We start from the raw sequence: 144179 nt of genomic DNA, 5'->3' as shown, positions 1-144179 counted from the left end.
AAAAACCTGAAACCTATAAATAAATGATAAAACGACGAAACTGATAAAAATTTAAAACGGGCCTTATTTAGCAGAGATTATTAGGAAGGTGATGAAATAATAATAAAGAAACAAAAATGCAAAGCGTGACTGATATATTAAAAATATATATTAAAAAGAGATGCTGGTTTAGTACGCTTTTGGGCTATTACCGATCAAAATGCTTTTAAGAATTTTGTTTTAAGCATTTAAATGTATAAATTGTCTTTTGTATTATATAAATCCGCCGTAATTGCTATCTTCAGTAGATAGCAAAGAAAAAAATTCAAACATAAAACTATACAAAAAGAGTTTCTTAACAGCTTCCGCTGAAGGTAACTTATTTTCTTCGTAGGCCCTAAATGCTATCTTCAGAAGATAGCAAAGCAAAAAACCTGAAAAATAATAATAATCCAGAACAACATCACCTAACACGCGTTCTAGCTGGGCTCTTTCCCAAAGTTTTTGTTTTGTTTTGTTTTTCTTAATCTTAAGATTCCATTCCAGGAACGGTTTATTTATTTATTTTGTGATATTTTTTCTTTATTTTTTGTGATATCACCCAAAGCTGACATAAATTAACTTCAAATAAAACTGAAGCAGAAGAAAATTATAGAGCTAATGCATTTTGACAAGGAACCTACAGCGATCGTGATTATGACAGATTAAGTGCTATTTTCATTTACATTCGCGCGATCTACATCTGATATCTTTAATCATTTTTCATAAAAATAAGTAAATATTGAACGTCCGGGCCACAATGTTGTCCTTGAATAAGTAGTTTAGACTGTGATCTGAACTGTTTTATTGAATTTGAATGGCGTCATAGATTGTGACAGATTTGAAATGATAAGTCTTATTTGCTCTCCCAAATGAAAACGAAGTATTCCGTATCTGTAAATACATGTAGTTTACAAATGTAAATTCTGCCCCTTGCCTTCGTTTTTTTTTTATCAATTTACTCTCTAAGTAGAAATAATTTACATGTCTATGAGTAAACAAGACAGTGGATAAAATGTAAAGCCTGTATTTTACAGGACTGAGTGCCAATCTCTCTTTCGAAGTGGACCAGAACTTTGGACCAGTGGACTTTGGACCAGAACCCGTCCGTGAACATGGTCATGATGGTGAATAATGTTTTTGTGGGGGTTAAAGTACATATTAAGTACACATCATTACATTTATACAATTCATTTCGAGTTCGAGGACTATTAAATTTGAAAAATATCAATTTTTAATCAGTGCTTTACCGTGCGTTTACCAGCACCTGAACCTCCTCAGAGGACGTGATTTAGCCAAGCTGCTCAATCATAAGATCTGTTGTTGTAGGGTGTGTTGGGTGGGGGTGTGTGTGTGAGTGTCCCTACGAAATACAATCTAAAATCACTAATCATTCCAATTATCCCCTGGTGATCCCCTATCGATAGAGCTTTAACAAAGGGTGTGAAAAGTGTGCCAACAGGTTCAACATGCAACTATATTAATTAAAGTAGAATTAAAGCAAAATGTCCTTGAAGTTAATATTTTGTACGTATCCAGGCAAAGTATCCAGTGCAGTCAGTGTGAAGTAAAATAACCGTAAGTCAAGATTAAAGCCAAAACCAGGTGGTGTATGACGTGCAGTCCCTAAATTCAGTAAATTTTCATCGTCAACCGTGTAATTAAATGGGATTATTTTGAAATTTTAAAACGCTTGAAATATCACAAACAAATAGGCCTATGTTGATAAATAATATAAATACAAGCTAAAACCGTTGGGGTTCGATAATGAACCCCACAAAACTAACCGAGTAGGCCTATATGGAAAATGCCATACGGCCGGGCGGTTTCACGAGTTGCTGGCGCGATCATGTCATCCGCCGCCTGGCCAAAACCATGCGTCCTTGAAGATGATATTATTTACTACAATATCCAGTGCAGTGGACAGTAAATATCCGTAAGCAATGATTTGTCCAAGATGGACATGATAGATGGGTGGGTAATCTACACGTCATTGAGACACAACAATTAACAAGAATTCATTCGCTGCAATATTAATGCTGTGCGTGCTAGCCATATAGTCTTCATTATAAAAAGTCCAAGTTTTAATAAGTTTCTCAAAATATCAAGAGATATCTTAAGAACCACTGAACCAATACTAGGCTTGTTGGTACTCATTTTAATGCATTTTTCATGCCGATTCCAAATATGGTCATGAAAATGTACAATTCTGACATTTTTGAATTAAAAAAAAAAGAACTTTTCGTCTGCAGTTAACGCCCGTATGGAGAGAATTAACATGACTTTATTCGCTTCAATATTAAAGCTGCTTCTTTACCCTAAGGAAATCTTAGGAGAGACATAAAGTCACGTTCACAAGAGGAACACGGTCAGTATGGTCAACAGGTGAGGAAGTTGGGAAATGCTTTGTAAATTGCGGAAGCAAAACACAACATAAAGAAATAAACTGTTCACAAAATGATAGATGATAATTATTCACTATTACATGTCCCGTTTTCATTTTCAGCCGAAATAATAATATAAACGGAAGGAAAATTAAGTTGTGTTTTGCTACAGCGCAGATGGCGCGGATTCATGGTTTTTTGGGGGCCCGCTAAAACGTTTTTGAGAGGGAAACAACAATAAGACGACCTGAAAAGATAATACTCAACTTTCGATATACGCGGGTGTCGACTGCAGACGACAAGTTTCACTGTCCGCACTCATTTTCATCTTCAGTGGCGGCGGAATCATTGAAATTTAGGGGAGAGGGGCATATTTTGTGCCGGGTTTAGATGGACATTTCAGATTATTTTAGCTCAAAATGAGTGTAAATTATTTTGGTATTTGATGGCCCAGTACGGGTCCGTGCGAGCGAAGCGTGCAACATTTTGCATTATTGTATCCTATTTTGATACCAAACACGGTGTTTTTCGAGCAAAAGGAAGATGCATGTTATTGCTTTATTTTTCCTTCTATTAGGAGTTCACGGGGCCGTCCCCTATTGAAATTAAGGTGGCGGAACGTGCAACCCCCTCCCCCTCCCCCGGTTTCCACTACATTATGATCATCTTTCCATTTCCTCTCTCTCGGTTAAAGTCACTCCCTTCCTCTATTGTTCTCCCTCTAGTCTCTCTTCCCTCCTCTCTTTCTTTCTCTCTTCCTCTCTTGCAATCGAAACTCTAGCGACATTGCCTGAAGTCTTAATAAAATAAGAAGGCCCTGGTTGACTTAATATTTATCATATATCTAAAGCACTTAAAAGTCGTTTGGTAAATAGTTTGAAGTGTTCTCCATTTGTTATACGTCGCTCAGATGAGGATAATAAAAACATAGAGATGGACCAAAATCTCTTGCTGATATGAAATGACGAAAGCAACGAAAACAAGTTTAAAGTGACACCAATGGCCTGGTGGTTATTGTTATTACCGTAAAACCTCGTCTATAAGCATAGTGTTTTTGGTACGAACCAGCCGTAAATATGCCAAAACAATAGATTGGTCTTACAATAGTATTTGTTTGTATATGCTTGTATAGGTGATTTACTTGCTTAAACCCAATAATGTTTTATATTTGTCGCTGGATGGCGCCTGGATTAATTTAGCTTTCAGCATGAGCATTCTATATGCTTGTAGACGAGGTATTACGGTATTTCAAGTACCGTAAAATGGGGTAACTTCGGTCAGCGGTGTAACTTTGGTCGGTCAAATATATTTTTTTAAATGGTCATATTTTCGTACAGCAATATTGTTTTTAGTCATATTTGGTGTCAATTTGTTAAGAAATATGTTTGGAAGAAATAATAGTCGCTCATGTGTAATTTCCTTGAAATTTACGAAAAAGCGGGATTTTGACCAAAAATCAGCATTTTTTACATTTTTTCAGAAAAATAAAAATCGATATTTGTGAGCAAGGATGTGTGTTTGATTAATTTTGCAAGGTGTCAAATGTCACAAAAAACAACAACTTGCCCATATTCAGCGAAGATCAATTTTTTTGATTTTTTTCCTTCATGGAATGTAATACTGTGACCAAAGTTGCCCCAAAGGCGGGGGTAACTTTGGTCAGGTCATTTTTAACCCCTAGGGCACCCTTACAAAATTATTAAAAATCTTTTTCAACTTCAAGGTGTAGGAGGGAACCCTAATGTCACAAAAAAGAGTTAATTAGAAATATAATTGGTTTTGTTTGGAAGCAGTGGTTTAAAAACTCTGAAAAGTGCCCAAAGTTACCCCATTTTACGGTATATTTATTCATATAAGCCAATTGGCTGAATTACATAGTGATTTCCAATCACAACACAATTAAAAGTAATTTAAGATGTAAATATTCAGAGTTATAATAAGATAAATGCACACACAAACTCTCATTGTGTCCCGCCCCCGTTTAACTTGCTTTTAATGTGTTTTTAATAATAGAATCTGAAAACAATGGCAATTGCTATATGTAAATTATCTCCATGATTACGTGATCCGTGTGCTGTACTGCATTTTAAAGCATTCATCTTGCTACATAACTCAGGTTTAATATTAATTATAAAATAAATTTACACGGCTAAATCAAGGTGTAATTTCTAGAAGAACGGCATGCGTATAGTGCTATGAACAGTCATCACAACGCTTTCTGACATTTTATTTTTCCCTATTATCTGAATGTATTCGCTAGGGTTTATTTGTTATTACCAAAATAACTATTCAATTACAATAAAGCGTTTGTTTTTGTTAAAAATAACTTGATCGTATAAAGTATATGCTATCTAAATAAATATTCGAGGCTCAAGTACGAACACGTGTACAAATTTCACGTGCAAATACCACTAATTCTTCTTTTTATTACAGTTTTCAAAGAAAATTTGCCAATTTTAAGTACGATTTTCTCATATTCAGAACTTTCTCAGTGAAAAGACATTAGCAGTTAAAAAGTACAAGGTTGAATCGAGGGTGGGGGGGCTCACTTCAATATAAAATGGATATAGGTGTAGGGCTGACACTTTCACAGTAAAAAGCATTCGGTGAGGGCAAAATGTAAACATATGGGGTCATTTGGGTGAGATCATGATTTTGGCATTCGGTGAGAGCAACGCCAACTTGTACAAAATATGAGGTCAATGGGTGAGAGATGGACCGTTTGGACCTAAAGTAGGGGGCATAGGGTGATAATATGAGTTTTGTTAATAGGGTCCGGTCCTAAGGCTTTGTGTGAGAGCCAAAAAGCCTCAAACATTGAATTTCTAGTTCTAAATGGGTTCAAATGGCTTTGTTATTTCAAAATAGTGATAAAATGAAAGTTGCTGTTGTAAGGATCTTTGGGTGACAGATGGAACTAAAAATATAATGGGTCTTTGGGTGCCAGAGCATGTGTTAAAAAATATATGGTTATTGGGTGACAGTGATGCTGAAAAAGGGGGTCTTGACAGCGCTATACATACGCGTCACCTCCAAAGTTGGAGTGCCCCCCCCCCCCGGGGGGTGAATATCCAAATGATCAAAATCTGATGATGATCTGAGATTTTCTGAGATTTTCCGGGATGACGACGTGAAGATCCCAAATTTCAATGTACCCTCGATTCTGTGTACTTCAAGATGATTTTTTGGGCTTTTCATCAAAACTATGAAATACATAAATCGGAAACGTGCTCATTTTTGGCTATCTACCTTGGTATTTTCAAACATTTTTAAGCCTACACGAAAATAATTCCGTATCTGATTTCAAGCACCGTGATATAACCATAAGGTGGGTTCGTGATGGGTTTGAGTTAGGCCTATTAGTGTTTGAATAATGTTTTTATTATATGATGTGGATCTACATGTGTTTTTTATAAACATGTGTTTTTTATAAGGATGGGGAGCAGAGGAGGAGAATAAATAAGAAAAAGAACAAGAAAAAAAAAAAAAAGGAAAAAAGAAAAACAAAAAAATAAAAAAGAAAGAAAAAAGAAAAAAAGAAATAAGAAAAAACACAAAGAAAAAAGAAATAAGAAAAAAGATAAAACACAAAAAAAAAGAAATAAGAAAAAAGAAGTTAGAAATAAGGAATAAGTTATAAGAAAATATGAATAAGAATAAGAATGAGAATGAGAATGAGAATAAGAATGAGAATAAGAAGTAAGAAATAAGAAATAAGAAATAAGAAATAAGAAATAAGAAATAAGAAATAAGAAATAAGAAGAAGTAAGAAGTAAGAAGAAGTAAGAAGTAAGTAGTAAGAAATATGAGGTAAGAGGTAAGAAGTAAGAAATAGAAATAAGAAATAAGAAATAAGAAATAAGAAATAAGAAATAAGAAATAAGAAGTAAGAAGTAAGAGTTAAGAAGTAAGAAATAGAAATAAGGAATAGAAATAAGAAACTAGATATATTGCATCCCTGTAAGGCTGCGAAGTCCAGCCGTGACCTTTAGGTGACTTCACAGTTATCTGACAGTGTTTGAAAATGGTGCCTTCGATCCCATATACGCTAATTTTAGTCATATGAAGTTTATCTCCAACATTAATATAAGGCGTAATCGTCTTGTTGTTTTCCTTGAAAGACGGTATAAAAAGAACACAGCAAAAATGTACATACCTTATACGAGAGCTCATAGCAAATAGCAATGTGTTGCAATAAAAAAATGTGATATGGCGTCCGACTTTAGAAAATTATTAAAGTGATGGTAATCGATCAGTGCCATAGGGTTTTCCAATCACAACACAATTAAAAGTAATTTAAGATGTAAATATTCAGAGTTATAATAAGATAAATGCACACACAAACTCTCATTGTGTCCCGCCCCCGTTTAACTTGCTTTTAATGTTTTTAATAATAGAATCTGAAAACAATGGCAATTGCTATATGTAAATTATCTCCATGATTACGTGATCCGTGTGCTGTACTGCATTTTAAAGCATTCATCTTGCTACATAACTCAGGTTTAATATTAATTATAAAATAAATTTACACGGCTAAATCAAGGTGTAATTTCTAGAAGAACGGCATGCGTATAGTGCTATGAACAGTCATCACAACGCTTTCTGACATTTTATTTTCCCCTATTATCTGAATGTATTCGCTAGGGTTTATTTGTTATTACCAAAATAACTATTCAATTACAATAAAGCGTTTGTTTTTGTTAAAAATAACTTGATCGTATAAAGTATATGCTATCTAAATAAATATTCGAGGCTCAAGTACGAACACGTGTACAAATTTCACGTGCAAATACCACTAATTCTTCTTTTTATTACAGTTTTCAAAGAAAATTTGCCAATTTTAAGTACGATTTTCTCATATTCAGAACTTTCTCAGTGAAAAGACATTAGCAGTTAAAAAGTACAAGGTTGAATCGAGGGTGGGGGGGGCTCACTTCAATATAAAATGGATATAGGTGTAGGGCTGACACTTTCACAGTAAAAAGCATTCGGTGAGGGCAAAATGTAAACATATGGGGTCATTTGGGTGAGATCATGATTTTTGGCATTCGGTGAGAGCAACGCCAACTTGTACAAAATATGAGGTCAATGGGTGAGAGATGGACCGTTTGGACCTAAAGTAGGGGGCATAGGGTGATAATATGAGTTTTGTTAATAGGGTCCGGTCCTAAGGCTTTGTGTGAGAGCCAAAAAGCCTCAAACATTGAATTTCTAGTTCTAAATGGGTTCAAATGGCTTTGTTATTTCAAAATAGTGATAAAATGAAAGTTGCTGTTGTAAGGATCTTTGGGTGACAGATGGAACTAAAAATATAATGGGTCTTTGGGTGCCAGAGCATGTGTTAAAAAATATATGGTTATTGGGTGACAGTGATGCTGAAAAAGGGGGTCTTGACAGCGCTATACATACGCGTCACCTCCAAAGTTGGAGTGCCCCCCCCCCCCGGGGGTTGAATATCCAAATGATCAAAATCTGATGATGATCTGAGATTTTCTGAGATTTTCCGGGATGACGACGTGAAGATCCCAAATTTCAATGTACCCTCGATTCTGTGTACTTCAAGATGATTTTTTGGGCTTTTCATCAAAACTATGAAATACATAAATCGGAAACGTGCTCATTTTGGCTATCTACCTTGGTATTTTCAAACATTTTTAAGCCTACACGAAAATAATTCCGTATCTGATTTCAAGCACCGTGATATAACCATAAGGTGGGTTCGTGATGGGTTTGAGTTAGGCCTATTAGTGTTTGAATAATGTTTTTATTATATGATGTGGATCTACATGTGTTTTTTATAAACATGTGTTTTTTATAAGGATGGGGAGCAGAGGAGGAGAATAAATAAGAAAAAAGAACAAGAAAAAAAGAAAAAAGGAAAAAAGAAAAAAAAGAATAAAAGAAGAAAGAAAAAAGAAAAAAAGAAATAAGAAAAACACAAAGAAAAAAGAAATAAGAAAAAGATAAAACACAAAGAAAAAGAAATAAGAAAAAAGAAGTTAGAAATAAGGAATAAGTTATAAGAAAATATGAATAAGAATAAGAATGAGAATGAGAATGAGAATAAGAATGAGAATAAGAAGTAAGAAATAAGAAATAAGAAATAAGAAATAAGAAATAAGAAATAAGAAATAAGAAATAAGAAATAAGAAATAAGAAATAAGAAGAAGTAAGAAGTAAGAAGAAGTAAGAAGTAAGTAGTAAGAAATATGAGGTAAGAGGTAAGAAGTAAGAAATAGAAATAAGAAATAAGAAATAAGAAATAAGAAATAAGAAATAAGAAATAAGAAATAAGAAGTAAGAAGTAAGAGTTAAGAAGTAAGAAATAGAAATAAGGAATAGAAATAAGAAACTAGATATATTGCATCCCTGTAAGGCTGCGAAGTCCAGCCGTGACCTTTAGGTGACTTCACAGTTATCTGACAGTGTTTGAAAATGGTGCCTTCGATCCCATATACGCTAATTTTAGTCATATGAAGTTTATCTCCAACATTAATATAAGGCGTAATCGTCTTGTTGTTTTCCTTGAAAGACGGTATAAAAAGAACACCGCAAAAATGTACATACCTTATACGAGAGCTCATAGCAAATAGCAATGTGTTGCAATAAAAAAATGTGATATGGCGTCCGACTTTAGAAAATTATTAAAGTGATGGTAATCGATCAGTGCCATAGGGTTTTGCACGGAAGGTCATTAGTTCAAATCATCCTCCAGACACGCTCCAGAAGACATACAAATTCACGCAGTACAATACCAATCACCTGTTTAACTGGTATTGATCAAAGTAAATATTTTGTACTCCATGCATTTGCATATCTGTTGGAGCGTGTCTGTAGGATGATTTGAACTAATGACCTTCCGTGCAAGCACTCTATGGGAATTAAAAATGGGAATGAAACACCTCAAGTCAATTTCTTTAGTATTATTAACATGTATGACTGACCAAGAGTAAATAGAACCTCTGAATAGAAAGGACTATTATCTGTGTACCAAAGCGGGACAATCTACATTCATAGATTATCTTCTGTGAATAGTTGTCTATAAGATGATTATGTAACTGTATCAATAACTTGTGATCTAGTCTGTAGTTTAGTGCGGTATGCTCTCAAATTTTTGCCTAACTATACATCTTATATACATCTTATGATTTTTAATGGTGTGTAGAGTAGCCTGCATTAGTGCCTAACTCTGTTATATTGGCTGTTAAGTTAGGCAAATTGTTTTACAATCACCGTTAGAAAGTGTTTGGTTTGCGAAATTGCAATTTTCATTTTAAAATCATTTAAATTGGATAAAATGTTCAATTTTACCCCCCTTTTGACATTTGGTTGAGCTCTGGTGACCTTGAAATGACCTCCATCATATTTTGAATCCTACCGTGATTACATATACTAATTTTCAATTGAATTGGGCAAATTTCAAAATTTTACCCCTTTTGACCCCAAAAGAGACCCCTCCCCATGTCCAAGCCTGATTATAACCCTATATGCACCCAATGCTATAGTCATTGCATTATTCTGATGATCACAGCACTTAATATGCATGAAAAAGTGAACTTTAAGGTGATTTTCAGTAATCAACCCTATTTTACCCCTTCATGACCTTGAACTCAAAATCCGTGTTTACCCTATAGACACCAGCTAATGTCAGTGCATATGTGTCAATCTCATCTCTGTACTATGTAATCTGTAGGAAAGGAAGCATTTTGAAAGTATTTGGTTATGTGCAGAAAAAAGCCGCTTAATGACCTTTGACCCCAAATCTGTGTTTACCCCATAGAGTCCAACTATAGTAGATGCCGATGACCAAGTTTCATTGCGCTACCATGTAATCTGTAAAAGAAGAAGCATTTTTGGTAAAATTCGCATTTTTAGCCAAAATTACTCATGCGTGACATTTGACCCCAAATGGTTCATGTCAAATGTAAAGGCTGGGGTAGTGGAGCCTTTGCCCAAGTTTGGTTAGAATCGGTCAAATAATTAGGGAGCTAGAGCCAATTATGTCAAATGTTGACAGAAAGAAAGAAAGAACTAGATCTGGTTACAGATCTGGACCTAGCCGGAGCCGGAAATGCCAGTCTTAAAGTTTATGGACATCTCACACCATTAATGGTGTATCACAGTAGCATGTAGGGGCTTTATCCGTCTTCCATAGGCTGACATACAGCTACTTTTCCGTAATTTTAAACATTTTTTTGCAAATTTGACGTTTCGACCTCTTTAATGACCTTTGACCCCAATATAAAAAAACCTCATATACACCACAAAAATGCATTGTTACAGTTTAAATAAAAAAAATCTACTATGCTTAGTTATGGAGATAAAAATTCTTGAAGTTATTTAGCTTAAAACCGGAAATGACGTATAAATGACCTTTGACCAAAAAAAATAAAAATACCGTGCATACATCGGGTAACACTAATCCATATATGAAGTTTATGTCACTCTGGTCTGGTTACATTTTGAGATATAAAAAATGAACATATTTGATGATTTTGGTTTTTCACCGGAAGCGACCCCTTAATGACCTTTGACCCCAAAACTGTAGACACCCCAATGACCCTGGTTGGTAGCAATGCATGTGTGCTAATGACAACACTCTGCTATGTAATTTGTAAAAACAGTGATTTTTTGAATATTTGTAGCTTTCAGACCGGAAATGACCCCCTTAATGACCTTTGACCCAAAATCGGAGAATAACTTTTGTGTACCTGTAATAGCCGATGCATATGTGTAAGTGACATCATCGTACTATGTAATTTGTGGCAGAAGAAGCATTTTGAAGATATTTGGTTTTATACCGGAAATGACCCCTTAATGACCTTTGACCCTAAATTTGTGAACATCTTATAGACACTGGATATAGCCGATGCATATGTGCAAGTGACGTCATTGTAGGATGTAACATGTAAGAGAAGAAGCATTTTGAAATTTGTTGCCAGAAGAAGAAAGAAGAAGAACTAGAGTCAACAGACGCTGAATACAAGCCGCAATTTGACCCCTATAACTTGACCCCTGGGTTATGGATGGGGTCAACTGCTCTTGCATTGTGCTTAGGATGTCATAAGAAATATTCCTGGTGAATTTCAGCTTAATCGGAACTTAAACATGGATTTTGATTTTTTTAAAATTTTTTATTGACCTTTTGACCCCCTTAATGACCTTTGACCTCAATGAAAAAAAAACCTTATGTACACCGACAAAATGCATTGTTCCAGTTTTAATTAAAAAATTCTACTATGTTCAGTTGTTGAGATAAAAATTCTTGAAGTTATCTAGCTAAAAACAGGAAGTGACCCCTTAATGACCTTTGACCCCCAAAATAAAAATACCGTGCATACATCAGGTAACACTGATTCATGTATGATGGTTATATTACTCTGGTCTGTTTACATTTTGAGATAAAAAAATTTTGAACATTTTTGATAATTTTGGTTTTTGACCGGAAGTAACCCCTTAATGACCTTTGACCCCAAAACTGTAGGCATCCTAAAGACACTGGCTAGTAGCAATCCATGTGTGCTAATGGCGACTCTCTGCTATGTAATTTGTAAAGACAGTGATTTTTGAATATTTTTAGACTTTGACCGGAAATGACCCCTTAATGACCTTTGACCCCTTATCTGAGCACACCCTATAGACACCGACTAAAGTCGAGTCACATGATATAACCATGTCCCCATCGCATGAAATTTGTGGAAGGAGTAGCATTTTTTGTGAAATCACATTTTTGACCATTATAGCTAGGTCAAAGGTCACAGCGAGGTCAAAGTCAAATGGAAGGTTTGGCCTAGCCCAGTGGTCATTTGTGTCAACTTTGGTTGAAATCTGTCAATCCCTTGCGGAGCTAGATGCAGTTGATTGCGGTTGCCAGAAGAAGAAAGAAGAAACTAGATCTGGTTACAGATCTGGACCTAGCCGGGCCGGAAATGCCAGTCTTAACTTCAAGTTTGACCTTTGATTGGTTATTATGGACATCTCACACCGTTAATGGTGCATCACTGTTTATCCGTCTTCCATAGGCTGAGATACAGCTACTTTTCCGTAATTTTAAACATTTTTTTGCAAATTTGACGTTTTGACCTCCTTAATGACCTTTGACCCCAATATAAAAAAAACCCTCATATACACCGAGAAAATGCATTGTTACAGTTTAAATTAAAAAATCTACTAAGCTTAGTTATGGAGATAAAAATTCTTGAAGTTATTTAGCTTAAAACCGGAAATGACGTCTAAATGACCTTTGACCAAAAAATTAAAAATACCGTGCATACATCGGGTAACACTAATGCATATGTGAAGTTTATGTCACTCTGGTCTGGTTATGTTTTGAGATAAAAAAAATGAACATATTTGATGATTTTTGGTTTTTGACCAGAAGCGACCCCTTAATGACCTTTGATCCCGAAACTGTAGACACCCCAAAGACCCTGGTTAGTAGCAATGCATGTGTGCTAATGACAACACTCTGCTATGTAATTTGTAAAAACAGTGATTTTTTGAAGATTTTTAGCTTTCAGACCGGAAATGACCCCTTAATGACCTTTGACCCCTTATCTGTGAACACCCTATAGACACCGACCAAAGTCAAGTCACATGACCTAAGCATGTCACCATCACATGTTATTTGTGGAAGAAGAAGCATTTTAGAGTAAAAATCACATTTTTGCCATTGTGAGCAGGTCAAAGGTCAAATGGAGTTCAATGTCATATCACATGTGGGGACATGGTCAGTGGTGTTTGTGACTAAGTATGGTCAAAATCGGTCAAAGCATAACAGAATTAGGGCGAAACGTGGCAAGTCACGCACGTGTTGCCAGAAGAAGAAAGATCCGATAGCATCACAAGACCTAGCCGGTGTCCCGGCTAGGTAAGAAAGAAAGAATTGAGAAGAGACAGAACAAGCCGACATCCGTCGTCGGCTTGTAAAGATCCGATAGCATCACAAGACCTAGCCGGTGTCCCGGCTAGGTAAAGAAAGAACTAGATCTGGTTACAGATCTGGACCTAGCCGGAGCCGGAAATGCCAGTCTTAAAGTTTATGGACATCTCATACCATTAATGGTGCATCACTGTAGCATGTAGGGGCTTTATCCGTCTTCCATAGGCTGAGATACAGCTACTTTTCTGTAATTTTAAACATTTTTTTGCAAATTTGACGTTTTGACCTCCTTAATGACCTTTGACCCCAATACAAAAAAACCCTCATATACACCACGAAAATGCATTGTTACAGTTAAAACTAAAAAAATCTACTATGCTTAGTTATGAAGATAAAAATTCTTGAACTTATTTAGCTTAAAACCGGAAATGACGTCTAAATGACCTTTGACCAAAAAATAAAAATACCGTGCACACATCGGGTAGCACTAATGCATATATGAAGTTTATGCAACTCTGGTCTGGTTACGTTTTGAGATAAAAAAAAAATGAACATATTTGATGATTTTTGGTTTTTGACCGGAAGCGACCCCTTAATGACCTTTGACCCCAAAACTGTAGACACACCAACGATCCTGGTTGGTAGCAATGTATGTGTGCTAATACAACACTCTGCTATGTAATTTGTAAAAACAGTGATTTTTGAATATTTTTAGCTTTCAGACCGGAAATGACCCCTTAATGACCTTTGACCCAAATTCTGTGAATAATTTATAGGCACTAGATATAGCCGATACATATGTGCAAGTGACGTTATTGTAGGATGTAACATGTAGGAGAAGAAGCATTTTGAAGATATTTGGTTTTATACCGGAAATGACCCCTTAATGACCTTTGACCCCAAATTTGTGAATATCCTATAGACACTGGATATAGCCGATGCATATGTGCAAGTGACGTCATTGTAGAATGTAACATGTAGGAGAAGAAGCATTTTGAAATTTGTTGCCAGAAGAAAGAAGCAGAAAGAAAGATCCGATAGCATCACAAGACCTAGCCGGTGTCCCGGCTAGGTAAAGAACTAGATCTGGCTACAGATCTGGACCTAGCCGGGGCCGGAAATGCCAGTCTTAAAGTTTGATCTTTAAACGCTAAACTTTGACCTTTCATCTTAAACTTAACATTTGACCCCTAGACCTTTGGGGTCATAATTTTTTTCATGTTTAGAATGTCGTAATAATCATTCCTGTATCACCACCTTAATCCCTCCTTCTTTCTCCCCCCCCTCCTTCCCCCAACTCAACCCTCCGTTTCTCATGACCTCCCCCTCCCTCTCTTAAATTTCAAATAATTACTCTGTTTTGTACCAATCGGCACCTTAATCGCTCCTCTCCCCCTCCCTCTCTCTTAAATTTCAAATCATTACTCTTTATTGTATTAAGGTTTATTAAAATAATGCGACTTTTGCTGGGTAACTTTAAAGACCCCAACCCCACCCCTCTACCTTACTCCTTTCTCTCACCCTCCCGCCAGCTGTCCCTCCCCTTACCTCCCAAGTTCCTCTATTATTTCCCTACCCCACCCCTCCGTTTTTCATAATCTCCCCCTCTCAATACTCCAAATACTATTATTACTCTGTTTAGTACCAATCGCCATCTTAATCTCTGCTTCCCCAAATAATCTTTATTGTATTATTAAAATAAAAATGCGACTTTTGCTGAGTAACTTTAAAGACCCCATCTACCTTACTCCTTCTTTCTCTCACCATCCCGCCATTTATCTCCCCCTCCCAAGTTCCTTTATTACTTCCCCACCACCCTCCGTTTCTCCCTCCTCTCTTCAATTCCAAATAATTACTTTTTTTGTAACAATCGCCACCTTAATCTCTGCTTCCCCCCTCTCTCTCTTAAATTCCAAATAATTACTCTTTATTGTAGGCCTATTGATAAGGTTTGTTAACATAAAATGCGACTTTTCCTGGGTAATTTAAAGATCCCCTCTCTCACTCCCTTAGTTCTTCTTTCTCTCACCCTCCCTCCATTTGTCTCCCCCTCCCATGTTCCTCTATTACTTCCCCTACCCCACCCCTTCGTTTCTCATGATCCCTCCCTCCCTCTCTTAAATTCCAAATAAATACTGTGTTTTGTACTAATCGCCACCTTAATCTCTCCTTCCCCCTCTCTCCCTCTCTATAATTCCAAATAATTAGTCTTTATTGTATTTATAAGGTTTATTAGAATAAAAATGCGACTTTTCCTGGGTAATTTAAAGATCCCTCTTTCTCCCTTACTCCTTCTTTCTCTCACCCTCCCGCCATTTGTCTCCCTCTCCCAAGTTCCTCTATTACTTCCCCCACCCCACCCCGGGCCCCACCCCTCCGTTTCTCGTGATCTCTCCCTCCCTCTCTTAAATTCCAAATAATTACTGTTTTGTACTAATCGCCTTCTTAATCTCTCCTTCCCCTCTCCCTCTTATATTCCAAATAATTGCTCTTAATTGTATTCAGGTTTATTAAAATAAAATTGCGACTTTTGCTGGGTAACTTTAAAACCCCTCTCTACCTTGCTCCTTTTCTTACCCTCCCCATTTGTTTCTCCCCTTACCTTCCAAGTTTATCTATTACTTCCCTCCACGACTCCCCTTTCCATCATTTCTCTCAATCTCCACTTCCCCCTCTCTTAAATTCCAAATAATTTCTGGCTCTCAATCTCTCCTTTCCCCTCTCTTGAATTCCAAATAATTAAATGACTTCACTTTATGTTCAAAGTATCATGAGCATGATCAGCACACGTTGAGTGGGTAGTAGGCGGTGAATCTCAAAGTGCAGTGCGTGTATGTTTACATGACTGCTCACATGGCACGCACGTCACCCAAACGGTATCGCTTTCCAATTATTGTATGTCTCGATTCTGGTTTATGTCATGGTCTAGGAAAAGTTCATAAAAATTGGAAATTGAACGCTAAACATTAATATGTATACATGCATGATCATCATGGTCGTCATCATTCCCTATCATGATGATGATGATGATGATGATGATGATGATGATGATGATGATGATGATGATGATGATGATGATGATGATGATGATGATGATGATGATGATGAGATCGGTTCGTCCTTATGATGATGATGATGATGATGATGATGATGATCATCATCATGATGATGATTCATCATCATGATCATCATATCATCATCATATCATCATCATCATCATCATCATAACCATAATAGGCTCGACCTTATTCCTTCTTTCTCTCACCCTCCGCCATTTGTCTCTCCCCTTACCTCCCAAGTTCCTCTCTTACTGCCCCCACCCCACCCACTCCGTTTCACATAATCTCTCCTCCCTCTTTAAAATTCCAAATAATTACTGTGCACCAATCGCCACCTTAATCTCTCACGCGTCACGATTCTCGAGTACCCTGCTACTCAAGTATTTTATCTCATGATTGACAGGCACTAATTGACAGGCAAAATTATGGATTACCCAATTATTACAGTATGTCCCACTTATTTTTAGTTTCGTAAAATCGGAGGAACATATCTACAAGGTGTGCTTTTTCTAAAAATGTGTAGGCAAAAACGGATAAATTACTTCAAATATTGTGGCTATTTCAAAATTTAACCCTTGACTCCAAGCAATGGGTAATGACCATGCTGTCAGTGCAGATGGCATCAACGTACTATGTTGCATGTAGCAGATATAATTTTTAAAAGCTTTTTTAGACTCGGACCGGAAATGACCCCTTAATGACCTTTGACCCCAATTCTGTGAACACCCTATAGGCACTAGATATAGCCGATGCATATGTGGAAGTGACGTCATCGTACTATGTAATTTGTGGCAGAAGAAGCATTTTGAAGATATTTGGTTTTATACCGGAAATTCCCCTTAATGACCTTTGACCCCAATTCTGTGTTAACCCTATAGACACAAGATATAGCCGATCCTTATGTGCAAGTGAATTTATTGTATGATGTTTTATGTAGGAAGAAAAGCATTTTTAGCTCAAATCACATTTTTGGCTCATTTGACCCTTCTGTGACCTTTAACCCATTAAAAGTAATGTGACATGTATAGTCTTAGTCAATGATGATTGTGACCAAGTTAGGTCAAAATCGGTCAAAGCATGTCCGAGCTGGAAAAAAAAAATGTGTATATTTGTTGCCAGAAAAACCGACCGATAGCATTTCAAGACCTAGCCGCAGTCCCGGCTAGGTAAAGAACTAGATATATTGCATCCTCAGAAGGCTGCGAAGTCCAGCCGTGACCTTGAAGTGACCTCTTATGACCTTGAAAAGATTTGTAACACAATTGCCTTTTCGTGAAAAATGTTGGCATTACGTTTGATAACAATCTATCTAATAAAATAATTTGACCTTTGTTGACCTCTGATGACCTTGAAATGACCTCCATTTTGTTTGAACTCATATCAATATTACATATTCTAATTTAGACTTAAATTGGACGAATTTTGGAATTTGGCCCATTTTGACCTTTGGTTGACCTCTGGTGACCTTGAAATGACCTCCATCATATTTTGAACCATACCGTGATTACATATACTAATTTTCGTTTGAATTGGGCAAATTTCAAAATTTTACCCCTTTTGACCCCAAAACAGACCCCTCCCTATGTTCAAGCCAAATCTGATTATAACCCTATATGCACCCAATGCTATAGTCATTTTGGCATTATTCTGATGATCCAAAAGAAGAAGCATTTTTGGTAAAATTCGCATTTTTAGCCAAAATTACTCATGCGTGACATTTGACCCCAAATGGGTCATGTCAAATGTAAAGGCTGGGGTAGTGGAGCCTTTGCCCAAGTTTGGTTATAATCGGTCAAATAATTAGGGAGCTAGAGCCAATTATATCAAATGTTGACAGAAAGAAAGAAAGAAAGAAAGAAAGAAGAAGCAGAAACCGCTGGGATGCAAGAGTCCAGCCGTTGCTCGGCTGGACTAAGAAGAAGCAGAAACCACTGGGATGCAAGAGTCCAGCCGTTGCTCGGCTGGACTAAAGAAGAAGCAGAAACCGCTGGGATGCAAGAGTCCAGCCGTTGCTCGGCTGGACTAATAAGAAATAAGAAATAAGAAATAAGAAATAAGAAATAAGAAATAAGAAATAAGAAATAAGAAATAAGAAATAAGAAATAAGAAATAAGAAATAAGAAATAAGAAATAAGAAATAAGAAATAAGAAGTAAGAGGTAAGAAGTAAGAAATAGAAATAAGGAATAAGAATAAGAATAAGAATCAGAATCAGAATCAGAATCGGAATGAGAATCAGAATCAGAATCAGAATCGGAATGAGAATCATAATGAGAATCAGAATCAGAATCGGAAAAAAAGAAAGAGAAAGAAAAAGAGAGTATGAATGAGAATAAGAATGAGGAGAATGGTTACCCAGGTTACCTTGCGACCCTGATGGCGACTGTGTGAAAAAATATTGCACATGGGAGCTGGGAGCAGATTACGAAGACTTTTATACATCATTATTATTATTGAGATGGAAATTACGACGGCAAGTTTATCCCATTTCAGATTACTGAGAACTTCTTCGGTGGGATATCTAAATAGGAGCCACAGTATGATTTTACCAGCTGCATTTTGGAGTTTATCAGGCCTGCTGATGGATGTCTAGCAGCGTTGCCACAGACAGTATCGCAATAATCAAGTTGCGGAATGATAAGAGAGTTTTATATAAAAGAATGAGAGTTTTCTCAGCTTTCTTAACCTTAAATCTCAGCCTCTTAACAAACCATTACCAAATGACCAAATGAGCTTTTCAACATTCTCGATTTTCATTCAAGTATTTTGAGTAGTATCTAGAATCATCCCCTTGCTTTCTTAACATTGGGCGTGAGGAAGTTGTTGTTTAGCCACTCAGCAACAAGGGTGAGTTCATTGTTCAGGATGTCATGATAATTACTGATAGTTTCAGCTCTAACAAATATAGCAGTGTCATCAGCATATAATGTTACCTTGGAGTCAAGATGGGTGTAATAACACTTGATATATTATTGATCTACATGGTAAATAGGAGAGGCCCTAGTATTGTTCCCTGTGGGACTCCAAAGTTTACTGCAGCAGAAGAAGAAGAAGAAGAAGAAGAAGAAGAAGAAGAAGAAGAAGAAGAAGAAGAAGAAGAAGAAGAAGAAGAAGAAGAAGAAGAAGAAGAAGAAGAAGAATCGGAATCAAAATGAGAAGAGAATGAGAATCAAAATCGGAATCAGAATCGGAATGAGAATGAGAAAGAAAAAGAGAAAAAAAGAGAAAGAAAAAGAAAAAGAGACTAGATGGCACAGTTGTGTTTGACCAAACACGAATATCTATGCCTGTGTTTCCCACCCTAACCCCCTTAACCCACCATGACACTCTTAATCCATCATGGCACCCCATGTTCTAAAAGGGCTATCAGTATACCAACGAAAAAAATTGAAATAAATTAATTAATTAAAAATCAAATAATACCCTTTAATTGCATTTGCTGTGTAAACGCTTGAGGGCGCTCCTCCTTAAATAATGCAACAAACATGTTCCATACAAAAAAATCAAAAAAAAAAAATCAAAAATCTGAATACCCTTTAATCCCAAAACGGAGTGTCCCTTTAATGGCTGTTCCATCACCCTAACACCCACTGACACCCCATATTCTAAAAGGGCTATCAGTATACCAAAAAAAAAAAATTTAATTAATTAATTAATTAAAAATCAAATAATAGCCCTTTAATTGCATTTGCTGTGTAAACGCTTGAGGGCGCTCCTCCTTAAATAATGCAACAAACACGTTCCATACAAAAAAAATCAAAAAAAAAACAAAAAAAAAATCAAAAAATCTGAATACCCTTTAATCCCGAAACGGAGTGTCCTTTAATGGCTGTTCCATCACCCTAACACCCACTGACACCCCATATTCTAAAAGGGCTATCAGTATACCAAAAAAAAAAATTAAAATTAATTAATTAATTAAAAATCAAATAATTGCCCTTTAATTGGATTTGCTGTGTAAACGCTTGAGGGCGCTCCTCCTTAAATAATGCAACAAACACGTTCCATACAAAAAAAAAAATTAAAAAAAAAAAAAAAAAAATCTGAATACCCCTTTAATCCCAAAACGGAGTGTCCCTTTAATGGCTGTTCCATCACCCTAACACCCACTGACACCCCATATTCTAAAAGGGCTATCAGTATACCAACAAAAAATTAAAATTAATTAATTAAAAATCAAATAATAGCCCTTTAATTGCATTTGCTGTGTAAACGCTTGAGGGCGCTCCTCCTTAAATAATGCAACAAACATGTTCCATACAAAAAAATCAAAAAAAAAAAATCAAAAATCTGAATATCCCTTTAATCCCAAAACGGAGTGTCCCTTTAATGGCTGTTCCATCACCCTACACTGAAAACCTATCTGTGTACCAAATCTGAGCCCTGTAGCTACTTTATTTGCTGAGAAACGGCCGGCCCTTTGTTTTAACATTTGGGCCTCTGGGCCCCTAGCCTTAAAAATCTGGGGCCATAATTGGTGAAATGCATATCTACAAGTTCGGGCCCATACGTGTGCCACATATGAGCCCTAGTGCCCTTGTAGTTTCACAGCTAACCTTGTCAAACTGTTGCCCCTTTTTTAACATTTGGGGCCCTGGGGCCCATAATATATGACATATGGGGCTCATGTATACATGTAAATATAGAGTACTCCTGGGGCTATCAGTGCACCAATTCAGGGCCCTGAGGCTGCTTTATTTGATGAGAAACGGCATGCTTTGTATTTTTACATTTGGGCCCCTGGGGCCCGTGAGCTTTGACCTATGGGGCCAAAATGGGCAAAAGGCACATCTATGGGGTAGGCCCATTAAGTGTGCCAAATATGAGCCATGGGGCCCTTGTAGTTTTGGAGATAGTCCTGTTAATATGAAGCGTGAGAAGAAGGAGGAGAAGGAAAAGGAGAAGACTAAAGAGCATAAGGAGAATATCTATGCCCTGTTCCACAGGCATAGATAAGTATGAATGAGAATAAGAATGAGGAGAATGGTTACCCAGGTTACCTTGCGACCCTGATGGCGACTGTGTAAAAAAATATTGCACATGGGAGCTGGGAGCAGATTACAAAGACTTTTATACATCATTATAATATTATTGAGATGGAAATTACGACGGCAAGTTTATCCCATTTCAGATTACTGAGAACTTCTTCGGTGGGATATCTAAATAGGAGCCACAGTATGATTTTACCAGCTGCATTTTGGAGCTTATCAGGCCTGCTGATGGATGTCTAGCAGCGTTGCCACAGACAGTATCGCAATGATCAAGTTGCGGAATGATAAGAGAGTTTTATATAAAAGAATGAGAGTTTTCTCAGCTTTCTTAACCTTAAATCTCAGCCTCTTAACAAACCATTACCAAATGACCAAATGAGCTTTTCAACATTCTCGATTTTCATTCAAGTATTTTGAGTAGTATCTAGAATCATCCCCTTGCTTTCTTAACATTGGGCGTGAGGAAGTTGTTGTTTAGCCACTCAGCAACAAGGGTGAGTTCATTGTTCAGGATGTCATGATAATTACTGATAGTTTCAGCTCTAACAAATATAGCAGTGTCATCAGCATATAATGTTACCTTGGAGTCAAGATGGGTGTAATAACACTTGATATATTATTGATCTACATGGTAAATAGGAGAGGCCCTAGTATTGTTCCCTGTGGGACTCCAAAGTTTACTGCAGCAGAAGAAGAAGAAGAAGAAGAAGAAGAAGAAGAAGAAGAAGAAGAAGAAGAAGAAGAAGAAGAAGAAGAAGAAGAAGAAGAAGAAGAAGAAGAATCGGAATCAAAATGAGAAGAGAATGAGAATCAAAATCGGAATCAGAATCGGAATGAGAATGAGAAAGAAAAAGAAAAAAAAGAGAAAGAAAAAGAAAAAGAGACTAGATGGCACAGTTGTGTTTGACCAAACACGAATATCTATGCCTGTGTTTCCCACCCTAACCCCCTTAACCCACCATGACACTCTTAATCCATCATGGCACCCCATGTTCTAAAAGGGCTATCAGTATACCAACGAAAAAAATTGAAATAAATTAATTAATTAAAAATCAAATAATACCCCTTTAATTGCATTTGCTGTGTAAACGCTTGAGGGCGCTCCTCCTTAAATAATGCAACAAACATGTTCCATACAAAAAAATCAAAAAAAAAAATCAAAAATCTGAATACCCCTTTAATCCCAAAACGGAGTGTCCTTTAATGGCTGTTCCATCACCCTAACACCCACTGACACCCCATATTCTAAAAGGGCTATCAGTATACCAAAAAAAAAAAAAATTTAATTAATTAATTAATTAAAAATCAAATAATAGCCCTTTAATTGCATTTGCTGTGTAAACGCTTGAGGGCGCTCCTCCTTAAATAATGCAACAAACACGTTCCATACAAAAAAAAAATCAAAAAACAAAACAAAAAAAATCAAAAAATCTGAATACCCTTTAATCCCGAAACGGAGCGGCCCTTTAATTGCTGTTCCAACACCCTAACACCCACTGACACCCCATATTCTAAAAGGGCTATCAGAAAACAAAAAAAAAAAAAATTAAAATTAATTAATTAATTAAAAATCAAATAATTGCCCTTTAATTGGATTTGCTGTGTAAACGCTTGAGGGCGCTCCTCCTTAAATAATGCAACAAACACGTTCCATACAAAAAAAAATTAAAAAAAAAAAAAAAAAAAAAAAAAAAAAATCTGAATACCCCTTTAATCCCAAAACGGAGTGTCCCTTTAATGGCTGTTCCATCACCCTAACACCCACTGACACCCCATATTCTAAAAGGGCTATCAGTATACCAACAAAAAATTAAAATTAATTAATTAAAAATCAAATAATAGCCCTTTAATTGCATTTGCTGTGTAAACGCTTGAGGGCGCTCCTCCTTAAATAATGCAACAAACATGTTCCATACAAAAAAAAAATCAAAAAAAAAAAATCAAAAAATCTGAATATCCCTTTAATCCCAAAACGGAGTGTCCCTTTAATGGCTGTTCCATCACCCTACACTGAAAACCTATCTGTGTACCAAATCTGAGCCCTGTAGCTACTTTATTTGCTGAGAAACGGCCGGCCCTTTGTTTTAACATTTGGGCCTCTGGGCCCCTAGCCTTAAAAATCTGGGGCCATAATTGGTGAAATGCATATCTACAAGTTCAGGCCCATACGTGTGCCACATATGAGCCCTAGTGCCCTTGTAGTTTCACAGCTAACCTTGTCAAACTGTTGCCCCTTTTTTTTAACATTTGGGGCCCTGGGGCCCATAATATATGACATATGGGGCTCATGTATACATGTAAATATAGAGTACTCCTGGGGCTATCAGTGCACCAATTCAGGGCCCTGAGGCTGCTTTATTTGATGAGAAACGGCATGCTTTGTATTTTTACATTTGGGCCCCTGGGGCCCGTGACCTTTGACCTATGGGGCCAAAATGGGCAAAAGGCACATCTATGGGGTAGGCCCATTAAGTGTGCCAAATATGAGCCATGGGGCCCTTGTAGTTTTGGAGATAGTCCTGTTAATATGAAGCGTGAGAAGAAGGAGGAGAAGGACTAGATGGCACTGTTGTGTTTGAGCAAACACGAATATATATGCCTGTGATTCCCACCCTAACCCCCAATGACCTTGACATGACCTTGACCATCATTGGCACTCGGTGGTGATATCATCCACGTAGTTTGGGTACAATCCAACAATCTTTACTCTGATGACCTTGACATGACCTTATCCATTTTTGGCATTCGATGGTGATCCCATGCACCAAATTTGGTGACAATCCAAATTTTTTTACTCTCATGACCTTGACATGACCTTGACCATTTTGGGTATTCGATGGTGATCCCATGCACCAAATTTGGTGACAATCCAACAGTCTATACTCGGATGACCTTGACATGACCTTGACCAATATTGGCGCTCGATGGTGATCTCATTCACCAAGTTTGGTTACAATCTAACAATCTTTACTCTGATGACATTGACATGACCTTGACCATTTTTGGCATTCGATTATGATCCCATGCACCAAGTTTGGTGGCAATCCAATAATCTTTACTCTGATGACCTTGACATGACCTTGACCATTTTGGGTATTCGATGGTGATCCCATGCACCAAGTTTGGTGGCAATCCAATAATCTATACTCGGATGACCTTGATATGACCTTGACCATTTTCGGCACTCGATGGTGATCTCATCAACCAAGTTTGATGACAATCCAACAATTTTTGCTCTGATGACCTTGACATGACCTTGACCATAATTGGCATTCGATCGTGATCACATCCACCAAATATGATGACAATCCAACAATATATACTTAGACGACCTTGACATGACCTTGACCCCTAAAAGGCACATCTTTGGGGTGGGGCCATTAAGTGTGCCAAGTATGAGCCCTGGGGCCCTTGTAGTTTTGGACCTAGCCCTGTCAATGTGAAGCGTGAGGAGGAGGAAAAGGAGAAGAAGGAAACGGAGAAGACTAAAGAGCATAAGGAGAATATATATGCCCTGTTCCACAGGCATATATAAAAAGGAGAAGACTAAAGAGCATAAGGAGAATATCTATGCCCTGTTCCACAGGCATAGATAAGTATGAATGAGAATAAGAATGAGGAGAATGGTTACCCAGGTTACCTTGCGACCCTGATGGCGACTGTGTGAAAAAATATTGCACATGGGAGCTGGGAGCAGATTACAAAGACTTTTATACATCATTATAATATTATTGAGATGGAAATTACGACGGCAAGTTTATCCCATTTCAGATTACTGAGAACTTCTTCGGTGGGATATCTAAATAGGAGCCACAGTATGATTTTACCAGCTGCATTTTGGAGCTTATCAGGCCTGCTGATGGATGTCTAGCAGCGTTGCCACAGACAGTATCGCAATGATCAAGTTGCGGAATGATAAGAGAGTTTTATATAAAAGAATGAGAGTTTTCTCAGCTTTCTTAACCTTAAATCTCAGCCTCTTAACAAACCATTACCAAATGACCAAATGAGCTTTTCAACATTCTCGATTTTCATTCAAGTATTTTGAGTAGTATCTAGAATCATCCCCTTGCTTTCTTAACATTGGGCGTGAGGAAGTTGTTGTTTAGCCACTCAGCAACAGGGGTGAGTTCATTGTTCAGGATGTCATGATAATTACTGATAGTTTCAGCTCTAACAAATATAGCAGTGTCATCAGCATATAATGTTACCTTGGAGTCAAGATGGGTGTAATAACACTTGATATATTATTGATCTACATGGTAAATAGGAGAGGCCCTAGTATTGTTCCCTGTGGGACTCCAAAGTTTACGGCAGCAGAAGAAGAAAAAGAGGAGGAAGAAGAAGAGGAAGAAGAGGAGGAGGAAGAAGAAGAAGAAGAAGAAGAAGAAGAAGAAGAAGAAGAAGAAGAAGAAGAAGAAGAAGAAGAAGAAGAAGAAGAAGAAGAAGAAGAAGAAGAAGAAGAAGAAGAAGAAGAAGAAGAAGAAGAAGAAGAAGAAGAAGAAGAAGAAGAAGAAGAAGAAGAAGAAGAAGAAGAAGAAGAAGAAGAAGAAGAGGAGCATGGCGCAATGGTTAGGGTACTTGCCTTTAGTGCATGAGGTCCCGGTTCAATTCCCGGCGGTGGCGATTTGCAGGGATATTGACTTGGGAAAAAAAGTCTGAAATTAATTGGCAACATCTGTAGATTAAATTAAGACTTACGCTCTCCCCATGGTTCATTTAGAATTGGGCATTTAGAATTATGAAAGTCCTCCGTCCTTCGGAGGGGACGTTAAGCCGTCGGTCCCGTGTGCAGAGAGCCATACCTGTACATGTATCTCGCAGCCAGTTTCGAAAAGAGTAGGGTGTTAACCCCTGGCTGTTCACAACCCGTCCCGGTGTTCAAATGGACCCCAATGGAAATAAGCTTCAATAGAGGCTTTCTTGGGTTATACAGGGTGGTCAAAACCCGAACAAATCAAATCAAAAAGATGAAGAAGAAAAAGATGAAGAAGAAGAAAATGAGTTACCCATGTGTATTTATAGGCTTATCAACCACGTGCTGATGAACAAATAGATTCGAAAGTGTAAATAAAGAAATTGATCGAGGCGAAAGGAAAATTGGATCCGTTTCCCTGAATCTTCACAAAACAACTGTCTCAAGTTCATTTCCGACTTCGCTTTGATCTGTGTGTACACGTCAATTCCAATGTACCGGTTAACGGTCTACAGCCCGAAGTTCTCCGTTTTACGGAAAACGAAGAAATTTCACGGAATTCGAAGTAGAAAACGGAAAATGGCATTTTGCAACAACAGGTAAAATTTAAGCTTATTCGGATCTAATTTCCAATCAATGTACATTCTACAAAATGCACAAACCGATTATTCCACTGAAATTTACTTTAAATTGATCACTACATATCTTATACGTATAATGATCATAAATCAGGACCTAAGTTGCCTCCCCAGCAGTGAACCATGGGAGCTGACAAAACGAATGAATCCTATTTAAGTATACCTCCCCAGTGAACACCTCCCCAGTGAACATACTCCGTGGGAGCTGATATTGTCGTAACAAAACAAATGAATATATTATTAATTAGTGGATCGTGATGAAACCGTTACAATAACTGTGCATGAATTTGCTCCCTGGACTCCCGCCTGGACTCCTGGGAGAGAAATTCCTGAAAGGTTAAATTGGATATAAAATAGTATGAAAATATATAAAAGTATACATTGTGATGTGCCCTGAGTAATTTAATTTGATTATTCATCATGCAGTTATTGTTAACTACGTGTATGCACACAACACAGGGGGCACTCACAATAGGCAATTGACCCCTACTGGTAGCGCTGTGTTGTAGATATAGGAGATGAACTAGTTAGCGTCATATATGAAAAAGTATAAAAGCTATAATTTTAGTACTTGCTCTATGTTACAATTATTTATTCTTTTCCAAAAAGTTGAATTTTCAACCCGGTACAAACTTTAATAACGGGGGACCATACATTTGTATGAGAAAGAAATATACCATCTATATTCAAACTCCCGTGTAATTCCAATGCACATTTTGCTTCACCGGGCTGCCCTCGCTTGGTCGTTTTTGCAAGAGGGGTGTCACGAAACCGTAATAGGTACAAATTTAGTACTTTCTGTCAATCAAGTATGGTTTATTCTCTACATGTCAATCTTTAAATCATTAGCGTAGTCCTTATAATAACGGGGGACCGCCTTGAGGAGTAAATGACAGCAAACCAGTGAAAATACCCCCAAACTCAGTCAGTGGAGCTCCGCCCGTACATGTTATAGCATCATTATCGATTGGATTAGTCGACCGTAGCGGACAATTCGATCGCTCATTGGATTAATATTATCACGTGGTAATAAATTTGCATTGGACAATCGATTACTATAATGGTTTAGGGGCTGTGCAATAATTATGAGCCCCCGGGGTAAAATTTCCAAATGGGGCGCCAAAATCGCTTGCCCCCCGGCCCCCTCTCGGCCTCGGCTCGCCAAAAATCGCTTGCCCCCCCCTCTCGGCCCGCCAAAAATTCTTTGCCCCCCCCCTTGCACATGCCAAATTTCTGGGATCCCAATTTCCAAATCTTAAATGGTCTATATACATGGTCCGAGCGCAGCGAGCAGGAAAATTTGCATATTTAAGCGTTTCTGTAGCGTTTTCCTAAGCCTTTTTAGCGCGTTTAATTTAAAAGGCGCCCCATGAATGTGTGCCAAAAATCGCTTTCCCCCTCTCGGCTTGCAAAAAATTGCTTTCCCCCCTCTTTCGGCTCGCCAAAAATTTCTTGCCCCCCCCCAATTTTACCCTCCACCCAGAGCTCATAATTATTGCACAGCCCCTTAGTACTGCATATCTAAGTTTAATCTTCACCAAGCGGGTTTATGGCTGGAAAGTTCACGGTGAATTTGCCGCGGACATAACTGTACTACCGTAAAACCTCGTCTACAAGCATAAAGAATGCTTCTGATGAAAGCTACATTAATCCAGGCGCCATTATGGAGTTTGAGCAAATAAATTACGGATCCAAGCATAATTACAAACAAGTATTATTTTAAGACCAATCTATTGTATTGGTATATTTACACTTGCTTCGAATTAATTTAGCTTTCATAAAAACACTATATATGCTTGTAGACGGGGTTTTACGGTATGTTATCTTTGTTTACATGAGAGAACTTTGGGAAACCCCTCTCACGCATCAAGTGGATCAAAACAAATTGAATTATATCTAATTTTGGATTGTTGCAAAATCCCCTTCTCTTTAGAATATCAAGTGTATTGCACCATTACAGGGAATCCCTGATATTGTAAAGTGAAAATGACATCATGTTGGGAAAAACACACATGAAGTGATGTGATGTGAAAGAATAATGTTTATAAAATAATCTTGGGGATTTCCAGATTGCGAATCTAAGTGCATTGCCTGATGCTATAAAAAAAAAGTATAAATAAAAGTGGAAATGGTTTTTGTCCTTGGCAGAATGTGAAGCGAGATTAGGCTCTCTATATGTGTGGTTGTCGTTGTGCCTTAAAAAGAGGTACATTTGAACCAGTTTGCATAGCCAACAATATCTGTCAAAGTGGAGCAGTGCTGAAAGAAGCCTATTTCCTGGAGAAAGAGAGTGATTGGTGAAAGAATCACCATTTGTTTGGAGATTCTGCGCAAGGAGTAAAGTGTTTGGAGAAAGCAAAACTATTTTTGTGCGAGGATTTTATACGCAAAGGATATATAAATGCATGTGTACAGTGGACTTTGCTGAACAGTGACTTCGTCTTTTTCTAGAAGATGAAGCACCTGTAAGAATATCATTGGATATACAAAACTAATGAATAGGCCTCTATTTAAATATACCTCCCCAGTGAACATACTCCGTGGGAGCTGATATCGTTATAACAAAACAAATGAATATATTAATTAGTGGATCGTGATGAAACCGTTACAATAACTGTGCATGAATAAGAGATTGCTTCCTGGACTCCTAGGAGAGAAATTTCTGAAAGGTTAAATTGGACATAAAAGTATACATTGTCATGTGCCCTGAGTAATTTAATTTGATTATTTATCTTTGTTAAACATGAGAGAACTTTAGTATTAAAACCCCTCTCATGCATCAAGTTGATCAAAACAAATTGAATCATATGTAATTTTGGATTGTTGCAAAATACCCTTCTCTCTAGAATATCAAGTGTATTGCACCATTATAGGGAATCCCCGATATTATAAAGTGAAAATGACATCATGTTGGGGAAAACCCACAGGAAGTGATGTAATGTGAAAGAATAATGCTTATAAATTAATCTTGGGGATTCCCAGATTGCGAATCTAAGTGCATTGCCTGATGCTATAAAAAAAAAGTATAAATAAAAGTGGAAATGGTTTTTGCTCTTGGCAGAATATGAAGCGAGATTGTAGGCTCTCTATATGTGTGTTGGTCGTCGTTGTGCCTTAAAAAGAGGTACATTTGAACCAGTTTGCATAGCCAACAATGTCTGTCAAAGTGGATCAGTGCTGAAAGAAGCCTGTTTCCTGGAGAAAGAGAGTGATTGGAGATTCTGCGCAAGGAGTTAAGTGTTTGGAGAACTGCGCAAGGTTTGGAGAAAGCAGAACTATTTTTGTGCGAGGATTTTATACGCAAAGGATATATAAGAAACCTGGTTTATCAAAAACTATGACAATCGAATTCGAAAAACCTGGTTTTTCTGCTCTATTGTGCAATATACTTGCCATAGGTGTGTCATTTGACATTTACCGCTACGAACTTTACTGATATCTACGTCATAAGTTATAAAAGAGTCACAAAAACTGAAGGATATCAATTGCACATCCTAACTCTATTGTATGTAATACATCTTTGCTCTAATTACTGCTGGTACTACACTTATGCAGATAATGTCACATATTTTAATCAATTTTCACAAATTATCCACGATTATTCTATTTTATACATAGACATCTTAAATTAACCGTAATCTATCGACTTTTAATATAAAAGTGATTTACCACACCTTTCTTGATGGCTTTAACATGTTTAAACGCACGTCTTTGCAATTGGGTGTGGTGGGTGGTAGAAAATTCTTTGTATGACTTGTCTGCACGAATGGTGGTACGCACGCACAAACAGGATCAAGCCTTGCCAAATGCGATCGCCGATTGGCCCAACGATCGCTGATGGTGCCAATGAAGTACCGTAAACGTTCGCCTAATGGCGCTATGGGCTCCCTTGACGTAAGTGGAATTTTAGGCACAACCTAAAAGTGCTCACCCGTAAAATTCCCACCAGCAAATAAGGTCTCGGAACGTTAATTCTTGTTGGGATTTCAGAGGAGGGAGCTCACTATTTGCGCATGAAATTTACCCCAAGGCAAAGGAGCCCATGCAGGTGCGCCATTAGGCGAACGTTTACGGTATTGTTAATAACAAATATAATATTTTACAGATTTTTGATTGTTAATCAAAAAATTAAATATTACACAAAAATTGCGTATCAAAAATCTTGTTTATTTTAAAACGATTTTTAAAAGGTGCATATCAATTTGTAAGCGCTCTTTAGCGAAGTCATAGTTCATACGAATCTATTTTAACGCACCATGAGTTATCAATTATCATGTTTTAATAAACTATTTCGATCATAATTATTCAATTTAGCATTTGTTTTTTGTTAAAAATAAGTTGATCCTAATGATACGGTATCTAAATAGATATTCGAGGTTCGTGTGGTCTACGAACACGTGTGAAGGGAAAGATGTGTACAATATTAAGGTTCGCGATACAAGGGTTATATATAGTGTGAGCTTTCCAGGCCCGGGAGTGCCTCGTATACAGAACGATATTGAGGATTGAGAGAGCCAGAAAGCCTTATCTCACAAAGGATTCCTTTGTGAGTTACAGCTTTCTGGTTCTCAACCCTCCCTCGATATTTTTTTATGTTGTGGGTCTAGATGTTTTTATTTTGTGTTTTGTTTAAATTTGTTTCTTTGCTTTGTTTTTTTGCTGTTGATGTTGTTTCTGGGGATTTATTTGGGGGGGGGGGTGTGCTTCATGGATTCGTATGTTCTAAATATGTTTCACTTAAAATGATTCACTTAACAGACGAAAAGTGAAGAACAAGAGAGAGAGAAGGGAGAGATAGATAGTATAATTATGAAGAAGAAGAAGATGAACAAGAAGATGAAGAAGAAGAAGGAGGAGGAGGAGGGGGAAAAAGGAGGAGGAAGAGAAGGAGAAGAGGAGGAAGAAGATGAAAGAGAAGAAGGGGAAAAGAAGAGGAAAAAGAAGAGGAAAAGAAGAAGATGAAGAAGGAGAAGAAGAAAGAAAAGGAAGAAAAATAAGACTAAGAAGGAGGAAGAAAATGAAAAGAAGGGAGAGAGAGTATAATTATGAAGAAGAAGAAGGAGATGAACAAGAAGAAGAAGAAGGAGGAGGAGCAGGGGGAAGAAGGAGGAAGAGAAGGAGAAGAGGAGGAAGAAGATGCAAGAGAAGGGGAAGAAGGGGGAAGAAGAAGAAAAGAAGATGAAGGAGGAGGAGAAGAAAGAAGAGGAAGAAGAATAAGACGAAGAAGGAGGAAGAAAAGAGAAGAAGAGGAGGAAAAGAAGAAGAAGAAGAAAGAGAAGAAGAATAAGAAGAGGAAAGAGAGAGAAAGAGGAAGGAGTCGAAGAAGAGGAAGAAGAAGAAGGAGGAGGATAGGAAGGAGGAGAAGAAGATGGAGGAGGAGAAGAAGAAGAAAAAAGAGTCACCCACGTGTACTATCAACCACGTGTAAATGTATAAGTAGATTAGAAATAATATAAATAAATGAAACAAATTGCTCGAGGTGAAATGTCTCGTAAAATGGGATTGATGGTTCATCTTGATAAATGTCGTATGTTTTCCTCTCATCTATAAGATGGTCGCGTAAATGCAAAGTAATAACAAAGCATTTACGACTTTATTGGATGGATTTAGTCTATTATATCACACCATCGCTATCCGATACACGCATCGTGTATGTCAACCTCCGCGATATTGTGTTGCAAACTCTGTTCATCTCATCAACCAATCACACGATCGCTACACTTGTGAATAATTCATATGCGCCTTAGGGAATGATGAGCAAAAAAAGTCAGATGAATCCTCGCGATTTATCTCAAAATTATCATCACTATCAGAGAAGCTAGTGGTTAGATCAGTTGTGTTTCCTGCTTTGTGCTCTCATCACAGGAATTATCTGTAGACAAATAAGGCGGTGAAATTGCTGATGTTATATCTTTTATCTTTCGCGAACTGATAGACATAAAAAAGTGAGTATCTTTTTGATTTGTATCAATATTAGGAATTGTTTTAATAGCAAGACTGATGGATTTTTACAAATGAATTTTGTACAACTTATCAATGCAAAAGATTTTATTTAAAGAGCAGATTTGACGAAATCAAAAATTATGATTTGATAAAGTGTTGTAGTAAATGACTGCTCTTGTATAATCTGTGCACCAACATAACGCTACGAGTAGCACTTTCGCACTTAGATATTATTTTGGTTTTGGTTCAATGATTATGGTTACCGTAATATAATGCCTACTTCAATGTTATTTTCACCTACCTATAATATTAACTGATGATATTCACACCGTTGTTTGTAATGATGCCAATGGCAAAATGTTAAAAAATATGATGGCTTGCCACACGTAAATCTAGTGACATTTACACAAAAACAACCATCCTTCATCTAGGGTCTGTGTTTAAACTTAAATCGATTAAGACATTTCCTGTGTCAAACACACACAGACCAAATTCAGCTGTCTTTTGCTGCTGCTATGCAACTCAGGACGCGTCGCAGCTCACGTCAGACCTGCATGTATATCACTGGTGGTCTCTAAAACAACAATTTCTTTTCTTTTAAAATCAAATTAGCCTATTGTTTTACAATGTCGGATATATTGTAAGGCGTGTTAAAATTTGGATTTGATGTCTAATTAATCAGCTTTGCACTTAGTAGTCAACATCATACTTATATGATTATTTTTACCATTTTGGATTTTACAGCAATCTTTCAAGATGAAGCTTATCATCAGGCGACAAAAAAGATAGTGCTTATACGATGAATGACTCGGTTGCTGTTGGTGAAAGTGGCGATCCATATACAGGAGTCAACCCGTCGCAAGGATACTACATATTTCAAGCAATTTTCTTATTTGTGGTTATGGTTATAACAATCCTAGGAAATGTAGCGGTAAGTTTTTATCCTTTTAAATCAGTAAATTTTTAATCAAAAAATAAGGGCTATTCCAGTTGAAATCCACACTACACCTGTGGAAGATTTGGGAAATTACCTTCCACAGGGGAGAATGTTTTTCAAATGTAATTGATCAGAGTTAATAATTTTGAAATCCATACTCCCCCTGTATTATGGTTTTGTGTATATCTTCCACAACTGGAGTGAGTATTTCAAATGGAATTTACCCAATTGTCTATTCTATTTAAATTTGATACTCCCTCCGTGACAGACTTGAGCTAAATCTTCCACAGGGGTAGTGTGGACTTAAATGGAATATCCCAATTGACTGACCATGGATGAAAGGTGACGATTTAATAGTGCCAAACGTCCGAGTGTGTATGAGCTGATGGCTTTATGTAATTAATTAGTCTGATGATGAATTATTGAAATAATTAGTCTGAGGATGAAGTATATTGAAGATACGTGAACAACGGGGATGGTTACTATAATTAGCCCAATTAATTAGCCATAATTGCACTTGTTTTGATTAATCAAGCAACATTATTGTTAACCCTATTGTCTACATTTTCTGTGCATGTGTTCATCAACACCTTTATTTCCGCTGAAAAGATTCATCTGGTTTGTTCAGTAAATAAATATTTTGGATTTTTGTTTGACAGAAAGTGAATTTTTACTCACTGAAATATTTCGTCCTACACATCGGAGGACTTCATCAGGTATGACTGATATCAGATGACCTTATCAGTTAATACCTGATGAAGTCCTCCGATGTGTAGGACGAAATATTGCAGTGAGTAAAAATTCACTTGGTTTTATCAAACACAAATCCAAAATGTTTACCTTTTAATTCTGATAGAGATATTAAAGTGTGCCTGCGACATTCTATTTAAGGGGTCTGTTTAAGGGGTTATAGGTGTATCGGTGGTGGTGGTGGGGGGGGCATAATTTTTTTGTTGCCGAAAATTGTATTGACGCTGACTTTTTGTAAATTTAGGACCCCCCCCCCTCTTCCGAAGAAACTGCCAGGTCCCTTAAAACATCCAAATCCATTTTTCAAAAAGTGTACATTTTAAATTTCTGTGTCATAAAATTAACAAGTGCCAATCTTCTATTTTATTTTATCAGGTATGTTACGTCGTCCATCGAACTCGAAGCATCACAACAGTTACTGGCATGTGTATAACATCTCTAGCAATAGCTGACATGTTGCGAGGAGGCTTGATTCTCCCATTTGTTATAATATCATCTGCTGCTGTTGGATCTTGGCAACTAAGTGATGTTGCTTGCTCTCTACTTGGTATGGGCTACACTTTATTTGGTAGTGCTAGCGTGATGACATTGGCTGCCGTTTCTATTGATAGGTAAGATTTTAAAATTAAAATAAGTTTTTAAAATAAAAATCTGTTCTGTCTAAAGTGCTTTTTTCTGTTTACATGTATATGCAAAGTCAAAAAGCGTAAAGCTAGAAAAACAATTTCTTTTCTTGCATAAAGGAAGTGTTTCTCTTTGTCGAGAATCACGAGTCTAAATTTTCAATAAGTTAACGCCAAATTAGAGAATTACTTCCCACGCTTCACACATTGCAAACATACAGATAAAAGCTTCTAGTACTAGTAGCCCATCTATATTGGGCTTTAAAACAAGTTTAATTGAATTTTGTATTCGCAATGGCTTCTTATTTGACGGCAAACCATATTGGATTGTAGTAATTCATTTTGATTATAAAAAGGCGTGTACCTATTTAGAGTTTCAGTTCAAACTACATGTAAATTATCATGCTATACAGTCTTCACTATGAAGCCACAAAAACGGGAAAACGTACTTTATAATATCAATGTTATATTCGTTTCATTTATAGTTTAAATCTTGTTAGAGTTCCTTTCATGTAAAAGTCTTCCCCAATGAAGCCACAAACTGGAAAACGCACTCTAGTATCAATGTTGTATTCGTTTCATATATTTAGTTTAAATCTTGTTCGAGTTCCTTTCATGCTAAAGTCTTCCACAATGAAGCCACAAAACTGGAAAATGAACTCTAGTATCAATGTTGTATTCGTTTCATATATTTAGTTTAATTTAAATCTGGTTCGAGTTCCTTTCATGCTTAAGTCTTCCCCAATGAAGCCACAAAACTGGAAAACGCACTTTTAGAGTATCAATGTTGTATTCATTTCATAGTTTAATTCTTGTTAGATTTCCTTTTGATTTCAAATTTTAAAAGATAACATTTTATCACACTTATCTCAAAAATATCACCACTACATCGATCAGGCAACGCACACATTCTTCAACAATGGAACCCCAGAAAATGGAAAACTTACTTTGCCATGATCTTTGTGTGTATAACAATTAACATTTCACATGGCCGAGTACTAAAAAAGATATATGGCCAATTTATTGATTCATATTTTCAAAATACCTTTGAATTTATCCTTAACATTTCCTTGTTTATTATTATCATCATTACAGATATTATGCTATTCTGAAACCGCTACAGTATACAACTATCGTAACCACGTCACGTGCCGCCGTCTTCCTATGCCTTATTTGGATACTCTCTCTCCTCATGGCGCTTCTCCCAATCATCGGATGGTCAGAATACATATTTCTACCGTGGAACACTGTCTGTATATCCAATTGGCTGACTTACAAATCGTACGGATATTTTTACTTGACTGTATCTTTCTTCATTCCATTTTCTATCCTCGTGTTTTGTTACTACAAGATTTTTGTAGTCGCGAGGCATCAATCAAGAAGAGTTGCGTCTTTAGAAATGTCATCAACGCAAGCTTTTCGTCCAAATGTAGGAGGAGGGCAGAAGCCAAGGAACAAACAACGACTTGTTATGAAGAAAGAAAAGAAAGCGGCCATGACACTTTTTGCCGTAATGGGTGTTTTTATTCTCTGTGTGACTCCATACTGTATTGTACACTTGGCATATGCCTATCACAAAACACAAAATCTCCTTATAGCCGTTGGAGTAACATCAATGCTGTCGTTTGTAAACTCTGCAGCGAACCCGCTCATTTATGGAATTTTAAATCGTAAATTTCGACGCGTGTTTGTTGAAGTGATGAAATGCAATCATTGTCCATGGAAGCGTGGGTTTTTACAAACTGGAGTTAGCTCAACTGCAATCGCTTCTGACGCGTATACAGGAGTAAATTTAAGTACTAATAAAAGACAACCCATTATACCAAGAGACAGCGGTTATATTACATCTGCCACAAGTAGTAAGACACCAGATGTCTTCTCAATATCTGTCTTTGCCGCGACAGCGAGTACAATGGCTACCATTGGGACGAACTTTAAAGACATAGCGCGATTAACCGCTAATATAACACATTTGCCCGTCATTGAGGACCTTCCGTCGTCAGAAAATAACACCTCGTATTACCAAAGTACTGAGAAGAAACAAAGAACATCACAAATTTCGCGTCCAACGAAAGTATTTTTTAACATGAATGAGGCTGATGGTATAGTTGCCAAATGTACCGAACATAAGAGTGACATTTCGGAGTCAGGCGGCAAAGAAATGGTAAAATCACAAACGACCGTTTGCTGATATTTATTGAACTTATTGTGTTAAATTTCTTTGTGTTACAAAAACTTTGAAATTAAGATGCTTTATTATGTTTATTTTAAGTCTGTAAGACATAAAACACTTTATATTTTAAATTCTTATGATTAATTTTGTTAAAAAAAACAAGTTATATAATATTCATATTTATTTTAAGTCTGTAAGACATAAAACACTTTATATTTTAAATTCTTATGATTAATTTTGTTAAAAAAAACAAGTTATATAATATTCATATAAATATGATATATACAGTAAACCCCTTTTTCACCGATTTTGAAACCAAATCTTTACCGATTTCAACCAAATATAGATAACACTCCTCGTCCTCAAGATCCTTTTACACACATACAATTATTAGCCGATTTATAGCAGAGATTTATACTCCATGTTGCGCAAGACCAGTCTGTGATTGCGTATAAGGACAAACAGTGAGTCAGTATAAAGCAAGTAAGGAACGTAGGCTATAGAGTTGGCCATAGACAGTCCAGCCAAAAAATGGAAGGCAATCTTATATTTAAAGACATAGGCTTCGAAACCGGGGGTATAGCGGGGGCTCACCTCCTCCCAATAATTTGGGTGCGAAGGTTCAAACTCCCTTCAGCCTCCAAATAATTTCAGGTGGACTAAAACAAACATGTGACCAAATACCAGAAAATGGCCGTGTTTGACATTTTATGTCAAATTTTTGACACCAAGGGGCAACCCCCTTGGACACACCCAGGACAGGTCATCAACAAAATTTAGTTTTGCCAGCACCCCCCCCCCCCCCCATGTTAAAAATCTTCCGGAGCCACTGTATTGAGTTATTTTTAGTTTAAATCCAATACACCGCTGTGGAAGACACGCCCTTAATCTCTCACAAAGTGTATAATCAAATGATTAAAAGATTTTAAAAGATCATGTCTTCCATCAGGAGTTGTATGGATTGCAACCGGAATAGCACATTACAGAGGAAACTTTGTCAGGAAGATTCACTCTCTTCCAGCTCCTGCCACTTTAGTTGGTGAAATACGGAAAGTTGATCAGGGATGACAATATTATTTTTCAGGCTATTGTCGGAATTAAGGATATTTTGTAGTCCATTTACCCAAATTCTTTTATTTTCAGCCCGTTTCAGGGCCATTCTGCTCATTTTCTCGCTGTTTTCATGGCTTTTTGTCAAAAGTGGACTTTCATCCCTGGTTGATAATTATACATAATAGACTTTGATCAAATACTTCTGTCCATAATGTTTCATATACTGATGCTTTAGCTTTCCATTATCACGGATTATTAGTGATTTCAGCTTCCTTGATCTCGGACTTTATTGCCTTGACGGGGTTGTCAAAAGCACTTATTTTTATAATCATTCTTTTTTTAATAAGCAGCCATTACATTAATTTTGTTATTTCCATATTTTTTTGTACGATGTCATTATTTTGTTTTCTAAACTAAAGGTGAATTTACACTTAGCCGCTGAGCGACGAGCGACCGGTTTTTGACAAATGAGGTAGCGGTATAGCGCACTTCTGACGCAAAAAAATCCCGCTTCTCATTGGTTACAAGCAAGTCACTCGTCGCTCAGTGACAAACTGTAAATTTAGCTTTTTAAAGTATGAAGAAACTCTATTTCTGGTGAAGGCTAGCATCACATCAGACTGTCGAAAGCATTTATTTTTACAATCATTCTTGTATGTCTTATGACCAGCCATTTCATTCATTTTTTATTTTTTATTTTTTTGTTAATTTTTCGTATGACGTTATTTTTCTTAAGTAAATTATGAAGAAACTATCTTTCTTATTTATTTATTCATATATTCATTTATTTATTATTTATTTATTTTCTTAAATTTCTTCGTATTATTTTATTTTTCTAAAGTTAATTATGAAGACAATCTAGAGAGATCATACTTCAGAGTATATACAGTAGTATACAAAATTGTACACTTTAATATTCAGACTTTAAAAGCCTTTAAATCTGAAGGTTCTGTATTTGATATGTAATTTTGTAACAAAATGAAAACAAATATTTTTGTAAAATGTTCACAAATAAATTAATGAAAGAAATTGAAAGGTTCTCGTAATCTGTGACTCATACTTGAGCTTGTCTTTGGAATCCCTGGTATACCATGTGCGTGTGTAGATCTTGTAGGGGTGTGTGGGGTGTGGGGGTATGTGTATCTATGTATATGTGGGACGTTATGTGAGGGGTGTGTGTGGGGGTGGGTATGGGATATGTGTAGGGGTGGATGTGAATGGGAAGAGTAGTTAAGAGTGAGTGTAATTGAATAAGATACACCAAAGATATTTTCCAAATATTTATCGGTGTAGATTCAGAGCAATTCTTTTTACAAGGCTATCCAATATCAGGAAAGTCTACATTGGTCTCACATTTGTAACTAAGATGATGCTGATTCCGCACAATTATGTGTGCGCGTGGGTGGAGCGCGAGGTTTGGTGAGTGTACACAATGGTGTATTGATCAGTGGCGTAGATTTCTTTTTGACAGGGGGGGGGAATAGGGTTGGAAAAAATTCTTGAAGTATAGTGAATCCAGCACCTTTTAACGACGGAATAAGTTTATGGTACAAATGCGCGCGATTTTTTTGTTGCCATATTGAAGCTAAACTGATGAAATACCGTATGGTGCAAACAAAAGTTGAATAAATTCGCGCGAAGAGGCAGAGAGACCGAGAAAGACAGAGATAAAGAGGCCAAGGATAAATTGTTACGTTTCAGGCCCAGTTTCAGGGAAAAAATCCGTTCGTGCCTAGTAAGGATAACCAGTAATTATAAGATAAGCTTAGATAATGGTGGCCTCAGGAAAGGCACAATAATATACGTCATATTGATGTAAGATACACAGCGGGATAAACACGGTCTATGGTTTATTTAAGAAGAGCTTTCTGCAGATAGACACACGATTTTTGCCGTCACGTTCGCGATTGTATCAATAGATTTAAAATAACTATTGGGGATTGTATTACTCCCTCTGTGTACAATTACACTAGTATTGGAATAACGGTTCCAAAAGAATTCCAAAGTGTCTTCCTGAGAATCCTAAAAGATTGGATCCTAAAAAAGGTTCCTGAAAATCCAAGAACCCTGTATGCTCTTCCTCAGAGTGACCCAAAGATCCTTGATTCTGGTTATTTTCAAATTATCGCCTAACTAATCAGATTAAACGGTCGAAATGTATTTCGTCAATGGTCAATTTATTACATAAAACAATTGAATGTTTTTCACAATTAACAAGCAAATTAATTGATATTAAATATTGTTACGAGTCGCATTCGCAACCCAAGGCCAAAACACCTTTTAACCAAATTCACTTCAGAACGCACAACAAAACACATTGTTTGTATACAAGTTAACAAAATTTGAATCTTTAATGAAAAGTATATAATTGGACAATGTTCTTGCGTATAAACATGAATGTATTAATTACAACGATTTACAATGCTTACTTATCTGACAGTCTTTCTTCTTGCTGATTATAGAGTTCCAGATGACTCTTTGAAATGTTTTCCAAGCTTAGGCCCCCTAAGTCCCATGAAGCCTTATATAAATGCATATCCTTTGCGTTCAAAATCCTTACACAGATGACAATTTCCAAAACGGTGCTGCTTTCACCCTTCACTCACTTTCTTAAACGGAAACAGGCATTCATCCACTGTGTTTCCACATTGACAGATGTGTTGTTTCATAAACCAGCAAGTCAACAGAAGAATATCGTCGTTGGGCAGGAATATCCTCCCATGTGTCATTGGCCCATGGACATGTTTAAAGCAAAACCCCTGTTGTAACTGGTTGGCAGTTTTGTTTTAAACCTGTTCAGGGGCCACAAACACATAGGAGGTTTTTCCTGTCCAATGATTATATTCCCCTTTTGTGAAAGATGTGCACTTTGGCGTACTCCTAAATCTCCTTCGTTTCAGCTGGATCCTTCCGTAGCACCTTCACTACACAAAACGAATATCTGGCTCGCAAGTACCTTTCCTTAAAGGAAAGCACATAGTGTTACGAGTCGGAAAGACTCGAGGCCAAAATCACCTTTTAGGCGAAGAAAACCCCCCGTTTTACGGGCGGACGGACCTTTCACGTAGTGTCACTCGGTCGGGCTTTTTTTTCCTTCGTTTTATTTTTTGTTGTGTTTTGTTTTTCTGGAGGCTGAAATTCCCTAATATATCACCAAAATCTGAAAAAAAAAAATCTTTCACTATTCACACGTTGCTCTTCAGGAATATAAAGCTCTTTACTTTGATCTGCTTTTGATAAACATTACAAGCTTATTGAATCAACATGACGACAACACCACAACAAATCCATCCCTCTTTTTGGGATGATTCCAGAATATCAGTGGTTGAATATAATAATAGCATCATCCCTACAACTCACTTTTTAATATTCCACACTGTTCCAAGGGCTCAACTTCGTGAACACATTGCTGCCCAATACATAGTTCATAGCACACTTCATGTTTATGAAACTCTGCCACGAAAACATGTTTTAATTTGTTTATATGGTAACAAAAACCCTAATTCTATTAATAGCTTATTCTGTCACATGCACATTCACTTTTTTTATAGCCACTGGGATTTTCCATATTATTATACAATCTCTCTCTCTCTCTCTCTAGGTGCCATATCCTAAGACGTTGGCGATCATGTCATGCCACAATTCTCTGTTATAAGCCATCGCTATTATGTTCAGCTCCCCTTTCTTTTAGCCAGTCTTTCAGATTTGATAACCACATCACTCTCTTCCTGCTTCTGCTCCTTGTTCCTTCTATCCTTCCTGTCAATACTAGGTTCTTGAAACCATCCTTTCTGAGGATATGACCAAGGAATTTGAGCTGCTTAACTCTGATTTCACGTAACAGCTTCCTGTTCACATTTGTTTCTACTTAGGACAGTCCACGGGATCTTCATCATTCTTCTAAGGAACCACATCTCGCAGCTCTCCAATCTTCTTTTAATGTCTGTTGTTATTGACCATGCTTCACTTCCATACATTAATACAGGGACGACATAGCAGTTGAGTACCCGAATTCTGGTCTCTATACCGAGGGCACTGTTTTTTAGGATCTTGTCTTAACCTCCTTAATACATCTGGCATCTTCTGTGATTAGACTGCCAAGGTAGTTGAAGGAGGAAACTTGCTTAATTCTTTGATCTTTCACCTTCAATATGCATGTTGGGCTTTCAGGCTTTCATACCACCATACATTCTGTCTTCTAGCAATTTAACGATAAACCTTTCCTCTCACTTTCCTGAACCGCCACATCAAGAAGCCTTTGCAGATCCTCCTCAGACTCAGCTAATAGGACAGTGTCATCTGCATATCTTATGTTCGTGATGTTATGTCCACCTATACTGAGCCATTTTCCTTTTCTAGCTCCCTTAGAATCAGCTCACTGTAATAATTAAAGAGATCTGGTGACATCACACATCCCTGCCTGACTCCTCTCTTAATGCTTGTATATTCACTACAATCTCCATCCACCCTTATGCACGCTGTTTGGTTCCAATAAAGGTTCTGCAACAGTCGTAGATCCTTTCCATGCAGGTCTAGCTTACCAAGATCTTCAAAAAGCTGATCATGTCTCACCTTGTCAAAGGCTTTTGAGTAGTCAATGAAACACATGAAAACATCCTTCTGCATCTCTACCGCTCTCTCTGTATGTTATCATTCTCAAGACATAAATAGCATTCCTGGTACCAGCATCTTCTACAAAGCCGAACTGCTCTTTACTAATCTCAGGTTTTATTCTACTTCTTGCACGGAGTAACAGGATTCTTAGGATTATCTTTGTAACATGGCTCATAAGGCTAATTGTACGGTGTTGTCCACAATCCACAGCGCCAGGTTTCTTGGGAAGAGCAATAAAGATTGATTTGCTCAGGTCTTCTGGAAATATCCCATTATCATACATTCTGTTGATGACTCCTGCCAGTTTCTCAATTCCATAATCCTCTAATGCTTCAATCATTTCAATAACTATTCCATCTGGCCCAGCAGCCTTATTTCTGCTCATCATTTTTATAGCTGGTCGAACCTCTGACTGCAATATCTTTGGACCCTCAATAGAATCTGGAAAGCTTGGCAAACCATCCCTTACATCGTGAAATAACTCCCCAACATATTCAATCCATCTTTTCATTACATCATCTTTCCCTATCAGCATAGTACCATTCTTTGCCTTGATGCACCCAGAGCTTGAACAGTCTGATTTCCTGCCTGAGATCTCATTTATCCTCTGGTACACATTCCGATTCTCTCCAAATTGACTCTCAATTTTGGCACATTCACTATTCAGCCAGCCAGGTCTCTCTGGCCTCCTTGCAACGTTTCTTTATTTGCCTGTCCGACTCTCTATATTCTTTCGAATCCCTGTCCATGATCTTTTGCCTGTCTCTCATCATTGATATAATTTCTTCTGTCATCCACTTGCTTGTCATTCTCTCTTCTTCTTTGGCAGGCATTCCTCTGCTGTTTCAACCAAGATATCCCTGATAATCCCTCATTGATTCCCATGTCATCTCTTCTCCTTCGTCTGTGAGTTGCTCAAACCTGTTCTCCACTTTGATGGAATACTCCATTCGGATCTCTGGTTTCTTCAGCTGTTCAAAATCTACCTTCTTCGTGATCTTCGCTCTCTTCAACTTTCTCAGCTTACAACGCAGTGTGCATACTACTGGAATATTATGCAATACAATGAACATTCTTGAAAGATCTGGGGATTTCCAAACATGAACATTTTGGAAAATTCTGGGATTTTCAAAATCTATAAATAGACATGATTGAATTTTATATTGATCAATGGGGATTCCCCAAACATGTCATTGCACACACAAACTCTTGCATAATTTCTTGACAGGGGTTCTCATCTCTCATAAAATAGCTTTGAATGTATGAAAATTAAAATTAATTGGACTGTTAAAGCTACATTTAGATATATTTTGTATCAAACAAATGTTAACCTGATTGCTCAGCTTCATGATTTGATCATACAGTTCCTTTGCTACTTCATGGAATAGTTCCAAGTAATTCTTTGAAAGTGTCCATTAAATATTGCATCTGTCATAGCCTAGTATACGTACGTGTGTTATGTTGAGGACGGTTTACCCTTGCTTGTGCTCAATGAGGTCTTTATGATCCCGGGATCTAAGAAATTACCTGACATACCATTCGTAATTGCCTTTCTTTTCCGAATTTGGCCCCTTGCTTGCGCTCAATAAGGTCTTTATGATCCCGGGATCTAAGAAATTACCTGACATGCCATTCGTAAATGCCTTTCTTTTCCGAATTTGACCCCCTTGCTGGCTCTCAATGAGGTCTTTATGATCCTGGGATCCGATAAATTACTATCAAGTTAATATACGCCGCTCCATGTTATATTTTCCACGAATGGAGCGATGATTACATAAAATGTCATTCCTAAATCCCTTTCTCTTCCGAATTTGACCCCTTGCTTGGCTCAATAAGGTCTTTATAATCCTGGGATCTAAGAAATTCCTACACATCGCTTTATTATTTTCCACGAATGCCTTTCTCTTCCGAATTTGACCCTTGCGCTCATTGAGATCCTTATCCCGGGATCCAAGATCAAGTTAATACACACCTATATGACGTCGCCCTATTGTTTCACCGCTCCCATACGAATGGAGCGATGATTACAATAACATGCCATTCTTAAGGGACGCACCATTAGATATTATCGGGGGGCTAGGGAGTTTTTGAAAAAAAGTTTTGCCTATGAGTAAAAAAAAAAAAATTTGCCTCACTGATAAGTAAAAAAAAAAAAATTTTGCCTCACTGATGAGCAAAAAAAAAATTTCCCCTACCCAGCTCTGTGTAAAGGTATAGGCCCTACATTAAAATTGAAAAGATAACTTCAGCCGCCAAAGGCGGCGAAAAAAAATTTTGCTTCCAAAGGCAGCGAAAAAAAAAAAGTTGAGCTTGACAGTTCTATTTTCATTGATAAAAATTGGCGAGTTAATACTTTGGTTGTACTTTTAAATACAACTTAGCCAAAAATGCAAGATGTCTTTTAACCATCACTTTGGCAATTAATGCTTTAGGCTTCACTGTACTTAACGGCCCTATACTTGAAATTATTTGGACATTACTTTCTACGCTTAATTTAGGTAAAAAAGGAGTTTCAAGACTGTGATCCGGGACCACTTCACTTAATTTGTTCCAAACAATTTTTTTGCACAGGACAGGACATAATGTTGAGTTGAATGTATTTTTTACAGAGTAACCAATTCAGCTGAATCCAGGTGCAGAATTTACCTTTTCGGTAAATCCCATAATCCTTTGCGAGTACACCTGAGAACCCGTGACGTAAAATGATGAGTTCTCAGGTGTACTCGCAAAGGCTTATGGATTTACCGAAAAGGTCAATTAAAAGGTACTTCCAATCAAAAAAACAAACAAAAAAAACAAAACAAAAACATTATAAAGCAGCTTCATGCAATGCCCTTTACTTTCTTTGAAGAATTGAGGTAGCTTTAACAACAAAAAAACATACAAAAAACAAAACAAAACAAAACAAAAATGCTGGAAGCGATGCAGATATAATTGGCACGGTACTCTTCGGTTACACTATTAAATCGGGGTTCTTTCATATTTATAACGTAAACAATTCTTTGAAATGTTATAGATGAACTTTGTACTTTCAATAAATGAAAATTGTAAATCAAATTACTTGGACTGTTATCATCATCCTTCCCGCCATTAAAAGGGAGATTGTGTTATCAACAGGAAGCTCCTATTCATTTTCTCATTGATCCTGAGCTGAAAGATATTTTCTAACCTTTCGTTTGACTATTTGACTCCAGGAGTGTATCAAATTTGAATAATATACCATCAGTGCTTTTTGAAACTGCTGATGCACAATATCAATGCGTTCTGCAGATTTATACCCAAAATAACTCCTTTGTACCCAAAATAACATCGTTTTTAATGGACAATAAGCAGCCTGTCAGAACTTTAATTTGACGGATATGTACAACGTACTTGTATACATCTACAACTTGCATATAATCAAGCACCGCATAAGAATACCAGGCATTAGACTGCACTTTCCTAAAAAAACCAGAAAAAAAACCACTTAAAATGCACGGGAAATTGGGCAAACAGTACCAAAAACAGGCTGATATTAAATAAAGTTGCAGACATAATTGACTTTTAAAAACTGAATTCACTTTTAAAACTGAAAATTCTCATGCCTGGAATCATTTCAATGAAAAAAAAGGAAAATTCTGAAGAAAAAAAAAGCGTAAAATAAAATGCTCAAAACGGGCTAAAAAGAAATAAAAACACGGAAATTTGGGCAAAAAAAAAAAAAAAAGGAATTCCTTTTAAAACAGTAAAATTCTCATGCCTGTTATATAATAAAAAGACCTGTGACATTATACATTGAACAAATAAATAATACACAAGTCAACCTGTTTCCCATTGGTTTGTACAGTGAGTTATATTTATTTTGCAGATACCATAACACATGACATAAATATAGAACATATTATTATCACTCTCCACCTTGGTGTTGCAGTGACAAGTTTCAAAAAAATTCAAATATTGTACATTTTCATGACCATATTTGGAATCAGCATGAAAAATGCATCCAAATGAGTACAAACAAGCCTAGTATTGGTCCAGTGGTTCTTAAGATAGCACTTGATATTTTGAACAAATATATCAAAACTTGGACTTTTCATGTTAAAGCCAAATTCAGAATTGTACATTTTCATGACCATATTTGGAATTGGCATGAAAAATGAGTACAAACAAGCCCAGTATTGGTCCAGTGGTTCTTAAGATAGCTCTTGATATTTTGAGCAAATATATCCAAACTTGCGACTTTTTATGTTGAAGCACAGAGAGCATTAAGCTCAGATTGACAGGATCCTAAGGTTGTTAATAATTACAAACCAAACCAGCTTTATATAGCACTCTGAACTATTCCTTTTACACCATGTTGTAACTAAAAATAATTGTTTTTCTGCAACCAGGCAGATATATCGGGAGATGTATTTTTTCCAAACCAATATTGCAAGTTGCAACTAGCCAGCAAGTGCTACTATAAATATCCGGAGAAAAGAACTGAAGCTAGAAACGCACAGACATTAGAAAAATGACTGATATCATCTTATGTAACAATGGTAGCTTTGTGAATTTTACAATTCATGTAATCATGAGAATTTCAAACAATTATGTCATTTTAAGGGGGTACTACACCCCTGTGGTAAGTTTGTGACTATTTTTTGCATTTTTCTTAAAAAATAATAACACACTGGAATCAAAAGTTATGTATATTATTGGGGCAAGGAATCCATGTACTACACTGAAATTTCAGTGACTCAAGACAAGCGATTCAGTATATATGATAGGAATTCTATCTTTGGGTTGACCAAGCTTGTGAAGACTATCATCCTTCTGGAGATTTTTGAGATCCTTTTTTGCCACCTCAACCAGGCATTTTGGGTGCAGAATTTGGCAGCCTTGGCTACTGTATCTGTACTACATGTACATCTGTATAGTTAAGCTTATGGCCCATCCATCCCAGTTTCAACTACTCATGTGTTTGGAAGTCTGTTGGCATACTAGTATGGGGACCTGTTGGTGGTAACGCTTCTTCAAGACATCCTGGTGAGACCGTTCATATTTTTGCATTTTACTTCATCCGAACTTAGCCAAAGAAGAGGAAATGCCACGTCCGCTTTTTGTTGTATGGCAATAGTATATGACTCTTTCTTTAATGATGATGTTCACCAAATCACATATCTTGTATCTATATCTTGGCATTACATTTGTAAGCCTTGCTTGCAAATACCAACCAGTGCACTCTTCATCTGCAGCCAGGTCATGCTCAAGCATTGCTCAAAACCTGGACACATTTAAGGTCAAACTTATAAAAGATGGCGTCTTCAATATGGCTGTCTCAAGGAAGCTTGGCACTTTTGCAAGTCAGAAAGACACTAAAGCTCACTCTCTTCTATACTTGAGCCTGCTTCTGCTAGCTAATGCATCTGATGTGGAAGTTAACCCAGGTCCCAGGACCCCTAAATACCCATGTCAAATATGTAACCGTGCAGTAACATGGAAACAACATGGGGTTGCGGCGATGACTGCCAACAATGGTACCATGCCGACTGTATGCACATGTCTACCCCAATATACATGGCGCTCAATAACATCTCTTGGCACTGCATGAATTGTGGCATGCCCAATTTCTCATCCAGCTTATTTGAATCCTTTGTGGTTGACACTGCAAATTCATTTTCTAGCCTTGATGAAAGTGATGGTAATAGCTCTGTGCTTACAAGTAACAGCAATACTGCCTCATGCAGCAGTATAGTCCAGGACCACCGCAGTCATGTTCGTCACCAGCTGCTAAAATTTGGGCTAAGAAACCTGCTGCTAATATGAAGATCTTAACTGTTAACTTCCAAAGTGTGAAGAACAAAAGGAGGACTTGGCCAACTTAATTGACTCGGCCCAACCTACCATTATCATAGGTAATGAAACCTGGCTCAATAGTAGCGTTTATAACTCTGAAATCTTCCCGCCTAACTATGATGTCACACGAAGGACCGTAGCGATGGTTATGGTGGAGTTCTGTTAGCCATCAGTAAAGAGCTCATTTACGACCATGTTGACATTAATGTTGATGCAGCTGCAGAATGCGTCTTTGCCAAAGTGTCCATGGCAAAAAATCAGACTCTTATTGTGGGAGCCGATATCGACCTCCAAATAATGATGCACAGTACCTGGACTCCTTGTGTTCAGGTATTGAAGCGTTTCACGCCAATTTAAGAATGCTGCTGTGTGGATCGGAGGAGACCTAAATCTTCCAGACATAAATTGGGCCACGCTGACAATTGAAGGAAATCAGTATCCATATAGTATCAATGCAAGATTCCTTGAATTACTTCAGAACTGTGGTTTACAACAAATGGTTATGTTTCCAACAAGAGGAGAAAGCATCTTAGATTTATTTCTTACCAATCGCCCATCACTGGTAAATAAATGCGCCCCTGCCTGGACTTGGAGATCATGATATTGTGTACACTGAATCTTGTACTGTACCTCAAAGAAGTAAACCAGTTAAACGCAAAATTTACCTGTGGAAACAAGCTAACATCTGTGACATGAAGAGAAACTGCCTTACCTTCCAACTGCAGTTTACATCCACTTATGACGTGAACAGCTGTGTGCATAAGATGTGGATCGACATCCAAACTGCATTAATTAACATCTTGGACAATGGCGTGCACTTCAAGATGTCATCCACAAGGATAAATCAACCCTGGATTACAAGCAAAGTTAAGCGCCTGACAAGACAAAAGAAACGTAGCTTTGTTAAAGCTAGGAAGACCAGGAAGAGTAAAGACTTTGAGAGATATCGTCAACTGAAGAAAACAACCAGATCAGCCTGTAAAAGTGCTTACAGCGAGTACATCAATAACATCATCAGCCCTGATTCAACTGCAAATCCCAAAAGATTCTGGGGATTTATAAACAGCAAGAAATGTGATAATTCAGGGGTCTCTCCTCTGAAGGCATCAAATGGTGTTACCTATTCAGACAGTGCGACTAAAGCCAACATGCGTTTTCATCAGTCTTCAACAAAAATGAGGACAAGTCTTCCATCAAAGACAAGGGACCTAGCCCATATCCACCTATGGAACCCATTGTAGTATCATGTGAAGGTATCAGGAAACTTTTATCTGATCTTGGCATCCACAAGGCATCAGGCCCGGATGAAGTTCCTCCTAGACTACTGAAGGAGTTATCAAATGAACTTGCTCCAGTTCTGTCAATTTTCTTCCAAGCCTCAATTAACCAAGGCATCTTACCTGAAGAATGGAAAAAGGCCAATGTGGTACCTGTATTTAAGAAAGGAGAAAGAAATAAAGCTGAGAATTATAGACCAATCTCACTTACACCTATCATCTGCAAGGTCCTAGAGCATGTATTATGTAGTCAGATTCTGGAACACTGTGATGTTAATAATATCCTCTCAGATGCATAATTTGGCTTCAGGAAACGGCGGTCATGTGAGACTCAATTGCTGCTAACCATACAAGATCTAGCTGGCGCATTGGACAACAAGGGCCAAGTTGATGTGATCTTATTAGACTTTTCAAAGGCCTTTGATAAGGTCCCTCATCAGAGGTTGTTACATAAACTCACTTACTATGGTATCAATAGTAACATCATGAGGTGGGTGAGTGAATTTCTGCATAATCGCACTCCAACAAGTCATCCTGGAAGGGTCAACATCTGGAACGACGCCAGTCTTATCTGGTGTGCCACAAGGAAGTGTTTTAGGACCTTTGCTGTTCTTGTTGTTTATAAACGACCTTCCTGACTGTATTTGGCGGGTACAACAGCCAGACTATTCAGCGGATGATTGTGTCCTGTATCGCCACATTAAATCGGAGGAGGACACACGTTTATTACAGCAAGACCTGGATCATCTACAGCAATGGGAAAATGACTGGCAGATGAAGTTCCACCCCCAGAAGTGCCAAGTCATCCGCATCACAAATAAGAAGAAGCCTATTCAACAGCCATACACTATCCACAATCATACTCGAGGAGGTAGACTCAGCCAAATATCTTGGTGTTAATATCAGTAAGAACCTCAGCTGGAACCATCATATCAACTCCGTTACAAATAAAGCAAATGCCACCAGAGCGTTCTTGCAACGTAACCTTCACCAGTGTCCCAGAAAGACCAAGGAGATGTGCTACAAGACCTTAGTACGCCCTATCATCGAATACTCCAGCATAATATGGGATCCTTCAACATCATGCAATGTCCAAAAGCTGGAGATGGTACAACGGGCGCTTTGCACGGTTTGTTTATGGGGACTACAGAACCACCAGTAGTGTTACTGCCATGTTAGACCAACTCCAGTGGCCCACCCTTCAGGAACGCCGTGCACAGACCAAAGTGGTGATGATGTTCCGGATAGTTAACCATCTAGTTGATGTTCCCCATACCTATCTGATTCCAACTATAGCACTGAGAGGACACTCAATGAGATACTTGATTCCCTTCGCCAGGACAGTTGTGTACCGGCAGTCATTCTTTCCGGACACCATTAGGCTATGGAATAACCTGCCTCAAGATCTCATCAACTGCACATCCGTAGCTGGATTCAAGCAAGGTGTGCAGACCATCAAGATCCGTTAAGCCAGCCTGGTTTTTTATCGCACAGTAGTTTGTAGAACCTTATCACCTGCACTGTATATATCTTCACTTGGCATGCACACAGCCATCACAGTACGTGATACGCCAGAGGCGGACTGTACTTTACGGAAGAGAGAGAGAGAGAAATGAGGTACATCATAGCGGTACCTTATGTCCTATCTTAAATAACGAGCCGCTTGTCTTGGGTCACTGAAATTCCAATGTAGTAATTGGATTCCTTGCCCCTATAATATACATAACTTTTGTTACCACTGTGTTATTAGTTTTTGAGAAAAATGCAAAAATAGACATAAATTTATTGAAGGGTGTAGTAGCCCCTTAAGCATTCAAATTTCACTAAAAAAGCTTTTAACAAAGAAATATAGCGATATCATTTAACCAAAATTAGCATATTGTGAAACCATGGTTACAACGTGTCACAAGGGAGTATGGAACGCAAATGTTCATTATGATATTTGTGCAAAATTATGAAGATAAGGCCATCTTAATTTAATAGTTTGTCTAAAAGCCCCCGTAAGCATTAGTAAAATTGCACGCTTTTTGTGCGTTATTCCTACTGGATTGAGTGAATTTCAGTTTTTTTCCCGCTGTTTTATTTTTTTTCCAATCACCTCTGACATCGCCAGACGTCAAAATAGCTTAACCTCAGTTAAACCCCTTGACAGATGAAAAGGTTGTATATTCTTGTCAAAAAGCTTGTCCCACAGATTAAAAAAAAATTAAAATAAAAAAAAACCCTCTAAAATACCCGCATTCCGTTTTCAAATTGGGAAGGGCTTTGAGACGAATTATATTAAATTCAGATGCCTAAATATTAAAGAACATATTCTGTAATTTCATATAATGTCGTTGGGCAGGAAAAACCTCCTATGTACTTGTGGCCCTTGAACATGTTTAAACTGCCAACAGGTTACATAGGTTTTGCTTTAAACATGATCAGGGGCCAATGACACATAGGAGGTTTTTCCTGCCCAACAACGAAATTGTCAGTTTCCAAAATCAAAACCTTTTATACTTTGATCAGCTCGTAATTGGCGGGCTTTCTAACATCACGGATTAATATCAAAATATTTTATTTCGAGAATCGTCTTGTGACATCTCGCCAGAAGCATCACTAATCTACTCACTGTTCTAAATTGGTTAATATCAATATCTCTTAGCATGATAACACAACTGGTCTTATCGTTAGTAAAATCCCACTTTTGCGTTCATAATGTTACATATAAATATAAAATAAAAACATACTATGTAATAAAGTACAGGTGGCAAATGTTTAGCAGATTGCAAGAATTTGAAAATGCTCCTAACTTTGAGAGTCCCTTCATATACCTCATTTTAAGATTGATATGGTCATTGTCTTCCATAGAGGTTTATGGATTTCAACTGGAATATCCCATTTTCAAATACAAGGTCTAATTTCAAATGAGGATACCTGATTGGGTGACTCCATTTGAAATCTAAACCCCCCTCTGTGGAAGATTAAGGTCATGCCTTCCATAGGGTGTATGGATTTCAACTGGAATAGCTTTATATGAAGATTTTAATTTAACGCTTCAAACAGTCCAGTGCAATATCTGCCCCCGACAGACAACCTATATTGAATCGAGAACCTTTCAGTGCAAAGATACATTGTTTGCTCTCAAACTCTAACAGAATAGACTCCGACTAACAATGTATCTTTAGTTAACAATGTAAACTACTATGTGTATATATTTAATACTGTCCCTTTAATCGCTATACACTATATATTACAGCAGGCTTGGTGATTATGCTGCTCCAGACACGTACTGTTTGGCTAGGCGATCCAGTTCCGCTTCCTGTAGAAAAAGAAAAATGGGGGAGAGAGAGAGAAAAGATCCAAGTCAGTTTTTCAATCAGGATGTAGCGTATACCAATTTTGCTTCAAGGCAAAATTCTTTTTCAGTCTTATTGAAATGAAATTGATAAATTGAACTACTTATATAATACATAAAAAGATAATAAAATAGTTGACTTGCATGGCATATGAGAAATTGGGACAATTCTGGTGTGCTATAAAATAAATTATGTGCATACCATTAACTCTTAGTCGACAATTTTTCTCTAGAATTAAATTAAAATATCATTTCTCCTTAATGCCTATGTAGTATACTACAATGCTTCCATGCCCAGAGAAACTTTTGGAATTTACAGGAGAGCATTAAATAGCTCTTCTGGAGCCTTCAAGGAGATAGATGTGAAGCCTAAAACCAACATACTGCCAAAATCCAATCTATAGTGAATTTCAGAAAGTGTTGATAAGATTTGAACCATTATATTTATAATTAATAACATGACCTTCAGACCTTGTACACATGTTATCACTGTTAATATGTTGCAATCAGGAGAACATAATATAGGTCTGCTATATTCATCTCTCTTCCTATCAGGGTATTAGCTAGCCACCCATCCACCCATCATTTGGGACAGGCAGTTTGCTACTGCGACAGTCAAAATTAATGGCTGGGACATATGCCAAATTCTACAAATAATGCTTAAATAAGTCCTGGGAACTCGAAACAAGGCCAGCCTAATAAATGAAGGCTATAGCAATAGCTCTTTGAACTGACAGAAACCCCAGAAGGGGTAGAGGTCTGGTTTATGTTTTCCGGGTCAAATTTTGGACTGGCAGTTTTGGTGAAAATGGCGGGTACTTTTCAAATCCTAGCTAGTAACACCCTGCTTACTATATAGGCCTATTGGCTTCACCCTTCTTTTATTAAATTAAATGCATCATCTTTTTTAAAGACTGTTCTTGTTAATGTAACATATCCATCAAGATTTCTGTATAATTAGAAATACAAAATAAATACAATGAAAATTGAAGCAGTTTAAATGCAATACATAGAAAGTACAAAACATAGTATACCAATATTCATAAAGCAAATCTTAAAATAATCAAGATTCATTTACATTGATAATGATAAAGTTACCAGAAATAGAGTGGTTATGACTGGTTTTACCGGTTTTGCATTGCAAAAAATAAGAAATAACAACTGAAATAACATCGTTTCAATGGCATTGACGTCCATATTTTTCATCTAGATTTGTTTTGGTTCAAAGCAGATATTTTCTCGAGAAATCTATATTGTTATTATACTTTCAAGGCTAATGGAGATCCCGGATGGAGATGTAACGCAATTATGAACACCAACTCAAAACAACTGATTAGCGAAATGCCAAAACTAATGAGGAAGAAGAAATTGACAGAAGAAAAGAGGATGAAGTAGAAGTAAACATGTAGAAAGACTTTTCATTTTGCATTACGATTTAACAAATATAAACAATATTTCAACTCTTTACTGTTGACACTGTTTATTGCTTTATTGTTTATTTTTAACTTAGGCCAAAAAAAAATTTGTCTCAAAGCTTGCGCACGCATTTGTAAAATCGCACGATTTGACAAAAAAAGAAATGCAGAATTTTTTTTTATTTCAAATTTTTCAAAAATTTTGTTTATTATTTAATTTTTTTTTTTTTAAATAGTTTTTTCAAGTGGGTGTGTGGATGTGGGGGTGTGTCTTCAGCTCTCAAGTGGGTGGGGTGCATGGGGTGTGTGTGTGTGTGTGGGGGGGGTGTGTGTCTTCAGCTCTCAAGTGTGGGTGGGGGTGGGGGGTGGGGGATGTGTGTCTTCAGCTCCACAAAGGCAAATTTGTTGTAAAGATCCTGACTGTTGATGCAACCCATCAGAAATAAAAGCCCCCCCCCCCCTAGAGAGTTTTATATCGTTGAAAACAAATTGACAACTCATTTATCTAGCGTAAGATCAGACTGAAGGGGGTGGGGTGGCAGAATCAAATACATCCATTCTATCAGCCTGAAGGGGTGGGGTGGCAGCACCACATTCGTCCATTTATATCTACCCTATCAGCCTGAAAGGGTGGTGTGGCAGCACGATATTCTTCCATTTATCCATCGTAAGATCAGCCTGACGGGGGTGGGGTGGCAACACCATATTCTTCCAACATCGTGACCACCCATTCACGTGGCAGGTTTTCTTTCCAAGTCTATAATTGACCTACAAGTCATTGAAATCAATACAAGATAGTCGCTGATAGGGTAGCGTCAACTCGGCCATTATATGAATACCAGATAAGATAGTCATCTTCAAAGAAGAATCTCATAAATAAAGTATTCAACTTTTGAAGTATCTTACCTGCCTCTTACACAAGAATATCCTTGAAATTTAGTATCATACAGCACGTTTTTCTCTTTTTGTAAGAAATGTCACAATGATAAGCGGTTTTCAATAAGTGGGTCAAACTTGGGTCTTCTTTATCCATGTTTATGCAACAAAGTTACAAAAATCACGTACATCCAAACCAATAATTTGTAGAAATTTGAACATTACCATGCTCTAGTAAAGATGGTTAATAATGGTACATAATTATACGATATATTTGAATAATGTTCTCCTTTCTACACGTAACAAATATGATTTAGTGTCACTTTTTTGTGACCTGCTGCAAATTAGGTTAGTCTAGATTGATCTTCACACTGGAGCATTCTTCGATGTATTGGGCTATTCCAGTTGAAATCCATACACCCCCTATGGAAGACCTAACCATAATCTCCCACACAGGGAGTGTGAATTTCAAATGGAGTTACCCATTTAGGTCACTTCATTTGAAATTCACTCTCCTCTGCATAAGATTAAGGTCATGTCTACCATAAGGGGTGTATAAATTTCTATTGGAATATCCAAATTTAAATCCACATCATTTTGTACTTCAGAAATCCAGATTAATGTGGATTGCGCAGTACACTTGAGGGCGCTTTACAGCAGTGGCGCAACGCTAAAGTATATTCATACTACGCCACAATTGCTTTGCGGTGCATTGCTGATTTTACTGCAACTCCACACAACTCGTCGCAAGTTAAAATGTATTTAACTTGATTGCGATACCACAATGCAGTATTTTGCAGTACAATGCAATACGGCAACGCACTACAAAGCAATTGCGGTGTAATATGAATGGACCTTAATAGGGGCACAGGGGGCAAGTGCCTCCCCAATTGATTTGAAAATTTAGAAAATTGCCGAGAAATGGCTTGTTTCCCTCACTCAGCCCTGGTGCCCCCCAATCATGGTCGGTGCCCTCCCCTATACGATGACTCACACTACGCCACTACTTGTGCTACGTGTGTTACAACAGCCATTAGCCATTACATGAGTCTGCAAATTTTCAAATGCAAGATATCAGATAAGATCATCACTGTGACAGTATAATCGCATAAATATAGTATAAACTTCCGGAATGTTACCCCCCTCTGGCATTATAGGAATATATATCCTCGAGTTATTGTTGAACAGAAGCACATGTTTCCTTCTCCTTCAGACACGCGTCGTCGAGACAATGAGAAAGCTATTTTATTTTATTTTTTATGTGGGTCATAAAAAATATACTTGGTCATGTTTTTTGTGTGTAAAACATCACCTCATCAAGTTTTGTTGTTAAATTTAACTCCATGGGCACTACTACCTTTCTCACAGAGGGGATGGGGGGGGCAAAGTTTCCAGATCATCCTGCTGACCCACTACTAAAATGACTGTACAAAAATTAGAACAATTCTGGCCTCAAATCAGGTTACAAAATGATGCACAATACAACTCTTGGTCATTTTTTGTTCCAGTATTTCAAGCAGGCAGGAAACAGGAGGGGCCAGAAGCGGTGCCACTGGGGGGGGGGGGAAGGGGCTAATGCCCACACCGTCAGAATTCTTGTCCCCCTGCACCCCAAGCCAGGGTACGCCTCTGGGTACCGCACTAACTTCACAAGGGGTGCAGTTAGCAGCAAACAAAGGAATCAAAGGGAAAATAAATACCTAATTCTGAATCTAACTTGTAGCTTCTATATGAAGTCTACTGCATACAAGATATAAGACAGCAAACCAGACTGCACTAAAGATAAAGAAAAATAAGACTCATAACACTTTGATATAGAATGGAATGCAGCACTCATACCACGCCACATTTACTTTGCATTGTGGTGCCGATATATTGATTACTGTTTGATGCAACTCAACACAACTCGTCGCATTTCCAAATTAAAATGTATTTAACTTTATTGCAATATCAAGACTACAGTACGATGCAGTGTCAAGAATGCACTGCATCGCAAAGCAATTGCGGCGTAGTATGAACGGACCTTAATGCATGATGGAGTGACGCACTATAATGTGATTTTACGCGAATGTGAGTTGGGACTTTATTGACACACGCAGTAACTAAACCCGAATAATCCTTGCCTATTATAAGCACCCAGTAACTAAACCCGAATAATCCTTGCCTATTATAAGCGAAACAAATTTAACTTGCACAAGTAGTGCAGTTTGAAGCAAATAAAGGAATCAAAGGGAAAATAAATACCTAATTCAGAATCTAACTTGTAGCTTCTATATGAAGTCTACTGTATACAAGATCTAAGACAGCAAACCAGACTAAGAAGCACATTACTATTGGCCTAACATGAAAACACAGATTGAATTGATATCATCACATCTCTGCTAGCAAACAGTCAAGGCCAGTATCATATTCATGGTAATATTTATATAACAATTAAAGTCAAATGCAATAATTAAAGTGGAGGGGGGAGCAACCAGGGGAGTAAGTTGTCCCACTGGGTACTGCACTAAAGATAAAGAAAAATAAGACTCATAACACATTGATATAGAATGGAATGCAGCACTTATACTAGTTGTGCATTGCATAAAGGTCCGTTCATACCACGCCACATTTACTTTGCATTGTGTTGCCGATATATTGATTACTGTTTGATGCAACTCAACACAACTCGTCGCATTTCCAAATTAAAATGCATTTAACTTTATTGCAATACCGCACTACAGTACTTTGCAGTGCGATGCAGTGCCGCAATGCACTGCACCGCAAAGCAATTGCGGCGTAGTATGAACGGACCTTAATGCGTGATGGAGTGACGCACTATAATGTAATTTTACGCGAATGTGAGTTGGGACTTTATTGACGCACGCAGTAACTAAACCCGAATAATCCTTGCCTATTATAGCACGCAGTAACTAAACCCGAATAATCCTTGCCTATTATAAGCAGAACAAATTTAACTTGCACAAGTGGTGCAGTTTGAAGCAAATAAAGGAATCAAAGGGAAAATAAATACCTAATTCAGAATCTAACTTGTAGCTTCTATATGAAGTCTACTGTATACAAGATCTAATACAGCAAACCAGACTAAGAAGCACATTACTATTGGCCTAACACGTAACCACAGATTGAATTAATATCATCACATCTCTGGTAGCAAACAGTCAAGGCCATTATCATATTCATGGTAATATTTACATAACATTTAAAGTCAAATGCAATAATTAAAGTGGAAGGGGAGCAACCAGAGGAAGCAACTTGCCCCCACTGCACACTCGAAGATTTCAGAGTACGCCTCTGGGTACTAAAGATAAAGAAAAATAAAAGACTCAAAACACATTGTATTGATATAGAATGGAGCGCAACACTTATGCTAGTTGTGCACTGCGTAAATCAGCATAAAAGTCTGTTTATACTATGCCGCAATTGCTTTACGGTGCAGATATATTGATAACTTTTTTGCCGCAACTCAATGCGACTCGTCTGAGTCGTCTCATTTCCAAGTTAAACTGTATCTAACTTTATTGCGATACCGCACTGCAGTATTTTGCAGTACAATGCAGTGCGGCAACACACCGCACAGCAAATGCGGCATAGTATGAATGGACTTTAATGCGTGACGAAGTGGTGCACCATTATGCGATTTTACGCGAACGTGCGCAGTAACATAAACCAAATAATCTTTGCCTATTAAAAGCGGAACAAACTTTAACTTCACAAGGGGTGCAGTTTGAAGCAAATTCTGATTTCTGAATCTAACTTGTAGCTTCTATATGAAGTCTACTGTATACAAGATATAATACAGCAAACCAGACTAGAAGCACATTACTATTGGCCTAACACGTAACCACAGATTGAATTAATATCATCACATCTCTGGTAGCAAACAGTCATTAGGCCATTATCATATTCATGCCAATTTCGCTCATAATCTTTTTTTTATGTAAATTATTCAATTATTGATAATGGTATTGATGAAATAATTGATGTACAAAACCTCAATCTTGTCCAGGTCCTTTCAACAGGGAAAATCAAATGACAAAATAAAAGTTTTTAGGGCTATGATATGGGCATAATTTATACTTGCATATATAGAATTGAACAGTGTACCCTATTTGACCTGGTAAATATGAAATAAAATCTATGGCACTGTCTTTTTTAAAGATAGTTTTTGTTACATAACATTTATAGTCAAATGAAGTGTACAATGCCCAAATTTGGGGTGGCAAATGCTTCTCACTACAGCTATAGTTTGATCAGCTCATAATCGGTGGGAATTGTTAGGCGTTTACCACTACACCGAAAAGTAGACCCATGACTGATAAAGTTGACCTTTTTGAACTATATTGTGTGTGTTAAAGAAAGTAGACAAAATATAGTACTTGAATAATTTGTGATGCTTAAGTTCTAGCGAGATGTCACAAGACAATTCTCAAAGTATAATATATTGATATTAATCTGCGATATTATAAGGCCTGCCGATTACGAAATGATCAAACTATAATAGTCCCGACTTCGAATATAGTGAACTTAGTGATGCAACTCATACGGTATTAACATGATTTATTTTCCAAACCATTTATTATCAACAGTTGCACTTTACTCCATGTGGCCGGATGAAAGAAGAAGACAATTATCTTCAATAGAGCTAATGATTGATAATATTCCAAGGCAATATGAATCACTGACTTGATGATATAATTGCAATCAGTTAATTTAGGTACAAACTAAAGGTTCACTATACTCTGCTACTATATAATAAAACAATCTGTCCTGCTTGAAAAAAATTCATGTTTCATTTAAAGGGCATTTCATGATCCACCCACTTTTCTCAACAAAAAATTTTTATACCACTGGAAACCTCTGGCTACATAATGTTTACACAAAAAATATTTATTTTGTTTAGCAAAAATATCGTCAAATTTGAATTACGTTCCGGTGTACCAGAACCAAATTACAACAAGTCGCAAATGCAAAATTGGAATCAAAAGCTTTTTGGTGGATATCTACTGAAAATGTCATAATAAGAGGATGTTAAGTCCTTTTAAAAATAGACACAATAAAAATTAAATATCACTATCAGCAAGACTTAGGAATACCTGCTGCCACCCCTGAAAGATTAGGGTTAGACTTTATAGTAGTTCATATTGGGTCAACGGCGGGGGGATCAATCATATGGGGAGCGTCTCAAACAACTCAACATCATGGATCTTAACAACAGAAGGAAATATTTGTCTATATGTTTTGCCTGTACTTGTATATTAAATTGTAACACTTTTGGTTTCAGCAATTGGTCTGTAAACACACGCCACTCAGAAAACTTAGTTTTTAATCATAATATCACACCCAAAACTGACAGTTTCAAATTTACCATTGCTGTAAATTTCCCTCGCCTGTGGGCTGGTTTGCCAAATTCTGTAAAGGATCATTTTATCTTGTACATGGGCACAAAGTCTTTTAAAAACATTTGAAAACTTATTTAGTAATTAATAGTACTGAAGAGCAGGACTCTTAAATTTTGTTGTCTTGGTTTTCTGCTCAGTGACCTACTTTATCCGTCTTCATGGCCTGTGTTGGTCTGGTGGGTGGGAGTGGGTGTTGCTGGGTGGGTTGGTAGGGTTCAGGTGGGTCGGGAGGAGGGGTGGGGTAAATCCATGTGTCTGATAGGTACATGTAGGGGTCACTGAGCAGATTTCCATCTTGCAATAATGTAATAATGTGTACATCCATATCGGGAGGGTGGGCTTGTCGGCTGCTGCATGTGTCTCTTTCCATTTGTTGGCCTTGGGTGGATGCGGAATCGCCCCGGTCCCGGTCGCTTGGGGTCGCCACCGGGTTGCCTGGTTTGGGAATGTTTTCTGTATTCCTTCATGTGGGCAATGTGGCTTGGGGATGATTTGGAGTGACCTCCACGTGGCATGGGTCTGGTTTTGTTCCTGGCTGGTGGGTGGGGGAGACATGTGTGGTGGCTGGTGGGTGCATCCTTGTGATGTGGATGTACACACAATGTGTTTAAACAGTGCAATAGTATATCTTTTTATGTAATTGCCCCAATGGGTTGGAGGAGTCACACCTTTTGGTGACAGTGTCTTGATGCTTCTGACTCTTCCTGGCTAGCCCATTGGGTCTATTTTTACTTTTGTTTCCTTTTGCATGTATTGCGTAATTTTACTTTGCTTTTTGATGTATTTTTAGCCGAATTTGTAAAATAAAATAAAATAAATAAAATAAGAATTTGGTTATTAAGGTTAATGCTGTTTGCTAGCCATAGGCTTCAACATAAAAAGTCCCAAGTTTTGTGATATTTTCTCAAAATATCAAGAGCTATCTCAAGAACCTCTGAGCCAATACTAGGCTTGTTTGTACTCATTTGAATGCATTTCTCATGCCGATTCCAAATATGGTCATGAAAATGTACAATTCTGAAATTTGTCGTCAGCATTCAACACCCACATGGATAGAGTTAGGTTATGATTGGGGTTATGATCGAGAGACTAGAGTTAAAGTTAATTTTAATTTATGTACTTGTATTTTATTGCTTTTATTCATTGTTGTAAAATGTACTGAGGCACCTTCCACCTTATAATAATAATAGCTTATTGATAGTCTGATACCCGTAACTTGTAAGTGAACTATATATTGACATAAAATCACTGTTTCTTCTCAAATTTAACTTTCAAATGAAGTTTAATACAGCATACCTTCGCATATGCATTATGCAATTTGCTTGTGGTTTGCTGTGTTAATTATAAATTCACATTTACGCTGAAAATGCTCTCAGGTGTTTTTTTACATGGATGCATAAAGGGGACCATATTTGAAATTGTACGTAAGTTTGAAGACAATTAACCAAGGTTAAGGGGGTACTACACCCCTGCCAAATTTTGTGCCTATTTTTGCATTTTTCTCAACAATTATAGCGCATTGGTGACAAGTAAGATATGTATGTTATAGGGGCAAGGACTACAACTACTGCAATGGAAATTTTATTTCAACACAGACAATAGTTGTGGAGTAAAGCGCTCCACAGACTCTGAGAGTATTGTACGTACAATATTGTATGCAACATATCTACGTTATTTAATCTATTGCCATTCTATTTCCAGTAATGTTTAAGTTCTAACGAATGTTTGATGACGAAAAATCGATAATATGTTACATGGCCCATTCCATGATATTCAACTCAGGGATGTGCTTCAGCACCTCTTCAATTTTTCTTTTCCATAGAGTTGTACATGAAATCATTATACATGCAAAATCAAAATGTGTACAACTCTATGGAGTAGGCAAACCTAACAGATGTGTTGAAGCCATCAAGACCCAAAGCCAATATCTCTCAGAAATGTTGTCCAAGAACATATCTTCAACATACCTGAAGTTGATGGTGGGGCAAATTGTCTGACATTGGTTTTCAGGGGGTCAAAATGTAAAAAAGTGGTTTTCCATGGGTAATATCTCAGCTAAATGTATTCTAATATGCTCAATATTGATAAGAGTAATGTCCTACCAAAGGGCTCTGACTGGCAAAACAATTGACGCTTAAAATTATTTTTTTACTTTGGAGTTCTGACTCCAAAGTTGGTCCTGGTTGGACGGTTGCATTTTGAGGGCCCTATATCTTTTAAAGTAAAGGAGTTACAAGTTTTCTGATAGCAGATTTGAATTTACAAAAAAGTACCCCAGGATACATACTTTTCAAAGTTTTAAAGGGTTCCTTTATACATTTATGGACCTCCAACGCAGTAAGAGCAAACTCAAGGCTAATGCACATTTTTACGCTGACCCCTAAATTTCAAATTGATGCCACGGAAAACGTAAATGGAGTATGAAGCTCAAATTTTCAGGATTTTACTTTTCATCAATATCTACCACCACACGGAAAAAGAAAAAAATTGAAGAGGTGCTGCGGTGCACATCCCTGGAGTTGACATGGAATGGGCCACATGTAATATCTAGTAGAAATATATTATCGATTTTACGTCATCAAACATTCGTTAGAACTTAAACATTACTGGAAATAGAACGGCAATAGATTAAACAACGAGATATGTTGCATACAATATTGTATGCATAATAAAAAAGTCTGAATACTGCTTTACAGTCAAAAATGAGGGAAAACCAATATTTGATCAATAAATCAATAACTACTTGCCTTGAGTTGCTGAATTTTCAGTGCAGTAGTTGTAGTCCTTGCCCCTATATACATATCTTACTTGTCACCAATGCGCTATAATTTTTGAGAAAAATGCAAAAATAGGCACAAAATTGGCCAGGGGTGTAGTACCCCCCTTAACCCCTTAAAATGAAGCAGTATACATGCAAGCAACCTCTAAGTTTTACATAATGCATATTTTATAGGCCAAAAATCTCTCTATTGCTGATAAATGTGACTTCATATTGTACTGCGGGGGTGGTGCATTTTATAATTTGCCACATACGATATCAGCCAGATATAAAAATGTTATAATAAAGGTTTGATTAATTTGTCACCTTATTATATAATTTATGACACTGATATTAATGAGATATTATTCATAATTACAGCTGGTTTATAAGTTTAAAAGGACAGATATAAGAGGCTCTTTAGAGATTGACAAAAATAGCTGCAAAGCGGAAATAAAGCAAATTTTAAAAAACATGCACCAATTAGGGTTGCATTCATTTTATATTGAACAATATTGCTTTTCAGAGCAATAACATCCGCTGAAGACGCTGGTTGACCCGGTGAAAGCGCTCCGGTGAGTGTACCAAATTTGAGTAGCGTAGAAGTATAAATTTGCTTTCTATATATTGAACTTGTTTTTGTCGTTAACAAGATTACAGGGGTATGATTCAAAGCTTGTGAATTATCCTGAAAGTAATAGAAAATCCTGAAAAACAGTGTGAAATTGGGCTAAAATGCCCAAAATGGGATGAAAATCAATTGTGTACATTTTGGCCACAAAAGATCCAAAAATCAGGGAAAATCCTGCAGAAATAGTGCCGGGGGGTACTCAAGTTTGGTTTTGGTAGAGACGTGCCGCTGAGATTTTGGAAGTTGACCCATAAATATACCAAATTTTCAAGAAATTTGGACCCATTTATATACCAAAAGTCAAAATTTTCGGCCGAATTTAACCAAACTTGTCTTAGTTTTTACAAATTTTCCCAAAATTTTGAGAAAATTTGGAAAATTTTGGCTAGATTAACGAAAAATTGGGCTGTTTTCCAAAAAAAAAAATAGAAAAAAGGACCCATTCATATACCAAAAAAAAAAATAAAAAAGGGGTCATTGATATACCAGAAGGCCGAAAATGCTACCCATGTTTGCGGCACGTCCCCGTATGGTCATTTGTACCGAGTACCCCCAAGGGAAATAGTGCTAGTCACATCTGATCACGAGGAAATACACGTGCAGGCAATTTGCTATAATATTCATTCAAATTCAATCTATTTTATCCATTAAATGCAATTCAATATTTGTCTTGTTTTCGCTTGATGCAATTTCAAGACGTCAATAAAAAGATTAGTGCTATACAATCTGAACGTGAGGAAATGCAATCAATTGTGTACATTTTGGCCACACAAGGTCCAAAAATCAGGAAAAATCCTGCAGAAATCGCATCGCATCTGATCACGAGGAAATGCACGTGTAGGCAATTTGCTTATCAAATTAAAGTTGACTGACTTTTAAAATATCAATTCAAATTCAATCCATTTTATCCATTATGCAATTAAATATTTTGTCTCGTTTTCTTTTGATACAATTTCAAGAAGTTGTCAACAAGATTAGTGCTAGTTGCACCTGACCACGAGGCTATACATGTGTATGCAATTTTTTGCCACAAAGATCAAAGACAACTGACTTTTAACTCATATTCATTCAGATTCTTGAATATTTGCTACAAACATCAAAGACTTTAATTAATATTCATTCAAATTCAAGTCCATTGTATCTACTATGCAATTTAACATTTTGTCTTGTTTTCTCAATTTTCTCAATTTCAAGAAGTCATCAACAAGATTAGTGCTAGTCACACCTGAACATGAGGAAATACACGTGTAGGCAATTTTTGCTACAAAGATCAAAGACGACAAACTTTCAATTAACATTCATTCAGATTCAACTCCACTGTATCCATTATGCAATTAAATATTTTGTCTCGTTTTCTTTTGATACAATTTCAAGAAGCCATCAACAAGATTAGTGCTAGTCGCACCTGACCACGAAGATATACACGTGTAGGCAATTTTTGCTACAAAGATCAAAGACTTTAATTAATATTCATTCAAATTCAAGTCCACTGTATCCATTATGCAATGAAATAGTTTGTCTTCTTTACTTTTGATCACTGTGTTTTGATGCAATTTCAAGAAGTAAAAATTAGTGCTCATCGCACCTGACCACGAGGATGTACACATGTTTCTACAATGTTAGGCAATTTTGCTTTGATCAAAGACGTGACTTTTAATCAATATTCATTAAATTCAAGTCTATTATATCCATTATGTAAAGAAATAATTATCGTGTCTTGTTCTTTGTTGATGCACTTTCAAGAAGTCAGCTTACATGATGCTTGATGTCAGTCAAGGTACTTGTTATAAATAAATCAGTCAAGGTGTCTTTTATAAATAAATCATGCAGGGATTTCTATATACTGCCTTTATGAAGATCAAGTTATCTTCAAAGGGCTTTATATTTATTTGCAGCTACTATAATATCACATGTCTGCCCACGATATAAGCAAGCTCACAGCAGTCAGGGAAAATGGTTGTGTGGCTGCAAAGTTGTGTACTATACCGGGACTATGCTGCAGTGTAATTTGTAACTATCAGTAACAACCAGGGATGTGCAGATCTAGTCAAAATCTGTGCAAAGATACTCAATATTGAGTATCTTTGATCTGTGGGTGCCAAAAGGCACCCGTGGGCAAATTTAGTTATTAAGGTCAAGGGTCACATGAGCTATTGATCTTTTTATATGCTTTAACCAAAATTGAGTATCTTTGAACCAATTTAAGAAATGTCAAGTTCTTCCTCTAGTCTTTAGGACCAATTCCTAGTGCCAGAGTTCCTGCCTGTCCTTGGCCTACCTGCCTTTCCTTCTGCATTTGATTTGATAATTTTGTGTGGTCCCACAAGATTTTGAACTCCGGATGATCTCTCGCACAAAAGGAAAAATTACCCTAACACCCCAGTTGCTTTTTGGCGAGGGGGAAGGAAAGAAGGATAAAAAAAAGAAGAGAATTCTTTTTTTCTCGGGTGCGGTTTTGAATCCCAGACCCCTCTGGTGTCACGCACAGGCCTACCTTTCCACGGGGGAGTAGCTTGCCCAGCCAAGCTTTCCGTCGCCATATGACTGTTCGCATGATGACGCAATCGCATCACGTGGGATACCTGCTTGGGCCTGTGCTTTCTGAATTGAGGCTTTTTGATGTTTGGTACAGTTAGGGTTAATGTAAACATATAGGAGGAAAATTAAGGTGTTATTAGCCGTATAAATGCCCCAGTTGCTTTTTGGCGAGGGGGAAGGAAAGCAGGAAGAAAGAAAGAAAGAAGAGAAAACATTTTTTCTTGGTGCGGTTTTGAACTAATGACTCCTCGGCTGCCACGCCCGTGCACGGGCCTACCTTGTCACATGGGTGTAGCTTGCCTGGCCAAGCTTTCTGTCGCCATATGACTGATTGCATACGGGATCGCATGATGACGCAATCGCATCACGTGGAATACCTGCTTGTGCCTACGCTTTCTGATTGGTGTTTTTTGATGTTTGGTACTGTTAGGGATAATGCGGTGATCAGGCATATTTAACTGTTATAGTTTTTTATGCTTTGAAATGAAAAAATATAAAATTAACAGAAAAAGGGATAAGAAACAAAACAACAAAGAAAAAAAAAACATTTTCCTGAAGAATCAATGCTCAAAAGGTTTTTTTTGGGTATTTTCTCCAAAAATTAGCATTTTTGCCCAAATTTGACCTCGCAAATGAATTCATCATTCAAGTCTATGCCATTCTAAATATGTGACATGATCAAGGGAAATGAGTCACATGTCAGCAATTTTCAATTACAAGTTTTTTACATCATTTTCTGGCAGTTTACAAATGCTACATTTTGATGCAAACCCCATCAAAATCTGACATCTGGTTACCGAGTTATGAGCAATTTATCAATAAAACAAAAGAATTTGTAAACACTGTTTTTGCCAGTATCTCAAAAATAGCGACATCCGAGTCATTCCCCTTGATCATGTCACATATGTATACCTTTATATACTTTAGACCAATAATTTAGCAGTTACGAGGCCAAAAAAACTTCCATAATTCCAGGGACAAGACCACCCTTAAAACAGCACTTTATGTAAATTTCAGTTTTTAGTGACAATTTGCTAGAACATTTTATTTTCACTTTACTTCACATGAAAAGCACTCAATCATCAATGGCAGTTTTGGAAAATTAAAATCATTTAACAACCTTCCATTTCCTGTATAAAATTTTCTAATCTGCAAAATTTGAAGAAAAAAAAGCTGAAAAATGCATATACATTGTACCAGCTCAAAGACTGTATTCTCCTTCAACATGTATAAATCCACATTGAAAATTTCCATGCCCATGCCTTTACTTTGCAATAAATTGAATTATTACTTTGTTCAAGCAAATATTACATTGAAATTTTGGCTATGAATCAGACACATAAGCCTAACGCATCTAAATAGTGCCGCATCATCTTTGCCCAGGGTATGGTACTCTTATCTGTGAAAATATACATAAATGATGTGATGCGAAATGATGTGAAAAATATACATAAATGATGCGATGTAGTAAAAAAATATGTAAATACATGACTCTGCAAAAATTCTGCTTCTTTTTCAATACTTGTCAATATTTTTTTTTGCAAAATTTAATTCAGTCTCAAAGAAAGTAGAAAATATAATGGAATTCACATCACCTGCGTTTTTCAAGTCTAATGCTTTTCCTAATAAAAAAATCAATGCATAAAACCAAAGTTATACTGCGAAATGTCAATCGGTTACTGCTTTGATATTAAAGCCAAGGGGCATGCCAAGACAGGCATATTGTGGGAGGGATATAAAGAGCTCCAGGTTGCCCTTAAATGGGTTATTCCACTCAAAATCATTATTATAACCCCTACGGAAGACACAACTTTAATCTCCCACAAAGGGGATGTAGATTGCAAATGGAGTCACCCATTCAGGTAATCCATAATTTGCAGTTAACACTCCCTGTGTGGGAGATTAAGGTCATGTTTTCCAGAGGGGTATATGGATTTTAACTGGAAGAGCATATTGTGGGAGGGATAACACTATGGACCAATTGCATAGTTCAAAAACCTCAATAAAACAATCATAGTGCAAAATTTGAGCTCAAGTTGCAGAGTTTGGGTTTTTGCACCCAAATTTTCAAAGGTCATTCAATGAATGTGCAAATGTATTGGGATTAAAGAACTATGCCCTTATAGATGAGCATGTTGTGGTTCCTAGTGTAAGGAGCTCCAGGTTGCCCTAAAATGGATTACCTTTGCAGAAAATCAAGGGCATGCCAATGAAAAGTATTAAAGCCATATTATAACATTTTCATACAAAACAGATTAGCATTTCTTTGCCATAAAATATTAGTTTTTACTGTCAGATATATCCCTTTTATTTTTGAGCCGAACAACTACGGCAGAGCAAAGAAAATTGGAATTTACTACCAGCGAATATGTCGCCAATACGTACCCCTCCTTCTTTCATGTTTTGGTTCGGCCCTTTGTTGTGTATATCACCGCCGCGCACGCCGTGTACGTACTGTGTGTTATGAACATCGTGTATGCGTTCGACTAATAATTCCATCGTAATAATAAAACGCTATTCGGCGTTTTATCTCGGATTTGAACAAACTACACCGAACCAATAATAGGCTAGTTGGTACTCATTTTTATGTATTTTTCATGCTGATTCCAAATATGGTCATGAAAATTTACAATTCTGAAATTTTTTTATATTTGAATTTTTTTTTAATTTGTCATCTGCAGTCGACGTCTGTGACGTGGAGAGGGTGAAGAGATATAAATATATATTTCTTTTTTTCTCTCTATTTGTTCCTCTGCATGGAAATCTTTAATAAAAGGCGAAAGATTTATGCGTGTATTGCAGAGAAACCAGAGTTAATAAATGTATATTTCTAATGCTCCGAAATAGCATTCTAATAATAAATTCATTTTACTCCCAGTCATTACTGCATAAAGTCAAAAGTTACTACTTTGACATTAAAACAAAGAAAATTGTAAAATATTCTCTGATTATATGCACAGGTGTGCCACGTATTGGGCTATTACTGTTGAAATCCTACACACCTATGACTTTCCATGTGCTGCACCGAGAATGTGAATTTCAAATGGAGTGTGAACTATGGATAGAATAGTTCATTGTGGGGGCGCTGATCGATAAGAAGCTGGCTGGTGTATGCCTCAAAATAGACCAAAATTGGATAGTTTTGCAGAAGATCAAGGTCTTTGAGCCCCCTAAAGCAATATCCTAGACACACCACTGAAACTACAGATTGATTTTTAAAGGAATATTTTGTATAGCCCCAAATAGACAAAACGGGTGAAATTTGTGTGACTTCGCAGAAAATCAAGGGCCAACCAAAGCAATATCTTGGACAAAGCGATTTTAAAGGAATATTTTGTTAGCCCAAAATCATACGCAAAATAGGTCAAATCTGTGTGACTTTGCAGAAAATCAAGGGCCAACCAAAGCAACATCTATGACACGCCACTGAAAGTATGGATTGATTCCAAAGGAATAGTAAATTAGTATTGCCCCCAATATAGCCAAAATTTAAGCGAATTCTGTGTGACTTGGTAGAAAATCAAAGGACAACCAAAGCAACATCTGGGACACACCACTGAAAGTATTAAGTGATTTTTAAGGAATATCTCTAGATTAAGGGGAAAGAATAACCAACTGAAGGTGTGTGACCCATTCGACAGCCTTATCCCCCCATTTTGTCTCATCAAAACTGAGATTTTAGTCCCAGAGATATATATATGTTTTGTTTAGATGGGCTCAAATTGTTCTCATTACCCCAGTAGAATATTTATATAGGTCTAACTGGAGAGATGTTTCATATGGGCCATCAAACTTCAAAGGCAGGAAAGTGCCAAATATAGGAATGGTCTAAAGAAGCTACTTTTAGCTACACATATTGAACCACAATCAGCATATGTACTTGCCCTCTAGATGCGAGTGGATTGGATAACATTATTGTACTTGCCCTCTATGTATGTGATGAGATCAAGCAAAATCAGTCGGAACTCAGAAATATTAAATTTTCAGTTTCTTATAGGATAGTAAAAAGCATTTACAAATCTGGATTTTGCAGAAAACCCCATTGAAATTGAACAACCAGTTCCAAACATATGAGCAATCAAAAACTTTCCAAAACAGCAGGAAACAAAAGGAAATATTTCCTTAGTTTGGCTATATCTCAAAATCAATATTTCAGAGTTCCAACTGATTTTACTTGATCGCATCACATATTGTTTAAATTCACTATTATTCCGTCTTTATACTCAGTAATACCTATGATTGATATCATTGATAAAGTCAAAGAGGATGCAACAGTGAAGTATAGCTTCCTCACTATTTAAAAGCTTTTAAAATCTCATTATTTCCTGCTGATATCCCACTGATTTCTATCAATAAACTTGGTTAATGTTTCATAAAGCTCTTCGTATTGCAACAATGAATCCAACAGCATTGCAGAAATTTATTGTAAAGACCTTGGACAAGTCGTAGCGTTGTTTAAGTTCTTGCTCCCACTCAAGAATCAGTCTCTTACACTTCCCACAATGCATTTCTTCCATTTCAATTTTCTGTACCGACAGCAGCCAAATTGGATAGAAACTGACAGAAAACAGTAACCCCCCTTTGGGCATGTTGGGTGACATTCTCTCATCAACTAGCAAGGCACAACTCTGTGCATAGCCAGTGATGCCAGTTTTGTCTCATCAAAACTGAGATTTTGGTACCAGAGATATGATTCATTTAGATGGGCTCAAATTTTGCTCATCACCCCAGTGAATATTTATATAGGTCTAACTGATTTGCAAAGCTCCATTCTGATTGGTGATTAAAATGACGATATCATGTAATTGACCAATCAGAGGAAATGTTAGATCGGCAGGTAGTGCTCAGGGGGTTATATTTGACCAATATTGTTACTGAAAGTGTTATTTTTTGTACACATTTTTCCCCAAAAGACCTAATTTTGGGCGCACAATTGGGCTACTTGGCGATCACTTGCCACTACTCAAAAAAGCATGCCGCTACTTGTCTAAAATTGGGCTACTTTTGCCAGTCTCAAGCTGCGATATATTTTGATGTTATATTATAATTATTGTATATACCAGTGATAAAGTGTAATAAATAAATAAACCTTGCCGAATAATATAGTCAGGTAAATATCACCTAACCAGAGGGCGGGGGTTTAGTGTTTTATTAGGCCAATGGAACTCGATTATTAGTTTCCGATTGGATGTTTAAAAAAAGGACGAGGTCGCTATTTCATTATTCATTATTCGGTCTCTTTTCATTATCCATTATGTCAACAAAATCAACGATTTTATGAACAGCTTTCTCCAAATTTAGGTACCCCACCAGTACCAAAGTATATATTGTTGATGAAAGACCATCTCAAAATAGGTATTAATGCTTAGATCATCTTTACAGACATTTTGCAACAGATTGAGAAAAGATTTGAATTTGTTTTCATAAAAATGAAAAGAAATTAGCAATTTTTGTAATCACTAGAAACATGATGAGGTAATCCTTAAATTTCCATTATTTACTACATCCTCTACCCCTACAACTAAGAAAAAGTGCTGATTATGATCAACAGGGGATGTCAGACATTTTGAGAGTTTCAATTTTGATTATTTCCATTTCAAAGTTCAGATAATTGACTTTTTTATGAAAATAATGAAAGTTTTGGTCAAATTGAAAAAATGATGCGGGCGGTCAATAGGAAACTAACAATCGAGTTCCATTAGCCTTATTCAATAAATTCATGAATCATTACAAGATATTTCAATTTCAACGCCACTGTCTGACTTGAATGCAATTGTTGTATTTAAGAATAGATCTCTATATTTTACCAATAAACCATCACAGACAACACAACGAATGGGAAATATCAAAGTTGACAGTTAAATGAAATCTCATCATCAAATGGACTATTCTAGTTAAAACCCATACACCCCCCTATGGCAGACATGGTTTAATCTTCCACACAGGGAGTGTGAATTTCAAATGGGGTTACCTGAATGGGTGACTCTATTCAAAATCTACACTCCCTGTGTGGGAGATTAAGGTCATGTCTTGCAAAATATGATATGACCAATGGACTATTCAAGTTGATATCCATATACCCATATATATGTAAAGCGCTTTGGTACATGTTCACATGTGAAAGGCGCTGTATAAATACCAACATTTATTACCCCTATGGAAGATCTTCCACACAAGGAGTATGAATTTCAAATGGGGTTACCTGAATGGGTGACTCCATTTGAAATCTACACCCCCTGTATGGGAGATTAAGGTCATGTCTTCCATAGGGGGTGTATGGATTTCAACTGGAAGAGCCCAATCCAGTGACAAATCACCATCATCTCCTGCTGATCAAATTATAAGTTTGACAGGTAATTATAGTACAGAGTTCAGATGCAAAATGCAAAAGCTGCCTTGTGAGAACTATCTGCCGATTGGCCAAAAAGAAGTTTGCATTATCAATTGGACCAATCGGCAACATTGTTAGAATAATTTCACCACGGAAAAAAAATTGGGGTGAATTATTTGCAAACCTCCATTTTAATCACCAATCAGTGTTATTTTTTGTACACATTTCCCCCAAAAGACCTAATTTTTTAGGTCTTTTGGGGAAAAATGTACGACAAGTCAAAACTTATAAATTTTACTTTGAGGACTGTTAAACATCAACAATATCAATTTATAATGATTTGTCATAAAATTTGTATTATATTGCGAATTAAAAAAAAAATCTAAATTATTTGATATCAGAAGGACATTATTCATATTCAGAATGCAATTCAATATGTATGATGTGCTCTCATGTTCCACAAAAAATACTGTGCAAAGGTGATCCAAATGAGATCAGATATTAAAAGTCAAGGGCAAGATAGAGAGACAATTAAATCAAACAATCCCTGCAAACAAGATCCGAGTAATCCAAAATGAATTTATTCTAATTAACACCACCTCCTCTAATAAACACCCCCATCTTTTCCAAAGAAATAGTGACCGAAATGAAGAGTGCAGAAATTTTTGTGTCGTAGCATTTAAGCATGACAAGTAAGCTTAAAACTGTTGTGTCATGATTGTGAAATTGCATGGAAAAACCCTATCCTAACTTGAATTTTCAAACAATATATTTAGCTAATAAATCACATTCTTTCTTACAGATCTAATTTTGTAGTATATGCGACCCTGCATGGCGCTGCCACATTGTATTTCAAGCCAGCAGTCATATTTTTTCGAGTTTTGGCCCGCGTTTTTTTCATTGCTAATCCACTTCTAATAAACCCCAATTTTTGAAAATGGGGGGGTATTTATTTCAGAGAATAAGGTACTAGCCCCCGGCCCCCGCACTCCATTCATCCGCGGGTATTCAACTATTCATGCTCGTCGAAAATTTCGCGAAATAAGGGGGGTTTTCAGATGCAGAAACACGATTCATGAAACACACAAAAAGGGGTGTTTTTCAAACCACATGTTCGCGAAATTGACAAAAAGGCTATTTTCATCGAGCAGCCTACGCGTTTTTGCCAGAAAATAGTATATTAGAAATATCGTTCACGTTTTAGGGAAAATAGGGGTATTGTCGAAGGGCAAATAATTTGCGAAATCGCTAAAAAAAGGGGTGTTTTTCCCTTAAAAACTTCGCGAAATGAGATGCAATAGGGGGTGTTTTTAAAGTTCACCGACAAGCATGAATACCCGCGGATGCACGGAGTGTGGGCCGGGTACTAGCCTTCCCACTTGACACCCACACTGATTTGGATGTCATACTTTGATTGAAGATATTTCAACTATAATGTAATAATATATTGTAAAATATAGGAAATTACACTTAAGCAGCCTGGGCGATATATCCATTTTACATTTATCAAATACTCGAGGGAGGGGTGTTGAGGTAGCAGTTAATAAACAGGATCTCTAGGAGCTCATACATGACTGTCCCTGTCACTCCAATAGAAAAGGTGCAAATAAAAGAATAAATGGGTATTAATAGAAACAATACAGAGTGTTTTTATTTATTACTACGCTTTTTTGATTGAATTGATGAATTAATGCCAAAGATACAACCACATGTCCTTTTTCTTTAGTCCTAGCTCACACCAACTGATAAGGATAAAATACATGTTGTATCACCCACGCAGGTCTTAAAGCAATCAACAATATTGCAATATATAATGACTTCTTTCAACAATTAACAAACTCATTCATTTCATATTTATTCAGAAATTAGTAGCTGCATAAGAAAATGTCATTATAATCAGGAAAAAAACCCCAATTCAATACACTGCATGTTACTGACAGTAATTATTCATGTGATTTGTCTACCTATGTACAGAGTCTTTTGAGTAATTACAAATACCCAAGGACTCCTTTGGAAACAGCTCTTTACAAATGTTTTTTTACAGTACTCACCCACCAAGTTGTTATGAAAACATAACATTTGAGTTGTTTAGAAAATGTAAAATGTGACCTACAATTGTGAAAGTACACTATTTGACCAAATAAGCACCCCTTTCCCAAGTGCCCCACTCCCCTGTGAACTTTTAAGCTCCTTTTATGATTTTATCATGGCTAACTGCAATATCCGATTCCTATTGGTGCCGACCCAGAGGTACACATGTGTAGCTATTCTAGAGAACCAATTCAGTACCACTGCATGTACTGTATGTGTGATTCAATGTGTTTCCTCTAGAGTACCTACGCAGGTACTTTAGAGTACCCACACAGGTACTTTAGAGTACCCACACAGGTACTTTAGAGTACCCACACAGGTACTTTAGAGTACCCACACAGGTACTTTAGAGTACCCACACAGGTACTTTAGAGTACCCACACAGGTACTTTAGAGTACCCACACAGGTACTTTAGAGTACCCACACAGGTACTTTAGAGTACCCACACAGGTGCTTTAGAGTACCCACACAGGTGCTTTAGAGTACCCACACAGGTGCTTTAGAGTACCCACACAGGTGCTTTAGAGTACCCACACAGGTGCTTTAGAGTGCCCACACAGGTGCTTTAGAGTACCCACACAGGTGCTAGAGTACCCACACAGGTGCTTTAGAGTACCCACACAGGTACTTTAGAGTACCCACACAGGTACTTTAGAGTACCCACACAGGTACTTTAGAGTACCCCACCGTTGAAGTAGCTTGGGGCTGTAGCAAGAGGAATCTGATTGTGTAGAATTATACAGTTCCTAATTAAGGTCCCCACAACAAAGGTTTGTAAATAATAAAGGTTTGTAAATATATTGACTATACAAATGAAGTCATTAATATTAATAAAATATTGTGAAATATCATGACACAAACTCTTCAACACAACAGTTGATCATACGCTATCAACCTATCAAGTTAGAAGTTAATTTGGTTATTGCTTGTAGATTGCAAAGGTGAATTAATGGAATTTCAGGCAAAATATAAGCTCAATGTCAATATCCATTTTGACCATTACTCTTCATCAGCATGTCCAGACCTGTTTTACGGAGGGAGTGTGTACCCCCCTGTTTATGCAAAAATGGCCTGTTTTAGTGGGCTATTAGGAGTCACTCTGCCCCCTTCCCTCATGTCCCCCTGTCCTGGGTATGCCCTAGCCCTACTAGTGTAGGGCCTTTTGACTGTGGTGATCCAAAACCATGCTATATCATAAAACCTGGCTATATCCTGAGAACTGCTAAACCCAGTGACTGCCAATTCCCCAGAATCGGGTGGAGCAGTTATAGCGGGTTTTAGCGGTTCTCGGATATAGTGTGTTTTAAAAGCCCTATTGTAGGGCTTGGTATGCCCCTGCTCAGTGCTCACCTCCCCAGAGTCTCTGGTATACTTACCAATACTTGATGACTACAAAGATATATATTTGATGATGGAACTCACCTTTGATAAAAAGTCTTTGATAAATGGGTGATTTGTATGGGAATCCTTTAGTTGGGAGAGATATCGATTGGTCACCTAAGAAAGAAAGAAAAAAGAAAAAAGAATTATTATTTATTGTGTTAGCCAATTGCTCTGAGTACATGGTACGTGTAATAGAATAACTTTTAAGATCTTGCTTCTTGCATACAAGGCACTAAATGATCAATCACCTGCTTATAGTGCTCAAATGTTCTCTTATTATGTTACTGCTTGCCCACTCAGATCTTCAAATGATCCTTCACGTCTTGCAATTGACAGATTCAACTCTGTTGCTGGAGAACACAGGTTTCCTGTTGTTGCTGCCAAAGCATGGAATGGTCTACCACGACACATCAGGGGAGCCTCATCTACAAACACTTTCAAGAAACTCTTAAAACACACTTGTTCTGATTTTTAGTTGTTATTGCTTATGTATTTTTGCTCATGTTATTTTTGTAAATGCAATGTTGCTTTGGCAAATTGCACCCTAAGAAACTTTTGTATGTATGTATGTATGTATATTGCATACACTGAAAACTAATTCTTAGTCAGTGGCTTAGCTTATTAGCACCGAATATCATTGGTCTCTGCATGCCGTCTATCACGTGGTAGATGGCAGCAGTCATGTCTTTGCGGAACATGCTTGTCGAGGCACGAGTATGTAACATGTTCTAGAGCATAATATGCAAACGAATCACAATACGCGCAACTAAAACGGTAAACAATTTTCCTATCATTTCAGAAGGGGAGTTTTCATGACGGCAACTTAATTTTTGATAAAAAACAGTGTTTACTTATAGTTATTAAAATAATATTTTTAATACTGAAAAAAAAAGTATGAAATGGAATGTTGTAGTCTGTCATCTATCACACAGTAGAAGATAGTAAAAACAAAATTTCATATCGTTCATTCTCTAAGTAGTGGGAATGTGTAATAGGATATGGAATTCAAATATCAGTCATATAACTTTTGGAACAAAATATTAAACAACAAAAAAAACAACTTTATAGCAATATAGCAGTAGCAACAACAACTAGTGAAAAATGTTTCTAACAAAGGAAAAATTGGCATTTACCATTAGAAAGCCAACAGATGGGGTTGTTGAAACTACATGTAGGAAAACAAGTGATTTTCTTGGAATTTTATGATAAAAATTTATAAATATAATTCCTGATGAATCTTCAATAATAAGTTGGCATTTGTGCAAAAACATGAAAACAGAAACAAAATATTCAAATTTATACTGAGAATCACCATGAATCTCTTCAATAATAAGTTAGCATTTGTGCAAAAACATGAAAACAGAAGCAAAATATTCAAATTTATACTGAGAATCACGATGAATATCATCCATAATAAGATAGCATTTGTGCAAAAACATGAAAACCAAAGCAAAATGTGTAAATTTATACCGAGATTAAGAATTTTCTAAACAAGTATACTCAAACCTCTTTTTAGCCACTACACAACATTATGTCACTTCAAATCTATAATAAGAAAATACACATGTTCAAACATGTGCCATGTCACATACACACCTTCGCATTCTAAAAACAGGTTGAAAACACTTCACATTAAAGATGAGAGAGCATTCAAATGTCCTTCAACATTCATCAAGGAGTATGATCTTTTTTAGCATCTATAATTTTGCATAATATTAAAAAATGTCAACACTTGTCATGACAAGCTAAAACCCATAGATCCTCTTTTTCTAGGGTCTGTCAGTAAATAGCGAGAAAACCGCACATACATATGTAAATTTGATTTGATTTGTCAAAATCAAATGAGAGGAAAATAATATATTTAGTACCAACATATTTATCATACTTGGCTTGTAGTAACAAGATACAATGTAGGCCTTCCTGTTTTCAACAATTTTATGTAACTGACGGAAATATGTTGATACGTATCCCGGCTTAATTTCCCGATTAAATTCTCAAAAAAGTTTGGGCTGGTAACTTTTAACCAGGCCTGTAACTCCCGGCTGGCCTGTAACTTTTTGAGGCATATTTCCAACACTGGATATTTGGTTTTACTTTGGAAGCAGTAGAGAGTAAAAAAGAAAGTATCTTACAGGTTACTTACTGCCAAGGCATCCCTTTTATTTACAAAGTCATGACTGCCCACACTTTAAACCAGTGACCAGGGTTGTAGTTACGGTAGGCGGCCCTACTAAGGACTAACGCTGGCCGACCAGCACAATTTTTTTTAATTGAAAATTTTTTTAACAAATGATTTTTTCATCACACCCTGGAGCTTATTCGGGAAATTATTCCCCTATCACTCACGTTCACTATAAAGATTGAATAGTAAATTTACGCGGCACTCAACTTGGGCTAGCTGCAACCCTGTCAGTGACCAATCCACACCTTCCTTACGACATCAAAGAGAACCCAGTGATATACGAGTTGGCCCTATTCAATTAATATCCAACTCTGTGGTGCACGGCTGAATCCCTTTTTCAGTTGACATTAACAAGTATTTTCAAGCGTCAACAGTACAATGTGAGGTAGTTGTGACTACAGCTATTTTAGTAACATTGCTTTCAAGCAATGATGTGGAATGTCAGCCTGGTATACAATGTTAACAAGTTTGGTGATTTTTCTTAGAAACTAAGCTAATTTTATCTTTCAAAATTAATCGAGTATAGTTTGAATCAACCACCACCCTTTTTATTTCCTTCTCACACTTTTTACCTGAGACTAGAATACCTAAGTAATAGGTATTCCAGTCTCAGCTTTTCACCAGTCCACACACAGATAAAGTTTAAATCTTCACCCTTTTTTCTCATTTTCCGACAGCCAGACCTGCACGCTTTGAAACGTGTGCCATGCCCACATTGATTGACTGAGTGTATCTTGAGTTATACTGGCTTTGTTTTTTCTTCATTACTTTCAACAGTTGAATATGTTAAAATGAAAATGTGAGCTGGTAATCTATCTGTGGTTTTTCAAGTGTGCTTTGATTAACTGAAATACCAAGTACTTAAAGAACTGTCTTTACCATTATACTTTACCTGTTGCCAATGATCATTCAAAAGCACAAACTTTCAGACCATATTTGCATTGATTACACTCTAAACACTCAAGATTAAATTGATGCTATAAATCGGGATTCAGAACTGCATCCTTGATATTCAATGCTGGATGACTCATACCAAGTTAAAGTTAAACATGGAGAAAACACAGTTTTTTGTAGTAGGCTCACCTCATCATAACCCTAAATCTAATAGTGCTCTTAGTCTCAGAGTAAGTACGACTACTTTTTAGATAAGGTCCGAAATCTTGGTATTATTTTTGACAGTACTATATCTATGTCAGACTACATAAATGGGTTATGCCATATTCTTATTCTTAACCCTAACACCCAACCCTGCTTTTTGCTATAGGAAGATAAAGAAGAAACAAAAAAGGAGAGAAGATGAACAAAGAAGTCACTTGGCACCCCCAGGATTCGAACCTTAGACCCCCCGCATGCCAAGCACACGATCGCGGACCGGTAGCTACATGGGTTACGCTGCCCTGGGCATAATCTGACAGGCCTCATCACTTCAGATCTTGACATGCATCGTCAGACTCACCTTTTTTAATTATTGTAATTGGTTATATTTCTTTGTTAAGGGGGTACTATACCCCTGGCCAATTGTGTGCATTTTTCTCAAAAATTATAGCGCATAGGTGACAAATAAGATATGTATATTATAGGGGCAAGGACTACAACTACTGCACTGAAAATTCAGCTACTCAAGGCAAGTAGTTATTGATTTATTGATCAAATATTTTTGACTGTAACTCCACAACTGTTGTCTGTGCTGAAATAAAAGTTCCAGTGCAGTAGTTGTAGTCCTTGCCCCTATAATATGCATATTACTTGCCACCAATGCACTATAATTTTGAGAACAATGCAAAAATAGGCACAAAATTGGGAAGGGGTGTAGTACCCCCTTAAGCACTTTGATCTGTGTAAAAGTGCTATAGAAATGTCTTTATATATGAATGTATGACCCTAGAACACTGTTGAATGAATGAATACTACATGTATGTGACTGCTATCTGCACTAAACATTCACACTTCATACAGATATAATTGCCTGTGCAATTTTTGAATATTTCTAAGGTTGTAAATAGCGAAAAATGCTAATACTAAATCTAGCTAGTATGTAGACTAATTCCAATCAGCCGTCTACACTTCGCATGCTTCGTAGTGACGACTGATTATCTTACAGCCCATATCATGACGGACTTCTGAAAACTATTCAATGCGACTTTGGTTTGTGCGCCCGTGGCGCGACTGACTAGCGGCGCCCGTATGCAGCGATCGCTGTACCCAGCGCCGCTGTGACAAGATCGCGCTCTGAACTTCTAAAAACAACAAACTCGGTCAAAAGGTCAATTTGGACACAACAGGAATCCTGTTGCAAAATCCGTCACTTTTTTTCCACGTAGTTTTCTCAGTCGTCAATCCAGATGGTTGACGACTGAGGGCAGCAGTCTAGCTAGTATGTAGGTTAGGTGTAAAAAACATTTGTATAGCCCTTATAGCTCCAACGTCAGAGGTCGGTGGGTTTACTTTTTTTTATGATTTAAATATTTTGCCCCATGCTTCACCAAATACGATGGGATACAATGATAATAATTGTGGCCATACACTACGAATGAGCCGTAAAGTCGGCAAATTGTATTCCGAGTTACAGTGTAAAATGTGCGTGAAGGTCGTATTCATTGGTACCCGTTTTTTGGCGACATGTTTCTCATTTGATAGCGTGAGTCAAACACCAATTAATAATCCTATGCTGAAGAGGATAATAAACTTCTTTCTACAGAATCCTTAAATAGCTCTAGTCTTTGTTTACTTTGGCTAAATCCTGTTCAAGTGGTGGGTCACAAAGCACTGTATTTTGTCTAGGTATGTATAACCAACAATTAACAATGAGAGGACATTCCTGAACCTCATTGACTTGTGGATGTTTGATATAGCAATGTGGAAAAAGAGACACATGTAGAACCGAAAAAGGTACCATTTTATTGAAGGAGCAGAGTTCAACAAACCATAACCCCGCTTCTGGATATCATTTGAAGTGAAATGATACCATTTTAAAGCCTTTGATATATATTTTCTAAACACAAAATAAAACAAATTTGTTGTGTACGGTAACAATTGTACAATACATATCACAAACAGGCATAATATTGTCAGAATTTTATATAAAATACATGAAATTCAAATGTCCCAGCCCTCCGTGGGTCGCCGCAGCCCTTCTTATGATTATTTCGGCCTTTTTTTCCATTACTTTTTTCCCCTTGAAAGTTGCTTTTCCTCCTTTCCCGCTGAAAAAGTCCTGACTACGCCCCTGGCCACTAGACTGCTGCCCTCAGTCGTCAACCATCTGGATTGACGACTGAGAAAACTATGTGGAAAAAAAGTGGCGGATTTTGCAACAGGATTCCTGTGGCATAGGCGTCGCATGATTGTGTCCAAATTGACCTTTTGACCGAGTTTGTTGTTTTAGAAGGTCAGAGCGCGATCTTGTCACAGCGGTAGCGGTACAGCGACGCGGTATATTAGCGCCGCTAGTCGGTCGGCGCTTCTGGCGCTACAACCGAAATCGCATTGAATAGTTTTCAGAAGTCCGTCATGATATGGACTGTAAGATAATCAGTCGTCACTACGAAGCATACACAGTACATGCGAAGTGTAGACGGCTGATTGGAATTAGTCTACCTGGCCACTACTAATTACACAACGTGATGACATTATTACTGGGCCCATTTTAACCCAAGCAATTTGATACAAATATGTTTTGCACACACAAAATAATAAGTATGCATAAATTGGCGTAATAAGTCACACTCACAACCTTGTGAATCTGCTGTCAACACCCTAATCTCAGTTAATTATCAAATCACGCGACAACTCACACACATACACCTGGTAGTTTCAGAGGTTGCTTGCCCTTTAATTCCATCTCCCGCATGTTAATCACATAATTATTAAGATGAGCGGGGTGGAGTGTCACTTTCTCCGCGACAGATTAAATAACCACAATAACTATATAATCTGAAAGTGAAGTACATCATCAGTATCCTCAGCCAGATCAGGCAGGCCAGCTAGCCATATCTTTTACTTGTTCTCATTGCTTCATATCAACTCCAGTTAGCTAGGGTTAAGTGATTCCAGCTGCATGGTAGGGTTAGAGGCGCCGGATCCTGTCCGCTTACTACAGACTAGTTTGGTCATCTAGGGGTACATACAAACAGATCCCCCTTTTGACGGTGATGGCGTATCCCCATATGGGCAAAGCATCTTGCTTTGTCAAGCTGACTATGGGTGCTAGCTGGCCTGTGCCTAATCTCAGTTAATTATCAAATCACGCAACAACTCACACACAGAAACCTGGTAGTTTCAGAGGTTGCTTGCCCTTTAATTCTATCCCACGCATGTTAATCACATAATTATCAAGATGACTGGGGTGGAGTGTCACTTTCTCCGCGACAGATTCAATAACGGCAGTAATTATATAATATTGACTGGCTTTTGAGTGTGATACTTAACAAGAATATATTTTTTCATGATGTGATCGATTATATGAATGGTCTATAGATGCTCAGCAAATGTTAATACAAATTATACAGTCAGCGCAATAAATAAGGTAGCAGTTCACAAAACATGACCTTATAGCCAAAGTGAGGATCGATTTTGAAAACTAAGGTGATCATAATGAACGCAATGATGTTTTCTTTAATTTGAGATATCAGTGATGACAAATAATGCAGATAGAAATAACCAAGAAACTAAAACCGATAGAAGGTACAGATTCATACGTTGCATTCCTTTGGTTTGTGCAATAACCTCATTCTACGTTGACCATGTTGACGGAAAGTCATATGACATGCATGATCTGTACACACCAATAGGATGCAAGTATTGACTCTATACCTTCCATCAGTTTTAGTTTATTAACTTGCTTATTTCTGCATTATTTGCCATCACTGTTATCTCAAATTAAAGAAAATCCTCGGCTTGCGTTCACTCTGGTCACCATGTTTGTCAAAATCTGCCCTCACTTTGGCTATAAAGTTGTGTTTCATGAAATGCTATTTTATTTATTGCACTGACTGTATAATTTGTATCATATTTGTATCACATGAAAAATATATTCTTATATCATACTCAAAAGCCATTCAATATTATATAATTATTATAATGATGTATACTGTTTGTCTGACTGTATGCTAAGATCCAGAAATATCCAATTTCTCCATCAAAATACATATTTTGGTATCAGTCAGAAATTGTGAACCTCATATTTTTCTCATTAACCCTAAGAAATATTAGGGTTGAAATATGTTTTGTTTGAATTATGTAATCTAAAAAGGTGTATAAACCTTATTTCATGACTCCCTACAAAATGTTGTGCAATATTGCAAAGCATTTTGTTGTGCAATATTGCAAAGCCTTTTGTTCTGCAATATTGTAAAGCCCTTTGTCTGTCTGTTTTAAAGAATATATAAAACTATGCAAAATGAGTGAAAAGATAATATCTGAATCTGAATATGTCCTACCTATTGAAGAGTTTTGATGGTTTATCATTTCTCTAGATCAAAAAGACACTTTTTGCTGGCATTAATACCATTTACACATAAATGGTTTTGATTTTGGAAACTGACATTTTGTCGTTGGGCAGGAAAAACCTGTGTCATTGGCCCTGAACATATTTAAAGCAAAACCTATGTAAACTCTTGGCAGTTTGGCCACAAGAACGTACATAGGGGAAGATTTGGCCTGAATTGTCAAAAAGTGGCTGAAAAGAACAACAAAGCAGTTCTCAAACCACAAGTCTCGCTTGCTTTAGCGATTGCCTGCTTTTGCAATTAGTTTTGGTAACAGAAGTAAGATAATAGGGACTGTGATCCCAAGCAGATCGTCCGAAGATATCCATGGGTGAACACCGTGCACAGTAAATATCTATTTAAGGTTATCCACAATTTTGCCATTTCAGAAGCAAAATGGGATGCACATAGCCCCCTTTGAACTTATCTATTTCTGGAAATAATTATGGAGAGAAAGCATAAACTACGTCTAAAAGCTGAAAGTGTAAGGGTCATTATTATGCTTGAATTTTCCACTTTGCTCAAAATGAAATGTACTTTTCAAACATTTCAAATTTTTTTTTATTTCTTTTGCATCAAGATATTTGGGAACACGGCCATAATTTCTCATTGGAAGTGGCGATTTTGTTGGGAACTTGACGCACATTACAAACAAGTCAATAAAAGAATGTGCATATTCATTCTTGATATTGGTTGTCTCGATTTTTATGTAAGCTTAAAATGTTGGCCGCATTTGAAGTAAAATGGCATCCGCTTGTATGTCGTTTTGTAACCAGTAATAATAATTCCGTGCAAGATTTCATAGACAAAATTCTGCCCTACATTATTTCTATAAACCCTCTTCTGCATGCAGGTGCTATTTAAATTTTCATTTCGATAGCAGAAAATTGAGATATTTGCTATTTTTCCGACTCGCTGCTGCCAAATTGTCTAGTTTCGCGATAAAAAGATACAGCGAAATCAATTTTTTTTCGAACCATTTCACCTCGTTTGACTTGTGCTTTGAAGTACAAACTTCAAAATTGATATAGTGATTCTATATTTCAAGCTCGTCATACTGTGTTTTTCTTACCTCTGATTGTCGCTGCTCAAGGCCAAAATTCGAAATTTTTTGGACAGAAGTGACACTCTCATTTCTTTTTAAAACACATGTTTACGCACGACATTATTCTGACGGGCTGTATTTGCCAAGTGGTGTTGCGAGGGCAAGTGGTGTTGCCGAGTTTGGATTTTAAAATATTTAGGTATTTTCTAGCTTAAAATCCAGCGCCAATGCTGCGCTTGCAACAGGTAGATATTTAGAAATCCATTTGTATGGGTATGGGTATGGAAATTGGGGATCCCAAAAAATTGGCATATGCCTATATATAGGCTATATGCAAAGGGGATGGGGCATTTTTGGCAGGCCAAGGGGGAGGGGGCCACAAAAATTTGGCAGTCCAGGGGGGTGCGGACAAGCGATTTTCGGCGGACAAGCGATTTTTAGCGAGTCGCTTGGAAATTTTGGCTTATAATTAGTAGGCTAATACCGGTACTGATTGCACAGCCTTTCGAGAAAGCAATTTTTTGGCAAGACGGGGCGGGGGGAGGGAATAAAATTAAATTTTGGCAGGTCGAAAGGAAGAATGACTTTACCTAGCACACATTAAAGGGGCATTCGTGATCCACAGCCTCATACAACCCCATAGGCCTACGTCCTTCTCACAAGTTAAGATTTTTATACCAGTCATCCCGCTCTGGCCACATGTTTAGGCATTTTCACGCAGATCAATTCATTAAGCAATGGAAAATATTGCCAAATTTGAATTTCGTTTTAAAAGCCTACTCCCCATTAAAAAACCCACTAATTTTGGGGGATTAAAAAAGTTCTGTAAAATGAAACAAAAGGCTGCCTCAATCCTAATTATTCATTTAATAGGCCAGGCCTTCATTTCTGCAAATAGCGGGAGCTCAGTTAGTCACTCTCCTATGTGTAGGCCTACTGAGGAGCTTGACAAGGAGCTCAATTATATAATATCAATATTAAACCATAGGATTTTCAAGAAGTGAGCAGCTCAATAAATGCCATTAGTAAAATTATTGGGCCTACGATTTTTGTATTTTATTTGACTGTGATCCGTTTTTCTATAGGCTATATACATGCCTACACTGTATATAGGCCTACCTTTAAAAATTTCTAAAATTGGCGGAATTGAACAAGCTCTAAATTTCTCATCGTCCAGCATAACCAAGGGCAGCAGGGGGCGCCCCTAGCTATGGTCATACCCGTGAGTGGCGGAACCAGAATTTTTTTCGGGCATGGGGCCGGGGAAGTGAATTTGAGGCGGGGCACTTATTGCACTTGAAATTGCCGCATAAAAAGTGGAAAATTACATAATTGTGGGGATTTTGCCTAAAAACTGGATGAGAAAGAAAAAATATTGGGGAAATACTGCCCCCCTCTAAGGCGCCACTGCATAGCCTATCCATCCATGATGCTAGAATGACGGAAGTTCTGGCGCTGAAATTCAATTTCAATATCACGAGTTTTTATCAGGGATTTTACCAAGGGAAGGCGATAGTGTAGGATTTTGTTGATATACCAGGCAACACGAGAAAGGTGTGGCTAAATAAGGAGTGTTCATTATAAATATTTTCCATTATCATACTTTTGACGCCGAGAGCATAATTATTTAAAGCGTGAGGCCTACATCGTGTCAGTCACATGGTCACATTATTTTCTGTTGAAAGAGAAACGCACATGTCTCTGATTAGCTCGGGGATTAGCTACTGCGCTGCGTGCTGGTCTGTTGTTGTCAGTGGAAATGGGAAATTTATGAATGAACTTCGCAACTTTGCAACATCATCACGCATGGCCGGCGTAGCTGGGATTTTTCAGGAGGGCAAGACTGTAGGCCCTATGGGGAGGGGCCCAAATATCCACCAAATTCCCCACTGGGGGCGGGGGCCCAAATAGACAATTTTGCCAGGCTTATCATAATCGTATATGGTAGGCCTATTGAGCTGTATTGCATATCGTTTGGATTCCCCATCTCTCTGCCCCTCCTCTCACCCTCTCCTCTCTTTTTTCCTCTTTCTCTCCCCCCCTTTCCCTCTTTTTTTCCTTGCACTAGGGGCGGGGGGCCCAAATAGGCAATTTTGCAATTGCCCCCCGGCAGCTACGCTACTGTCATCACGGTAGACATCCGCGGTAGACCTACAAGCAGGGCTGTCAACTCTCACGCATTGGCCGTGAGTCTCACGCATTGGGTCACTTTCTCACGGTCTCACGCCAAGGTAGTATAATCTCACGCCTACGTAATAAATCTCGCATAAAAAGCTGGAAAATGAGTAAAATCTCACGCATCGTCCTGAATAATTTGTTGCTCCTACCCCCCCACCCCGGTTTTCACATTCGAGCGCCGTGGCTCAAATATTAATGGTTCAAAATGAACATTGAGTCGGCAAATCCCGCACGCCTAGCTCTTTATACAGACAAATATAGTAGGCATATCAAAATGTTGTATTTTTATATTTTCTGGTGGACTCGCGGAGAATATCATGTCATGTAGGTCCCGGCGCTGGGTTGGGGGGGTCTCAAGGCATTTTGGTAGGCCTACCCATGCTTGATTCCGGGAGGTTTTTTAGCAGGCCCGACCATTTTTTTAAACAAGGCGGTTCTCGAACCACGAGTCTCGCCTGCTTTCGTGACCACCTGCTTTTGCGATTACTTTTGGTACAGGTAAATGAATTTGGTGGTTATCGGCTGGGCACAATTATCTGGCTGATGGTGACCGTACCCATCAAGTTTCATGCCCACCAAGATCCATGCCCGACCAACAGTTTTTACTAATTTGACCTCAGATGACCCCTGGTGACCTCAAAATGACCTTCCAAAATTGGGCTTTAAATGTTGACTGTACCCACCAAGTTTCATGCCCGTACAACAGTTTGCACTAAATTTGACCTCAGATGACCCCTGGTGACCTTGAAATGACCTTCCAATAATTGGGCTTTAAATGTTGACTGTACCCACCAAGTTTCATGCCCCTACAACAGTTTTTACTCATTTGACCTCAGATGACCCCTAGTGACCTTGAAATGACCTTCCAAAAATGTGGCTTTAAATGTTGACTGTACCCACCAAGTTTCATGCCCGTACAACAGTTTTTACTTAATTTGACCTCAGATGACCCCTGGTGGCCTTGAAATGACCTTCCAAAAATTTGGCTTTAAATGTTGACTGTACCCACCAAGTTCCATGCCATTACAACAGTTTTTACTAATTTGACCTCAGATGACCCTGGTGACCTTGAAATGACCATCCAAAAATTTGGCTTTAAATGTTGACTGTACCCACAAAGTTTCATGCCCGTACAACAGTTTTTACTAATTTGACCTCTGGTGACCCCTGGTGACCTTGAAATGACCTTCCATAAATTTGGCTTTAAATGTTGACTGTACCCACCAAGTTTCATGCCCATACAACAGTTTTTACTAATTTGACCTCAGATGACCCCTGGTGACCTTGAAATGACCTTCCAAAAATTTGGTTTTAAATGTTGACTGTACCAACCAAGTTTCATGCCCATACGACAGTTTTACTAATTTGACCTCAGATGACCCCTGGTGACCTTGAAATGACCTTCCAAAATTTGGCTTTAAATGTTGACTGTATCAACCAAGTTTCATGCCCATACGACAGTTTTTACTAATTTGACCTCAGATGACCCCTACATGACCTCAGTGACCTTGACGCACTAACCAATACAAACCGGTTCTGTCTCGGGTCAAGATGCACCCACCCACCAAGTTTGAGAGCGTGCGACTCATAGTCTCCGAGAAAATAGGCGGAAGGCAAACTTTAACCAAAACTTTAACCAAATTTGTCACATACACACACACACACACACACACACACACACACACACACACACACACACACACACGCACGGAAAAGTGATTATATAGTCTCCTGCCTTATCAGGCGAGACAATAAAAACACCTCGGGCGGGTCTCTTCAAAACATTTGTACCGCGGGGATCAAAGTCATCCAAATTTGGCCTAATTTGACGCTTTTTTAAGGGCACTTTTGCCAAAATGCGCCCAAAAGTTGGTCTTCGCTGTAAACCCACCCATCATAGTCGTTGAAAAGGTAGGCCTACCCCAAAACTGTGGCACATCCACGAACCCGAGGAGAGACCTCCGCGGGTAAAAACACACCTCTAAGCGGGACCAGATTTATAATTTAAAATAGGCCTACATTTTGGAAGCCAGTCATCACGACAAAGCGGGCCATGGCAGTGTTAATGGTATTAACACTTTGATTTTAGGCTTAAATAACGAGTGTAGGCCTATAAATTACAAATTTGCACACACCGGGGAACCTTCTCAAGCTGGTTTGGGTAAGGATGTGAGGCTGTGACTCGAAAAACTACCGTGACGATTTTAAACCAAATTTGAAGAAAACAGACCCAAAATTGTATCAACTTTTGGACTGAAAGTTTTCGCAAATATTTACTTTTCGAGAAAATTATTGAAAATACCCTTCTTGAACCTAATTTTCATGACACTGAGGGTCAATAAAATCATGGCTAAAAATACAACAGAGTCTAAACTAAATGGCTGAAAATGCACCCCAAATCTGCCGCACATCCCCGACACATTTCACCTTATAGATTTTGAAAATTATGCATAATAAAATAGGCCCGAACTTATCCCAAATTATCCCCGAAAAAATATTTTTTTGCAGGTGAGGTTGGAGTCTTATTATTTTTATTCTCAGAGAGGATATGGGTTGATATTTTTAGCAGGGTACAATTTGTCTTGTTTTTTGACGTTGAAGTTCCAGATTCTTTTTTTATATGTTATTATTCATTTATTTATTTATACCCGGGATTTATACCCTGTCGTGGGGAAAAGTACACACGGCAGCTACAGAGAAACCACGAAAAACTCCTGTAAAGTGCATGAAAATGCCCGAAAATGTGCCAACCGAAACACCCGAACAGGAAGATAAAATAAAAAACAAAACCAAAACCCAGGAAATTTCCCGAAATAAGTTCCAAATTCTTTGTCCCCACTAAAATATATGAACACTCCCTTATGAAGTCTGCCCTCTTCCGGCTATTCTGGTAGTAGGCGTTGACAATTACCTTCATATTTTTGAAGCATGTTTGAACCCGATTTGTTCTCTATTCACATTTTTAACGTTGCAAGTAACATTTCAAGACCTCTATTTGTGACAGGTATTTATTACCTTGCTAGAGATGTGCCTAAAGTTGAAATTCAATATTTCGGATCGCAAAGATCGAGAGATATAAAGTTGTTGAATATCAGTTTAACACCATGGATCATATGGGCGTCTTATATGAAGGATTAAAATAACTAGGAAAAAATGGCTGGGATACAGGTTGCGTAAATACTACATGAATATTCATGAACTATACAGATTCCATTCTTCTCAAATAATAAAGATATCAATCACGCTCCTAGACAACAGTTGCTTGGCGCTTGTAAACAAATCGAATAATAGTGCTTGATAACAGCTAAAAAAAATAGGCTAAAAACACATTTTCACACAATTTTTTCCGGATTTTTTTATTTCACATGATAAGTAGACATATTTTCTTACGTATAAGGTAATAATATATTTTTTCTGGAGGTAAAGCCCTTCAACACTTTGTTTAACCTTAAGACATTTTTTTAATTTTCAGCCCATTTTACAAGTTAGCCTGAACTCCTTTTAATTTTGACCTGAACAGATTAGGCAAACTATTTAATACCAGCGCATATGACGCCAATTAAGTGGCACTCTGTAAATTGTGAGTCTGTTTGGTCCTTTTGATGTGTCCTTTTGACCCCAGGGTTATGACCTTCCCGAACCCTGTGTACGTAAAGTGTTATGGGCAGTGGCGGTGCCAGGAATTTTTTTTCGGGGGCATTGAGGGGCAAAGTGAATTTCAGGGGGGCAAAATCAACAAATTTTGTGCAAAATTACCGCAAAAAGGTGAAATTTTCGTAATTTTGGGTTTTTACTGGGGGGCAACAGGGGGGAAGGAGTTCTGACTGGGGGGCATATTCCCCCTCATGCCCCACCCCGTGGCGCCAACACTGGTTATGGGCATATATTTTGATCGTAACAATTAAACGATGCATTATTCATAATCTCATATTCAGTCACAACTACAGCACCTAAAGACTTGATTTTTTTCAGGGTATGTTAGTTTACTAAATTATATTACACAATCATTTAAAAATCAGAATTTTTAAAACATTGAGGGCATCCTCCTAAGCAAAAGTTACAATATGGCACGGTTTATTTATGGACAAAGGCATGCATCAAATTTGCTTCAATGTGGACCAATGATACAGCGTATTACAAATCCCATGGTAACACTAAGCCTGACCTACGAACAGTAAACAATGCCATGGGCAATCAGATAACGAGATTTTATTCTGCGATAATGACAATGAATTTCATTAAAATCATCCATTGATCTTAATCTCTTATTTAGAATATGCATGGTCATACTGAATACATTGTTGCTAGTCAATTAAAAAGAAGGTGGGAAGGTGTTTGCACTCAAATATTGAGACAAATAAAGCTGACATACAAGAGGAATGGTACAGGTTCTATAAAGAAGATCCCAAGGCTTGATATAAGGGGTCAGGGTTCACTCCAGATCGCGTCTTCGCATCCATGACGCTTTTTCTGAGCGCTGGACACATTAATTTTGAAATTAACAAACCTTCTGCGTTCGACCGGATGCAATAAATTTCGATGTCAGTAGAAAACTTCTTGAATCGGTACTCAAATGTTTCGATGCTACGCACTGATATCCCATACAACCCAATCCAATCCCCAGACCTCAAAATTTGTGGAAATTGGGGGGTGAAGGGGTCCAACGGACCCGTAAATTTGGACCCAGCGCGAACTCTGTAAGGGGTATAATTTCCACCCCAAGTGCATAATTTTTCTTGGGAGGAGGAAAATGCCTAAAACTTTTGGTTTGATAATAATTGGCCCATGGAAATATAAATGCAACTATTGGCTTCCTCGACTCCATTTATAAGATCAATGTATTAATATTAAGAAATACACCACAGTTTTCTAAGTTAAGTGGTATGGTTTCTGCCATCCCACTTACCTCAAATGGAAATGAAGCCATTCAACTAAAATTTTCAAATAATGCCATCTTAATTTAATAGTTTGTCTCAAAGCCCTTCCCAAGTTAAAAACCTAATGCGGAATGCGGTTTGTTAGGTTTTTTTACTTAAAGTTTTTTTATCAATTTTATTGAGATTTACGATTTAGGCTATTTTGAGACGTGAGATTTTTGTGTGGTGGATTTGGAAAAAAAAAAGAAAACAGCTGAAAAAAACTGAAATTTGTCCCGAGTAGATGGTTTTGAAGTAAATTGTTTCTGTTTAACCCTATGAGAACTACCTGCCGATTAGCCAAAAAAGAAGTTTTCATTATCAATTGCACCAATCAGCAACATTGTTAGAATAATTTTACCATGCAAAAAAATTGGGGTGAATTATTTGCAAAGCTCCATTCTGATTGGTGATTAAAGTGAAGATATCACATAATTGACCAATCAGAGGCAATGTTAGATCGGCAGGTAGTGCTCAGGGGGTTAAGCTCAATTTTGATGTGTGTAATTTGTTTGTTGCAGTGTCAAAACGCATGTACTAACCTAATCCCGCAAGGTGTAAACACGCGCATGCAAGGGCAGTTTGTTTGTGGTTGGCACATGTGCATAAAACAACAACATAAGAGCACTGACGTCACTACCAAACTCAAACAAAATGCACTTTGTATAATCCTGTACCAACATCTTTCCAAAGAAATATGCAATCTCATGAAAAATTCAATTGCAAAGCACTTGACTTCTGCTATCATGCTATGCTAATCAAGGAGGAGAGACTACAAATAGATCATGAAAGATAAAAGGGCTTTTAATTCTTAGCTGAGTCAATACATGGACCATGGACTTAAAAAACAATTATGAATTTCTGAAAACTAGAAAAAAACATCTAGGACCTGTTTAAAAAAAAAAAATTTAACACATTTTTGACCAACTTGAGAAATTTTCACCAAAAATGGTTAAATAATATGCTCAATTTTAAATTAATTGAGATTCTGGTAAACAGATCCCTCGATATATTTCAGTTCCAATCAGGAACCTTGTTCACTCTGCAATGACTGTAAAAAGTGTTTCTAGATGTCAGCAGACCCAAGTGGCTGTGATGACGTCGCCACTTTTGCTAGTTGCCTTTGTGAGATGATCTGGTCATAGATTCTGTCCAATTTGTATGCCCCCTCGTCCTTGTTCATAGTGTTTTTGCCCCTGCTCCTGATCCAAATGGCTTCTTTAAGCCAACGTGTGGTTTTGTCTGCCTCTTGATCGATGATTTTAGCCTCGTCCCACAGAATCTATGACCAGATCATCTCACAATGGCTACCAGCAAAAGTGGCGATGTCATCACAGCCAGCATAAGTGGCGACGTCATCACAGTCACTTGGGTCTGCTGACATCTAGAAACACTTTTTACAGTCATTGCAGAGTGAACAAGGTTCCTGATTGGAACTGAAATATATCGAGTGAGTACTACATTTTCTTGGATCTGTTTACCAGAATCTCAATTAATTTAACTTGACTTTGAACGATTCTGATGAATCTCATCAATAATGCTCAATTTTGCTCAAAAATCATAAAAAAATCATGATTTTTGCCCAAATTTCAAATATTTTTGGTGAAGTTGATCAAACTGAAAATTTTTTTTTCAAAATTAATAACTTTTGTTGTTGTTACGATTTGCGAAAAAAATGTGGGTAAAAAAAACCCAATGTTTTCTTTTATTTTCTCCCAAACTGAGCATTTTATTTTTTACCCAAATGTGACCTCACAGATAGATTTTTCAAGTCTTTGCCATTCTAAATATGTATATTTTTATATACTTTAGACCAACAATTTAGCCATTATGATGCTCAAATGTTTCCATAATTCCAGGGTTAAGACCACCCTTAACCTGAAAAAAATATATAAGGGGTGTGATATGATAGACAGCAGGCCTAAGAAATCTGTGATTGACAGTACGGGCGAATACATTTGGATTCTGACAAGAGAATTTTGTGAGAATCCTTTGATTCATGCAAATATAGGATTGCTTTGATTTACATATCTACTGTCCACTGCTCAAAATAGTGAATAAAAAAATACTGCCCTCTATCAATCACCAAATAGAGTTTGTGTACTTACCTCAGGAGCTTTGCCCATGTGTTGTGAGAGTACTATCATATTAATTAGAGTCTCTGGGTTGTTGTTATCCTGAGAAGAGAATAGCAAGAGTGTGCGATCATTACACCACATACTATATGGAATAAAGTTTTAAAAGTACCTCCAAAAGTTATACCAAACCATTCATTCAGGTCTCCTTTCCAAAGAGTGAAATAAATAGAGTAATATTATACAAACTCTACATGTTTAAAGGAGAAATATGGCAAACTATTCGGGTGAGGGGTGATAGGCCATGCATATTCCAATGGATGGCCTGTGGACTTTACCAGTACGTTAGCTCAATCGATAATGCGTTCGACTATGGTGCGAGAGGTTGCGGGTTAGAACCCTGGTGGTGCCTATTACGCTCTCGTGGAAAAATTGAGTTAGCTTACTGCCAATTGTCTCGTTGTAACCCGTATGAAACTCGGGGAGCTGATCCTGGTTGCGAAGGTTATTTGTAGAATATCTAGGGAGTGCTTGAAGCAGCAAAGTCCCTGTAAAGTGTGCTGAGGCTTGTGGATCAACGTCAAGGCGTTGTGCCTGTACGTAGCGCACAATAAATCACTGCGCCGGAAAATAGTTTGACTTATTTCCTGCATAATACCATGCAGTATTTGTTTTATTACATCACTAGCTTACGTAATTATGCGCTAATGGTGCCAATTATTCATTAATCTTAATTAAAATAAAACACAATAACTTGCAAATCTTCACATTATCTAACATTCCAAAATCATCAAGTTATCGCAGCTAAAATATCACGTCAATATAGGTGTGACGTGCAATTTAATTCTGACGTCAAACTTTGACATTGAAGTTGGAAAATAGCATAAAACATTAACCGGTTAATAGTCTGGTATGTAGACCACTTGGTGTTAGCTGAATCTATTTTTTTGTGTTGTACTTGATTGACCACTTTGGCACCATTAGCTTATGAATAAGTAATAAAATGTAATAATATTATAGCCTTTACTCAGGATTTCTAAATGCTTACACTTACTACTTGGAAAGGACAGCACTTGCTAATGTGCTAACATGTGCACCTTATTTATTATGTAAAAGGAACGGGTCAAACCAGTATCACACATTGGTACACAGCCCAGATAGAGAATGAGGCGTCAATGTTTTATCACTTATATTGTGATGCAATCAGCAAAATCAGAACTAATGTTTATGCAGTGTACAAGTGGCAAAAATAGTGCCAAAATCTTTCTAGTAAGTAGTGAAGACTTATATGCCAAGTATTATAATTTTATGACTGTTATTGTTACAAACAAGCAAAGAAAGGAGGATGCATTATTTATTGTCCAAATAATATTGACCAACAGGGTACTAGCCAGTGCTCCAGCAAAATCATATCTTCCTCGTGTATATTTTTTCATTCACATTTCACTGCTGTTATATTTTAGAAAAGGGAATTTGTAGAAAACGTATCTACACATTTAATTGTTTTTACTTAGAAATGAAAAATTATCTACTTTACCTAATTAGATACCAAACTGTAATCAGCATTAACATATTAGGCGGGACAGGGGGAAGAGTAAGACTGACGCCCTCATTTGTCAACATTCTAGATTGATGACCAAGAAACGTATGTGTTAAAAAAGAATCTGGGGAACAGAGACAGCATAGTTGTGTCACAAACTGCCCAGCCGTGTCCAAATTAAACTTTTGACTTCGCTTTTGAACACACATTTTGTGGGCAGCAGAGTGAGATCCCGTCATATTGGTGCGGTAGGACATGTGCGCCGGTGCAACCGGTCCCTGTGCGAGTGGTTGAGCTTTCGACAGATATGTCTCCGACTTCATCAGGACACTTCTTCATCAGTCCTGATGAAGTCAGAGACACATCCGATGAAAGCTTGACCACTCGCACAGGGACCGGCTCCACCGGTACTGTGATAACTGCATACTCATAAAAATACTAAAACTTCTTATGAATTCCCGCCTACTTATCTATATTTACTTACTCTGTCACCTTGGTCTGGGGCGGACATTTTATAAATGAAGTTAGAAGAGCAGCACCGACACCACTTGCATTACATTCCAGATGTTAAATCTACATCATATGCAAAATTTGAGGAAAAATGAACGAGTCCGTTTTATTTTAGGGCCATTTGTCTATAGCTGGTCTTTACATGTAGCCCTATGGAGAGAGTGCCTGTTGAGGCGCTATAACCCCCATTTTCGGAACAAAAATGTGATTTTTAAAAAACGGACACGTGCACATTTTCAGAGTATGTAGTATGAACATGTAGAAATATAATCAAGTAGTTGCCCTACCTGCTCTTCTCCGAAAAAATAGAAAGTCCTATACCTCAGTGATAATGAAACCTAGGTGCATGTCCCTAGCTTCCTGCAGTATCCCCTCTGCATCGTCTAGTTTACCTTGTTGTAAGCAGGCCGATGCCTGAACGTTGAGTAATAATGATGTCCCTGTGTTTTTATCTGCTAGTTCTCACACAGGGACCGGCTCCACTGGTACTGTGATAACCGACAGCATACTCAAAAAAATACTAAAACTTTTTATGAATTCCCGTCTACTGATTTATAGTCACTTACTCTGTCCATAGCTTCCTGTAGTATCCCCTCTGCATCGTCTAGTTTACCTTGTTGTAAGCAGGCTGATGCCTGACCGTTGAGTAATAATGATGTCCCTGTGTTTTTATCTGCTAGTTCTTGGAAGATGTAGAAAGCATCTTGAAGTTTCTCACCTCCCTAGTAAAGAGAATTGCAAAAACCATGCACGTGTTAGAGGACAAACCAAAAGTTTGATGATGTCATAAACAAAAGTGCTTTTGTTAGAAGGCTGACCCCTCGTCCCTCCCAGTAACTTATATGTGAAATGTTGACAAATCCTTACAAGAGATCAACTTTCACCCTTAGTTTTTAACAAACAAAAGTATACTTTTTTACCCACCCCAACATAAGGACTTTCATTTATAGGAAATCATTTAAATTTTGGTTTGTTCCCTTAGGCACCATGTTCAGTTTGGTTGTTCTATTTGTTGCGTTGTCATTCTATTGTACCCTGGAGATGTAATAAATTATGTCAATCATAATAATAAACATTTGCAGTGCACAATATGAAGAAAATATGAAGAAAGATTCCTTATTGCAAGTATCAATATTCAGCATAGTTGACGTCTACACTAAATTTTTTTTTCAGAAACCATACTTTCAGGATACTAAACCGGCCTTTACAGAATTTCAGAACAAAAGGCTTTTGAAATACGTTGCCGGTCTCACTTTATGAATACACCTGTTCCAATTACAGAACTAATTGAATAGCTGCTGGTTGAATATATAGGGCTGGCACCATTTTATTCCCTGTTTGAATGTGGTTTATCATGTGTGTTACTGTCTTTCTGTACGGGTGTGAGTCATGGGTATTACCAAGGACATGGAAAACAAGATCAATGCATTTGCAACATCTTGCTACAGAGTCATGTTAAACATCAAGTGTGTGGATCAGATTCCAAATGAAACCATCTACAACCTGACCAACACCACTCCACTGGTTGCCAAAGTCAAGATTCATCAACTCAAATTTCTCGGCCATATACTGCGTCTTGAAGATGGCGAGCCTGTGAAAGAATATGCGCTTTATATTCCACCACATGGGAAGAGGAAACCGGGATGGCACGCACACTGTACTTACAGTATGTCCAGCATCTCCTGGGAGATACTGAAGGGATGCTGCAGCCAAACAAAATTGTTTCGCTTGCCCAAGATCGCATTAGTTGGAGACTAATGATGATGATTATGAGAGTTTATAGTACCATACTATGTGTTTACTGGTATGTTGTCTTTATATGCCTACAAATATGCACTGGCTTTTTTCTCACTTAATGTTAACCCTGGGGTACTGGAATTGCATGCTCACATCACTGGCTCCAGAAAAGAAAGCACACAATAATAATACTTACTACTGCAAGGTTGAACCAAGCCTGGGCAAGTTGTGTTAATGTTGCATCATCATCCTTTTCCTGCATTTTCTTCACCTCTTTCCTGACAAAAAAATAGCAATATTTTTTATATATTCCTACCAAACACTTTAGTGTGCCAATATTGCAGTGCCATGAACTGAAGTATACCAAATCCCCTAGAAAATTCTAAAGCTGAAGATTAATCAAAACACCAGTTTTGATGACATTAGCTAACTGTTCTCATAATATTTACTATTATAGGTAAAATATCTAATTCTCGATCATGAGAGCCAACTTGGGTTCGCAAAGAATTTGTGTCGAGCATACTACACAAAGACTGACGTTTACGGTGCAAACGCAGCTTTTAAGAATCACTGACGCAGAAGGTACAGCCTCTCATGATCAAGAATTAGTTATTTTGCCTATAATGAAAATTGCCCTGGACCCAAGCGCAACTTAGTGCCACCCATGCCCCTATATAGAAGACATGACCTTAATGAGTGACCCCATTTGAAATCTACACTCCTTGTGTGAGAGATTAAGGTAATGTCTTACATAGGGGGTGATGGATTTTAAATGGAACAGCCCAAAAAAAGTTCTTTCTCGATGTTGCACACCACCTTGAAAGTTATATCACACCAGGTAAATATTAAAATGCAAATTGTGATGTGATACGGATTACTTTGTGGTCTGTTTTTGATCAATTAAAGAAAGCTCTTAAATCTTCACTGCACAGCAGTTAATTCCTACGCAAAACAGCATCAATTCAATAAAGATATCCCCGCAGCTTAGCAGTACTTCCGTGGGATTATTTCAACAAACAAATAAAACGGGATGTGACTTTCTGACAGACACAAAAACTCATCTTATCAATTATTAATGTTCCGCATGCTGGCCATAGCCTTGAACACAAAAAGTCCAAGTTTTGTTTGAGATATTTTCTGAAAGTATCAAGAGCTATCTCAAGAGCCACTGAACCAATACAGGCCTTGTTTGCACTCATTTTAATGCATTTTTCATGCTGCTTCCAAATATGGCCGTGAAAATGTACAATTACAAAATTTTTGAACTTTTAAAGAAAATGTAGAACTTGTCGTCTGCAGCAGACTACGCATGCATGGAAAGGGTTAATGCATACTATTACTTACTTTGACAAGTCCACTCTGTCAATCCTCAAGTAGGTCTGTACAGTCAAAGCCAAGCTGTATTAAACAAAATTCAACACACTTATTAATATTGAAGTACACTATTTTTATATGCAAATATATGCATAATCTGATTTTATGAAAACACTTGAACTTGTCACACTGAAAATGACATAACCATTAATTAGCACTCAAGAATCGTGGATGTATATTTGTCCGATTAAAGATCGATACACGTTTCCACATCACCTGTAAAGTGTGCCAAGGCTCGTGGGTTTATTTAAGTTATGCTCATATATAATGCACTAAAAATCACTGCACTTTAAAACAAAAAAGTTTTCCCCTTGAAATATCTATCAGAAACGTTGTGCACTTTATTATCTTAAGTTAACACTTGTAAATACTGCAGTTAGGCAACGAAAAAAAATTAAAAAGTTCTACGGGCCCAATCGACCCAGAATTTGCACTTTAAGAGAATTTTTTTAAATTTCTTTATTGAGCTAAAATCATGTAAAATCAGCCATTTTGGGCTGAAAATGTTTAGGAAATATATTTGCAAAAAATTGTTAACGTAATTTAAGCCTCCGACTGATCGACACTACTTGAAAGGTCCATTCACCCATAGAACAATGTTTTTTTGTCTTCATAAAGCCCTAAGTCAATGACATACTGGATCAATTGCTCCACGAATTGACTAGCATATACACACTGTCGCTGCTTTGAAAGGGGATGCTTGGCAGCTGCCACCCAAAAATTCTGGAGGGGTGCATATTAGGGGAGGGCACTAATTAGGTCAATGTAGGTCAATGGATCATATTAAGAGCTTCATGCTCAGGCCTTGCCGTTTGAGGCGAGCGATCACCCAAACTCAATTACTAGTGAGCGATTTTCCACTCGCCATAGACACTAAATATCGCTCGCTGCGAACCGCCAACATCACCCAAAATTGAATCTAATTCACATTCCAGTTTGAGCACTTTCAATGTATTCATTCGATTTAACGTAATAAATTATAGCCTTAAACCCTGAAAACGAAAGAGAGGGTGTCAATAGTGCGTACGTGGTTCATATTGGTATGAATTAAGGATCTTTCAGACCTAGATAGTGCCTCGACCACTACATACAACTACAGAGTGATTTGACCACTTGCGTAGCATCATGCTAACAAGTGATTGACCGTTAAAATCTAGACGGCAAGGCCTGCACTTTTGAGAGAATAAAAGTGTACATACACTAGGATCCACAACATGCTCATCTATCATGGCACAATTCTTTAACCCCAATACATTTGTACATTCACTGAATGACCTTAGAAAATTTGGGTACAAAAACCCATATTCTGCAACTTGAGGTCAAATTTTGCACTATGAGTGTTTAATTGAGGTTATTGAACTATGTCATTGAGATGAGGCCATTGTGGTCCATAGTGATGTACTTTGATTCTAATTTCATGTTAATTTGACTTTGATGAAATACTGGCCAATGTTCCCTACTGGATTCAATCGGCCATGAAATACATGCACATGCTATATTTTGAAGTTCACCTTATACAGATGACTTTTTACTGCTGTATTGAAAAGTTAGGGTTCAAGGATGTTGGCTATGTTGCCTGGAACAGAGTTTTAATCTCTAATTATTCTTGGTAAAAAGGAGTTCTTATAGCCATTTATCATAAGACTGCTTTCACTAGAATTGCATGTTTCATTTTAGTACTTTATTACATGCTTCTTCAAATCACAATTTTGCTGAATTTAGGGTGTTGTGGACAGGAAAATCATGGAATGGGACAATGGGTCTCTATGATAATGTGAACCATCAACATCGGATTTCAATAAAGTCATGAACCTGATTTAAAAAGATTTCTAGTCACTTACCACTCTAATGATTCTGACTGATGAAGGCATCTAAGTGCTGCATCAAAATTCTGTGAATAAAAATCAATTGTTTACTCTTTAAGGCCAAATTAAAAAAAATATATACAACTGAAATACCATTTTGACAAATTTTTTTTAAACCTCTGGAATTCATTTTTTTCCCTGTACTTGAGTCTAGTAGGGGGAGAAAAGTACATCAAGATGAACCACCAGACCCATGCCCTTAGATTACTTTACTTCAATACAATATACTTTATGTTAAATATAACACTTCATAGGACTTTGATGTTTTGTCACATTTGAAAAAAAAACCCACATTTTGAGTTGGAGAGCTTTGAGACAAACCTTTTTTTTAATTTGGCCTAAGCTTAATTCATACTCAAAAATCATATGACTGTAATAACATTGCTTTGAGTGATTAGTCATTGCTTTCTAATTTCATCATTGTGAGAAATGAAAAGCATGGGTATTTCTTAATATTTATAATAATCATGGGTAAAAGACAAAAAGATAAAAAAACAATTTGGAGTAATGAATTAAAGAGTTGACAGGAAGTAATAGGAGTTAATGTCTTTTGCTGTTTTTGAGTGTGCATGTTCTCATCAACGATGGTTTGGTGGACTATCATGAAACATGATGGATGTACGCACAATCCTAAAAATGCCTTTCACCCAAACTAATTACAAGACGTCTTCTACATTGCAGCTGGCTTTTCCTTTTAAAGGGAATTTTTATCAAAAATAGATGACACTCAAATTATTGGGCTGGCTATTTCACTTGATATTCAAGCACCATGGGGTGTAGTAACCAATTCCAGTAACCCACATTTAAAATTCACACTCCCTGTGTGGAAGATTAAGGCCATGTCTTCAATAGGGGGTATATGATTTTCAACTGGAATAGCCAAATAAAAGATTCACCATATTTTATATTTTTTGTTTCAGATCTTCCTACCTCTTCATGATAATAAATAGCAGCAGCCATTAGAAGGAATGTGTCATTGGATATGTCAACACTGCTACTCATCTTGCTGTCCAGATCTTGTACAACTTTCTCCCTAAAACAATACACAATAACACAAATATGATCATCAGAATTGGAAGGATATGTTTTATATCAAATAATTTTAGTGACATTGTCACTTAAAGCCACATTGTAACACTTCCTAAGGAGAACGCCCTTCTATTTCTTTTTTTAACACAATTGTAATGTACTTTATTAAACTAAGATACCGTACCCTGCAAAAATCAAGACTTTAGGTGCTGTAGTTTTGTCACAATTTGAGATTTTGATTATACCATCTGAACAAGACAGCTTGTTATTACGATGGAAATACTTGTCAAACGTGTATGCGATGTTCATAACACAGTAAGTACATCAAATACATCAAAGTGTTCTGATTTTACCAAAAGAGGTGTCAAAATGTTCGTTTTCATAAAACAAATCAAATAAGGATAGGATTGCACCATCTTGGATGTTTCGTTACCTAGGTAACACAGTGAAATAGGTCAAGGTCAATATAGGCCTCAATGGTACTTGACCTATTTTGCTGTGTTACCTAGAGACTTGAATTAATAGTTCATGATGCCCTGGCGAGAAATAAAATATTTTGATATTAATCTGCGATGTTATAAAGCCCGCAGTATAAGAGAGTGGATGATTGTTGATGATTTTTACTTCAAACAAGAATTGAGCCAAGAACCTCTTGCTTCAAAGTCAATAGACCTTAACCCCTGTGCCATGCTACTTTCCTTTTTTTGGAAATTCCTCCAAATAAAAGGAACATTGTGCACAGGAGAAACAAAATTTACCTTTTATTAGAATTCGCTAGATAGTCTGCAAACATCCTCACAGCAACTAACTCTGGTGCTGAAGATGGTCGTACCTCATCTAATACAACTCCAAACTTGCGCTGTCAAGATAAAATTATAGGTGCAATGGTAATGGTAGTTAAAAGTTTGCTAAAATTTTAAAAAAAGAATACACTTTTACCAGGGTTGCCAACTTTTAAGTCCCCAAAAAGGGTTCTTTCCATGAGACTGGGGGAAAAGTTTACCGTACCAAGAAAGGGGTCTTTCTGTGAGACTTTTGGGTCAAAATATAAAAGTTGTCCAATTTTTGATACAAAGTCATCAAAATTTGATTTGAAGAAAAATTATAAAATTTGTAAATTTTAGAGAACTGCGGACATTCAGTGAGAGGTTATCAAAAATTTGTTCAAAATCTTGAAAAAGGGAGTCTTTTGATGAAAATAAAATGAGCAAAACAAAACAGGGAGTCGTTCTGTGAACTTTGAAAAATGGGAGTCAATATGGCTGTATGTCACATCATCCATTTTTAGTGAGTGCCAATTTTAGGAAAAAGTGCATTGCAGGGTCTCAGCCTCAGGTACTGATCTGGGAAGAACACACAAGTTTTAAGCTAAGTAATTTCAAATTACTCACACAATATGGCATGGAAATAATTATTTCCATCTTGGTCACCTTTTCATTGAAAAACCACCGGGGTGGGCATTTATTAGAGGAGGCATTTATTATAAGTATAGAGTAGACAATATGGTGCTGGTATTTGATATTAAAAATCTGCTAAGCTACAACAGAGACAAATCAATTCAATATCTTTCAGAACTTCCATATATGTGACGTGTCATATCAAAAGGAGACACTTTTGGGCAGGTTATCAATTTTGAGGTTTTTATATATCTTAAATAAAGAGATATTTTGCTCCACAATGCCGTTTTCCCCACTGAAATCGGACATTCCTAAGCGAAGATATTGAGTTTGTAAGTTATGGTATTATAAAATTGGAAATTGAGATATCGGCCTTTAAAAATATTATTGACAATGTTGAGAGTAGGAATTCTCTTCAAAAATGTCTCAAAAAATACAAGATGCCATTTATATTCCGGTCTGAAACTATCAGACAATATTTTTAAAATTAATAACATCACAAATTTGCATCAAACCCGAATTGTGAAAAAATCACCCCGTGCAAATTTTTGGCTATTTCTTTATTTACGATCCTGCCCAAAAGTGTCTCCTTTTGACATGACACGTCACATATATAGAAACAAATAACTTACATCTGCAATATATGCCCTGTACATGAATACATCTCGTGTCAGCTTCAAGTCTGGAGTCGATGGCTGCAGAGAAAACAATCAAAGTCCTATTAAATTGTGAAAACACAACTATTTAAATGGAGCTTCAAAATTTGAGCTATTCCAGTTGAAATCCATATTACACCCCCATGGAATGACCTTGATCTTCCACAAAGGGAGACTAGAGACTCCAATAAATGGAGTCAACCATTCAGGCAGCCCAATTTGAAATTCACATTCCCTGGCTCCAAAAAGTGGAGCCACTCGCAAAAAACGGGCTGGCCGCGAAGTACGGGGTCAAAAAAACCAAATTTCTAAAATGTTTACTTTTTGCATTTGACCGGCCGTGCGTATGCTGTGTGAGTGCATAGAAAACAACGGACGATGTACGTGCTGTGTGGACACCTAGCCTGACCTAGGCTACAGCTAGCTTGAGATACTTTAGCTAAAATACAGGTTTACATAAATTACTATAGATCTTACATTATCTTGCTGTATTTCAGCTAGAACGCCATCGGTAGAACAACCAGGTTTTTTGGAGAACAATACTATTACGTAAGATGAAGAAGAAGCCCGCCCTACTACTCATTATTTCATTGTATTGCAATATTTGCCATATAACACATTACGTAATCGCACATTCATTGTACCATAATGACTTTAATACAGCATTTTCGAATTTATAAAAACCTGTCCTGTTCCTAAGAACTTACAACTCCCCGCATCACCAATTCAGCAATCGCTACACTTCTACCCATGTAATTTATCAACTTTTCTTTCAATTCCACATCCAAATTTACTCGCATTGTAATTTTGTTTTGATATCAAACCAAGATGGCGATTAAAAATCCCTGGGCCGCGATCTCAAAACTATGAACCACGGCGGAACAAAAATGACTGTGCGTATTAACAATTGAAGGACTGGTGAATCAAATCTAACTCATGATCGTTCTGACTCTTCAACCACGAGCTTGATGCCACTATAGTATAGCTATCCACACAAAGCTTTTGTGAGGATGTAGTGAGTGGATATAAGAAACTGACAGCGGAGGATACGAACAACATGCGGGCCAGGGGTAGCGCTATGTTGCTTTTTGGGGTCCCGGACCCACGAAAATAGAGTTCAGACCCCCTGTTTTTAAATTTTCTGCAAGTTCAGAGGTCCCTGCACTGGCCTGCAGTTGTTCAAAAATTCTAACTTTAGTATGAACAACCGATAGCTTGTGATACGAAAGTTAGAAGGTGCAAGTATTTGTGCTCATGTCACGTACCTTGTTTGGCACATGTACACGGTTGCCATACAGGGCCCAATGTCATGCATATGAATAAAAACTTCTTCCTCAAGTTAATTATTGTCTCAAAAATATGATTATGAGGAAATTGTTCATGACATTATTAGTGACACATGTGCTATATTCCTTCATCAATTCACCATGACTTTACTCACGAAAAACGTCAGGTACGATTACTGAATAGGGTGCAACTTGCTAGACTTGAGTCCAGTCCTCGTTTACGGAGTTTAGGGTTAGGGTTTAGGGTTGGGGTGGGGCAGTCTTGTAATAAGACTAGTAGAGTTGCACCCTATTCGGCAATCGCTCCAAATGTCATTTTGTGTCAATTTTTCTCGAGTGATCGTCAGACATCACACAGTCCCCATTGTAATGGTGATCAACACGTGTAGTGCTGGGCTCACATGTTCAAGAACCGGAAGGGTATCACCATCAGTTTGCAATGACAAGTCAACCTTTGCAAATCAGGAGATGGATTGATTTGCCCCCGGGGATTTGCCCAGCACTGGATTTTCTCAAATCTTTTAATCACCAACGAAGTTGACAGTTGTCAAAACAACTTTGATCAAGCAAGGTTGCAGAATTAAACAGACTCATAATAATGGTCGGAATTTGTACTTCAGCTTCAATTCAGCGCCTGTGTTTCCGGTTAAAAGTAAGCAAACACTTCAGCTAAGATCATGAAGATACATAAATGTTAGCTAAGTTAAATTGAAGCCAAATTGGACAATCTAAAAAATTGTTTTACAGACAGCGCTTTAAAACTGAAGACGATATGCTGACTGACCGTGTTATACTAGCACCCTCTATCTTCTATCCACAACTATTGTCGTGACTCGTGGATAGTATTATATCACTCATACATAAATTCTAGACAGTTCATTGGTCGATTACCATTTGCCATTTTTACTATCACCCTCTCCGTGTGATAGTCTTTACCATCATGTGCTCTGGCGTAGTGCGCCTGCGCCAAGCCGTGCGCTGACTCTTGGACTCGCCGATTTAGTTATGGGGTAGACCCCAAAATGTGAAATATATCACGGCAAAACATGGTGTTATGTTGATGAAAAAATGTATTTCCTAGTACCTTAAATAGTATTTTAGTAATAGAATTTATGCATGAGTGATATATAACAAATATTAACTGTCTTAAATTTGTGTAATGGTGAGAAATATAATCACGAGGTGAAAGATGGATTGTTCCATTCCACTGCTGCGTTCCGGCTCGTGGAATGGAACAATCCATCTTTCACCCGTGATTATATTTCATCCATCACACTCATAGACAGTTAATATTTGTATACTAGTAGATAGATTTCTTGATCAAGCCTGCAGACGTCCTCCCCCAGTTTTTCAATCTAGCGCTATTGCAGACATACATGTACTATTGCTGCATTTGTGCAACTCGGACTCATGACCACTGAAGCATAGTGTTCTTCTACTTCTACGTGAATTCTGGGTAGACCATACATGGTATCACGCCCAGCTTTGGCCAATAAATACTTAATTTTACTGTAGGACCTAGGTGCAGAATTCTGCAGGCTTACTGTTTATTATTGGTTGGTTTCATGTTTACATACTAATTTGTGACCATTCTGATCAATCAATAAAAATTTTAACAAGTGAATCATACAACGGAATTTCATCGTTTACCTTTAACTTTTGAGCTTCGTTGATACATTGCTGGTAATTGCCCAAATAAAAGGCATTTCTGATCTCGAACAATTCGTCCACGTCTCCCTGATTTGCGGCCATTTTGAACAGTGCATTATGGGTACACGTAGAAAACAGCAAGAGCTAGAGGAGTGGGAAATCCACTTATTTTTCACATTTTCAATTTTAAATCTTTTACGAAACGTACCGATCCATACAAAAAATTAAATATTGCTTTACATCATTAAGTAGATATTCAGATATAACAACATACAAAGAGGTTAATGTACAAATCAGGACAAATTAATTTTAGAAAATATAGCAGCCGACGGAAAAATCTTACATCGACCTCATCACAGCATTCCAACCAATCATAAGCCAGTATTTTCCGTTGCCGTGCAGTCAGATTTTGTTTGGAACTTGCACTACCTCCACTGACACAATAAAGTTCATTCAATAAATGCTTAAACCATCGGACCTATTATTTTTTGTCGTGACATAAAACAACAGTATCAAATGAAATAATTCAAGTTTATTCATACATTATACTACGATTGATATTTTTATAATGAGAAAAATAACAAGTTCAAAAGTGAGAAACTGTCAGTATACCTGTTGCCATATTGAATAAATCCCTGGGAACTATAAATGATTTTATGATCATTCATCATGATGAAATGTTAATTTAATGCCAAAACAAGCTCTTATCAATGAAAACCATACAATAAGTCAGGTGCATATAAAAAATAAAAATATTGGTACTTCCTTTTAACTTAAAATTTCCTATCAATGCACGACTTTTAATACCTTAATTTGTTATTTTGTTTTCAAACCTGATTTCTTGCTGGGATTTCTTGGCATATTTTTAAATTAAATGAGAACAGGGGGGGGGGTGCAGGGGGTGCGACGCACCCCCCCCCCCAAATCTGGAAAAATATACAAAAGTCCGAAAATATCAGAATTTGCGAGCGTAGCGAGCCAAAAAAATCAGGGTTTTTACGCTTTTTTGGACAAAAAAGCTCCAAATTTTAGGAAGAAAGTCCACTTTTCACAAAATTTGGAAAAAAAGGTCCACTTTTTCAAAATCAGCACCCCCCAAATGAAATCCTGCGTACGGGCCTGAATGAGAACAAGGAAAAGAACACTCGACTCCCAACAAATGTTTAGTGTCATGTCAGCCTCATGGTGTGTGTGACAACTTAAAAGAGGAAATTCGTAATTCAATCTCAACTGCCAAAAACTCTTTCCGAAGTTATATATTTTATATCCCCCCCCCAAGTTCCCACAAATTAATCTAATAAATTATGATTTAGGCTAATGGTGATATTTAATGAAAGTTGATTCTTAGTTTCCCGTTACCCGCCCGCATAACCTGTACTTTTATTTGTGTGACTCTTCTGAGCCTATACCAGGCCTAAAACAGATGCACAATAGGCCTATGTGTGCAAAACCAAAAAGTGCTCATATCAAAATCTATAATTACAAGGCCTGATTAGTGATTAGGGGCTGGCATTTTCTTCGGAATGGGGGTCCCAAAAATACAGGGGGGGTCATAGAATTTTCAGACCCAAAATAGGGGGGTTATAATTTTTTTAACACCCAAAATAGGGGGGTTATAGAATTATTAAGGGCTGGTGACTCAAAATTTCTCAAAATTTTCGTGTGCTGCGCACGTATTCTTTAACTTCGCAATCGAAATGTGCATACAATAGGCTATATGCAAAATTTTGCGCACCTTCTTTACACTTACGATAAAAATTTTAACGCGCTCCGCACACTTTCTTCACTTTAAAGTTTTGGCAATGAATAATTTTTCTTGAGTCTGTGTAGTTGGAAGGGGGGTCATAAAATTTTTCGACCCGCGATAGGGGGGTCATAAATTTTTTTGCCTGCGATAGGGGGGTCATAAATAAATTGACTCTGGCCACCGACATATTTGGGACCCCCCCCCTCTTCCGAAGAAAATGCCAGCCCCTTAATACTCTCATGATCAGAGTTTCTTGTTCTGGAAAAGAAATTTCACTGATTTCTGACTCGGAAGTTACTAGTTGCAGCAATCAATTATCGCAGTGGGAACTGGCAACCTCATGTAAACAAGTTGATGAGGTCGATTATGATGGCAACATGCATGGACAAAATAGTTCTCATGTAAACGGAATTTCTAACATCAAAATGTTGCGTTAATTAATGTTTTCTATTAAAACGTTTTATATGGATCATATAACGACAACGTTATTTTAAGACTTGAGCTAAATCTTTTGTTATATCAGTGAATTCAACGCTTGAAATGACGTGATTCGTATGTGTGACTGTGAGTTCGCTATCTCATTTTGTTATCACACTGACTGACCAATGCACAGGATATTCAGCATTTATAGTAGGCCTACAATATCATCATCATGATACAAAATGTCGTTGCATGGAGGGTAATTATGTAAGTATTTAAAAGTAGTCAGTCGAACATTTTCTGGTAAAATCATGGTAAAGTTAGTGGGGATTATGCACTTTCAGTAGGTCTAAAGTTGTTTTCTCTTTAATTTCCGTGGTCCGGGTACGTGCTGGTGAATTGCGATCGCGTAGAAGTGACAAGGTCGCCTACTACGCGCCGCGCCGAAGACCAATGGGTCAGCCGGCTTGTTGTCAAGTGCATTGATCAGCCAATTTTGTGTTTACGCTCGTGTACGCGATACGCACAGGCACGACCACGGAAGTTTAAAGAAAACAACTTTAGGTGAATTCAAATTTGCCAACAAACTGCATCATTTTACATATCAAATTAAAGCCCTTGAGTAAAGAAAGCCAAAACTGAAAACATTTTTGTCATAGCACTTTCCGTAACAAAGTTACATCTTGTCAAAGATTGACTTTCATCAAAAAGATTCTGCTAGCAAAATTCCCCAAAACTGCATTTAGGGGTGTTTCTAGATCTTAATCTCATGGCGATAGCAGCTTTTTTTAATGGAACTGCTATCAAAATCCTCTAAAATTCCATGTGCGACTTGATTATCACCATAAAAATCATATATTTGGGTCAAGTGAAGTATAGAAAACATATTTATGTAGGTTTCCTTCACCGACCTAAAAAAAAAAAAAAATTCAAATTTCTATGTAAATATGCATTGTGTTTGGGCCCCGGTCTCGGCGAATTTCGCTGACTAGCAAATGTGTTAACTAAGGTTTGCCTGGGATACCTATTTGATGGGAATTGGATTGCGTACTTTCTCAATGTCTGGTGAGCATATTTCTTCAATATTTTGAGGAATTGACGTCAAATTTTCTATTCTATATTGTTTGGTAATAATGTCTTTTGCCAATAGTATGTTTAAAGTTGTAATTTTGTGTTTTTGATCGCAAAGATCGGATATTTTATTCGATTCGAATTCTGAACCCTAGGCCAGGGCCTAGGCTTCGCAGGGTGCAGATTTCGGCAGAACTTTGACGATAATTTTGCCTTTTTGGACACTAAAATGCAATCGATCCTTAATTTTGTTAATAGTGCATATTTATAGCCCGAAACATCATGGCCCTAAAGTCTTATTCAAATTTCATTTGACAGCTTAACCATCGCGTATACACGCGCGACGTCAAGCGTGTGCATTGGACCTTGTGCAAATAATACGCGCTGGATGGCTAGCAGTACGCTTAATTTGTAAAAGGGAATCTGAATAAGACTTTAGTTGTTCCTTCCTCACCATGAATGCCGTACGTACGTAGAAACGGGGCACCGTGAACTCACATCGCGGTGATGACGGCATCTATTTATAGGAAGAATTCAAAACACGGCGATGATAACAGTCACAAGTCTGGTCTTTTACATCCACAAATGTGCTCAAAATTTACGAACATGCACCAAATATGTTTTGTTTAAGTCTCATCTTCACGTGAGGAATGGTATGAAGTGGTATTTATGAGAAAAAGTGGAATTTTATGTGTACCCTGGACCAGATAGGCTCAGGAGTCTCAGACCTTCGTACGGAGAAGGACAGTGGAAATCGTAGTGATGGAGGTGTGAGTACCTCGGGCTAGCATATTTATTATTTGGGAAATCAACCTCAAATAATTACCAAAGACAAGGCAAATATCCCCCTTTGACAGATGTGAGAAGTGGGTATTGCAATAGGGCCTACATGTAGATGGAAGAAGTTCCAGGGTCAGAATTTTGTTTCAAAGTGTGAGAATCAATCTTGATTCTTGCAGAATAAATTTGCGGGTATCATTTGATTCTTGCAAATCAACTTCTGTGTAAACTGCAAAAGTTTACGCAAAGCTGTTTGTAAACGAGAATCTTTGCGAGAATCGATTCTTGCCAAAATTATGACCCTGCGACCGAGAGAATGTCAGATCATCATCACCCCAAAAAATTTTAAAATATTAAAAATGATTTTGTTTAAAAGCGCCCTGGGTGGTTAATGGAACAAATACGATAATAGTGTACATTCTTATACTTTTTTTGTGTATTGTATTGTAACATATTTTGTTTGACATACTTAAGTATGTTTTGGGTTTATTTTTGTTTGTGTTTTTGATGCAATAAATCAGGCCCGTACGCAGGCCCCCCCCCCCAAATTTGGAAAAGTATATAAAAAGTCCCAAAATTTCAGAATTTTGCGAGTAAAAAAAAAAAAAAAAAATCAGGTTTTTTACGCTTTTTTGAACAAAAAAGGTCCAGATTTTGTCCACTTTTCACACAATCGCCCCTCCCCCTTGGAAAAAAGTCCACTTTTTCAAAATCAGCACCCCCCAAATGAAATCCTGCGTACGGGCCTGCAATAAATGACAAAACCTTTTTTTGCTCTGTGAAAGCTAAAAAAATGCCTTGTTTTTTTTATTGACATAAAAACAGTGAAATAAATAATTTGTCAATATTTAGGGTGGCTACACATGAAAATTTCAAACCCACCACTGGAATTGCTTTTTCTGTCAGGATTGTTCCTTCTGCAAAATGATTTAAAAAAACCTTTTGAATCAACTCAATCGGACAATCTGTTGCAAAGATACAGCCTTCTAAAGATTCACAAAATTTTACCATTTATTCCCAATTTTTAGGAAAATCCTGATTTTGTCATAAATTTGCATTCACAGAGCGATAATTGTGGGAATAAATTAAAGCTAAAGGTATACTGTATTGTTTTTTGTTTATTTAATGTTGCAAATATTAAAAACTATGGTCATAATTGCTATATTTTCTTCTTTACAACATTTTTAAAATGGCTGAAATCACAAAAATAATTCTTTTGCCAGGACTTTAAGGTAAATATGTGTGATTTTCACCGTTGAGGGTTCTATTATGTGCCAATTATGACCTTCAAAGGCCTGTATCTAAACCACACAACCAAATTGTCTGATTTTTGCACAGGATTTGGGCCTGGCTCTGAGGGTCTATTGTAAAACTCAATACCATATTTGTACATCTTTGGGAAAATAGTTTTATTTGATGACAAAAAATTATTTTGTGCGTAACTTTTTCATGCGTGACCGTACAAAAATGCTATATTCATCTTCATTACGAGCAGAATATTTTCTATCTAATTAGGTAGTCGGGTTTGCACAGAAGTTTCAAATATATTGAATTCAAAATGCCCCCTGGTTTTCCAACTGCTGCAGATTCTGTTACATTTCCACCATACATTTGTGTATATTATGTAGGCAGGGGTACACACAATAGCCTAGCATTATACCCACCCTACTATATTGCTGAAAAGTACTTTGTTAAGAAGATGGAGATGGGTGATCAATTTGAACCAGGAGTTGAATTAACCTGAAAAATGGGCAGAAATGTGGAAGTTAATTTGCAAAAATGCTAATTCCGAAAGCAATGTGTTTGTAATTTTAAAAGCAATATGCCCCACAAGAAATTTGGTCAGTCAGAAAAATGTGAATGGTTCTATAAAATTTCACACTTTTTGTTTAAAATATGAATTAAAAAGTACATTAAACTTACTCATCTTCTCACTAATTTGTTGCTATGAGCCTGCGAGTCTGTGTGCTGTAGTATGGGGGAGGGCTGGGCAAGGCAACATTTAGGGGGACAAAATATGATTAAAACTCTTATTAAAGACCCATTCAGCGATCCCAGCGCAACTGTAAAAAAAATTCAAATTGTTTATAAATTGCTTAAAAGTGAAGGATAAGTCATTCAAATTGTCATTTTTGGTATTTTTGAAATGACAAATTTGGCACAAAACGAAGAAAACAGCAGTGGCTGAACCACTTGCAGGCTATGTTAGCACATCTATGACAATGACAAAGGTACCAAAATCTGAATTTTGATGATTTTTCTGATCGTCCGGATGAGCAAATCATTGAATGGGCGTTTAAATATCAGGGTGGCCAGTATGGAAGGGAGACTTCTCAGATGGGGCCCCCTGGCTATGTCACTGCGGGTAGTCAAATAAACCCTACTATTCTAGACCGGTACCCAATCTTCCTTGATCTTGAATTGAAATTATTTTTTTATTTTTGTGACAGATATTAAATTATTTTATACATTCTAAAAGTTTAGTTTGAGTTTGAACTTCCCAGAATGAGAAAGGAATGTAGAAATTTAAGCAGTAGCCATTCTTTCCTCTGTGTGAAATACAAATGTCTGTTTAGCTTCAATACAATTGGTAATGTCAACAATGCTATTAAGTTTCTTTGATTTCATTTGCTGGTGTACATCACAACCAGCCCTGTAGCTAAGGACAACAAGTCATTGCTCCGACTAAACTAACATGTTAGCAGTAGAAGTTAAAAGTTATGTGTGCAGACTCTATTGTCTTTATGATGTAAACATTGAATATGTGGGAGGTACATATTACACATATCAGTTTGCAGAATTATCAGGAAGCCGGGGTAATATAATTGTCATTCTGGATTTGTTGGTATATAAATGAGATGATATTCTGTAATTTCAAACATTTATTGTGATCATGATGATGCTGACAAACTCGCATAGCTTTACCCACCCAAGTATAAATTATTTACATAAAAGCATGTCTAAAAAATAAGCATCTATGATTTGCATTATATATATATATTTGCCAATGATATAGCTAATTAACACTTGTTTGCATTTTAAATAACTAAGTGACCCAAAGAATCAATTATATTATTATAGGTGATATCATCATGCAGATACAAGTTTATGGGGCTGTCATTTTCTTTGGAATGGGGATCATGACTACAAATGTATACTGAGGGGTCCATAACATTTTTATACCAAAAAATAGGGTGGGGTCATAATTTTAACAATAAAAATAGAGGGGTTACAAAATTACAAAGGGTTCGCAACTATTAACATTTTCTGACTGAAAAATTTAATAAATTAAATTAAATTAAATTAAATTAAACTAAATAAAAAATCAGGGAATTTCTACTTTGGGCAAAAATGGCAAATATTTTTGCCTCCCCCCTCCCCCTCCCCACCAAAAAAAAATCAAATCACCTATGTTTTGCAGATTTCCTTTTACAAAGTAAGCGTACTGCTAATCGTCCAACGGGCATTATTTTGCACAAGGTCTAATGCACACGCTTGTTATCCCGCGTATATACATGTATGTGACCATCCACCACAACTGAGCCCGGATGTCTCCAGTGCCACTATTGAGATATGCTCCATTGAACTTAACAATAAACAATAGGAAACAAAGGATTTATTGACTGTTTTATTGATTTTCACTACTTAAATGTCAAGTACTATAGACATGATATACATCATTTTAAAGCTAATTTCAAGCAGAATATTTTGGTTGAATATCTCAAAAAATGATGATTGGCGACTTCAGGGCTCAGTTGTGCTGGATGGTCACATATGTGATTATAATGTCTTTTTGGCCTATGTCACCTGTCACATATATACTGACATTGAAATATCAATAGGGACTGAATTTCTTTTTATGACGATCATAAAAGGAAATGATTTCTCTCCTTTCATATTCATGTATTGTGAAGAGAAATTAATCATCGGAGTGATTGGGCTCCGAACTATATTTAGGCCTGTCAGAAAATTGTTTGAGTTCTCTGAAAATAGCAGGTGAAATTTGACTGTTTAAGATTGGATTCTGATTGAAGGTAATAGGAATATAAAGTGATTTGACCTAAGTTGGCAAATGGCGATTAATTTGATATTATTAGATGTCTAACATTGAGAATATTATATGATATGATCATGAGCTGATGTAGATCTCTGTTTTGTATTGGTTGCAAATATGTAAATGCTTTCACATTTTGAGAGGGCTATAGATCCTTTCGGAATGTCCCCAAGAACAAAATATACAAATTAATACTGCTTTCTCTACTAATATTCTTAAGAATGTGATATTTTTTGTTTGAAAAAAAAAAAAAAAAAATGTTAGGTTTGCAAAGCTATTTCACAAATCATTACATCTGTTTTATATCTATTTAATTTTCTATGCATCAGACAAGACTGTACTCACTATGGTAACTAAACAAGATGAAAATACAAACAACAGGCCAACATCAACAAGTACTGCCTCAAGACAAGGCATGACCAACTCAAGTAGACCAGAAACAAGATCCGAACCAGTGACCTCACAAGACAGAGCTAGACAGCAACAAAATATGGTTGGAATCAACAACGAACCTACGCAAAACGACGATGCGCTCGATGATAACGAAGATGAAGATGACGAGGTGGAAGGAGAAGAGGATGAAGAGGAGGAGGAGGATGGAGAAGGGGACATGGAGGAAGAAGGGGAAGGAGCGGACAGTGTCACCGAAACAGAATCAAAACCTCGGAAGACACAGACAGGAGGGAAGACATCACCAACAAAGAGAAAGAGGAGAAGGAAAAAAAAGTGAGTAAATTTCATGGACCGATTAACACAGACAAAACTGTGTTTGTGTGATGGGTTTAGAGAGTCATGGTCGTTTGGTACACAGTAAGTAAAAAGTTTAATCGAGCGGAATAATTATTTTTAATTCAGCTAACTATGAAGGTTTTGTTTGGAAGACATTCTTGAACTTCAGTTCATCTATGGTCTAAAAGTTTGATGAAAGTATTAAAGAAATTTGTAACCTTACTGGTGTGTGGCCAGATCGACAGCCTCATCTCCTCATTTTTCTTCATCAAAACTGCAATTTTGTTATCAGAAGAAGCTCAAATAATGTCTCATTACCATAGTAAAATTTAATGTCTGTTCTTTTAGACAGTGTGAACAAAAATGTGATAAAAAAAGGGGTAGCAACCACCGAAAGTATGTACCTTATTATCCTATATGATCTGTGACTCAAAATTAAAAATAGATTGTTTTCAGGCCTCAGAAATTATAGCACATTGGTGACAAATAAGATATGTATATTATAGCGGCAATTCAGCAACTCAAAGCAAATAATTGATTTATTGATCAAATATTGGTTTTTCCTCATTTTGACTGTAACCCCACAACTGTTGTCTGTGCTGAAATAAAATTTACAGTGCAGTAGTTGTAGTCCTTGCCCCTATTAAATATACATATCTTACTTGTCCCCAATGCGCTATAATTTTCTTTTTTAATTCAAAAATAGGCACAAATTTGGGCAGGGTGTAGTACCCCCTTAAATACAACAAGGTGTGTTTTGTTATTAATATTAATATATCTAGGGTTCAGAGCCAGAAAGCCTCAACTCACAATCACCTGCTCCCACAAAATGAGCATAAAGGCACTAGAAGATACAGGCCATTAATCAAGACAAAATTCAATAGAAGACCAAAGCAAGGAGCCAACTTCATGCTCATTTTGTGAGAGCTGGTCATAGTGAGTTACGACTTTCTGGTTCTGAACCCTTGATATTAGAAGCAATAATACACATGCACATTGATTTGTTTTTCCTTTCTTTTTCCACAGGGTTATTGGAATAAATCTCTCCAATTGTAGATATGAGTCGGGTAAGTTTAAACCGTTTTGATAATTAAATAATTTTAAGTTCTAAGGGGAAGCTGTTTGTTATTGCTGCATGTATTGCTAAATACTGAGCTTCACTGCAAGTCTTGAAGTTGCCTTCAGCTTGTAAATTTTCAAATCGAAATAGCCACATTTATCAAGAAAAGTATAATTTAGCAAAGTTATCCTGACTTGAATTGTGGAGTATTGGTAGCCTGCTACCAGCATCCACTGGTCATCAATACTGACTGATGTTGGATTTGGGGGGTTGCATGAAACTGGGTCATCTGATTGGAAATAGCACCGGGTCTTGACCTTTGGTTAGGTGAAGTGGGTAGCAGATGGTGGCACCCCTTGTCTCTGTTTACATTGTACACTCCCTTAACATTGATGTGGATGGCTTCATTGACTCTTCTAACCAAGCATCTTCTCTGTCCTAGATTCATACCCTGTCCCAATCTATGGAGTGAGAGTGGGTGGAGCCTGTAGCATGCTCAAGACATATAGTGATATTTATTTTTGTGACATTTTTATTTTTTATTTTAAAGTTCATTAAATGTTGATATAGAAATATCGTTTCTTGATTATAGTGAGAAGAATGTCAAGGAGGTTTGGAATGAAAGAGGTTTCTGAAGATGATGAGTGGACATTATATTGGACTGACTTCTCAGTGGCATTAGAGAGAGTTATGGAAATGAAACGATACCAGGTAAGTGTCTGTTTATATGTGTACTCGGGTGTGTACTTATGGTTGGGGTGTATAGGGATGCATCGGTGTCTTGCAAATGAGGACAAACACAAGACTTCACACATTTAATCTGTGGACAAACTTGTAAACGAGCACTATCCTTGGTATGCAGCATTCTGCAGTTGGTCACAGTTGCATGCCAAATACATTTTATAATATTTTCCAAGGTTCCTTTTCAGTGTTAACCATCGCGTATACGCCCGCGACGTCAAGCGTGTGTATTGGATCTTGTGTAAAATAATGCGCGCTGGACGGCTAGCAGTACGCTTAATTTGTAGAAGGAAATCTGGAAAACATTATCTAGATGTATCCTTTATTGTACATTGTGGTTGGTAGGCATATTGCACGCTGGATATCATACGCAGCTCTACACACACAAAATCTGCCATTTTGGTCCTCAGTATGTTGATTAAATATCATTCAGATGTCCTTGTTTTGATGGCTGGCACAGACATGAGTGTGTACAATTACATCGACATCATGTATGCATACAATTGATTTGTGTGCACATTAAATGCTTTTGTGTGATTACAGTACACTTTGCTTGGCTTGTAAAGGCATGGCAATATCAAGTATTAACTAATAAGCCCTATAACCTATATTATTGGAGAGATTCATCAGGAATTCAGAAATCACATTTAAAAGTTTTCATAATAAAATTTCAAGGAAAAACTCACTTGGTTTCCACACAGTTTCAGCAATCATATCTGTTGCCTTTCCTAATATGCCAATTTTAAAATGTTTCTGTTATCAGAAAAGGTTATAATATTTTATAAATTGTGTTTTGTTTGCACAGAAAATCAACCATTTTCCAGGAATGGTTGAGATTTGTAGGAAGGACCTGTTAGCTCGTAATTTAACTAGACTGTCCAAGTTGTTTCCTAAGGAGTATGCAATCTTTCCAAGGACATGGGTGCTTCCTGCAGAGTAAGTAGTTTTACTTCATAGTATCTTCTTTACAGCTTGGCAGCTCCCAATGTAGCAGTAGTAAACAGCCAGAAAATGATGTAAAAACTTCTGATTGAAAATTGCTGACATGTGACTCGTTCCCCTTGATCATGTCACATATTAGGAAAATTAGGCCATTATTACTCAAGAGAAATTACAGGAGTACTGAACATTGTAAGCTTTTCCATTATTATTTGTGGTAATTTGAAAAACAGTAATTTTTCTCCAGCTCTAAAATAAAGTTTTGGAAGTCATACAATTTATTTGAATCATATATTTTAAATACTTACAAATCACTGTTAACAAAATACTACTTTGCAGCTATGGTGACTTCCAGGCGTTCTGTCGGTCCAAGAAGAACAAGACGTACATATGTAAACCAGAAAGTGGATGCCAAGGAAAGGGTATCTTTATAACTCGAAACCCTAAGGATATCAAACCTGGGGAACATATGGTGTGCCAACAGTATGTCTCCAAGGTAAGATTATCATAAACTTTTTTGTGGGATTTGAGTAGACCTATGTGAGATAGTGTGTATGAAGTTTTCTAATGTTGTATTTTACATTGGCAGTTGTAGAAACCAAACCAGTGGTGTTTCATGATCTTGGAAATTTAAATTTGCATTTTTTTAAAGGAATTTCTTTCTTTCTTTCTTTTTTTTTCCCCAATTTCCTTGTTTTTATTTTATTTTTAGCCCGTTTTGAGCATTTTTCCCTATTTTACGTGCTTTCCCTCTTTTTTTTGTAAGAATTTTTTTTTTAATGAAATATATTCTCATGCCTGCATATTACCTGATTATGTGTGTTAATGAATATGCATGTGAGCAGTATGTAGCCTTGTACGTACTGATGTTGTTGTTGATGATGATTTGACATCCTGGTTTGGGGTACATTTCAGTAGCCAGTGTTGATATGTTCTGATACCTCTGTAATGTGCAGTAGTTTCAAATTGAAATGCGATGTTTAATTCTGTATTTTCTTGTTTTTCCCTCAGCCATTTTTAATAGACGGTTTTAAGCTGGACATGAGGGTCTATGTACTGGTGACGTCATGCGATCCTCTAAGAGTGTATGTATACAAGGATGGCTTGGGAAGATTTGCAACGGTGAAATACTCAGAACCTACAAATAGTAATGTGGTAAGTATGGTACTCACAGACCTGTTAGTGCCTGGTGTCTTGGCCAAATTACAGTGGAGGTCTACAAAAAAAAAAAAGCATAAACAGATAGATATACACACACCTGAAGACATACTTACACATGTAAAAACCTATTTGTAGCCGTGGACATGCACATTTTATTTCTTCAACATTATTGTGGATGGGGTTAAATTTTTACTCCCCAGGTGCAGACTCACCCCACACTGGCTACAATGACTATAATTCATTCTTATGCTGTATTTAGATCTAGAAACACTGTCTAGAAACTGCATGTCAGCAATTCCTGTGTAATCCGCTGTTACACAGAGATTTCTTATGTTTATCCTCATTTGCCAGTGTTTACAAACACACCCCTGCACACACATGCACCCTCACATACTGTTTACTGACAGGTTTGGCAATGGCGTAAACATAATATTGAATTGAGTAAGAGTGCATGGCAATCCTTTTAAATACAGTCTATACTAGTTTACAAATTTAGATAGGACACTCAAGATTTCTCTAATATTAAATTTGACAGTACTACTGCAGTTGTGATTCACATTACATTTTATTATTTCACTTTCATTCAATATCATTCTATAGGATGATGTGTGTATGCATCTAACCAACTACGCTGTCAACAAACATAGCGATGAATTCATCAGAGATGATTACACTGGACATAAAAGGTAAAGCAACATTAACTCAATGTTTCTGCTGATTGTGTGCATAGAGTTTGAAATTATCCTGTAGTAAGTGAACAAAAATGTGCAAATGAACTGAGCTGGTAAGATAATAAAGATGCAAGCTAGGGTGTTATTCCCATATCATAGTAGTCATAGCGTAATCGCTAGTACTCAAATGCTGATAGTATTTTCCTGATCGCTACCAGTGTTCATTTGTGGCGTAGCGACAATGTTGCTTCAAGTGAACCGATTGCGATTTGATACCAGGGCATGGTAGTGACTTATCGATCAGATGCCAGCAATCGCTCTTCCGATAAGCGACAAAGTTACGTCACAAAAACATGCTATGCTTATTGTAGCCTGCAGTACTACTGCAGACTACAGACCACAACCTTTTCTGATAACCATGTAGTAGTTGAACGTAAATTCCTCCTTGAAGGATCAACGAAGCAAGCTTCGTAGAGTTGAAACAAAAAATAATTACGCAGATTCCACACAATAAAAGCCACCACCATAGATTAGATAAATACAACCACACATACAACCACCACCATCCAAAATGCACTAAACTAGACTACACCAAAGTACCCTATGCAGAAGAAAAAAAGGCATAGAAGGCAAAGTTCTTGTAGAACAAAAAGTTTGTGAGCAATAAGTACATGAAAACATGCAGGCTATGAATTATGGAGGTTGCTGCAAGTCAGCTGCATGGGCAATGGGTCTACTCCTATGTTGATGGAGGGCATAGCACATCCTTCTGCTGCATTGCTCGATTTCCATGGTATATATAGAAAATGTGTTTTTTCCTAAACTATTTTTGTCAGTAGCAGTTTTATCTTAGTATTCATTTGTTTTGTTTTTTTTCCAGACGGTTAAGTACCATTGATGAGTGGTATGTGGAGAATGGTTACGATAAAGAGAAGATCTGGGAAGACATTCACGATGTGATCATCAAGACACTCATATCTGCACATCCAATCCTCAAGCATAACTATCGTACTTGTTTTCCAAATCACATCAAAGGCAGCGCTTGTTTTGAAATTCTCGGCTTTGATATCATGCTGGATAAGAAACTCAAACCATGGGTTTTAGAGGTAGGTACTTGGGAATGGGGTAAATAAAAGCATCCGATAATTTTTATTTGGACACACTGTACTGGAGAATAAGCATAAGCATATATATTGTTATGAATTCGAATCCGTATTTGTGTTTTGGTAAATTCATATTGGCGAACAACCGATCAACGACTTGCCTATAGAGTGCAGTATATCAAATTTTTTATGGTGATCTGCATGATGAGTAAGCAAAAGTGGGCATCATAGAGGGTCAGGTAATGTGCAGCGCAGCAAGGTCGACGATGGTCACCCTTAAAAAATGATATGCTGCCCTCTATAGGTCAACCTTTAATCCCTTGTTTGCTAATTCAAAAATAATTCATGCGTAACATAATTTACCAAATGATGAATACAGATTCGGCTGTCTTTCAGACTCATTCCAGTTGAAATCCATTCACCCCTTATGGAAGACATGACCTTAATCTTCCACACAGGGAGTGTGAATTTCAAATGGAAACACCCATTTAGGTAATCCCATTTGAAATTCACACTCCCTATGTGGAAGATTAAGGTAATGTCTTCCATAGTGGGTGTATGGATTTCAACTGGAATAGTCCATTTTGGAGCAGACGACACTGATTGGGTGGCTCCATTTGAAATTCACACTCCCTGTGTGGAAGATTAAGGTCATGCCTTCCATAAGGGGTGTATGGATTTCAACTGGAATGACCCAATTTGGAGCAGACGACACTGATTTGGTGGTTGCATTTGAAATTCACACTCCTGTGTGGAAGATTAAGATCATGTCTTCCATAGGGGTTATATGGATTTCAACTGGAATAGCCCATTTTGGAGCAGATGACACTGATTGGATGGCTCCATTTGAAATTCACACCCCCTCTGTGGAAGATTAAAGTCATGTCTTCCATAGGGGTGTATGGATTTCAACTGGAATGACCCAATTTGGAGCAGACGACACTGATTTGGTGGTTGCATTTGAAATTCGCACTCCCTGTGTGGAAGATTAAGATCATGTCTTCCATAGGGGTTATATGGATTTCAACTGGAATAGCCCATTTTGGAGCAGATGACACTGAATGGATGGCTCCATTTGAAATTCACACCCCCTCTGTGGAAGATTAAAGTCATGTCTTCCATAGGGGTGTAAGGATTTCAACTGGAATGGCCCATTTTGGAGCAGACGACACTGATTGGGTGGTTCCATTTGAAATTCACACTCCCTGTGTGGAAGATTAAGGTCATATCTTCCATAGGGGGGTGTATGGATTTCAACTGGAATAGCGCATTTTGTATTTTACCTACCTGTAGGTGAATCATTCACCAAGCTTCCACACAGACTCAAAGCTGGATAAAGAAGTCAAAGAAGGTCTGTTGTATGATACCATGTGTTTACTAAACCTGACGCCATTTGATCGCAAGAAATGCCTTGAAGAAGACAGGAGGAGAGTCAAGGAGAGGTTATTACAAAGATCAAAACCTAAAGAATTCAGGTGAGTTTGGGGACAAATGAAAAATGTTATGATTTGGTGGAAAATAATTTCTTTGATAGCTTTGTATGTGAGTGGTGTTTGCCTTGTATTTTATAGTTCATTGTAATTCTTCACCTGTGTATTTTGATCCTTGAGTTTAATAATCTTTATTTGGTACCAGAAGTAAACAATAACAAAACAATAAAACATGGTTGAACAAATTCATCAGGATCAGTAGAATGCAGTCAATCTAAAGGTTGTTATCAAAATATTGGATGAACAGTAGCAGTCTTTATTCATTCTTGACAAAGATAACAGTAAGTGCAATTTATTGGATCAGAAATAAGAACCTTTTCATTGAATAAATACACATAACACAATAGCAAATTAAGCAATTCAATTACATCAAACCTCACAATGCCATCCAAGGCTGTCAGCTCCAGAGAGCAGCATATTAAGGTTTTTTACGGTGAGCAGCATGATAAGTAAGCGAAAAAAGACAGCATACAGGGTTAGCTAACAGTCGACGCTGATCACTGTTAAAAAAATTATATGCTTCCCTGCTGAGCTAAATCGCTTATCCCCTGTTCACTGATAATTTAGTTCAAAATATTTCATATGCACCCCGGTAATATGGATTTAACCAAAAGACAAATCTGGATTTGGCAGACTATCAAACTCACAACAATATGTAAGTGACAACCCCCTGACCTTGTTCCTCTGATATGAATGTTCTTCCAAAGCTGAGAAAATTAAACTGATACATGTATAAAACTGGTGGTTTGTTTGTTTCATTGGTAATTTGTTTAGGCGAGAGGATTTTGAAGAGCTCAATGCTACCATGGCAGTAAACCAGATCAAATACGAAGACAACAATCTAGGTGGTTTCCGTAGAATATACCCCATAGATGGATATGAAAAGTATGATAAATACTTCCAGCACAGCGGCTCCTTATTTCAAGAGACGGCTGCTTCTAAAGCAAGGGGTGAATGTGCAAGGTAAGTTACTAGAAATCGACGGAAGACTTTTTACAGTTATGCTGGTTTCATACTTTCTGCCTCTTGCCGCTGAGCGGTGTGACACTTCATCATGCTGCTTGTACTTTTCTGCAAGCGTATATAGCTGTACACCGCTGAGTGGCAGCAGCATGACTATGAAAGCTAATGTCGGCACTCAGCACCGCCAAAAATTGTGGCTGCTGGTCACTGCTAGTGTTTCTGGTGCGACAGCGAAGTGAAGAAAAAATTGTTGTCAAAACGGCAAGAAAGTATGAAACCAGCATAATATATGCCACAAGATATTAAGATCAGGCTTAGAGTTATGTTTTAGGGTTTGGATGAAAGATTAGTATTAAGTTAAGGATTATTTAGGATTAGGGTTATGGTCATTATTGTAAAATAGCCTGTTCCAGTTGAAATATAAACATAAAAACATCTATGGAAGACATGCCATTAATAATCAACATAGGGAGTGTGAATTTCAAATGGGGTTATCTGAATGGGTGAATCCATTTGAAATCTGCACCACCTGTGTGGGAGATTACAGTCATGTCTTCCATATGGGGTGTATGGATTACAACTGGAATAGCAAATTTTAGGTTTATTGATTAGGCAAGATAATTTTAAAAGCAGTCTTAATTTGGCCACATTGAACCACAGTGTCGTTAATTTTGCTCACTACCTGTGTGTTGATATTTCTTTGTTGATTCTGATTATAAAACTAGAGTGAGTGAATGAGTGGGTTGAATCAGTGGATACTAATGGATGCGATTAATTCAACAGTAAACATTCTTATTTGCTGAAGTGAAACAGCAAACAAGTATAACTATTTATTTCTTGGTAGTTCTGATGTGCTGGTAATTAGCAGTGTTTTATTACAAGTTGTCAGGTTATGTCTTTTGTAGTAAGGACACATTGTGATCAATACATTAAAAAAGCATTTATTCCCAGGCCTCAAATTCGATGAGAATCACAGAATCGATTCTCGTAATGATTCTTGTAATATTTGTTGCAAGAATCAGTTTCTTTCATTGAATCATCATCATCATCAGTCGGCTGCGGAGCAGGCGACTACAAGCTTTCTCCAACTAATGCGATCTTGGGCAAGCGAAACAATTTTGTTTGGCTGCAGCATCCCTTCAGTATCTCCCAGGAGGTTCTTGTAATATTTGTTGCAAGAATCAGTTTCTTTCATTGAATCATGCAGTAAGTGAAGCGACTCGGATGGTTTTTGATTCTCACAAACTGGCGTGAAATCTAGGCCCTGATTCCCACCATTTGTTCTACAAAGATTTGCTTTATATTTTTGTGCATGTATTGTCAATTAAAGGTTCATTTACTCCATACGATATTAGCAGATACCAATAATGTTTTTGTGAATTCTGTTACCTAATATTGGCCAATGGTTGAAGTCGAGTGGGCTATTCCAGGTGAAATCCATACACCCCTATGGAAGACATGACCTGAATTTCCCACACAGGGGGTGTAGATTTCAAATCAAATGAAGCATTTGAAATCCACACTCTTCGTGTGGAAGATTAAGGTAATGTCTTGCATGGGGGGTTTATGAACTTCAACTAGAAAAGCCCAATAACCTTTAACCTTTTCCCAAACCTTAGGCTATTTGGAATCTAATATATATTTTGATCAGCTCGTAATTGGCGGTTTTGACCACTACACTGAAAAGTAGACCCGATATTGTTAACCTGTGTGATCTATATTGTTCATGTTAAATAAAATATAGACAGAATGTAAGATTTATATAACAATTTGTGATACTTCTGGCGAGTTGTCTCAAGACAGTTCTCAAAATAAAATATATTGATACCAATCCGCGATGTTATAAAACCTGCCGATTACGAGCTGATCAAACTATAGTAGTTCACTATTTTGCCTCCACTATTTCTTTTCATACTCTACTCCTTGTATTTTGAATACATTTAAATATTTTCATCTTTTTGGTTGAACATTTCTTAACACGCAAATAATTTCCAATTATTGCAGACAACAACGAGCAGAAATCCAAGCCAAGCAGGAGAAACTGGAGATGATGTTGAGGAAGAAATCCAGTAGGAGAGACAGCGGTCTAAGACCTGAAAGTCCTGGGAGGACTAGGAGCAGGAACTTTGTGCCCAGAGTAGCCCTCACCAAGAGAGCAGGCACATCTAAGTCACAGGATGTAAGTAAATACACCCTGCTTTTTTAATATAATGTGAAAATTAATCATTTGGATGATTTGCCAATGTAATTTGTGTACTTCTCATAAGTATTTAGTAGTTTATACAGAGCTTGTGACTGCAAAACTTGGCTACACTAGCTTCCAGAAAATTTAGGCACACCCTTGCAGGCGGCATAGGAAGCGACCGTGACGTTTGAGGCTGGCGAAGATACAGGGCTGACAGCCCCATTCAAAATACACGGTTAGCAATTACAAATGGAAAATTAACATACTTGCAGTGGGGTACTTTGCAGAACCCCGACGGTTTTAGAGTAAGATAATTTTGTTTTGACACCACATAACAAATTTAGAATTGTTTGTGAAGATTTCATGATTATGTGTTAATCCAATGGCGACCTTAAAATTGGCGATATCGCTTCCATCACCGCCTGCACCCTTGCTCTGATTGAAGCACACACTCTGTTAATGAGCGACATACGCCAGACGTTGATGAACGCTGATTGCTTCTTTGATGCTTAATAGGCCAATCAGATTACCAGTCTGTTGTTATGATTATCAGACGATTGAATTAGCCAGTCAGAACCCCACTTCCGTGTTTACGCTGTGTATACTCACCACAAGAAAGAGAGTGCGGTTTTTCTCTGGAAGCTAGTGTAGTTATCGTTTGCAGCCTACGGAGCCTGAAAACAAAACGCTACATCAGTAAACAAAAAATGTGGTGACTGTTTTGTGCACAATTGATATCAAGTTCATGCACTGTTGTGCAAGGTGTATCAAAATGATTGGTACCCATCAATGTCCAGTAGGCATGGCCAAGACTGCCACGTCAAAATGCAGTATAGGATCCACCTAATTTGTAGATTTATGTAAGAAAAGGTTATAACACTGAAAATTGTAGTCAATTCAAGAGGATCTAATGTCAAATTTGAAAGAAGCAAGCGTTTCTTTAGACGACAAAGCTGGTGGGTACCAATCATTTTGATACACCCTATATACATGTAAGTAACTGGGAAAAGATATTGCACTTAAAATCTGCACACATTTTGTTAATTTCCAGAGTAAAGCAGATGGCGATCTAATTGACACATCGCAGCCAATGGACATTCTAGAAGAAGAAGAATTGGAGAGAATTAGTGCCTTATTACAGAGAGACAATCTAGTGAGGGGTCTAGGAGTTGTAGAGCATGTCTATAGGCTTCTACATTGTACACCGGGTACTGTAGGAGTGATGAAGAATGCAGAAAGACAGGCAAGTGTAAGTGTTCCCAGCCTCCCTCAGCTTTTATGTGGCATTTTTGTTTCCTATTCTTTAGTTGGTATTGGTGATATCTATGAAAAGTTGTAGTATACTGTATACTCTCTAACTAAAGCCCCCCGTAAAGCCCCCTCTAACCAGTAGTATGGGTTACAAATAAGAAAATAGGCTTTAGAATTCATAATAAGTTAAGAGTAGTTCTACGAGTACACAGTACCAGTGTGGCTGGTCCCTGTGTGAGTGGTCGAGTTGAAAAGCAGATGTATTCAACTTTCTTCAGTCCTGATGAAGTCCTAGACATATCTGCCTAGTCACACAGGGACTGGCTGCACCCGTACTACGATAACCGACAGCGTTCTTGTAGAATTGCCACATCAGTATTTAGCATATTAAAAATTGTGTAAGTGGTGTAATATTTGCAAATACTGAATGGACAAATATACAATCAACACAAATTATTCTTTGTTATGGAAATATGATTTGTACCAGCATATACCTTGTATCTTGATGGTTTTTTGCATGATCAATGAATACAGATGTTGTGAATTCTGGTGAATTAAGTCCATTTACTTTTTACAGTTTGTGAATTTAGTAAAAAAAATTTCAGCACCTACATTTATTTCATGTGTGTATATATCCTGGCTTAAACTTGGTGGTGGTTAGATAATGGGCTATTCCAGTTGAAATCCATACGCCCCCTGTGGAAGGCATGACCTTAATCTTCCACACAAGGAGTGTGAATTTCAAATGGAACTACCATAATGTCATGTGTGACTCCATATAAAATCTACACTCCCTGTGTTGGAGATTAAGTTGTGTTTTCCATAGGGTGTGTATGGAATTCAGCTTAATGTCAGCTGATGATGTATGCTTTGTAGTGTCCTCTATATTGTTAGTTCAGCTTATAATTAGCAACATTTATTTGGGTTTTTGTTACTGCAGGCGTCAATAAACTCCCATCTTACCTTTGCGTAGATTCAAATAAGTGCACACCAGTCACACATTATGCAACATGCAACTAGTGTAAGTTCTGCACCCAATCGTGTGCACGCCATTCTATGTTTATCAATACACAATGTTATGAGTCTTATTTTTTTGTGCCAATTATAAGCCGAACAAACATAGTGCCGTTTCATATATGATACCTGTTGAGTATGTTCCTTATTCTTCAATTCTGGCATTCGAAGAATGTAACAAGTAATAGCACATTAGAGAAATACTTCCAAATCTAACACATGATTGTTGCAAAGTAGTCAGTATAAAGTATACCACCAACAATGTATGAATTGAAGATTGTTATTTTAAAATGCATGTGTTTATCTGTAACAGCTGAGACGTGCTTGGAAGGCACGTTCTCTCGGAAGCAACAGGATAGGCACCCGCATGACTCATTATTTACACCTCGAACCTCCGCCAAACCAGAAATCACAGATAGGTCAAAGGTCACCTCACGAATCCGAGAAAAATACACATACAGGGCTTTATAGAACTAGACAACCTCGACCCGAAATATACTCATATAACCTGCACCAACGAGAACAGATGGCTCAGTTCCAAAGAGAAGGGTTATTTGTGTCGGGTCACCGCAAGCGTTCAAGACATAATTCTGAAGGGGACGAAGATGTGTATGTTTTAGACAGACACAATAATATAGGGAGCGATGGTAGGGCATGTGTTACAAGTGGCATATGCGAAGCAACGTACTGGCAGTCAGATGATTGTATCAGAGGATTGTGTGACTTGAATAAAAGCCCGCATTTTCTTCAAGTGCAGTCGGATATTAGAGGAGAGGGATCTAGTAGTACTAGTGGCGGTGGGATGAGTAGGAGGGATTTTAGTAGGTCTCAGCCGGATCAGGAAGAATGTGTAGATATGAGTTCTTTGTCTGATCAGATTCAGGTTAGTCTAGTTCAGTTCAGTTTATTTCATCAGTTCAGTTTTATTTTATCTCAACTTGTTGTTTATGGGTTAGTTATTTTGTTATGATTGAGTTGATTTCTAAGAATTTGAGATTATAATCTGATCTACTTGGACTTGAATGGCAGATTATAATCTCAAATTCTTAGTTTTTAATACCTGGATGAATGATAGTCTTCACAAACGTATTGAGTTGAGTTGTTTCTATTTCAGATGTTTTGTTGTTGGTTGTTCTTTACTTTGTTCAAGGTTGTTATGTTGGCTATTGTTTTTGCTCAAAAGCATTACTGAGATGACTGATTCTCTATGTTGCTTGATAACTTTTTCAATTTCTCTATGGAGTTTGTCCGTTGGCACATTATAGCCAACTTGCTTTGGCCCTCGAGGCTAAATACCAATTTAGCAAGACCCAGGGATGGTTCCCCTTCTCGTCTTGAACACATCTACCACTTAACTTGCACAGAGATGATTGCTCTGTGCACTGGACCAACAGCTTTATGTGATTTTGGAACAACAAGTTGCCGCTACACACTATAGTGTGTCGGGTGAAAAGTAAATGTACAGCCATATTCTTGTTACACAGTCATGTCAGGTATAAGGGAACAAATCAAAAGTTTGATGATGTCCTGTGGGTCAAAAAGTCTGGTAACATTTGTATAAAAACTAGTTAAATTATCGGTCAAAGTTGATCTTTTGGGGTTGGAATTTTCAATATTTCACCCTTGCGTTACATGGAGGGAGGGAGGGGTCAGACTCCTAATGAAAGCACTTTCGTTTATAAGATGTCATCATACATTTGTTCCCTAAGTCAGTGTGTTTTTATTTATTTTACATCAAGGGGTCAGTGACACAAAGACGTAACTCCATTTTTTGCGAAAATGAGATTTTGATATCAAAATTTCCAGAAACCTGAGCACTTTCCATTTAACACATAGAGGTAATTCCATTTAGTACCCCATTGAAATCAGTGTCCAGTGAAACATAGACTTAACTACATAAGTCAATGTGGTCCATTATTATCTTTAAACTCATTTTTCTCAGAATGGCCAAAATGGAGTTACGTCTTTGAGTCAATGATCCCTCGACATGACATAATGTGCTTCTCACCTTCTACTGTTATTGTGATAAACACTTGTATTAACCAAAAATCCTGACTGCATGCAACAGCTGCTCATGCCAACATTTATATGCTTAACTGCCAGTCATTAACACCTACTTTGCTCCACATGTTTTTATTTGCATTTGCTTTATTTAGGTTGATAATAATCAGCAAGTGCCCATCAAAGGATTACAGCTATCATTCAGCAATGTTATTAATATCAATGGTGATGGGACCATTCCTAAGGCTCATAACCCTACATATCCATCCCATACATCTATACATCCTCATCAGGTGAATAATGTGTGCTGTGCCCAGCTAGATGCAACCTCCCTCTGTAATAGTTGGACTGACATAACTTTAATACTAATACTCACCCGTATCTTCTAAGGCTTATATAGCACACCACCAACTAATCTATTAAAATATTGTGTGATTTGCCTAGCAGTAGCACCTCAAGTGACAGAAATGCTTAGCTGGCATCCTCTACTGTTTTACCGTTTGCCCTAATGTCTAACAAATGCTGGTAACCATACTATTAAGATTACCACCGTAACCATGATTGTATCTGAATCTTAAACACAGATCTGAATACTTTAACTTGGCCATGAATCTTGGTATACATTAGTGAGAGAAGTAGAGACCTCTTTTGTTCTGATGGGCAAGCACCCTGTTAATGAGCAACACAGGCAGAGGCCTACTAACCTGGGGCAGGGAAGGCAAGTTGCCTCTGTGGCTTGGAAAAAGGGCTCTTAATACGGGAGCAAGATGTACCCCACACTTTATAGATTCTCAAGCACCCTTGTGAAAAAAATTGAGGTCAACAATTAACCATTGTCAGCAAACCATATTTCGGGCCTGTCATTTTTCCCCCTGGCTCGGTGGTCCTGGTATTCCCACAGGCAGGGATTTGTATTTCCTTTGCAACCCTTCATGAAAGCCAAATATCAGCTTTGACTCATAATCAGCTAATCAAATGACCAGTGTGTTGTTATGATTGAATCCAATTTGGACCCACATCTGTGTTTATTGCTGTGTGTGTATTGAATCCAACTGGGACCCACTTTCGTTTTCATGCTGTGTACACACACCACAGAGAAGAGAGTACTGTTTTTCTCTAAAAGCTAGTATAGAGTTTAACATCAAACTATATTGTAATAGGTGCATACTAACTATTTTGATTTATGCTATGAATGTTTAACTTGCTTTGAAATTGTTGACATTTAACAGCAAATAATATAGCTAGAGTGCACCGATAGGATATTATAAATACTGAAACTGAACTACTTTTTATGCATATTGATGTTCCTCTTTTTCAGTGATGAAGCTTGAGACTGCTGCTATAATTTTCTTTCAATTCTAACAATACTAACTATTAACATATTTATAGGTTAATTATTTTATATTTCAATCTGATCATTTTTTATCACCTGCTATTTTAAAAATTACATTAACAATGTTCTCTGAACCATTTCTACACAGATTGTCTCTCTGACGGCTAAACTACCTCATCCATCAGGCCACACTAGTAGCCAGTGGCAACACGTACTAAACAAAAGTAGTCGGGTCATGGGTCAAATCCATCCTCATAACAGCACCACCTACCATCAGAACCAAAGTCACTCGACACTCACACAAAGACATAAATATGTGGCAAGAAAAGGCCATCTTGGTGGCACTAGAGACAATCGCTACATGAGTACTGTCATTCCTGAACACGAATGGAAGCATATAACTAATATATTAGACAGTGATAATCACGGGGTGACGAGCTCCTCGTCAAGTCGAGCCAATTTGGCAGCTAGCGGACACCCACAGGGTGATTATGGTGGTCATGTGACAGGTGGTCAACAGCAGAGGAGGGTACTTAGCGCTGGACAAAGGAGAGATGGTGAGTTGGATTGCCAGAGATATGTGACCTGCTACCACAAAATGGGCATAAAGTCGCAAGTTGGTAGTTTCAAGACACCCTGGCTGTTGATGTTCATTGTTTGTCGCGCACCTGTACAAGCCAGTAGTATGTCGTTCGTGAATGGCCCATTCTGCCCCCATTCACAAAAGACATACAGGCATACTATTGGCTTGAACAGGTGCATGGGAAACAAAGAACACCAACGCAGTAGCTTGGATGTCTCGAAACTACAAACTTGCTTCTTTACGCTCATTTGGTGGTAGCAGGTTACATATAAAATGTATCACTAGCATAATGTCAATGCTGGGCTAATTATTACCCCTGGCAAAGCTTAAGCTTTATGTCTTGTGCAGCAGAAGACCAACACCTGGCATGTTAAAGGTGACCAGACACCTTTAACCCCCTGAGCTCTATCTGCTGATCTAACATTGCCTCTGATTGGTCAATTACATGATATCTTCACTTGAATCACCAATCAGAATGAATCTTTGCAAATAATTCACCCCAATTGTTTTTGCGTGGTGAAATTATTCTAACAATGTTGCTGATTGGGCCAATTGATAATGAAAACTTCTTTTTGGCCAATCGGCAGGTAGTTCTCATGGGGTTAAAAGAATAGGAGATCATCTCGGTCTGTTATCAGCACAACCCCCAATCCTAGGATCCATTGTACATAGATAATTCACTGTGCACACATAGCCTGTGCATAAGTAATACTTAGCCATTTTAGGCTAGGAAGAAGGAGAAGGTTTAGGTCCTAATAAAACTGTATTTTTTTTTTGAAGTCGTCAGACGTTTAATCGTAAAACCAACATACACAATTACACAAAGAATTAACATTAATGTATATTTCATTACCAAAGAATTGTACGATAAGGCGATGAAAAAAAAGAAACCCTGTTCTACGGGCGGACAGACCTTTCAAGTAGGGTCGGTCGGTCGGCCCTCTTTTTTTTTTGTTGTGAAATGACTCAAAAAATCACCAAAATCTGTAAATAATTTGCAATTTAAGAAAATAAAAAAAAAAAAATTTGTTCCTGAAATTTCCATTCATTTGTACAGGTCATTTTTTTCCCAAATTTGTTCAAAATCGTTGTCGGTCGGGCCTGTAGAACAGGGTTATTTTTTTCGTCACCTAATTCTTGTTTTATATCAATACAATAAATGCAAGAGAACCTTTTTTTTTTTATAAAATCAAACTACTCTTGTTTTTCAGGTGCACCACAACATAGAAGTAATCCCAGATTAGTCAATGCATCCAGCGCTGCCAACCTAACATCATCAGCCGGAGAGTACGGCACCCAACCGCCGACATCATATCCCAACAGTGGACCCAACTTTCCCAACCTGATTAGGGTAGCGCATGCACCACCACCACCAGGTCATCAGTCGGGTCCAGCAGCACCCTTGAATCTGTCGCTGATGTCTGGACCAGCACCGTTGGCTCACAGGCCGGATTTGAACAATAACAATAGTATTCGAGTTGGGAGTAGAGAAGGACTGGGTAGCGCGCCTGATAGTATCAGTTTAAGGTGAGGGTCAAGTCAAGTTATTTGGATAACATTGTGTGGTGTGTCTGTGTGTTTGACTTCATTTGCATGGTGACGGTATTATAATTCACAGCTAACCCATAAGCTGAAGAAAAGGTTTTTGTGTTAGACCCGCCCAAATGGTCATTAAAATAGTTTTCTTTAAATAATTTAGAAATAATTCAGAATTGTAAATTTTCATGACCATATTTAGAATCAGCATGAAAAATGCATTTTAAAAATGAGTACAAACAAGCCTAGTATTGATTCAGTGGTTCTTCCGATATTTGGAGAAAATATTTCTAAACTGGGGACTTTTTATGTTCAAGCCTATGGCTAGCATGCAGAGCATTTTATAGGTCATGCTCCACCTTATACTGGATACACATTAATTGAAACAGTACCAGACAACTAACAAACATTCTAATCAAAGTAGTATGAAAACTAGCACACCCTAAGTTAAAATACATATTGAATGCAATCATTCTTGTGTTTACACCATCCGCACTGCACTCGCACACGATTTGCTACATAGAGCAAATCAGGATCAGCAGCAACAGCAGCCGAGGCAATCATCAGCAACTTTCAGGTTACAGAATAGAGAAATATGCTGTGAACCACCACAGTATATAGTCACTACAGCAGCAGGCAATCTGCATACAGCAGAAAAGCTGCCCTATCGTAGGTTTAGTTTATCATGACTGGTGTGTTGTAATGGGATAATCCATTTAAGGGTCATACTCCCTCTGTAGAAGATTTTGAAAGTACCTTCCGCATGGGGAGGGAGTGAGAATTTCAAATGGAATTAGCAAATTAACCAACTCTTTTGAAGATTGAGGTTGAATCTTTTGCAGAGGGTGTATGAAATTCAATTGGAGCTGCCTAATGTGTTCATTCCATTTGAAATCTATACTCGATTGGAAAAGATATTACCTAAATCTTCCCCAGGGAGAGTGTGTGTACTTTGAATGGATCCGCCCAGTTATATAGTGCTTCATGGTATGAGTGTATGCTTAGTATTCTTTAGATGTTGCTGCTCCATCTAGTAGATCCAAAGAAATTAAACAGAGAGGACAGATTCCATACTAATTCCATGGGAAAACTGTCATGTTGTGTGGATCATTATGGTCATGTCTTCCATAGGAGATAAGTGCATTTTCACTGGAATAGCCTTTTGGCATCTTCAAAAAATTGTTTTTACAAAGGTTTGTGTGCATTAACCACAGAATGCAGTCTAGCACAAACAAGTTTTGTTTGTGCACTTTGAGGAAAATTAAGCATGAAAATTCTGTCTCTCTGGTTTAATTTATTGACTAGGTCATAATTTTGCATACTGTATAGCAGGCATTTTTTGCTAGGTTTTCAAGGTTAATTTCAGAACTCTGAATTTAAAAGCCAGCAAAATATTTGTGGCCCGTAGTGTTTAATGTGTACTAGATCTTTGAAACAAACAACTAAACACAAAAGTATCCAAGCTAAGTTGAAAATTGTGAATAATAGGACTGTTCCAGTTGAAATCCATCCACCCCTATATAGAAGACATGGCCTTAAACTCCCACACAGGGGTGTAGATTTCAAATGGAGTCACTCATTCAGGTAAACCCATTTGAAATTCACACCCAATGTGTGGGAAATTTAGGTCATGTCTTTAATAGGGGGTGCATGGATTTCAACTGGAACAGTCCATAAATACGGCTTAAGTGTTCTGCTGTACAGTATGCTAATTTAGTTGTAGATCATGCATACATAATTAATTTCATACCATTTATTTTTGTCTAATGAATTTCTCTAATCTGGGGCGCATTTCGCGTACATTTACGTCGCACCACAAGTCCTTAAACCCATTGGAAGTCATCGCAACATTGTAAAATCCTATGCAAATGTTAATGAAATGCACCCTAGTATTTGTATGTAAAAAAATAAATTAATCTACCATGAATTACCGAAGGGCTTTGCCCTCGTATTGGCCTGCTTGTAATGTGCTATTCCAGTTGAAATCCATATAACATCTATTAAGACATGACCGTAATCTCCCACACAGGGAGTGTAGATTTCAAATGGCGTCACCCATTCAGGTAATGCCATTTGAAATTTGCACTCCCTGTGACTGTGGCAGATAAAAGGCATGTAGTGTATTATACTAGAATTAAACTGGAATAGCACAATATGCTTCTGCCAGGTGACTATTCACACTTGCTTTTCTAGTAGATCCATATTTCTTGATATCATCTCATACTACAAAAGCATATTGCATATTTCAAACTATCCATCTTATTTTAATAGCTAGACCATCATACTGTGTGTGTATCTATGATATTGTGTAATCACCTTCTTTATTTTGTAGATTTTCTAGATTAGTTATTATGACAATACAGTTGCTGTCAAGGTCTTAGCTAGCCATGCGTCCACCCGTCTTTAAGACGGGCTAATCTAATTTTAGACGGGCGGATTTAATGGATTTTACAGATGTGATAGCTCTAAAACAGATGATTTTAAGGTTATATGAAATTGAGACTAATTCACAGTGACATGTTAAGGCCAAATCAGGACATATTTGACCCCAGTGACCCTTCCATGGGTGTATACAAGTTGTTTTATATTTGAGGGTCAAATTTTGGTATCTGCTTGGACGGGTGGTTTCTGATTTCTGGCTAAGACTCAGGTTGCTGTTCAAAAATTTCATTATTTTTATAGGTTTAGAGCTTTGGATGTGAAAGGAAGACTCACTGCTTTTTTTACCATTGATGGACGTGTTTCTAAGCCAATTTTGATGTACAATTACATGTGCCATGTGATTTGATACACTCCATTTTGATGCAATGTCGTGTTCAAGATTGACCATATTGTGGTTTTAGTTTACTTAGTCAGCTAAAGTGTTGATATTTTGATTGTGTGTGATTATGTGAACCGTTGTATTTAGCTTATTATAAAAATATGTGTTATGGATTTCAGGAAAAAGACACTATTTGCAACTGTTGGTTTTTCTTGCTTTATGTTTAGGTCTACCAGGTCACAGAGGATACGAGGGGCTTCCAACGTTATAAGGTTAAAGGTAAGACTACTTGCATTAAGAAAATTGTTTTCATAAAAAAAGTTTTTAAAAATAATTACATGGGACATATTCGGTAATATTCCGTCCCAGTAAGCCCCTGTTTGACAATATCTCACACCAAGCAATTTCGAAAAGTTGACAGCCCTGGTTTTAAACTCTGAATCATGGAAATATAGTTATAAAGAATCATAATAGACTCATGTGCTGAAAGAGTTACAAACTTGTAAATTACCCTTGAAAATGCTGCAGTAGATGTATTTGGGTCCTGTGAGGATCTATGTAGTCAAAGAAGTATGTCTTTTATGTAAGAATCATGTTTTGTGTAAAGCAAGATTATTGCTATGGTACTATATTATATGTAGCCAAGTAATAGATTACAAAGTGGCAACAATTGTCAATGTGTAAATGGTTACTTTTTACATCATATATTCTTTAGGTGAATAGTTATGTTGATTGATATTAAACATTCTTAAACACTTGAGAAAGTTCCTGCAATCCGATTGGTTCTTAGTCATGTGATATGACACGATATAACACGTTTCAGCGCGTGCCCGTCGACGCAATACTCATACTCGCTATTTGAACCAGTCGGAGGTGCATAGCAAGAATGGCACTAATTGATTCTTAGCTCTATATAATTCCTAGTAAAAAGACTCAGCTTCACCTCGTTGTTACTTAAAATAATGATTTTGCCTGTTTTATATGAGACAATAGATGCACAACACCGGCTAAAAACAATACCTTTAAATTCTCTAATCATTAACAAGGTTTAAACCTATTAACAAGATTAACCTCATCAGTGAAGTTTTTATTATATAAAATCAACTCAATATTTTCTTTGTTAACATTCGTATTTCAGCAATTGGAGATGAGGGAACACCATGCTGTCGTCTTAAGCTGACCAATGCTAGAAACAGAGTAACTGTGTATATATCTACAGTGATAAGAGCAGTGTATACATGCAGAAGAAAATGAAAGACAAAAGTGGCAAGATATCTCTCCTACTGGTTGTATACCCAGTAAAGTGACTGCTGTGAAATCAACAACACAGCTGCATGCAGTAGCCATATGATGAGGTTGCTTCAAAAGTACTCCAAGACGGGAGCCGATACGCAAGTACCTTTCACTGTCAGATTGGTCAACCCAGTGAAGTAGCATCAGCAGTGACAGGGTGAAGTTGATCATACCTTGCAGGACATAAGATCTTGAAGTTGATCATAGCTTGCAGTACTACAAGGGCGGCATGCAGGATTCCTGAACGTTGCAGCCCCATGCCGGCTGATCCCTGTTCTATAATTCAAGAGAATTCTTGCGTAACATGGGATTTAACAAGAGACAAATCTTTTTTCAGTATTTTGCTATGTGTCACTTACCTCCGTAGACTAATTTTCCAATGAAGTCCTGTGCACTGTATGCTGTGAACTCTCGCATATTCATGAGGGCTGATCGTGCTGTTTCTAACAATCACACCAGCGTTGCATGTCTTCGCATATACGTGATAGAGCATTGTGTGTCTTCGCGTTTCGCGAAAGACCATAAATATATGCGGTGTGTGTGTAGCAGTTTTGCCTGTCGCATTTCATGGAATGATCAGCCCTCATTATCGCCGGGTGATGCCAAGACTTTGACTGTTTGGAGTTTGTCTGTATCTCTTTAGTCCATGCTTACCTCATAGGTAAACCTCACATGTCTGGTGACCATAGAGAAAATAATGTTGCATACCTGGTATTAAAGATTATGCGTTCCGTGTTCTTAGTATTAACCCCATGAGAACTACCTGCTGATTGGCCAAAAAGAAGTTTTCATTATCGATTGGACCAATCAGCAACATTGTCAGAATAATTTCACCGCACAAAATAATTGGGATGAATTATTTACAAAGCTCCATTCTGATTGGTGATTAAAGTGAAGATATCACATAATTGACCAATCAGAGGCAATGTTAGATCAGCAGACATGAAACATACAAAACACACTCTTGTCTCTTCTGTTTGAACCATGTCTTGATATTCTAAACATTAAAGGTGCATGGCCAGATTGTGGGTGGTCCAAATGGGCTATTCCATTTAAAATCCACCCTCCCCTGTGGAAGATTTAGCTAAAGTCTTCCACAGAGGGATTATAAGTTTCAAATAGAATAGACAATTGGGTAACTTCCATTTGAAATAGTCACTCCAGTTGTGAAAGATATAGGTAAAGCCATAATACATGGGGAGCATGAGTTTCAAAATGATTAACTGTGACCAGTTACATTTGAAAAACATACTCCCCCTATGGAATATATTTCCAAAATCTTCCACAGGGGTAGTGTGGATTTTAAATGGAATAGCCCAATGTAACATAAAGTGTGTTCTACCTCACATTGAGGTCCATCATCCAAACATTCTTACACCAAGTTTTGAGAAAATTGCTTCAGAGATTTGGATTCTAGAATCAAAAGTGTGTATCCTATTATAAAACAGTGCACAACTTACTGTAGTGGTAATCACCAAATTACATTTTGTTTGTTTATACCACCTAAACAAAACGTATTCCAGGCCTAAAATTTCACTGGAGCTATGAGATAAGTATGAACTTTCACCCAATACCAAAATTTGCATTTTAATGGGTTGAAGTGGGGGGGATGAGGCTGTAAATCTGGCCAAGCACCTTTAATAAAGAGGCCCTCTTATGCAAACCAATCATAGCATTAACCTAACTGTTATCCATACATACCAAAAAAACAGAACAGAGCATTAGACCTACTGTTGTTAAATGGTTTATGGAATGATGTGGGGCTGTAGTGGTCAGCGACAACCTGTATTAGTGTGCAGAGGCTTGTGGATCAACGTCTAGGCGTTCCTGTGCGTGGCGCACTATAAATCACTGCACTTTTTTTTAAATGGGTATGACCATTGACCAATATGACATCTTGTGCAACTTGATGATTGATGAGATTATGAAGATAAACACAGGTGTGCCATGCACCCAAGACACATTTCACAACTCGTTCAAGTGGTTGGTCGAAAGTGGTAATGAAATTTAATGACAATGAGAGTTATTCATTATGAAACTTGAGCTGAGGTCAGAAACCTTTTAAACAGAGACTGAGAGAGGGTGCTTTATATGTTATCTTACAGATCGGCTACTAGGTTTTGGGCTAGGTTTACACTTAAGGTAATTGAGCCTAAGCTTTCAATTTGTTTTAATACATTATCTTCTGTATTACCAAGGACTGATGCTCTATACACTATATAATAGAATCAATTATCAACATATGTGAGGAATTTTCTTTGCTAATGATGTTTTCAGTGCAATAACCCTGAAACTTGTTCATTAGCTAGGACATTGGTGATAGATGAAATGGTGTTAGACCATGCAATGATGAGACAAAATGACATTAGACTATAATAGCAATAAACAAATCCATTTTGTAAATTATTAACTAATGTACCATCATTAACTGCAAATGATTTTGTATCATTAACTGTAATTTACATGGCATCCTGTTCATATATCCCGAATGAAGGTACCTGAAATACTTCACAAAAACCAATGCAACCGTTATAAATATGCCTATAGCTTGAGGACTATTAATTGTATTCACAATGTTTTGACATAAAAAGAAGGATAGTGTATTTACGCGCATTTTGATTAACAACACAGTAGTGGTTTTAAAGAAAAATACCAGAATTTTTTAAGTTCCAGTTTACAGTGTTCAATTGTTATTATGCAAGCATTGTAGCATGTAAAGCTTGCCATTATCTTCACAAAGGATAAGTCATTCAAATTGTCATTAGGTATTTTGAAATCAAAAATTTGGCAAAAAAAGTAAAACAGCAGTACTTGTTGAAGTTGAAGATCCATTCAAATACATATAGCTAAGTAGTATAAAACAATTTCATGTAAAATGTCCTATTAAGTCTTTATGAGAAAAATATGAGCTTTCCTCCCGATGCCAAACTCTCCATTTTGATTTAAGATAAAGTGGGGGAAGAGGCTGTCAATCTGGCTGTCGAACTTTTGTTACAAGCTAATTTTCAACGTGATTACATACATCTATTCAATTAGGGGAAATATTTCAGAATAAACAACAATATTTGGCACCAGATGCTAGTTTTAAAATGAGTTGGGCTAATTAAAGTAGTATTGATTAACATGCTCAATCATACACACGATTGTTTGGGAACAAAATCACTTGTTGACATTTGTTTTCAGACTGGAAACCGGGACCCGAAAAAGCTATAAAAAAGCTTGGGTGTCCTGTAGATGGTCTTTCAGGATTGTTGGCAAATTGGGGGATGAGGCTGTCAAACTGGTCACATCTCTTTATAACTGTTTTGTAACTTTTGTTACAAGGGAATTCTCAATGTGAATACATACAACATTCAATTAGGGAAATTATTTCAAAATAAACAACAATTTTTGGCACCAGATGCTAGTTTTAAAATGGGTTGGGCTAATTAAAATAGTAAATTGATTAACATGCTCAACCATACACACGATTGTTTGGGAACAAAATCACTTTTTGACATTTGTTTTCAGACCGGAAACCGGGACCGTAAAAAGCTGTAAAAAACAAGTGTGTCCTGTAGGTGGATTGTTGGCAAATTGGTGGATGAGGTTGTCAAACTGGTCACAAACTGGTCACATCTCTCTGTCTTAACTGTTTTTACAAGGGAATTCTCAATGTGAATACACACATGGATTCAATTACGGAAATTATTTCAAAACAAACAACAATTTTTGGCACCAGATGCTGGTTTTAAAATGGGTTGGGCTAATTAAAATAGTATTGATTAACATGCTCAATCATACGCATGATTCGTTGAGAACAAAATCACTTTTTGACACTTATTTTGAGACCGGAAAAAGCTATAAAAACAAATTTGTGTCCTGTAGGTGGCCTTTCAGGATTGATAGCAAATTATGCATCAAATCACAAATATTTATTATCAATTAATGCAGAGTAGGTTAGGAAGTTTTAGGAAAATTGCAAATTGATTTTCATAGGATTTATTGATTTCATTTTGTAAAAACAAAATGTTTGAGGAAAAATAATATGTTGAATTTTTGTAAAATTAATTTTTTGCTTGAAAAAAAGCTTAGCCCCTTATCTTATAATATGAAATTGGTGGGTTTTTTTTTCGAACCTGATTTTTTGGCTTCTTTGTAATATTTTGAAGACACAGCCCTAATCTGCCCCTAATTCAGACAGTGCTTATATTAAGCAGGTACCCAGGCTTTTTTGTGTCCAATATTTTACACTACAAACTATATTGGATCAGGAGCTATCTGTGGAACCAGGAGCTCATTTTAGCTCCAGGCATACTTAAAGCCATATTATAACATTTTCAAACAAAATAGATTTAACATTTCTTTGCCATAAAATGTTAGCTTTTACTGTCAGATATATCCCTTTTATTTTTGAGCGAACAACTACGGCAAAGCAAAGAAAATTGAGTTTACTACCAGCGCACATATATGCCAATACGTACCACTCCTTCGGTCATGTTGTGGTACGACCCTTTGTTGTGTATATCACCGTCCTGCACGCCGTGTATGCGTACTGTGTGTTATGAACATCGTGTATGCGTTCGACTAATAATTCCATCGTAATAATAAAGCACGGTTCGGCGTTTTATTCAAAATCTCGGATTTTGACAAAACTACATCACCTAGAGTCTTGATTTTTGCAGGGTATATTGGTATAATAAAGTACAATTTAATCATGTAAAAAAGGGAATTTTAAAAATTCAGTGAGGGCGTCTTCCTCAGCAAATGTTATAATATGGCTTTAATATAAGACCTGCATTCAGGTAACCCCATTTAAAATTCACACTCCCTGTGTGGGAGATTAAGGTCATGTCTTCCATTTGGGGTATATGGATTTCAACTGGAATAGCCCAGTGCCTGTGTGGTTATGAGAAATAATTTCACAACTGTTGATAATTGATTCTTTAAGAATGTATACAACATACCAGAAATATGCAAGGGTTAAAATAGGTCATGTAATGATGTCTTAGCCTAATGTGATGTATTGTCTAGAATGTATATAATTATGCCGAACATTCCAACATTGTGGTTTGAAACCATGATTGTATTGTATTGTATATCTGTTATTATGTAATTGGGATACATACATTCTCAATTCACTGTAGAAGTGATGATGTATCAGGATTAACTACCATAGCAATAGGTTAAAACAATATTTGAATATATCACCCTGCACTACAAGCAGGTTGCACTCATCACCTGTGAATGTCTGCAATCATAGATTGAATACAACAGAGCTCTTTTCAAAGATACTAATCTTATAGGTGCAAGTGATCAACATGATATAAATATTCTATAGAATTATGATCCAGGTCTTTTTACCTGTTCTTTGACATCTATGGTTCAGTGCAGAGGTACCGCATGAACGTACTAATGCAGTGCGTTTATTCAAAAATTGTTTTCACCTATTGCTATGGTAGTTAATACTGTTACATTTCTATGGCAAATTGTATAATTGACTTTTTATTATGTAATTGTGACATGATCTGATCTGATCCATTCAAACCAAAGTTGAAATTCCCACATCCCTGGCACAGTTCAGGGGCTATTTTGAGCAGTCTGTACAGTGCCAATTCAAAATCTGTGCTTGAAATATGTAACATGATCAAGGGGAATGAGTTATAAGTCAGCAATTTTCAAGTGTTTTACAGCATTTTCTGGCAGTTTACGAAATATGCTACATTTTGATGCAAACCCCATCAGAATGGGGCATTTGGTTGCTGAGT

General features: G+C 37.2%; 3 protein-coding genes and 1 pseudogene across 4 annotated transcripts; 2 read left to right on the top strand and 2 right to left on the bottom strand.

The window, feature by feature from the left end:
• Positions 1-33376: 33376 nt before the first annotated feature.
• LOC140144061 (histamine H2 receptor-like) lies at positions 33377-37113 on the top strand. The gene is made up of 3 exons (XM_072165889.1): positions 33377-33541; positions 34673-34908; positions 36016-37113. Exons 1-3 carry the CDS (start codon positions 33410-33412, stop codon positions 37109-37111), a joined length of 1464 nt encoding a protein of 487 aa, XP_072021990.1. The 5' UTR covers positions 33377-33409; the 3' UTR covers positions 37112-37113.
• A 14399-nt stretch (positions 37114-51512) lies between these two features.
• On the bottom strand, positions 51513-107660 carry LOC140144068 (coatomer subunit epsilon-like). Its single transcript, XM_072165904.1, has 11 exons — positions 107547-107660; positions 104587-104649; positions 103316-103416; positions 102459-102561; positions 101505-101554; positions 99634-99687; positions 98486-98567; positions 97119-97274; positions 94536-94604; positions 76660-76734; positions 51513-53158 (listed from the first exon to the last, which is right to left on the bottom strand). Exons 1-11 carry the CDS (start codon positions 107646-107648, stop codon positions 53108-53110), a joined length of 906 nt encoding a protein of 301 aa, XP_072022005.1. The 5' UTR covers positions 107649-107660; the 3' UTR covers positions 51513-53107.
• LOC140144076 (U5 spliceosomal RNA) lies at positions 69525-69629 on the bottom strand (annotated as a pseudogene).
• Positions 107661-109658: 1998 nt separating the features above from the next.
• Positions 109659-138812, top strand: LOC140144058 (tubulin polyglutamylase TTLL13-like). 2 transcript variants are annotated; one of them, XM_072165886.1, is made up of 17 exons: positions 109659-109980; positions 115948-116344; positions 117374-117414; positions 118000-118118; positions 118954-119084; positions 119427-119583; positions 120099-120242; positions 120849-120934; positions 121800-122025; positions 123316-123497; positions 124287-124475; positions 126480-126654; positions 127712-127909; positions 132408-132816; positions 134054-134369; positions 137367-137418; positions 138278-138810. In XM_072165886.1, the coding sequence occupies exons 2-17, from the start codon at positions 115965-115967 to the stop codon at positions 138317-138319; spliced, it is 2847 nt and encodes a 948-aa protein (XP_072021987.1). In that variant the 5' UTR covers positions 109659-109980; positions 115948-115964; the 3' UTR covers positions 138320-138810. The 2 variants fall into 2 exon arrangements, with proteins under 2 accessions (XP_072021987.1, XP_072021986.1); XM_072165885.1 differs by lacking the exons at positions 109659-109980; positions 115948-116344; positions 117374-117414 and having other exon boundaries at positions 118005-118118; positions 127712-127903; positions 138278-138812.
• Positions 138813-144179: the final 5367 nt, after the last annotated feature.

Source organism: Amphiura filiformis, unplaced genomic scaffold (genome assembly GCF_039555335.1).
Source record: "Amphiura filiformis unplaced genomic scaffold, Afil_fr2py scaffold_38, whole genome shotgun sequence".
NCBI lineage: Eukaryota > Metazoa > Echinodermata > Ophiuroidea > Amphilepidida > Amphiuridae > Amphiura > Amphiura filiformis.
Note: the sequence above shows the minus strand (reverse complement) of the source record. Positions and strands in the feature narration are given on the sequence as shown.

Excerpts from the sequence above, each read along its gene's own strand:
- LOC140144061 (XM_072165889.1), top strand. The coding sequence starts at position 33,410 with ATGAATGACTCGGTTGCTGTTGGTGAAAGTGGCGATCCATATACAGGA. Across the intron at positions 33,542-34,672 it reads CAATCCTAGGAAATGTAGCG|GTATGTTACGTCGTCCATCG; the intron begins GTAAGTTTTTAT and ends TTATTTTATCAG. Across the intron at positions 34,909-36,015 it reads GCTGCCGTTTCTATTGATAG|ATATTATGCTATTCTGAAAC; the intron begins GTAAGATTTTAA and ends TCATCATTACAG.
- LOC140144068 (XM_072165904.1), bottom strand. The coding sequence starts at position 107,648 with ATGGCCGCAAATCAGGGAGACGTGGACGAATTGTTCGAGATCAGAAAT. Across the intron at positions 104,650-107,546 it reads ACGAAGCTCAAAAGTTAAAG|CCATCGACTCCAGACTTGAA; the intron begins GTAAACGATGAA and ends TTTTCTCTGCAG. Across the intron at positions 101,555-102,458 it reads CTATTTATTATCATGAAGAG|AATTTTGATGCAGCACTTAG; the intron begins GTAGGAAGATCT and ends TTTTATTCACAG.
- LOC140144058 (XM_072165886.1), top strand. The coding sequence starts at position 115,965 with ATGGTAACTAAACAAGATGAAAATACAAACAACAGGCCAACATCAACA. Across the intron at positions 119,584-120,098 it reads GCCAACAGTATGTCTCCAAG|CCATTTTTAATAGACGGTTT; the intron begins GTAAGATTATCA and ends TTTTTCCCTCAG. Across the intron at positions 126,655-127,711 it reads GCACATCTAAGTCACAGGAT|AGTAAAGCAGATGGCGATCT; the intron begins GTAAGTAAATAC and ends GTTAATTTCCAG.